The following is a 113,854-nucleotide window of genomic DNA, read 5'->3' as shown; positions in this document are numbered from 1 at the left end:
AAAAGAAGAAAAGATTCTTTATTAACAAAGAATAGTTTGAGGAAAAAAGGATTCATGAACGGGGCAGCATTCAGTATCAGAAAGGTGCAGGGTGCTCAGCACCCCAAGGGATCCACAGGAGCCCAATGGGTTTGCCTTCCTCGGAGTGGCCTGATCAGCGGCTCCCTGGGATTGACAAGGCTTGGCTGCTTGCGCTTAGCTGAACTCTGATTACTAGGTTAAGTGATGTTTTGGTTTCTTTGCTTAGGCCAGAACTCTAGCCACCGTGACAGCGTCACGGACTGACGTATTCATAATTTCCTTTAATCTCCAGAAATAATACGTGCCAGCCAGCGCTGTGGCTCACTAGGCTAATCCTCCGCCTTGCGGCGCCGGCACACGGGGTTCTAGTCCCGCTCAGGGCACCAGATTCTGTCCCAGTTGCCCCTCTTCCAGGCCAGCTCTCTGCTGTGGCCAGGGAGTGCAGTGGAGGATGGCCCAAGTGCTTGGGCCCTGCACCCCATGGGAGACCAGGATAAGTACCTGGCTCCTGCCTTCGGATCAGCGCGGTGCACCGGCCGCAGCAGCCATTGGAAGGTGAACCAACGGCAAAGGAAGACCTTTCTCTCTCTCTCACTGTCCACTCTGCCTGTCAAAATAAATAAATAAAAATAAAAAAAGAAAGAAAATAATACGTGCTGAAGAACTTCATGTTGTAAAGACGGGCCCACGGCTGGCACGGACCCTCAGGGTTTTGCTTCAGACGCTGCATCCCTGCGTGGAATCCCCCCACCCACCGGCCGTGGCTGTTGTGCCCGGAAGTTTAAGAGGTGCGCTGACCCTGGCAACAACGCCGAGGACAGCACCCAGATATCGACACTCAGCGTCCTCAGGCCGCCTCCGGCCTCAAGCGCTAGCTACCCCAGGCCCACCCTCTGTCGCTGCAAAGAACAGAAACTCCGGGTCAGTGACGAGCAGCGGCCGGGAGTTCCAGGCCTTTCTGGAAGCTGAGGCTCCAGCCCCGCGCCCGTGACCTCTGGACCTCCCTCCCCCGCTGCAGAGGAGCGCTCGCGCAGGCGCCGTCGCCCCGCACCGCCCCGGCGCGCGCCCCTCCTCCCGCGCCGGCCCCGCCCCTCCGCGCGCGAGCCTGTGCCGCGAGCGCTCCAGTCGGTCCCAGCCGCCGGCCGCTACACCTCGCTGCGCTGTAATCTCCGGCACTGGCCAAGCCATGTCCTCTTCCGCGCGGAAGTTGGCGCCCCTGCGCAGGGTGTTCGTGGTAGGGGTCGGCATGACCAAGGTAAACGGTGCCGCGGAGCCCGGAGGTGGGCTCCCTGCCCCTCTGGCCCGCGCGAGGCCGGGGGCACCGCGGCGACGGGGACCGGCCGGGCCGCGCCCTCGGTCGGTGCGTCCTTCTTGCCCCGGATCGCCCGGCTCTGCTTTCTGGCGTGGGCGGCAGCGGAGTGGCTACTCGAGTGGGCCGTCACGTGGGGTGTCTCTGGGGTCTGAGTGACGGCGGCCGGTGCTTTCCCCTCCTCCTTCCCTGGTGAAGGAGCCCCCGAGGTAACGCCCGGCTCTCGCCTGCTTTGGTGCTGACTGGAGTCCCGCCTGGAGAACAGGCTCTGGCTTCCTAGGAGTACCCGCTGCGGCAGCCCCTCTCGGGCAGCTCCAGGTGGGGAAGTGGAGTGGGAGCAGCCCGGTGACGCGCATCCCCTGGGCAGGTGGCAAGTTTCCTGGCTCCTCAGGTGTGGGCCAGGGGATCGTCTGATCTTCTCCAGGAAGTGTCTGTGACCCCCCCCCCCACTTTTCCCGTAGAGCCCTGTCCTTTGGCTTTTTTTTTTTTTAATATAAATTTTTTATAGTTTTTTTTTTTTTTTTTGACAGAGTTATGGACAGTGACATATATATAAATCTTAATTTGAAAGGCAAAGTGACAGGGAGAGAGGGAAAGACAGAGATCTTCCATCTCCCGGTTCATTCCCCAAATGGCTGCAATAGGCCAGAGCAAGGGCTGGCAGAAGCTAGGAGCTAGGAACCCCAACTTGGTCTCCTGTGCGGGTGATGGGGTGGGGGTGCCCAACCACCTGAGCCATCATATGCTGCTTCCTAGGATGGTTTAGCAGGAAGCTGGATCAGAAGCAGAGTAGCAGGACTTAAACCAGCCCTCCAGTATGGTATGTGGGTGTCCCAAACAGCACCCCAACTCACTGTGAAACAATGCCTGCCCCTAGAGAGAGAGAGAGACAAAGAGAGACTTCCATCCCCAGCTTCATTGCCAAAATGGTGCAATAGCTGGGGCTGGGCTAAGCTGAAGCCAGGAGCCAGGAACTCCATCCAGGTCTCCCATGTGAGTGGCAGGCGTCCAAGTACTTGGGCCATCTTCTGCTGCCTTTCCAGGTACATCAGCTGGAAGCTGGGTGGGAAGCAGAAGAGCGGAGACTTGCGACGTTGGCATCCCATTTGACTGCTGGTTCTTGGGATGGAAGATCTTTGTCTCTCTTCCTTTCTCTCCATGAATCTGCCTTTAAAATAAATCTTTTAAAAAAGATTTTATTAATATAAAGATAACAGATTTCATGTGTTTCATGGGTTCAAGTCTAAGGAAATAACTGTACTTCCCTCCCTCCCCCAATCATCCTCCTTCCTTTCATTTTTTCTTCAATTTTTGCAAAAAAATTAATTTCAATCTCTATAACCATGGAAATAAATCTTAAAAAAACACAAAAGTTGACTAATGGATTATAAAGCAGAAGTTGAGAGATTATCGTTCCACGGAAGAGAGGGCTTTTTAAAAAAATGTTAAAGATTTTTGTTATTTATTTGAAAGGCAGAGTTACAGAGAGGCAGAGGCAGAGAGAGAGAGAGAGAGATTATTCACTCTGCTGGTTCACTCCCCAGATGGCCACAACTGCCGGAGCTGGGCTGATCTGAAGCTAGGAGCCTGGAGCTTCTGGGTCTCCCATTTGTGTGCAGGGACCCAAGGACTTGGGCCATCTTCTACTGCTATCCTAGGCCATAGCAGAGAGCTGGATTGGAAGTGGAGCAGCCGGGACTCGAACCGGCGCCCATATGGGATGCCGGCAATGCAGGTGGCGGCTTTACCTGCTAAGCCACAGCACCAGCTCCAGAAGAGGAGGCTTCTAACAAGGGTGGACCTAAGCTTTCTAATTATTATATGAATGCAATCACATCTTTTGTTGGTTGTTGAATGCCTGATTACATGGGGTGTATAGAAAAGCAGGTTTCTTTTAAATAAAGATTTTATTTATTTATTTGAGATGTAGAGTCACAAACAGTGAGAGAGAGAGAGATGTCCTCCCTCCGTTAGCTCACTCCCCAGATGGCCACAACAGCCGGAGCTGTGCCGATCCGAAGCCAGGAGCCAGGTGTTTCCTCCTGGTCTCCCACATGGGTTCAGGGGCCCAAGCACCCAGGCCATCCTCCACTGTTCTCCCAGGCTATAGCAGAGAGCTGGACTGGAAGAGGGGCAGCCAGGACTAGAACTGGTGCCCATATGGGATGCCAGCGCCGCAGGCAGAGGATTAACCCACTGCACCATGGAGCAAGCCCCTCTTTTTAAAGATTTAAAATTATTTAAAGCTGGCATTGTGGCATAGTAGGTAAAGACGCTGCCTGTGATGCCAGGATCTCATATGGGTGCCAGTTTTTCCCAGCTGCTCCACTTCTGATCCAGCTTCCTGCTAATGGCATGGGGAAAAGCAGCAGAAGATGGCCCAAGTGCTTGGGCCCCTGCTGCTCACGTGGGCAGGTCTCTCTGATCACCTTGACTACCTGTGATGACTATAAGACTTCCTGAGAAACCCTTATTTATTTATTTTAAAAAATTACCTGAAAGAACTACAGTAAAAGAGGGAGAGAGAAGGAGATCTTCATCCACTGGTTCACTCCCCAAATGGCTACAACAACCAGGGCTGGGCCAGACTCAAGCCGTGAGCCTGGAACTCCATCCAGGTTTCCTATGTGGGTAGCAGGAGCCCAGTACCTGGGCCTTCTTCTGCCTTCCCAGGCTCATTGGCAGGAAGCTGGATTATAATCGTGGAGAGGCTCTGATACGGAATGTTGGTGTCTTAGTTCTTGGCTTAACCCACTGCTCTACAACTTCAACCTTGGTTTAAAGTTTTTGTTCTTTCTTTGAAAGGCAGAGTGAGAAAGAGAGAAGCAACTTTCAACTGCTGGTTTACCTCAAATGCCTGCAGTAGTCAGGACTGTGCCAGGCCAAAGGCAGGACCCAAGAGCTCCATCCTGGTCCCCCACATCGGTGGCAGGAACCCATACACTTGAGCCATCTTCACTCTCTCATAGGCACTTAGCTGAAAGTGCTCCTATATGAGACCAAGTGCTCCTATATGGGATGCTGCTGTCGCAAGCCGTGGCTTTATCCCGTGTCACAGAAGTAACTGGGCAGTTCAAGGGGAGAAGGAGGGAGTTCGGAGGGGAGCAGGCAGGCTCAGTAGAGTCACCCTTTCAAATAAATACATCTTTTAAAAATTACTTTTTACAGCAGCTTTAGGTTTGTAAAACTGAGCACAGGGTACAGAGATTTCCCATGTATTTCCTGTCGTCTTCCCAACTCACACTTTACTATCAACGGACAGTAGGGTAGTCCATTTGTTACAATCTATTGACCCATGTTGACATGGAATTATCACGGAAGTCCTTAGTTTACAAGAGGGTTTACTCTTGATGCTGTACATACGCATTGTTCCAATGTGTGGCAGCATATGCCCACCACGATCCTGTCACGCAGAGTGCCTCTTATACTCCAGCTGGTCTTCCCTCCTTCTCCTCCATGTCTGGCAACCACTGATCTTTTCACTGTCTCCGTAGTCTTATCTTTTCCAGAATGTCATAGGGTTGTGTTGTACGGCGTACTAGTCTCCTAGCTGGATTTATTTCAAGTTCTTACCTCTGCATGCCAGAAGAATTCAAATCAAGACATAAAGTGCAAGACTAGAACTAGGGTTTATTTAGAGATTAGAGAGAGAGTGCACCCTCAAAAGTGAATTTGGGGCCTGGCGTTGTGGCACAGCGCGTTAAGCTGCAGTCTGCATCCTTGGCATTCCATAATTGGAGTGCCGGTTTGAGTCCTGGATGTTACACTTCCAGTCCAGCTCCTGCTGGGAAAGCAGTGGAAGGTGGCCCCAGTGGTTGGACCTCTGCCATTCATGTGGGACCTGGAGGGACTTACAGGCTTCTGGCTTCTGCCTGGACTAGCTCTGGTCATTGCAAACATTTAGGCAGTAAACCAGTCGATGGAAGTCCTCTTTCTGTCTCTCCCTCTCTTTTCTTGAAGATTTATTTATTTTGTTGAGAGGTAGAGTTACAGACACAGAGAGGGAGAGACAGAGAGAAAGGTCTACCATTTGCTGAATCACTCCCCAAATGGCTGCAATGGCTGGAGCTGGGCTGATCTGAAGCCAGGAGCCAGGAGTTTCGTTCAGGTCTCCCCACAGGTGCAGGGCCCCAAGCACTTGGGCAATCTTCCATTGCTTTCCCAGGCTATGGCAGAGAGCTGTTTTGGAAGAGGAGTGGCCAGGATATGAACTGGTGCCTGTATGGGATGCCAGTGCCACAGGCAGAGGCTTAGCCCACAGCATTGAACCCCAACCCCCATCTTTTCTCATTTTGCCTTTCATATAAATAAAATAAATCTTTGCAAAAAGAAGTGAATGCAGGCAGATCTATGAAGAAAATCACCTGCACCCAGTTCGGTAGCCCCCTTAATTGGTTAGGGGTTGGTACCCTAATTTTTTTTTAAAGATTTATTTTATTTATTTGAAAGACAGAGTTGCAGAGAGAGGTAGAGACAGAGAGGTCTTCCATCTGCTGGTTCACTCCCCAGATGGCCGGAATGGCCGATGCTGAGCTGATCTGAAGCCAGGAGCCAGGAGCTTTTTCTGGTCTCCAATGCGGATGCAGGGGCCCAAGGACTTGGGCCACCTTCTACTGCTATCCCAGGCCATGGTGGAGAGCTGTATCAGAAGAGGAGCAGCCGGGTCTCGAACCGGCGCCTATATGGGATGCCGGCTTTTCAGGGCTTTAACCCACTACAATGCTGGCCCCATAGGTACCCTAATTGAAAACACAAATGGAAGAAAATTTGGGTGGGGGTTAGTGCACGTGATCATCTCTGGGAAAGTTTTATGATTTCTTCATGTGGAGTCCAGCATACACATGGTCATCATGACATGTTCATGGTGGGGGAGGGTTTGGGTGCATCATGGGAAAGGAGTGTGTTGAATTGGCATGAAAGGGGGTGGAGTTTTTTTTTTTTTTAAAAGCAGTGCTGGGCTGAAAAGTCCTCCATGTCTTTTTTCTCTCCCTCCCTCCCTCTCTCCCTCTCTCTCTTTCTCTCTCTCTCTTTTGTCCTTTCCTTTTTTTTTAAAGATATGTTTGTTTATTTAAAAGGCAGAGAGAGGGAGAGAGAGATTTTTCATCACCCAGATGGCTGCAGTAGCTGGAGACAGAAACCAGGAACTCCATCAGTCTCCTACATGGGTGACAGTGGGCTAAAGCATGTGGGCCATCTGTTGTTTTCCCAGGTGCATTAGCAGGGAACTGGATTAGAAGTGGAGCAGCTGGAACTCATTAAATTAGTAGTTAAATAAGTTAACTACTAGTTTAAAATAATTATTTTTGTGCAAAACAATTTTGAAATCCATGCAGTTTGCACAATATGCATATTTCATGAACTTTTTGAAAACCTCTTATAGTAATACCTCCTTGTTGTTTTATTATAGTCTTTTTAAAAAATCCCACCTTCTTCAGGATAAAGCCCAGACTCAAGGCAGGCCATGTAAAGTCCTTTGTGAGTTCAGCGTGGTCCCAAAGGCAGAGACATGTTATTTATTATTTGAGGAACACAACAGGTGCCCGGTGTGTTCTAGTGTGAGTGAGTGGATTGGTGGATGGCTTTCTGTGACGCAATGTTATGAAAAAATTATACTTGTTATTATCTTGTATGTTCTAGTTCGTGAAGCCTGGAACTGAGGATGCAAGAGACTACCCTGACATGGCAAAAGAAGCAGGTAATATAGCACACTTAGCTCTCGAACGGCCATAGTTTATCGTGTGGACTGGCCTAACTCCACGGCTAGAGTGACCTTGCAAGCCCAGAAGGAAGCTTGATCACAGGAGGAGAACCTGTTGGGGGAAGTGCTGGGTGGCTCCCTAGAAAAGAGAAAGGGGAGGGAGCGAGGGCATCCTTAGCCGTTACCTAGCCGGAGCAGACAGTGGCTTATGGTTTTATGTGCTACCCAGCTGTTTACAGTGATGGTAAAGGGAGCTGTAGGAAAGGTAGCTTTGTTATGAGAGAGAACTTGATTCTGGTGTGTGTTCTCCTCCAGAGTCAGAGCAAGTTTAGTGTCTTCTTTGAAAAGGGGTAATCCCATTTGGAGTGTATTAAATATGTATGTGATGGTTTTCCTGTGGCTCTACTGAGCCGACTTGGAATTCTTTCCCATCACTAGTCCACCCCATGACTGCAGGAGGTGATGCAGTTTGTTATTGTTTATCCTAGTGAGTGCTAGTGCTGTAAGCAAAGGACTTGGGTGAGCACTGGTGAGCTGCAGTTCAGGGAGAGAAGGATCCACAGGGGCGTGGGTCCTGGTTCTCAAAAGCATCTGGCGTTCTTCAGAGACACATACTTGACATGGTGCCATGACCTGTGGGTCTGAGTTCCACCAGAGGGAGCTCCTTCCATGGTTCTTTCTGGCTAGTACCTTTCCATGTTTGTGTCTGTCTCTTTAATTTTTTTTTTATTTTTTTTATTTTTTTTTATTTTTTGACAGGCAGAGTGGACAGTGAGAGAGAGAGACAGAGAGAAAGGTCTTCCTTTGCCGTTGGTTCACCCTCCAATGGCCGCCGCGGCCGGTGCGCTGCGGCCGGCGCACCGCGCTGATCCGATGGCAGGAGCCAGGAGCCAGGTGCTTTTCCTGGTCTCCCATGGGGTGCAGGGCCCAAGCACCTGGGCCATCCTCCACTGCACTCCCTGGCCACAGCAGAGGGCTGGCCTGGAAGAGGGGCAACCGGGACAGAATCCGGCGCCCCAACCGGGACTAGAACCCGGTGTGCCGGCGCCGCAAGGCGGAGGATTAGCCTAGTGAGCCGCGGCGCCGGCCTGTCTCTTTAATTTTTTAAAAAATATTTTATTTATTTGAAAGCCCAAGAGAGGGAGAGGCTGATCTTCCTGTCCGCACATTCACTTCCTCATGTGGCCACAATGGCCAGGATTGAGCTGAACTGAAGCCAGGAGCTAGGAGCCAGGAGCTTCATCCAGGTCTCAGATGAGTAGCAGAGGCCTAAGCACTTGGGCCATCCTCCACTGCCTTTCCCAGGCCTTCAGCAGGGAGTAGGATGGGAAGTGGAGCAGCTGGGACATGAACTGGCCCCTCTATTTAATTAAAAATATTTATTTGAAATGTACACAGAGAGAGAGTGTTTCCATCTCCTGTTCACTTGGCAAATGCCCAAAACAGCTGGGGCTGTGCCAGACTGAAGCCAGGAGCCAGGAGCTCCGTGTGGGTGGCAGGGACCCTGTGCAATAGCAGGAAGCTGGAAGTGAACCTAGGCCTTCTGTTACGGGATGCAGGCGTCCGAAGCAGCAGCTTAACCTCCTGCACAGCACCATCCTAGACAGGATCATTTCTTGTTCTTGGCTTTGTAAGAAGAGCACATTACTGCGTGTATCCCCCCCACCGCCATGACATTCTGTCTGATTGTGTCAAGTGTCAAAGAGAAGATATGGAGGAGTGGTGCAGTAGTTGAGAGGAGAAACAGTTGCTTCTAAGAGTAGAGATCTGAGCTGCTTTGATGAAGGATTTGTCATTCAAATTGAACATACTATAGTGAGGTAGATTTACTCCTAGACAACTAACTCTCAATTTTTAACTACCTGGAGCAGATACTGAAAGTACTTTTTAATGAAGCCCTTTTCTTTTTATAGGCCAGAAGGCTTTAGCTGATGCACAGATTCCTTACTCAGCGGTGGAGCAGGCTTGTATTGGCTATGTTTATGGTATGTAGTAAACTGTGTATTGTAAAAGTTGTCCATCTAAATCTAGCAGCCATTATATAAACCATGCAGAGATATTCATGAATTTATTTTGACTGTCACAAAAGTTTATTTAATAAAAAGCTTAATATGAAAGTGTCTGAGGCCGGCACCGCGGCTCACTAGGCTAATCCTCCGCCTAGCGGCGCCGGCACACCAGGTTCTAGTCCCGGTCGGGGTGCCGGATTCTGTCCCGGTTGCCCCTCTTCCAGGCCAGCTCTCTGCTGTGGCCAGGGAGTGCAGTGGAGGATGGCCCAAGTGCTTGGGCCATGTACCCCATGGGAGACCAGGATAAGTACCTGGCTCCTGCCATCGGATCAGCGCGGTGCGCCGGCCGCAGCGCGCCAGCTGCGGTGGCCATTGGAGGGTGAACCAATGGCAAAGGAAGACCTTTCTCTCTGTCTCTCTCTCTCACTGTCCACTCTGCCTGTCAAAAAAGAAAAAAAAAGTTATAAAGAACTTTCTTGCTTGTATTTTTTTAATGATGGCATTGTATTCTACTAAATAAATGTATCATAATTTATTTAATCCATTCTCTTTTAATGGATATGTAGTCTTTATAGCATCTAAAATATTTTATTGCCAGTAATAATTAAATGTATTCATGATTTGATATACATTGTGTAATGATTACCACAATCAAATAAATTAGTGCATCTGTCAGTACCCATGTTGTACGTTAGACTCCCAGAACTTGCTTACCTTTTTTTTTTTTTTTTTAATCTATTTATTTATTTCAAAGGCAGCATTACAGAGAGGCAGAGACAGAGGCGGGGGCGGGGGGAGGGGCTTCCATCTGCTGGTTCACTCTCCGAATGGCTGCAACAGCCAGAGCTGGGTTGATCTGAATCTGGAATCTGGAGCTTCTTCTGGGTCTCCCATGTGGGTGCAGGGGCCCAAGCACTTAGGCCATTTTCCTCTGCTTTCCCAGGCACATTAACTGGGAGCTGGATTGGAAATGGAGCAGCTAGGACCTGAACTGGTGCCCATAAAGGATGCTGGCGCTGTAGGTAGCAGCCTTATCCACTGTGCCACAGCACCAGCCCCCTGTTTTTGGATATTTTAAGTTATTTCTAATTTCTGCTTATTGTAAAAATACTACTTTATGGTAGTATCCTGGTATTATTGTGATGAATCTTTGTGCATGTCCATAATTTATTTCCTTGAGGTCTCAAGATAGAAAGTGAATTATAGAATGGAAAGCTACTGGGTCACAGCAGAGTGTGTGTATTGAAAGAAAATCTGGTGCCGCCTTGTTTGTGCTGGGGTGTCGCTCCCCCTCTTCGTGGAGGAACGACACAGGACCCTGCACTGTTCTTTCGTCTGCTCGGCCCTCCCCGGGTTTGCTGCTGGTTCTTCCCGGGTTGGCTACTATCCCTTCCACCTCCGTGGAAGGGCAGTTCCCCCTGGCCACATTCCCCACTTCCGCAGGGGAGCGGCACACCGCCGGCCGGTTCTCTCGGGGGCTGCACAGGTGTTCCTTCAGCTAGATGTTCCTCATAGATGTTCCCGGTGCATGCCGTCTCTCTCCTCCTTTATAGTCCTCCTCCGCCAATCCTAACTCGGCTGCCCACACGCCGAGTACGCTGCTCTCCAATCAGGAGCAAGTCCTACAGTTTATTAGTTGAACTGGAGGCAGCTGTGCGGAAGCTGTTTACTTCTCTCCCAGCGCCATATTGTGGGAGAGCAGATGCACAGAATAAGTCTTAATTCCAGTAACTCAGTCTAGTCCGGTTGCTCCCCACACTGGGGACTCTGCCTTCAGATGTCCCCATCATCATGCTTTGGCATGTCTGCCTTGGAGGTTGCATTGCTTGGGACAAGATGTCACATGTGTACTCTACATGGATCACATTTTTCTGGGGTGTCTTAGCAAACAGAATTAAAATTTTTTTATTTTTTAATTATTATTTTTTTTGACAGGCAGAGTGGACAGTGAGAGAGAGAGACAGAGAGAAAGGTCTTCCTTTTTCCATTCGTTCACCCCCCAATGGCTGCTGTGGCTGGTGCGGCGCTCTGTGGCCACTGATCTGAAGCCAGGAGCCAGGTGCTTTTCCTGGTCTCCCATGCGGGTGCAAGGCCCAAGGACTTGGGCCATCCTCCACTGCACTCCTGGACCACAGCAGAGAGGTGGACTGGAAGAGGAGCAACAGGGACAGAATCGGGCGCCCCGACCTGGACTAGAACCTGGGGTGCCAATGCCACAGGTGGAGGATTAGCCTATTGAGCCGTGGTGCCGGCCAAAAAAAATTTTTTTTTAAAAACTATTTATTTGAGAGACAGAAAGACACACACACTCACACACACACACACACAAATTTTCCATCCTCTGGTTCACTCCCTAGATGGCTGCAATAGATGGGGCTGTGCTTGGACCGTCTTCTGATGCTTTTCCCAGGCCATTAGCATGGAGCTGGATCAGAAGTGGAGCATCTGGGACACAATCCAGCACCCATATGGGATGTTGGTGTCTCAGGGAATGGCTTTACCTGCTACTCTACAGTGCCTGCCCATCATTGTTAATGAAATATTGCTTCCTCTATCATGTAGCCCTTTCCAGATTGAATTGTTTGCTAACATCTGATCATTTCTATAATTTCTTGCCTCTGTATTATGTAGAAAAGTGCGCATATTTAGTTTGAGAATTCTATGTGCTTGTAGAATCATGATGCCTAGTGCTAAAACTCAGTAAGATGTCAATAGTGGGTTTACTGTTCTGCCTACACTGGATGCCAGGCAAAAGCATAATATTGGAAAAAATATAATGTAGTATTCTGCATCATAGCTCCATAATTCCCCTGTTGCGGATATTACAGTTTTTATTTGTTTTCCGATGCAGGTGATTCTACTTGTGGACAGAGAGCTGTCTATCACAGTTTAGGATTGACTGGAATTCCTATAATTAATGTCAACAATAACTGTTCAACTGGTTCTACTGCGTTGTTTATGGGCCGGCAGCTGATTCAGGGTGGTGAGTGGTTATTTGTCTAGTGTACTTGAGTAGATGTGGGAGTATTGCTCCTTACAAATTTTTTCTTTAGACGTCCATTAGAGGGATTGCTTTATAATGTATTTCTTGGAGAAAAAAAAAGATTGAGATATAACTTGCATTATAAAATTTAAAATTATACCATTCAGTGTTTTTCTAATATATTCACAGTTGTGCGGCTGTTACCACTGTATAATTTTAAACATTTTATCACCCCAGAGAGAAACTCTGGAACTAGCTGTTCCCCATGTACTTTCTGTCTCTGTGGATTCACCTGTTCTGAACATTTATGCAAATGGAATAATATAATTTATTACTGGTGCTTTATACAGGTTGAGTATCCCTAATCAAAAATCCAGAGTAATCGAAAATCTGAAATACTCCAAAATCTGAAACTTTTTGAATGAATTTTTGCATTGGGCATGCTTAACTGGCAAAATCTGTGCAGAAATTTCCTGCAATCTACATAGTGTCTTGTGGCTGCTTTTACTTAGCATAATGTTTTCACAGTTTATGTTGCAGCACACATCAGTACTTCATTCTTTTTTTGTGGCCAAATAATATTCTGTTGTATTCATATACCACATTTTATCTGTTGCTCAATTGATGACATTGTTATTTCTGCTATCTAGTTATCATGAATAAAACACTATAAATATATACTCCCCAAATGCCTGCTATAGCTGGGGCTGGGCCAGCCAAAGCCAGGGGGCCTAGAATTCAGTCAGGGTGTACCACATGGGTGGCAGGGACCCAGGTACTTAAGTATCACCTGCTGCCCACGAGGGTATCCATTAGCAGAAAACTGTGATTGCAGGCCGAGCTGAGACTCGGACCCAGCACTCTAATATGGGATATGGGTGTCCCACATGGCACCTTTTTTTTTTTTTAAAGATTTATTTTTTTTTAAGATTTATTTGAATGTTAGAGTACACAGAGAGAGAAGGAGAGGCAGAGAGAGAGAAGGAGAGAGGGAGGGAGGGAGGGGCCTTCCACTCCCCAATTGGCCACAACAGCTAGAGCTGGGCCAATCTGAAGCCAGGAGCCAGGAGCTTCTTCTGGGTCTCCCACACGGAGACTGCTTTCCTAGGCCATAGCAGAAAGCTGGCAATCACAGGTTTTATTAGAACATTGAGCTCTAAGGGAGGAATTAAACACCATCTTGATTTTTTATTTTATACAGATGGATATAAGAATTTTCTCTTAATTTTTTATTTTGTAGGATTATAATATGTGTGTTGACATACTTGAGGTATATAATAGTATTTTGTTGAGTGAAAATCTGAATTTTCAAAATAATTGCATTTTTCTTTAAGGTATGGCAGAGTGTGTCTTGGCCCTTGGGTTTGAGAAGATGGAGAGGGGATCCCTTGGAGCGAAAGTGAGTCTAATTTGCTGTTACTTTTGTTGTTATGATGCTTTGGAAAGACTTGACCCATCTGTCCGTGGTGAATGGGGCCTGCTAATAAGCAACAGAAAGCATGGTTTAGCAGAGGTATTGGATGAGCTGATGTAATCCAGAAGTGAAAGAGGACACTGTGTATGTACACATAGATGTTGCTATTTTAGCTCCATAAAGAATCTTTTTTTTGACAGGCAGAATGGACAGTGAGAGAGAGAGACAGAGAGAAAGGTCTTCCTTTTGCCATTGGTTCACCCTCCAATGGCCGCCGCCGCCGGTGCGCTGCGGCCGGCGCACCGGCTGATCCGAAGGCAGGAGCCAGGTGCTTCTCCTGGTCTCCCATGGGGTGCAGGACCCAAGAAGCACTTGGGCCATCCTCCACTGCACTCCCGGGCCACAGCAGAGAGCTGGCCTGGAAGAGGGGCAACTGGGACAGAATCCGGCACCCTGACCGAGACTAGAACCCGGTGTGCCGGCGCAACTAGGCAGAGGATTAGCTTATTGAGCCACGGCGCCGGCCTATAAAGAATCTTAGAGACAATTTAATTCAAATTTTTGGGCCGGCGCCGCGGCTCACTAGGCTAATCCTCCGCCTAGCGGCGCCGGCACACCGGGTTCTAGTCCCGGTTGGGGCGCCGGATTCTGTCCCGGTTGCCCCTCTTCCAGGCCAGCTCTCTGCTGTGGCCCGGGAGTGCAGTGGAGGATGGCCCAAGTGCTTGGGCCCTGCACCCCATGGGAGACCAGGAAAAAGCACCTGGCTCCTGGCTCCTGCCATCGGATCAGCGCGGTGCGCCGGCCGCAGCGCGCCGGCCGCGGCGGCCATTGGAGGGTGAACCAACGGCAAAGGAAGACCTTTCTCTCTGTCTCTCTCTCTCACTGTCCACTCTGCCTGTCAAAAAAAAAAAAATAAAAATAAAAAAAAAAAATTTTTTTTATTGTACTGATTGTTGAAACCAGCGTTCAAAGAAGTCAGATGAGTGAATTTGAGGTTCATTTATCTATTTAATTTGAAGAGAGTTAAAGTGTGAGACTTCTGATTCTGGATAATGGAATGTCCAAGTTCTTAGAGCCAATTCTCCCACTGATAACAACAAAAATATTTGGATAGAATATGAAAATAAGAAATTCTGAAGCCCTCAAGGAACTAGAGAGGGAGGGAGGAAGAGGGAGACAGTGGGGAGAGAGAGAGAGAAGTGTAATTGCTAGCTGGAGGATTAACATAAGCACTGAAGCTTGTTTTGCCCTGGAAGCCCTTGCTGATCAGGGAGCTGTGAGTTGCAATGTCGGTGGTTCCCTGGAGTGAAGGGAAAATGGTCAAAGCTCAGGCCCTCCAAGGGTCAGCAGTTTAGTGCCCACTGTCCCCATTAATCTGGGACTGCATGGGGCTAAACCCCCTGCGTAGGAATGAACCACAAGTAAAATTACCCAGTGCCATGAAATTACAGGGAGAATTGCTGTGGCACTGAACAGAACGGGAGAAGGCAGAAGGAAAAAAAATCCCAGAAACATTTCTACTGAGATTCAGTAAGTCACAGGCAGGTCCTCAGGTAGAAGTAGGAGTGCTGCCAACGTTCTCATTAGCTGGGTGGTCCAGGAAGCCTCTGCCTCTAGTGAAGTCTAAATCAGTTCCAGAGTGGCCTTGACCCAGGGCAGTTTTCCTGTGGAGGAAAGTACCTTCCTTCTGGTCCTGGAGGACCCTTCAAGTATAATTTCAGGACGTGGGGCCAGCGTTGTGGCTTAGCGGGTAAAGCCGCCACCTGTGAATCTGGCATCCCATATGGATGCTTGTTCTTGTTTCCCTCCCTCCCTATAGCTCTGATTTTCAAACAAATAAATACATCTTTAAAAAAAAGTTTTCAGGGGCCGGTGCTGTGGCTCACTTGGTTAATCCTCCGCCTGCGGCGCCGACATCCCATATAGGCACCAGGTTCTAGTCCCAGTTGCTCCTCTTCTGGTCCAGCTCTCTGCTGTGGCCCGGGAGGGCAGTGGAGGATGGCCTGGGTGCTTGGGCCCCTGCACCTGTGTGGATGACCAGGAAGAAGCACCTGGCTCCTGGCTTTGGATTGACGCAGCACCGGCCGTGGCGGCCATTTAGGGAGTGAACCAACGGAGGGAGGACCTTTCTTTCTGTCTCTCTCTCATTGTCTATAACTCTACCTGTAAAAAAAAAAAAAAAAAAAAAAAAAAAAAAAAAAAAAAAGTTCAGGTGCAAGCAAAGATAACCAAGCTTTAAAGAAACAAGGCACCATAAGTGAGAAGAAAGAGGAGACAGTAAAAGTGATCTCTGTAGACCACATCACCTGGATTATTGAACACAGATTAAGTCATGCTGACTGTGATTGAAGAAATAACAGCCTGGAAATCTCTTTATGGTACTGGAAAATGCATAAAGGGATATTACAGGCATGAAAAAAAATAAAAACCCAAGTAGAATTTATAGAAAAGAAAAATGTATAAAATTCAAAGGGTAGGTTTAGAAATATTTTTTTCAAATCAATTTATTTGAGAGGCAGAGAGACGGAGACATACACATAGGGAAAAATCTAAATTTCTCTTATTTTTCTTTCCCTTTTTCTTTTTTTCACTATTCATTTCTTAACTTAATTTGTAACTGAATTTTTTGGGTAAGATTTTGTATTCCTTCTACCCACATGAGAGACCTGAATGAAGCTTCTGGCTTTGACCTGGGCTGTTGTAGCCATCTGGGAGTGAACCAGCGGATGGAAGATTTTCTCTATCTCTGTCTCTGTCTCTATCTCTCTAACTCTGCCTTTCAAATAAAAAATAATAATAAAATTTAAAAACACAGTTGTGAACAGTCTGTGAGTATAACAAAGACGACAAGTTGCTGTTTCTGTTTTTTTTTTTTTTTTTTTTTTTCCTGTTTCTGTTTTGACATGTAGGTGGGTCTCTATAGTAGAGGCTCTGACTTTCCAGTCTTACATTGTTGTTCTCTGTATTTGTTCTATGTATTTCCCTTCAGATTACATAGCATAACCTTTTCCTTTTTATGTATATGCTGCAAACAATGGTAATAACTTCTTTTTTTTAAAAAAATTATTTATCTGAATGGCAGAGTTAGAGAGAGAGAGGCAGAGAGAGATATCTTCCATCTGTTGGTTTCACTTTTCAAATGGCTTCAGTGGCCAGGCTGGGCCAATCTGAAGCCAGGAGCCAGGAGCTTATTCTGGGTCTCCTACATGGGTGCAGGGGCCCAAGCACTTGGACCATCTACCATTGCTTTCCCAGGTGCATTAGCAGGGAGTTGAATCAGAAGTGGAGCAGCTGGGACTCGAACTGGCATCCATATGGGATGCCAATACTGCAGATGGAGGCTTTACCTGGTATGCCACAGCTCAAGCGCCAATAATTTCTTCTTACATAAGGGAGGATTATTTCACTGAACTAAAAATGATACTTGACATTGGGTATACTATTCACAGCACATACACATGGCAGGTAGTAACTAGCACAGTAGCTACTGTGCTCTTTACCATGTGCTTAGGAGGCACAGTGGGTTAAGCTGCTTCTTGGGATGCCTGCATCCCATATTGGAGTGCCAGTTTGATTCCTGGCTATTCTACTTCCAATCCAGCTTTCTGCTATTGAATCCTTGGAGGCAACATATGATGACTTTAGTGTTTGGACTCTTGCCACCCACATAGGGGACTTGGATGGAGTTCTGATCTCCTGGCTTTAGCTTGGTCATTTGGGGAGTGGACCAGTGGATGGGAGATCAGTTAGCCCCCCTGACCCCCTGCCTTTCGAGTAGATGAAAAAATCATTTTTAAAAAGATGGTTAATACAACTGAGGAAATGAGTTTTTAATTTTACTTCATTTTAAAAAAAAGACATATTTATTTGAAAGGCATAGTTACAGAGAACAGAGGCAGAGAGAGAGAGAGAGAGAGAGCGAGATCAGTCTTCCATCCACTGGTTCACTCCCCAAATGGCCACAACAGTCGCAGCAGGGCCAATCCAAAGCCAGGAGACAGGGGCATCTTCCAGATCTCCCATGTGGGTGCAGGGACTCAAGGACTTGTACCATCCTCCACTGCTTTCCCAGGCACATCAGCAGAGAGCTGGATCAGAAGTAGAGCAGCTGGGACTTGAACCAGCATCCATATGGGATGCCTGCACTGCAGGCAGTGGCTTTATCTGCTATGCCACAGCGTTAGCCCCAATTTTACTTAATTTTAATTAATGTTAAGCTACCAGTTTTTGGAAAACTTTTAAGTACATTTGGAATAGCTTGGGCATGTGAATATACTTTTACAACTGAAGATTTCGTGAAAACTAAGCATAGATCAAATATTTCTGATGAAAATACAGCATTCAAGTTAGGGTGTGTCATAACCTTAAAATACTAGATTTTGAGGGCTTGATGTGAAAAAAGAATGTAAAATGTCTCCTTTTAAAAATGTAAAATGTGGCCGGCGCCGCGGCTCACTAGGCTAATCCTCCGCCTAGCGGCGCCGGCACACCGGGTTCTAGTCCCGGTTGGGGCACCGGATTCTGTCCCGGTTGCCCCTCTTCCAGGCCAGCCCTCTGCTGTGGCCTGGGAGTGCAGTGGAGGATGGCCCAGGTGCTTGGGCCCTGCACCCCATGGGAGACCAGGAAAAGCACCTGGCTCCTGGCTCCTGCCATCGGATCAGCGCGGTGCGCCGGCCGCAGCGCGCCGGCCGCGGCGGCCATTGGAGGGTGAACCAACGGCAAAGGAAGACCTTTCTCTCTGTCTCTCTCTCTCACTGTCCACTCTGCCTGTCAAAAAAAAAAAAAAAAAAAAAAAAAAAGTCTTAAAAATAAAAAAATAAAAAAATAAAAATGTAAAATGTCTCTTTTTAAAAATATCACATGTTGAAATAATATTTTGGATATAATGGGTTAATAAAATATATTCAAGTTAATGCCATCTGTTCTTTTTTCTTTAGTTTGTCTGCTTCAAGATCTGTTATTCACCTGTGTGGCTTGCCAGTTATATTTTTCTTTAGGGTCCTTTGGTAGCCCAGAAAGGGACTTAAGAGGCTGTTGGTCCTGTGAAGTGATGGTTCTGGATGTTGGCACTTCCTGCCAGTTGATGTATTTTGGTTAATTTTATGCTTTCTTCAGAATGGAATGTTGCTGCTCAGAATGGTCCCTGACCACTAAGTTTTTTGGTCCATCTTAACCTGTGGTTCAGTTGGTGGTCAAATCAGCAAGCAAGAGGGTTTTAAGTCAGCTTTTGGATTTCAGGAATGAAAGTCTGTGGTTGGCTGTCATCGTAAGCCTGGTCCTATCACAAATGAGCACAGGAGAAAATGAGAAGTTAGGTTTATACCGGAAGAGATTGTATAGAACAGTACATTTTTTGCCTGAGAAATCGCATTCTCTCTTTAGAGAACAAGGGTGTTCTGTTTTTAACTTCCTAGTGTGCTGTGGATGAATGCCATGTCCTCACAAATTCATGTGTTAAAAACTTACTTCCGAGTGGGATGGTGTTTTGAGACTGGGACTTTGAGGGGAAATCAGGACATGGGGATGGGTCCCTCGTTTTGGGGCTAGTTCCCGTGGAAGAAGAGCACTCAAGTCTTTGCTCTGTTCTCTGTCATGTGAGGCCACAATGAATGACTGCATGCACACTTGGAAGCAGGCCTTACCCAGAAATCAGGTGTGCCAGCATCTTGCTCTTGGATTTCCCAGTCGCCAGAATTGTGAGAAATACTCATAATTATTTGTTGTTTAAGCTACCCAGCCCAGTTTGTTCTGTCATAGCAGCCCAACCTGCCTATGGCAAATGGCAAAACATTCTGTAGAGAATGACAGATGCTGGGCTTTTATCTGTATACGTATACATAAGTATTTGAAAAGGTTTGCAGATTTTTAAATAAGGTTGACTGATTTATTTGAAAGGCAGAGTTACAGAGAGAGAGGAGAGACAGAGAAAGATCTCCCATCTGTTGGTTCACTTCTCAAATGGCCACAACATCTGGGGCTGGGCCAGGCCAGAGCCAGGAGCCAGGAGCTAGGAGCTAGGAGCTAGGAGCTTCATCTAGGTCTCCTACATCGGTGCAGGGGCCCAAAGACTTGGGCTGTCCTCTGCTACTCTCTCAAGTGCATTAGCAAGGAGCTGGATCGGAAGTGGAGCAGCCGAGTCTTGAACCAGTGCTTATGTGGGATGCTGGTGTTGCAGGTGGTGGTTTAACCCATACCTCCACAATGCCAACCTCTTATTCTTTTTTAAAATATTTATTTATTTGAAAGAGTTACAGAGAAAGAAGGAGACAGAGAGAGAGAGAACACACTCTTTTCTTCCATCTGCTGATTCACTCCCCAAATGGTTGAAACAGCTGGGGCCAGGCCCAGCTGAAGCCAGCAGCTTCTTCTGGGTCTCCCATGTGGGTGCAGGGGCCCAGGGACTTGGGCCATCTTTTGCTGCCTTCCCAGGCACATTAGCAAGGAGCTGGATTGGAGATGGAGCAGCTGGGACTCAAACCAGCTCCCCTGTGAGATGCTGGTGCTGCAGGCAGTGGCTGTGCCATAGCACCAGCCCCATTAGCTACTTATTAAGTTTAGTATTTTTCTCCTCTTTCCTAGTTTCCAGATCGAACCAATCCCATGGATAAACATCTTGATGTCCTGATAAACAAATATGGATTGTCTGCCCACCCAGTTGCTCCTCAGATGTTTGGGTCTGCTGGAAAAGAGCACATGGAAAAATATGGTACGTTCAAAAGAACTCCAAACTTGTGACTGGTTATCTACATGCATGAGAAGCAACAGATATTTACTAAGAAACAGGATATATGAGACATAAAATGGCTTTTAAGTTAAATAGAAGAAATAGTTTGTAGAACTTCACTTGAGGGGAAATATTTATATATAGGACACCATAGAGGAAGTACCTAAAATACTTCATAGCGGGAAATGGAAATAGGAATGTTAACAGTTTTGTCACCATTAATTGTGGCCTATAAATGGAGGCTCATTGTTTCTCAATGTGGTAATGAGATTGAAAGCTTGAATCCGTCAAGAGTCCATATTTTTTTTTTTTAAGATTTATTTATTAATTTGAAAGAGTTACACAGAGAGAGGAGAGGCAGAAAGAGCGAGAGAGAGGGAGAGGTCTTCCATCCACTGGTTCACTCCCCAGATGGCCGCAATGGCTGAAGCTGTGCCGATCCAAAGCCAGGAGCCAGGAGCTTCTTCCAGGTCTCCCATGCGGTTGCCGGGGCCCAAGGACTTGGGCCATCTTCTACTGCTTTCCCAGGCCATAGCAGAGAGTTGGATGGGAATTGGAGCAGCTGGGACTTGAACCGCTGCTCAAATGGGATGCTGGCACTTCAGGCCAAGGTGTTAACCCACTGTGCCACAGCGCCAGCCCTGAGTCCATCTTTCTTTTAATGATATATTTATTTGAAAGGCAGAGTTACAGAGAGAGAAGGAGAGACAGAGAAAGGTCTTCCATGTGCTTCACTCCCCAAATGAGCTTTACGACCAGGTGAGCCAGGCCAAAGCCAGAAGCTAGGAGTGTCTTCTGGGTCTCCCACTTGGGCCATCTTCCACGGCTTTCCCAGGCACATTAGCAGGGAGCTAGATTGGAAGTAGGGCAGCCAGGACTTGAATTGGTGCCCATATGGGATGCCAGTGCTGCCGGCTGTGGCTTTAACCCACTGTGCCACAGTGCCAGCCCTCCATCATCATCTTTCATTCCATGGTGTCTCATGTCTGATTTTTGTTTTGTCCATCTCAGTTCTTTGACTGATGGCCAGCAATGGACCTATCCTATTAGCTAGTTATATAAAGCCTGGGATAGTGCAAGTAGGATTTTTTTTTTCCTGTTTTGTGATTCTGAACTAGTGCCTCATTTACCATGAAATAAGAAAGATACATCAGAAAGTTCAGCATTCCTATTCTTTGTAGGGAAGTACCCCAGGTTTGACAGCCAGGATGTAATCAGGAAGGAAAGAATTCTTTACGGAGCAATGGTGGGGTCATATGGAAGAGCACTGCCTGTTTTTAATCTTGGGAATTTCCTTTTTTTGTCTCTGCATATGAGAATAATTCATAGCAGAGACATGGATAAAGTGCAAGAAGGGGAGCAGGATTTATTTAAAGAGAGAGAGTGCATTTCAGAGGTGAATGCAGGCAGCCCCATGTGCCGTGAGGAGAACCTCCCACCCCAGTTCAGCAGCCCCCTGTATTGAATAGGAGTTGGTGCCTAATTGAACATATAAATGGGTTGGGATCTGGGCAAGGTTCACTGTGCATTATGATCCCTGGTAGATTCCAAGTGGACTTCTAGTTTGTTTTATTAGAAACTTCTTGCATTGCATTGTGATGTGTGCATGTTGTTTGTAGATGTGAGAGGATTGTTGTTCTAGAGTGGCTTCTTCTGTGTAGTAAACTATTTCTGTAGTTTAAAAAATTGTATATATAAGTATTTATTTGAGATGTAGAGTTACAGACAGAGGGAGAGACAGAGAAAAAAGTCTTCCATCTGCTGGTTCACTCCCCAAACAGCCGCAACAGGCAGAGCTGAGCCGATCCAAAGCCAGGAGCCAGGATCTTCTTCCGGGTCTCTCATGTGGGTGCAGGGGCTCTTGGGCTTGGGCCATCTTCCACTATAGTGTTGTTTTTTTTTTTTAAGATTTATTTTATTTATTTGTAAGGTAGAGTGACAGAGAGGGGAAAGACAGATTTTCCATCTGCTAGTTCATTCTGCAAATGGTTGCAACAGCAGGGCCTAGGAGCCAAGAGCCAAGAACTCCATCCACATCTCTCATGTGTCTCCTAATGACTTGGGCCACCTGCTGCAGCCTTCCCAGGCATGTAAGCAAGGAGCTGGATCAGAAGTGAGGCAGCTGAGACTCTAACTGGTGCTCTGATATGGGATGCTGGTGTTACAAGTGGTGGCTTAATCTGCTGCATAATACCAGCCCCTGTAGTGTTGTGTGTGTGTGTGTGTGTGTGTGTGTGTGTGTTAAAGGTTTATTTATTTATTTGAAAGGCACAATTAGAGAGAGGAAGGGAGAGACAGAGAGATTCCATCTGCTAGTTCACTCCCCAAATTACTTCAACTGACTTGGCTAGGCCAGACCAATGCCATGAATTGGGAACTCCATTCATGTCTCCCATGTTGGTGCAGAGGCCAAGGACTTGGGTCATCTTCCACTGCTTTCCCAGGCTCATTAGCGGGGAGCTTGATCAGAAGTGGAGCAGTTGGGACATGAGCTGGTGCCTTTATGGGATTAAAAGGCAGAGATAGAAAGTTTGATACATATACACAGTCACACACATACAGATATCTCTCATCTTCTGGCTTACTCTTTATAAATAAATCTTATTTATTTATTTATTTGAAAGATTTACAGAGAAGCAGAGGCAGAGAGAGGGAGGTCTTCCATCTGCTGGTTTACTTCCCAAATGGCCACAATGGCTGGAGCTGTGCTGATCTGATGCCAGGAGCTAGGAGCTTCTTCCAGGTCTCCCATATGGGTGCAGGGGCCCAAACACTTGGACCATCTCTGCTGCTTATTAGCACATTAGCAGGCACATTAGCAAGGAACCAGATTGGAAATGGAGCAGCTGGGACTTGAATGGGTACCTATATGGAATGCTGGCACTGGAGCTGGTGGCTTTACCTGCTATGCTACAGTGCTGGCCCCCTGGGTCACTCTTTTTTTTTTTTTTTTTTTTTTTGACAGGCAGAGCGGACAGTGAGAGAGAGAGACAGAGAGAAAGGTCTTCCTTTGCCGTTGGTTCACTCTCCAATGGCCGCCGCGGCCGGCGGGCTGCGGCCGGCGCACCACACTGATCCGATGGCAGGAGCCAGGAGCCAGGTGCTTTTCCTGGTCTCCCATTGGGTGCAGGGCCCAAGCACTTGGGCCATCCCCCACTGCACTCCCTGGCCACAGCAGAGAGCTGGCCTGGAAGAGGGGCAACTGGGACAGAATCCGGCGCCCCGACTGGGACTAGAACCTGGTGTGCCGGCGCCGCTAGGCGGAGGATTAGCCTAGTGAGCCGCGGCGCCGGCCCCCCTGGTTCACTCTTAAATGCCCTCAGTAGCCAGGACTGGGCTAAAGCCAGGTCCTAGGACCTCCATCCATAGTTCCCGTGTGAGTGGCATGAGCCATCATCTGCTCTCACCCAGGATGTGTATTAATGGAAAGCTGGATCAGAAATGGAAGAACTGGGACCGGGATGAGGCAGGTGCAGGTGTCCCCAAGTGGTGTCTCCAGTGCACACCAAACTCCAGCCCCAGTGTATGCCTTTAAAAGATTGCCACCTGGAATCTCCTGTACTCTTCAGACCCTGCCCTGCGGTCATGTTTGATCTGCAGGAATGTTTTCTCAGCATTGTCATACCTGAGGAGGGAGCCTTTTTCTTCCTGGTGGTAATTTTGGAGCAGTTATAGGCCTGGTAGTAGCACCCCTCTTCTCTCTGCAGTTTTTCTTCATGCTGTCCTTGTTTCTGTAAAGATTCACAGCAAGAGCATGAGCAATTAATAGTTGGCTTGGACCCGGTATTTTATTTTTTGAAAACTTACAGATACTGTTAAGTTTTGATTTTCTGTTTTCTAGTTGTGCTGAGAGTGTGGTTTTATGCTGTTTTATTTTTTCTTGTTATTTTGTTTTATTTTGGAGGATATGGAGAGACATAGATTTAGGTTGCTTCCATTGTTCTCAGCTACCTGGAAATCCTGTTGCCGATATGATTAAAGCTTCTATATTTTCTCTCCTCTATATTTTACATTACTCAGAATACTTAGTTTTCTCGTGCAAAATTCACAATATAAATCTATTTTATTTTGCTTTATTTCTTACACACACACACACACACACACACACACACACACAGATAGGCAGACAGAAAGAGCTCCCATCTGTGGTTCACACCCCGCATGCCTGCAATGGCAGGGAGTAGGCCTTAGCTAAACACCAGGAACTGGGAAATCAGTCGAGGTCTTATATGTGGTGGCAGGAACCCAGCTGCTGGAGCCAGCACCTGTTAACCTCCCGCACCCAGTGCCTGGAGTCAGGGGAAGAGCTAGCTCTGGGTATCAAACCCAGGTACTCTGAGATGAGACACATATATGCAGCCTATGCTTACTTTAGTTGAACTGTTACTCTTCATCTAACAGATTTTTGAAAAAAGATTTAAATATTTGAAAAACAGAGTGACAGAGGCAGATGGAGAGACACAGAGAGAAAGTGATCTTCCATTTGCTGCTTTACTCCCCAGATGGCTGCCAACAGCCAGATCTGGGCTGGGCCAAAGCCAGGAGCCAGGAAACTCCATTCTGGTCTCCCACAAGTGGCAGGAACCCAAGTACTTGGGTCATCTTCTCTTGCCTTCGTAGATACATTATCAAGGAGCTGGATCTGGAGTGGAGCAGCTGGAATGCTAACCAGTGCTCTGGTATGGGATGCTAGCATTGTAAGCTGTGGCTTAACCTGCTGTACCACAATGCTGGCCATCCAACACATTTCTAAATGCGTTACAGAATTTTTCATATGAAATTGTTGTTTGTGAATTGCCATAGAAACAAATATGTAAGAAAGTTTGTAGTAGCTTAAGTAATTTGAAAAATCAGATTTTATGGCTTCATAATTGATTCAGGGAGATTAAAATCCTTTTATACTAAGCATATCTTTTGAACAGCCAAAAAATTTTAATTGACAGTTTAGAATCAGTAGTCAGCCAGGGCTTCATCAGTGCTCATGATTAAGAAACATGTGACAGGGGCCAACGCTGCAGCTCAATAGGCTAATCCTCTGCCTGCGGCGCTGGCACACCGGGTTCTAGTCCCGGTCGGGGTGCCGGATTCTGTCCCTGTTGCTCCTCTTCCAGTCCAGCTTTCTGCTGTGGCCCAGGAGTGCAGTGGAGGATGGCCCAAGTGCTTGGGCCCTGACCCGCATGGGAGACCAGGAGAAGCACCTGGCTCCTGGCTTCGGATCAGTGTGGTGCGCTGCCCGCAGCGGCCATTGGGGGGTAAACGAATGGAAAAAGGAAGACCTTTTTCTCTGTCTCTCTCTCTCTCACTGTCCGCTCTGCCTGTCAAAAAAAAAAAAAAAAAAAAAAAAAAAAAAAAGAGAGAGAGAGAGAAAAAGAGAAAAAAGAAACATGTGACAGGGCCGGTGCTGTGGCTTAACCAGTTAAAGCCACCACCTGCAGTGCCAGCATCCCGTATGGGTACCAGTTCAAGTCCTGGCTGCTCCACTTCTGATCCAGCTCCCTGCTATGGCATGGGAAAGCAGTAGAAGAGAACCCAAGTCCTTGGGCACCTGCACTCCACCCGTGTTGGAGACCCGGAGGAGGCTCCTGGCACCTGGCTTTGGATCAGCACAGCTCCAGCCGTTGCAGCCATCTGGGGAGTGAATTAGTGGATGGAAGACCTCTCTTTCTGTCTCTGTAACTCTGCCTTTCAAATAAATAAATAAATCTTTTTTTAAAAAAAGTAACAAATGACTGGCAGAATATTTTAGATTAATTGGATCCTGCTTAATACTAATCTTCTAGTAAAGACAATAAAGCATTTGTACTATAACTGAGGCTGCCAATCCCGGTGTTGGGGTGATTCTGACTGTTAGAGTGTTGCTTTTTGTGTTGAACTCCAATGTCTTCTCATAAAGTTTACAGCCATGATCCTCTTTCTGCCTTCTGACACAGAACCAGCCTCTTTGACCTTATGGCCTTCAGATGTTGAAGCCAGCCTGACCCTGTGCTTAGTCTCTTTTTTTCTGTAGTTTTCTTTGGACTTAAGACTCATCGCTTGATTATTGCTATATCATGAGCACTTGTAAAACTTTTCTTGTACTCACACTAAGTTGTTAAATCTTATTCAGCTTGTATTCCACAGACTCTTAAAGTCGTTTTCATAGTTGTGCTCCTTATTCCAGGTTGGCTTGGAGGTTCAAAAACAGAACGAGGCATTTCATTTATATTCTGATCCAACTCCTTGATAAACTGTGTTGAAATCTGTTTAGATCCTACATTATACTAATCCCTCTAGCTTCAGGTTTTGTGTGAGTGCTTTTAATTTTGTAATCCAGTTTTGGTAGCAGTATTAACCAGGGTGCGGCTGAAGCTAGGGGTTAGTGCTAGAGACTTTTCTCTAGGGCGATGCATTAATCAATACCTGTTGTTTCCCAATAAGTGGGACAGTCTGCTCACAGGGTGTTCTTCAACATGAGTCAGATAAGTGGGCAGCTAACTTTAATCTCCTTTTGAGCAGTCACAACGCACAAGCAAGTGAAGACTGTAAATGTGTTACAATAAAGAACTCTCAACTTATTTGACAGGAGAACCCTTATATTTTTAGTAATACAAACATAAAAATGAAAAAACAAAACTGATGCTACAGTATTTTCTTAGTGTGTCAAAAAATTTCCTGAAAAATCGAGTTAATTGTCTTGCTTATATCCAGGTAGGGAGTATCCTTTGATCTGACTGTCCATGCAGTCACTAAACGTAGCAGTTTGCTTTGTTCTTACTGAACTCATATTGACCTTCTCCTAACACTGTGATCACCGGGGTGAAATCTACCTTGTCTTTGATTGGAAGCGGGGTAAGATTTGCTCTTACATGTAGAATGTTTCTGCTGTGAAGATCATTCTTCTTGACAGTGAAGATACAAATGAAACAGAAACGGGAGCTTTGTATGTGACTGTATGTGACTGTGTGGTCTGTCTTCCATTAATGTGACGTGACAAGCGCCCATGAGGGTGTGTTTTCCTCTCTTGGCCTTTCTACTTCCAGATGAGGATTCGAAGCCCATTCTATTCTGTTCTCTTAGAAGTAGTAAAAGAAATTTTTTCAATGTACTATTTAGTGTATTTGTTTCTGCTTTCTTGACACTATTATATTTTTCCATTTTCTGTTAGGGGATTGGAAAAGCATACATATTTGTTGTCAGGATACAATTTTTCTGCCGAACGTATCATAAGGAGGGGGAATCACTGAGGTATTGATCAGTCCTGGGCGATGAGTTACAAACTCCATGCTGTCCAGAGGTGCTGAGGAGGGGAGTGGTCGGCAGACTCATAGAAAAATGGCTGCCAGCACTCTCTTGCCTTAAATCTTACACTGTGGGCTGGGCATTTTGGCCTCGCAATTAAGATGCCACTTGGGATGCCTGCGTACCAAATTGGAATGGTGGATTCAATAGGCTTTTTTCCTAGTCCAGCTTCCTGCTAACACATACCTTGAGAAGCAGCAGTTGATGGCTCAAGTACTTGGGTCCCTGCCACCCACACAGAAGTCCTGGCCCAGCCCTAGCTGTTGTGAGCATTTGAGGAGTGAACCAGTGTATGGGAGCTCTCTCTCTCTATTTGTGTCTTGCAAACAAATTAGAACAACAGCAACAACGTTGTGGTTCCAGACTATATTTTCTGGTTTTTGGAATTAGACCCTAATTATACTAAGTAGACTAGACCAATTTGAACTATTTTTTTTTAAAAAAAGATTTATTGGGACTAGCATTGTGTCATTGCAGGTAAAGCCACTGCTTGCAATGCCAGCATCCCATATGGGTGCTGGTTCAAGTTCCAGCTGCTCCACTTCCTATCCAGCTCCCTGGTAGTGGCCTGGGGAAGCAGTGGATGATGGCCCAAGTCTCTGGGCCCCTACAGCCCATGTGAGAGACTCCGAAGAAGCTCCTGGCTCCTTGCTTTGGCCTGTCTCAACACTGGCCACTGGGGCAATCTCTGGGGAGTGAACCAGTGAACGAAAGATCTTTCTCTCTCTCTCTCACTCTCTTCCCCCCTCTCCCACCCTCCCTCTCTCTTATTCTTTAAAAATAGAATTATAAAGGCAGAGTGACAGAGAAAAAGAGAGATTTTCCATCTGCTGGTTTACCTCCCAAATGCTCACAACAGCTGGAGCTGAGTCAGGCCAAAGCCAGGAACTTCACCCAGGTCTCCCACATGGGCGGCAAGAACCCAAGTACTTGGGCCATCATTGCTGCCCCTCAGGTGCATTAGCAGGAAGCAGAATGGTTAAGTGGAGGCAGGACTCTAACCCAGGCACTCTGAGCATCCCAAGCAGTGGCTTAACCCACTGTACCACAGTGGTCCAGTGGGACTATTTTTTTTTTTTTATCTCCTGTGCCCATTAGTTGATTCAATTCATTAAATATACTGGGATTTAACTACAAAATCAATGTGGAAGTCTTCAATGCTGATATCTATGCTTGGGAAAATATGGAAGTATTTAGCAGAATACTGAGTGCCATTGCAACATTTGTTAATAAGAAACAGAACATTAACCCACTAAGATATGTTTTCTTTCTCGACAGGAACGAAAATTGAACACTTTGCAAAAATTGGGTGGAAAAACCATAAGCATTCAGTTAATAACCCGTAAGTATTTCAGAGATATAAGATAATAAAAAGTCTGGTTATCTCACTATGTAATATGCATATTTATACTTGAAAATAAAGTACAAGGCCTTGAAGATAGTTATTTTTTCTTAAAAAACTCTTCTTATAAAAATCAAAAGTAAACTTTTGACTACTTTCAGTTCTAGATTTTGGCTTGTTTATATTTAGAATATCACTTAGGCTTAATGACTTTAAAAAGAGTATAAATGAATGGTATTAAAAGATATGATTGATCATGCTTTTTACCTGTAATGATAGAAATTTATTGTGATAATTTTTTTAAAAATATTTTATTTATTTGAAAGAGTTAGAAGAAGAGACAGAGACAGAGATCTTCCATCCACTGGTTCACTCCCCAGATGGCTGAAACATCCAGGGCCAGACTGAAGCCAGGAACCTCTTCCAGATCTTCCATATGGGTAGCAGGGGCCCAACCACTAGAGTTATTTTTCACTGCCTTTTCTAGACCATTAACAGAGAGCTGAATCAGAAGTGGAGCAGCTGGAACATTAACCTGTGCCCACATGAGATGCTGGCATTTCAGGTGCCAGGTTTATCTGCTATACCACAATGCCAGCCCTCTAATGTGATAATTTTAGTTGGAAGTACAGCCACCATTTTAAATCATTCTTCAGAACTTCTCTAATTTTGTTGTGATCAATTAAAACTTTTTTAAAATGCATATTAGTGGCCGGCGCCATGGCTCAATAGGCTAATCCTCCGCCTTGTGGCGCCGGCACACCGGGTTCTAGTCCCGGTCGGGGCGCTGGATTCTGTCCCAGTTGCCCCTCTTCCAGGACAGCTCTCTGCTATGGCCCAGGAGTGCAGTGGAGGATGGCCCAAGTGCTTGGGCCCTGCACCCCATGGGAGACCAGGAGAAGCACCTGGCTCCTGGCTTCGGATCAGCGTGATGCACCGGCCGCGGTGGCCATTGGAGGGTGAACCAACGGCAAAAGGAAGACCTTTCTCTTTGTCTCTCTCTCACTGTCCACTCTACCTGTCAAAAAAATGCATATTAGTAACTGGGATGCATTTTAATTACTTTAGTGTCATTAGCTGTAACTCTTAGCAACATGGTTATTGGGGCTGGCACTGTGGTGTAGCAAGTAAGGCCGCCGCCTGCAGTACCAGCATCCCATATAGGTGCCGGTTCAAGTCCCAGCTGCTCCACTTCCAATCTAGCTCTCTGCTATGGCCTGGGAAAGCAGTGAAAGATGGCCCAGGTCCTTGGGCACTTTCACTTGTGTGGGAGACCCAGAAGAGGTTCCTGGATCCTGGCTTTGGATTGGCACAGCTCCGGCCATTGCAGCCATCTGGGGAGTGAACCAGTGGATGGAAGACCTCTTTCTCTCTGCCTCTGCCTCTGCCTCTGCCTCTCTGTAACTCTGCCATTCAAATAAATAAATAATTTTTTAAAAAAAAGAACAACATTGGCCGGCGCCGCGGCTCACTAGGCTAATCCTCCGCCTAGCGGCGCCGGCACACCAGGTTCTAGTCCCGGTTGGGGCGCCGGATTCTGTCCCAGTTGCCCCTCTTCCAGGCCAGCTCTCTGCTGTGGCCAGGGAGTGCAGTGGAGGATGGCCCAAGTGCTTGGGCCCTGCACCCCATGGGAGACCAGGAAAAGCACCTGGCTCCTGGCTCCTGCCATCGGATCAGCGCGGTGCGCCGGCGGCTGCGGCGGCCATTGGAGGGTGAACCAACGGCAAAGGAAGACCTTTCTCTCTGTCTCTCTCTCTCACTGTCCACTCTGCCTGTCAAAAAAAAAAAAAAAAAAAAAAAAAAAAAAAAAAAAGAACAACATGGTTATTTATATTCTAAAAAAATAAGCTGTGGGTAGGCATTTGGTGTAATGGTTAAGATGCCATTTGCAACACTTTTATCCTATGTTGGAGTACCTGGGATCAAGTCTTGGCTCTGCTCTGGATTCCAGCTTCTGCTGATACATACATCCTGGGAAGCAGCAGGTGAATAGTGCCCACCACCACATGCTAGTTCCTGACTTCCAACTTTGGACTGGCCTGGCCTTAGCTATTGTGGGCATTTGGAGAGTGTACCAGTGGGTGGAAGCTCTGTCTGTGTTTCTCAAAGGAAAAACTAAAATTGGTTTCTACTTTCTCACCTGGTGTAGCAGCTGCCTTCTTTTCTTTCTTTTTTTAATATTTTTATTTATTTATTTAACAGGTAGAGTTATAGACAGTGAGAGGGAAAGACTGAGAGAGAGGTCTTCCATCCACTGGTTTACTCCCCAAATGGCTGCCATGGCCGGAGCTGCGCCGATCTGAAGCCAGGAGCCAGGAGCTTCTTCTGGGTCTCCCACACGAGTGCAGGGGCCCAAGCACTTGGGCCATCTTCTACTGCTTTCCCAGGCTATAGCAGAGAGCTGGATCAGAAGAGAGTAGCTGGGAGTAGAACTGGTGCCCATATGGGATGCTGGCGTTGTAAGCGGAGGATTAACCTACTGCACCACAGCACCAGCCCCAGCTGCCTTCTTTTCTTTGGGCCTCAGTTTTTTTTTTTTTTAAATAAAAAATCTGAAGTAAAATGACATTAAATGCATTATAGATGAATAATATTTGAATCCCTAGTGCTTAGTGTAATACCTAGCTCTCAGCTGTACTTAATGGTTGCTGAATAAAATTCATCCATTGGGAATTGAGTTGATGCCACATAACTGGAACCCGGCAATGACATAATAGTGGCTAGTTTTATTAAATTCCCAGTACATGTCTCTCTGTTAGGCATTTTTATGTGCATTTGCACTTAATCCTCTAGGGACCCTTTAAAATAGATTTTTTTTTTAAGGATATGTTTTCTTTCTTTTAAGATTTATTTGAAAGGCAGAGTTACAAAGAGAGAGAGACAGATCTTCATTTGCTGGTTCACTCTCCAAATGGATGCAATGGCCAGGGCTGGGCCAGACCAAAGCCAGGAGTCAGGTCTCCTATGTGTGTGCAGGGGCTCCTGCATTTGGACTATCTTCTTTTGCTTTCTCAAGTGCATTAGCAGGGAGCTGGATCAATAGTAGAGCAGCTGGGTCTGGAACTGGTGCCCGTATAAGATATCAGCATTGCAGGTGGTGGCTTTACCTGCTGTACCACAATGCCAGACTTATGTTTTCTTGTAAAAAATGTTTTATTTTATTTGAAAGACATGGAGACAGAAAGTGATGGGCAGAGAGAGAAAGCTCTTCCATCCACTGATTCACTTCCCAAATGCCTGCAACATCTAGGGCTGGGCCAGGTGAAGCCAGGAGCCAGGAACTCTATCTGGGTCTCCCACAGTGGGTGACAGGGAAGCTGGAATTGGAAACAGAGCTGGGACTGCAACCCAGGCACTCCAGTGTGAGATGCAGGTGTCCTAAGTGGCTTCTTAACCTCATAGAGAAAACCCCTTCTGGTATCTGGATTTGAAATAGGTCTTGTGTGCTCCCATAGCATGCTGTGTAATATTTCTATCATAGCATTTATAATTTATGGTATTATGCATGTTAGAGTTGTATATTTCTTTGCCAAGGAATTATACAAAGTTCCTTAAAGGTAGAAACTGTGTCTATATCCCTGGAACCTAGCCAGAATGTGGCCCCAATAAGGTGCTTTTTGAAAGTTGTCAGTGATCACAGTTAACTTCAGAAGGGAAGACATGGATACTGATATGTAGATCCAAGTTACATAAGTTTTGTCCTCTAAAAATAAGAATTGCTTATTGATTTCCTCACGAGTTGAAGTTTGCTTGTATAAACTCTCATGATGTCTCTCCCTGCTGCTTTTTTGCCAGAGCTGTTTTGAAGCCATTTGATTATATTGTCGGAGAAGCCAAATAAATTTCTTCTTTTCAGTGATAAGGGGAATGTGTGTTTTTTAAAAATTATTTATTTATTGTTTGAGAGAGAGAGAGAGCTCCCATCCACTGGTTCACTCCTTAAATACCTATAAGGGCTAGGGCTGGCCCAGTATCAAAGCCAAGAACTAGAAACATAATCCAGGTCTCCCACGTGGCTGATAGTAACTCCATTACTTGAGCTGTCACCACAGCCTCCCGGGGTCTGCATTGGGTGGATGCTGGAATTGGGAACTGGTGCCAGGAATTGAACCCAGGTACTTTGATGTGGGGTGAGAGTGTCCTAGCTGCTAGGCCAAATGTCTACCCTGAGTTAGGACTTTTTAACTTAATTTAAATGGCTTATCTTTTTTTTAAAGATTGAAGCTCTTTGGGTTGTGTAAAGAATATTTACATATACTTTTCTCTCTAACTGCACCAGGATATCTTCAACAAAAGTTACAATTGCTGCCTCACATTCTGCAACTTTCTGTTTTAGGTATTCCCAGTTCCAAAAGGAATACAGTTTAGATGAAGTGATGTCATCTAGACCAATTTTTGATTTTTTGACTGTCTTACAGTGCTGGTAAGAAAAACATACTTTTCCATTTGATAGAAGTCACTGCTCCCCCGGGCCTCCCCTCTGTCGTTAAACACTAGACTCTGTTTCTGGGGTGTAGCTTTACAGAGCTCCTGCTGGTGTGGTCCCCACTCTGGGTCACTTCAGTGGAGTGTCCTTACTTCCTGCTGCCTGGATGCAGGTTGTTGTCTTGCTGGGAAAGTGGTATGTTTCACTTCCTTATTTGACTTCTACTTACTTTTGGTTGTTGTGACTTAGGAGAACAGTGGAGTCCAAAGGTTTTTTTCCTCGAGCATTTTATTTTCTCTGCTGTATATGTCTGACACAGGGAATTGTACTTTGTAACAGTACTAAGAGTAAAAGTAAAATGAGGAAAAAATAATAGCTCTAATGATGTTAATAGTTCATCTTACAAATAGCTTGACAATATCTGTCTTAAAAAGATTCAGTTCTGGGGGCTCCTGCTCCAGTGAAGACCTGGATGTGCCCTTGAGATGCTGGCCTGGCTGCTGGTGGACAAGTCTGGCCAGCACTGATTTGTTGTACTCCAAGGGTCCAGCTGAACTCCCAGAAGAATTCTTGTGTTGCCACCTTCCTTCACAATTTATCTAAGAGAAAGCTCTATTTTGAGGAGATCTCAAGAATTTTAAACTAAACCATGGAGTTTCTGGTATCCCCTGTCCTGTCCTTTCCCTGTTTCAAGACTGACTGATTTGGGAGATAACAAAGTTAGAGCTACATTAGGCCTAGGTTAGAATCATGTGTACCAATGTGGGGATAACCTCTTGGACTCACTTCTTAGAAAGTTACCAGAAGGTGCCTTATGCGATTTGTGGAGGCAAATCCAGGACTCTTTACACTAAGAACTATTTAGGTAAGATCCTTAGAGAAAAGCAGTGACTGACAACATTTCAATTATTGCTGGAGTTCAGAATGCAAATACAAATGGGAAGTATATGCAATTAACCCCCCCCCAACTTTTATTTGAAAAACATGTATCAAGAGAGACAGACAGTGAGAGATCTTCCATCCATTGGTTCACTCCCCGAGTGTCCACAATAGGCAGGGCTAGGCCAGTTTGAAGCCAGGATCCCAGAACTCAGTCTTGGTCTCCCACAAGGATAGAAGGGACCCAAGTATTTGAGCCATCATCTGCTGCCTCCCAGGCTGCACATTCATAGGAAGCTGAATTGGAAGCAGTGGAGCCAGGACTCAAGCCAGGCATTCTGATAAAGTTTGTGGGCATCCAGAGTGGTATCTTAGTATGCCAAATGCCTGCCCTGCATCTATAATTTTCAGTTGTAGATAGCAGAAAGCAAGCGGTTATTGGTAGCAAGCATGCTGGGCCTTTCTTCTCATATACAGAGAACCTCTAATCTGAAGTCCTAAGATTCAAGTAACACCATGTGGGAATCATTATTTTTCCTTCTTGGTAGTCCCACTTCAGATGGTGCTGCAGCAGCAATTTTGGCCAGTGAAGAATTTGTGAAGAAGTATGGCTTGCAGTCCAAAGCTGTGGAAATTTTGGCACAAGAGATGGTAACTGATTTTCCAAGCTCATTTGAAGAAAAGAGCATTATTAAAATGGTACGTCTGAGTTTTTTCATTATTACTTTAAAAACTTATTTGAAAGCAAAGAGATAGGGAGGCAGACATGCATGCGTGCACACACACACACACACACACACAGAAGGAGAGAGAATACAAAGGAGTTCCCATCCACTGGTTCACTTCCCAAAAGTCTACAGTGGCAGTCACTGGGCTGGGACCTAGGCTGGGAGCCAGGAACACACTCCAGGTCTCCCACGTGGGTGGCAGGAACCCAATTACTTGAGCCATCATTGCTGCCTTGCAGGGTCTGCATTAGCAGAAAACTGGAATTGGAATCGGAAGTAGAGCTGGGACTTGAACCCAGGCACTCCATTGTGGGTCATGGGTATCTTAATCATTAGGCTAAATATTTCTTACAAGGATTTTGTTTAATTAATAAAACTGAAGGATTACTATTTAAATTCAAGGTGATATTATGTTGTGATCAGCTGCAGAAGTCATTTACTTGCAAATAATTGATTTAGAAATTTAAAAACTATAACTCATTCTTAAGAATCTGTTAAGGGAAAACTACTGATGAGAACAGGTACATCTTATGATGGAGCCAGGAATATGATAACCTTTAACTAACCAGACTTAATATTTAAATTTTTTGAAGATTTATTTATTTGAAAGCGTTAGAGGGAGAGGCAGAGAGAGAGATGTATAGAAAGATATTTCGCATTTGCTTCCCAGATAGCTGCAGTGGCCAGGCCAAAACCAGGAGCCAGGAACTTTATTTGGGTCTCCCATATGGGTGGCAGGGGTCCAAGCCATTAATGGGGAGCTGTATTAGAAGTGGAACAGCTGGGACATGAACTAGCACCCACATGGGATAGCAGCATTACAGGCGATGGCTTTACCCACTATGCCTAAGCGCTGTCCGTTTTTGAGTTGACTTTGTGCAAAACTCCAACGTTCAGAGTTAACGGAAAAATAAGGATATTTTCAGAGCACTTTCCTTCCCTTAGCCTTCAAAAATCCTGATTAAAGACTGAATGCAAAATGGTAAAAGTATGGGTGGTGCATTGTGGTGTGAGTGTTAAGTACCACTTGGGACATTTGCATCTCCTGTTGGTGTGCCAGTTTGAGTTCTGGCTACTCCATTTCCAACTCGGCTTCCTGCTCATGTATTTTGGGAGGCAGCAGGTGATGGCCCAAGTGCTTGGGTCCCTGCCATCCAAGTGGTAGACTTGGATGGGGTTCCTGGCTCCTGGCTCTGGCCTGGCTGTTGGCTGGCATTTGGGGAGTGAACCAGCTGAAAAAAAAAAAAAAGCTCTCTCTTTCTCTCTCTGTTGCTCTGCCTTTCAAGCCAATGAAAATAATAAGCTTATTTTTTTAAAAAAAAAGAAGTAAAAAAATGAGAATTCAGATGTAGAATTAGTTGAATATTTGATGAAGTGTGAATGTGCACACACACACAGCACAATTGTGTGGTAAATTATAGTTTATAAAATGATTTCACAAGAATGCTACACATTTGAAAACATCTTTTTAATTCGCCCAAGATTACAAAGTTAGGTAGTAGCACAGGTATGGTTTAGGCAGGTTTTCTGGTTAGAGTAGATTTTTCTTTGCATCACAGTTTTATTCTTTGAAGAAAAATTGAGTTTACTGTTCTTTTATTAACTAAGACCAAAGAGGTATAAAGAGCATGGAGTTTAGAAAAATAGTTTGAATCCTGTATGATTTTTTTTTAACTTTTATTTAATGAATATAAATTTCCAAAGTACGATTTATGCATTACAATGGCTTCCCCCACATACCGTCCCTCCCACCCACTACCCTCCCCTTTCCCACTCCCTCTCCCCTTCCATTCACATCAAGATTCATTTTCGATTATCTTAATATACAGAAGATCAGCTTAGTATACATTAAGTAAGGATTTCAACAGTTTGCTCTCACACAGAAACATAAAGTGAAAAATAATAGATGATTTTTTTTAAATGATGATGAAATCAGATCAGACCTATTGTCATGTTTAATCCCAGTGAGAGTCAAGTTGGGAGTTGATAATTTCTTTCTTTTTTTTTTTTTTTTTTTTTACAGAGGATCAGTTTAGTATACATTAAGTAAAGATTTCAACAGTTTGCACCCCCATAGAAACACAAAGTGAAATATATTGTTTGAGTACTCGTTATAGCATTAAATCTCAATACACAGCACATTAAGGACAGAGATCCTACATGAGGAGTAAGTGCACAGTGACTCCTGTTGTTGACTTTACCAATTGACACTCCTGTCTATGGCATCAGTAGTCTCCCTATGCTCCAGTCATGAGTTTCCAAGTGAATCCTGTATGATATTTTAAAAAAAGATTATATATTTTTATATAGCAATTCTTCCTTATTTTCCAGTGTGTCTGAGTCATAATGACCTGTTGATAAATCTCTTCAGCCTATTTACCACAACCTACACATTGTGGCTTGAGAGAGTTTTTGAATGATCAGAGGATTTCTAAGTCTATTTTAAATATCTTACTTAAAAATTCTGTCTATTATAGTACAAACTTTATGTATACATTCTTCTTCCTGAATATTATTTTATTTGGACTTCTTTGTAATACAGGATCAAGTGGGATTTCAGTATGCTTGTCAGTTCTCAGAATTAAGGTTATGCATATTTTAATCTCTCTAATTCTGGTTTAAAAGACCCAGTTCTGGTGCCATAAATTCATTTATATATGGTTTTGGTTTTAGGTTGGGTTTGATATGAGTAAAGAAGCTGCCAGAAGATGCTATGAGAAATCTGGCTTGAGACCAAGTGATATTGATGTAATAGAACTTCATGATTGCTTTTCTGCCAACGAACTCCTCACTTATGAAGCACTAGGACTCTGTCCGGAAGGTAATACCTTTGAAGAGGGTAGATTAGCTGTGTAAATTTCCCTGAGAGAGCTCCACTTTAACTATTAAAGAAAAGGAATTCCCTGCCTACCTTTCTCTCCCCATTGGCGCTGCCACATTGTGAAAGGTGAACCTGAGCTATTTCAAGTTATGTTTAAATAAATGCTTAAAGAAAGGCAAATGGAAAAACTAGTGACGACCTGATATTTAAAAAAATTTTATTTGCTTATTTAAAATTTATTTTAGGGGCTTGCTTGCATTGTGGCATAGCAGGTAAAGCTGCTGCCTGCAATGCTGGCATCCCATGTGGGTGCCAGGTCAAATCCCGGCAGCTTCACAAGTCTGATCCAGCTCTCTGCTAATGTGCCTGGGCCTGGGAAAGCAGCAGAAGATAGCCTAAGTGCTTGGGGCCCTGCACCCATTTGGGAGACCTAGATGAAGGTCCTGGCTCCTGGCTTCTGCCTGGTCCAGGCCTGGACATTGTAGCCATCTGAGGGGTAAACCAATGGATGCAAGATTGATCTCTGTCCCTCTCTCTCTCTCTCTGACTTTCAAATAAATATATAAATCTTCAAAAAAAATTATCTTTTTTTTTTTTTTTAACTTTGAAAGTCAGAGAGAGAGAAACAGACAGAAAGAGAGAGATTTCATTCCTCAAATTCCTGCAACAGCTAGGACTAGGTCTGGGCTAGGCTGAAGCCAGGAGCCAGGAAATCATTCCAAGTCTCCGACGTGGGTGCCAGGGACTCAACCACTTAAGTCATCACCTGCTGCCTCCCAGGGTGCACATTTTGCACATTCTCCAGAATATAGTCCAATGTTCCTGTATGGGATGTGGGTATCCCAAACAGCATCATAACCACTAGGCCAAATACCTGCCCCAGGTTTTTCCCGCTCATTTTTAGGGTGTACTGTTTTCCATTACTACCAGCAGTGTGTGAGTTTCAGATGTTTTACATCCTTGCCAACACTTGATATGGTCAGTTTTAAAAACTTTAGCCATACTAAAAATCTTATTTTAGTTTGCACATCTCTGGTAACTAATGATATGGACGGTCTTTTCATTTGCTTGTTGGTAGTTCATTTATCTTGTTTGTTTATTGGGTATTTGTCTTTATTGTATTGTGAAAGCCAATTATTTATAAGTAAGATTAATTTTTATGGTGAGTAATACCTTTATCAATGGAATATCATGTTCTGTAGTCTTTTATTTTTTTAATAAATCTTTTATTTTTTAAAGATTTATTTGAGGGGACCAGTGCAGTGATTTCAATTTCTGAACCCCTTGATTAGAGGGATGGGGTTTCTCTTAGGGGCTTTTTGCCTGTGGTACCCTGTTGCCGTGCTGTTCCAGAACTGTGCTCTATCTTGGGGTACAGCTGCAAAGAGAGAACATAAAAAATTGCTATTGAGAACTCACTTTTGTGAAGTGGCTCCTCCAAATTTTGACTCCCTCTCTGATCCCTGTGTTTCTGTTCACTTTTCAGTCCTCAGGTAGTTTTATTTGTTTATTTAATTTAAAAAAGATTTTATTTATTTATTTGAGAGGCAAAGTTATGGACAGAGAGAGGGAGAGGTAGAAAGGTATTCCATCTGCTGGTTCACTTCTCAAATGGAGGTGGGCCAATCTGAAGTCAAGAGCCAGGAGCTTCTTCTGGGCCTCCCATATGGGTGCAGGGGCCCAAGCACTTCGGCCATCTTCTACTGCCTTCCTAGGCCTTAGCAGAGAGCTGAATAGGAAGAGGAACAGCTGGGACATGAATTAGCACCCACAGGGGATGCTGGCACTGCAGGTGGAGGCTTAGCCTACTATGCCACATCATTGGCCCATTTATTTAATTTTATCTAGTGTTTTCAGTTGTACTCAGTGGGAAAGATGGACTGTTGTGAATATGTCCTGCCTTAGCAGAACTAGAACTCGGTCTCGAGGTTAAATATGATGATGCCTTTGAGATTTATATCTCCAGCTTGAATACTTTCCTAATCTCTAGACTTACATGTCCAGCTGCCTACTTTTCAAGATTTTTTTTTTAATGTCTCGTAAACATCTTAAACCTAAGTTCAAAATTAAACTCCATATATTATTATCCACCCAAAATTATGGGCCTGCCTCCTGGCAGATTCTAAGAAAATCACTAGAAGGAGTTTTCACCCAAAGAAATTTATTTGCAGCAAGTATGGGGACCACAGGGAATAGTTTACAACACAACTCACTGTTGTGGGTCATCTGGGGAGTGAGCTAGTGGATAGAAGATCTCTCTATTTATTTCCCCCTCTCTCCATAACTCTGGCTTTCAAATAAACTAAAATACTTTTCTTTTGAGGAAAAGGGAAAGTTCTTGTCCTCACATATGGGGCAGGAACAAGTCTGCTCTGGTGCAGGTCAGAAACACGCACCAACAGAGGCTGCATGTTGTGGTTATAACGCTTCAGCTCCTCCTGGGGCAGAGATCTTAGTACTAAAATGAAAAAGGGTGGGGCCCGCGCTGTGGCTGCAGCGCCAGTATCCCATATGGGCTCCAGGCTCAGGTTCAAGTCCTGGCTGCTCTACTTCTGGTCCAGCTCCATGCTAATGGCCTGAGATAGCAGTGGAAGATGGCCCAAATACTTGGGCTGGTGCACCCGTGTGGGAGACCTGGAAGAAGCTCCTGGCTCCTGGCTTCAGATTGGCTCAGCTCTGGCCATTGTGGCCATTTGGGGAGTGAACCAGTGAATGGAAAACCTCGCTCTCTCAGTCTCTACCTCTCTCTGTAACTGTCTTTCAAATAAAAAAAAAAATTAAAAAAAAAAAGAAATCTTAAAAAAGAAATCTCAAGCCGCACACGTCCTTTTCAGTTCTTTTTTGGAAAGATTTAGTTACTTATTGGAGAGGCAGAGTTAGAGAGAGAGAGGGAGATACAGAAAGATCTTCTATTCACTGGTTCACTCCCCAGATGGTTGCAATGGTCAAGGCAGAGCCAGACTAAAACCAGGAGCTTGGAGCTTCATCTGGGTCTCTGACATAGGTTGCGGGGTCTCAGACACCTGGGCCATCTTCCACTGCCTTTCCCAGGCCATTAGCAGGGAGTTGGATCACAAGTGGAGCAGGGGGCCGGCGCCGTGGCTCACTTGGTTAATCCTCTGCCTGCGGCGCTGGCATCCCTTATGGGTGCTGGGTTCTAGTCCGGTTGCTCCTCTTCCAGTTCAGCTCTCTGCTGTGGCCCGGGAAGGCAGTGGAAGATGGCCCAGGTGCTTGGGCGCCTGCACCTGTGTCAGAGACCAGGAAGAAGCACCTGGCTCCTGGCTTCGGATTGGCGGCCATTTTGGGGGGTGAACTAACGGAGGGAAGACCTTTCTGTCTGTCTCTCTCACTGTCTAACTCCATCTGTCAAATAAATTAAAAAAAAAAAAAAAAAAAAAAAAAAAAAAGTGGAGCAGCTGGGATATAAATGGGCGCCTGTGTGGGATGCTGGAGTCGCAGGTGGCGGCTTTACCTGTTGTGCCACAATGCTGGCCCCCCCATTTCAGTTCTTCTGGCTCTCTGAATCTCTTACATTTGGGGCAGTTTTGGAAGCCAGAGAGCTCTTAGGAACTAATAGGAAATGTGTTTCATATAGGAACTGTTCTGAAAAGATTAGCCTTTATTACTCAATATTTACTACTTAGATTTTAGAAGTGCTTATAGTAAGTTATTGGTAGCTTGACCTATTAAGAAATAATTACTCTGAGGCAGGCTTTTGGTCTAGCAGTTAAGATACATGTTGGAGTATCTGGGTTTAATGCCTGGCTGTGGCTCCTGACTCCAATTTCTTGCTATGCAGACTCTAGGAGGCAGTGGTGATGGTTCAGGTGATTGGGTTCCTGCCACCTATGTGGGAGATATGGATTGCATTTCCAGCTCCCAGTAGTGGCCCAGGCCCAGCCCAGCCCTAGCTCTTGAAGGCATTTTGGAAGTGAACTAGCAAATGGGAGCTCTCTCTGTCTTTCTGCTTCTCAAATAAATAAGTAAATAGTAATGAAAAAGAAATGTTTACTCCAAGACATACCTGGCTATGTGGAAAGTAAAAAAAAATTTGCTCCAATGTTATTTTTAACATTTTTGAACATTTTGTTTTGTAGGACAAGGTGGAGCACTGGTTGACAGAGGAGATAATACTTACGGAGGAAAGTGGGTCATAAACCCTAGTGGTGGATTGATTTCAAAGGGACACCCCCTGGGAGCTACAGGTAATATCTTCACAGATTTCTAATTTTTGTAATCATTTTTGCCATAGTGTGAACTAGTCATTAATTAAATGAAAGATTGTTTTCTTGATATAGAACAATCCCTAAAACCAGTTGGCTGAGTTGCTGTATAACCTCCAGAGCTAGGTCGGCTCACCCATCTCAGAGAAAACCAGTCACATCAGATTGGTGGAAGAAAGGAGGTGCTGCTGGGCAGCTCTCCCTTAATTCCTGGGCTCCCCAAGGGGTTAGGGAGGAGGTTCCTACAGATTGAAGTTGGGGCTTGCGAGGTGCATGTTCAGCCCACGCCCTAGTTCCTTGGTCTGCAGTGCTCATGGCTGCCTTTGATTGGTCAGCCATACCATGTTCTTTATGATGGAAAAGTGGCCTTCATTCAGTCTGGGGGATACATCCAGATGGTAATTACTTTTGGCCTTGGGCCTCGAATTCTCCTGAACAGAAACCCCTTGAGATAATACCCACCATCAAGATGTTAATTATTGTAGAAGCAAATAGTCTCATGAGTCTCATGATAGCTGCACCACATTTAATTTTTAAAGCAGATTTATTTATTTATTTGAAAGGCAGAAAGAAAGAAAGAGCCAACTTCCATCTGTTGGTTTACTCCCCAAATGGCTGCAACAGCTGGGGCTGGACCAGGCTGAAGTCAGGAGCTAGGAATCCAACCAGGTCTCCCATATGGGTAGGGTACAGGGGCCCCCGTGCTTGGCCATCTGCTGCTGCTTTCTTAGGCACTTTAGCTGGCAGCTGGTTCTGAAGTGGAGCAGCTGGGACTTGAACTGGTGCTCCGTGTGGGATGCTGGCATCACAAACAGTGGCTTAACCCTGCTGCACCGCAACACTGACCCCAGTAAGTTAATTTTAGTAAGAGGTTGCTTTGCAAAAATCAAAAAATAGGGAAAGGACACCTTAAGCTAGGTGAGGGAGGTGGGGTGGCTGGGATGTGGTGGTATCCAGTTTCTGCATTAAAGTGCTGTTTGGGGTTTGGTTTCATTCTTTATAAACTTGGTAGCTAGCTTTAAGTGATTGTTTGGCTGCAGTGTTTTGATTTTCTTTTAATTACAGTGCCCTTAATAATCTAGATTAATTGATGAGAATTTGAGTTAATTAAATTCAACAATATATATTTTAAAAAAGTTTGATTATCCTCAGATAGTTATATGACTCAACTAACAGAATGTTTCCAAATTGAGATCTTGCTAGGCCTGCAGAATCATTTCAAATGAGTACATTATTTATGTGTGGTTGTATGTGTGGTGTTACATGGAAATTATTTTCTCTTGAGACAATGGGACTAGAAGTTATGAAATAAGAATTTTATGATGGCTTTGCTATTGGCTGACTATGTGAATTTTTATCAAATAACCAACTAATCATTTTGACTCTTACAATTAAGCTAATTTTAAAATGATAAACTTATCTAATGCCGTTTTCTAAAATAACTTTTAGCACAGAAGTAGCATGGTTTGTTTCTGGAGATAGGTGGGTTTGTGCTTTTTCCATATTGTTTTATTATATTATTATTATTTTATTATATTATTAATTTAGTAATTTTATAAATTTTCACAAATTCCAGAATAGGGAAGTTAGAATTAATAGCGTTAAGTATATTCATTATAGTACTTAACCTTGGCTTATTTATCAAATTGAGTAAGCTAATACTGTAGTAAATAGTGGGGGAGAGAGAGAGAAAAGAGAGAACGGGTGCCTGGAGGTAGGTGGACAGAGGTAGTTGATTGTGGGCATCTTGGCCACTGGCTGGGCTTTTTCCGGCTGCTTGTCTCTATGTGTGTAAGAATTCAAGGAGAAGGCATGAAGGTATACAGGGAAGCTGGATTTATTGAAAGGGATAGTACACACTTGGAGGTGAGTGAGAGCAAATCTCTTCCCTGGGAAGGAAGGGCTGCTGCCCCAACCAAAGCTGGGATTGTCCTTTTGTGGTGTAGGGGCTGGTACCCCAACTGAGTGTTCCAATGGGTAGAGTTTTGGTGGGGCTTTAGTATTGCTGACTTCTGTGCCCCCTTTTTGGGAATCTTGAAAGTGTTATGGCATCTCATACATGTGGGAAATGAGGCTCAGGTGCATGCTGGGGAATGGGTGTGCTGAGCCTGGGGTCATGTTGGATCATCATGATGGAGGTGGGGTTTGGGTGGTGCAGGACTGGATGCAGATACTGCTGACAGTCTCAGCTTCTGTTCACTGTCTCTTTCTTTTTATTTCTTCTTTGGTTCTTTTCTTCTTTTTATGCCATTAAAAGTTAATTGGACATTTGTTAGTATTTTATTTTCTTACTTCTGTTGAATTACTTCTTTTTAAAAAAATTTAGTGATTGCTGTAGGATTTACAGCGTACCCATAACTTATCATGTTCTACCTTCAGTAGGGTTGCATTTCTTCACATGTACTACAAACGTATCTCCATTTACCCGTCGTTTCCTCTGTGTTGCTGTTGTTATCTATTTACTTCTGAATGTGTTTTAAACCCCACAGTGTACCATTATTATTATTATTGTTATTATTTAAAGATTTATTTATTTATTTGAAAGGCAGAGTTAAAGAGAGTGAGAATGAGAGGCAGAGAGAGAAAGAGATGTTTTCCATCCGCTGGTTCACTCCCCAGTTGGTCACAATGGCCGGAGCTGCACTGATCTGGAGCCAGGAGCTTCCTCTGGATCTGCCACACTGGTGCAGGGGCCTAAGTACTTGGGCCATCTTCTGCTGCTTTCCCAGGCCATGGCAGAGAGCTGTATCGGAAGTGGAGCAGCCAGGACTTGAACTGGCACCCATATAGGATGCTGGCACTACAGGTGGCGACTTTACCTGCTACACCACAGTGCCGGCCCCGTACCATTATTACTACTGCTTCAATCTAGTGTCTTTCAAACAAATCTAAAAATGAGAAGAATGAGAGGGATGAAGTGATAAAATAACAATATTGCAAAATCTTCTCCTTCATACAAACATCAACACTGGCCAAAACTGTCAAGTTCAGCTTTCTCATAACTTCATAAATTAACCAAACACATCACTCTGGGCAGTATATATTTAGAACAACAGTGACAGAGACTGAGTCACTGTGTGATAGCAAGCTGTGGGGCACGTCCATGTGCTTTAATGCCACCCCCCTTATCCCCAGCTCCATGGCAGCCTATAATGCTGGTGAAAATGAGCAGCCTGGCTGGCACTGATGGAGTTAAAATGAGGAGGGAGGTTTGTGCAGAGTCCCATCCTGGAGAACTGCCATTATTTGACCTGTCTGGCAGTTGGCTGTTGAACCCCACTTTATTTAAGCTGACTGTAAATACATGCAGAAGCGTTGTCAAGACAGTGACAACTGTTTTAACAGTGTAGCTACTTGAGGTGCCAACTGGGGTCAACAACAAATTAAACAAAAACCTTAAAAGAAAAAGCTGGGGAATGAGATGTCTATCTGAACATATCTGAAGTCTTGGGAATCTAGAAGGCCAAGGGCATTAAGGCTATGCACATGGCCAGGGCTGTGTGCATATTCAGGAAAGACCTTGGAAGGTCCTAAGCCCTCATCTCTGACTGGCATTGGGACTTTGCACAAGCAGATGTAAAAACTAAGGCAGAATTTCCCACTGCCTGGTTGAATACTCCAGTGCATGTGCACGCGTGCCCACACACACACACACACACACACAGAGCAGAGACAATGGCATGTCATAGTTTCAGGCATTTAAGGGAATCTCTATCTAGTCGGTCGCTAACCACCAAGCTAAGTGAGAAGAAAACTCAGTGGCTGTATGTGACAAAAGAACACTGACTTTACATAATTAGTTCAGGAAGTTCACCAAATAAACAATAAACAGCAAAAATATCAAACTCTGGGAAAAGGAGAGAATTTGATTTTTATAGTAGCCATGAATACCATGGGGTATTCAGAAAAAAAAAAAAAAGCCTCCCTTGAGACATGCACAGAAATGAGAAAGCACAGGCAGCACACAGGGAAAGAAGCAGTCAATAGGACTATCGCCAAGAAAGCCAAAATATGGAACCTATTAGACAAAGACTTTTTTTTTTTTTTTGGCAGGCAGAGTGGATAGTGAGAGAGAGAGAGACAGAGAGAAAGGTCTTCCTTTGCCGTTGGTTCACCCTCATCAGCACCGCGCTGATCCGATGGCAGGAGCCAGGTACTTCTCCTGGTCTCCCATGGGGTGCAGGGCCCAAGCACTTGGGCCATCCTCCACTGCATTCCCTGGCCACAGCAGAGAGCTGGCCTGGAAGAGGGGCAACCGGGACAGAATCCGGTGCCCTGACCGGGACTAGAACCCGGTGTGCCGGCGCCGCAAGGCGGAGGATTAGCCTAGTGAGCCGCTGCGCCAGCCTAGACAAAGACTTTTTTAAAAATTAGATTTATTTATTTATTTGAAGAACTAAAGAGAATAGGGAGAAACAAAGAGAGAGAGAGAGAGATGTTCTGTCTCCTAGTTCACTCCCCAGACGCCTGCAAAGGCCAGCACTGAGCCAGGCCGAAGCCAGGAGCTTTAACCAGTCTCCCATGTGGGTGGCAGAGGTCCAGACATTTGGGCCATCTTCTGCTGCTTTTTCCAGGCCATTAGTAGGGAGCTGGATTGGAACTGGAGCAACTGGGACATGAACCCTCACCCATATGGGATGCTGCCATCACCGGTGGCAACTTAACTTGCTATGTCACAATATAACTCCGTAGACAAAGACTAAATCAGTTATTTTAAGTGTGTTCAAAGAACTAAAGGAAACATAAAGAACTAAAGGAATGTATACAAACACTGTTTCACCAAAATAGAGAATAATAACAAATCTAAGTCAAAGAAAAGAACTAAATAGGAATTCTGGTATTGAAAAGAAATCCAACACAAAGATCAAGGAAGGATAAGCCCCTAGGTTTTAGTGGGCATCAGAATTCAAAGGTGTACTGCAGATGAAGAGAAAGAGCTATTTAACAGTAATCAGGGACAGGTGTGGTGGTGCAGCAGGTTAAACTGCCATTTGGGACACCCACACCCCATTTTGGAATGCCAGTATGAGTCCTGGCTGCTCTGCTTCTGATTCAGCTTCCTGCTAATGCACACCATGGGAGGCAACGGTGATGGCTCAGGCACTTGGGTTCTTGCCACTTACATGGGAGACCTGGGTGGAGTTCCTGGCTTTGGCCTGGCCTAGCCCTGGCTGTTGTGGACATTTGGAGAATGAACCAGCAAGTGGAAGCTTGCTCTCCCTCTTTTCTTCCCTCCTCCTCCTCTCTCTTGTTCTTTCAAATAAATAAAAATAATTTAACATTTTTTAAAGAAGCAAAGAATAATTAGAGAAATGGTCGATTAAGCCAGGGGAGGAGAGTTTCACACCTAGGAGGTCCTGTCAGAAGATGTCCTTTGGATTTGGCTGTTAGAGAGTCACTGGCCATCTGCAGAAATTTTGAGGAAATGTTTTGCACAGAAGCACTTGGATTCAGAAAGACTTGGAAGTGAGAAAGTGGCAACTACAGCATAGATGTATGTTTAGGAACAGGGGCTGTGAATGCACAGGGACACAGGGAGGAGTCCAGGAATTGTAGGTGTGTGCTCTGTACAAATGAATTCTCCGGTTTGATCCTAGCCTCTTCAGCTCTTCTCAGTGTCATAGCTCAGCTAACTCATCTTAGTTTTCTTATCTACAAAATGAGAATAAAGTGTAAACCTGCCGTGTAAGGTTGATCTGTGGATAAATGAGGAAATGTGTGTATGTAAAATATACAGCAAAGTCCCCCAGAGAGAGCAGCACAGTAATTCCTATCATTCTCTTCCCACCATTTCTGCAAATGAAGCGACAATGGATGTGTTTCATTGTTTTTTTTTGTGAGAGTTATTTTTTATTTTTTATTTTGGGCCAGGAATAAAGGTCTTGTTTGTATCACAGTATGAGAAATAATTTATAACCATTTTTTGGGAAAAGAACATTCCTTAATTTGTAAAGAAGAAAATTTTCCTTCTAGTATGACAGCCCCGAGGCATCCTAGTTCTGTGTAATTATCATGCCCAGTACCATGCAAAAATTATTTTTAAACAATTTTCTGCTTTGCTCAATAGACTAAATTGTTTCCTTTATCCCTCAAAAGAATTAGGTCATACTTCAGTGTTGATTTTGTTGCTAATGGGACATGGAGAAGACAGAATGGTAATAAATATTTCTGTGGTATAATCACTGAACTATATAGAGTGTGTGAGAGGCTGTGGTTTAAATTCTCCAGACAGCTGGCCATTCATGTAGGAAACCTCTGTTTGGCATTGGGTAATTATAACATTATTTAGTTGTTTTTATTGACATAAAACTTGTCTCCTTTGAAATAGTGTGTTTGTATTACAATATACTTGTCTGACATTCTGTAATACTTTTGTTCTGACAACCACTGAAATACTCAAAAATTATGCTCCGTAGTAGTAAGATGATTTTTCATATCCATATTCTTTCTTAAAATTGAGTTGTGGTTTTCATACAATAAAATGTGGAGTTCTCACAGAAACAGATGTTTACAGCAGCATTACTTATAGTAGTTTAAATGTGGAAACAGCCCATATGTCTGTCAGCCGAGGAGTGGTCTGTCTGTGCTATGGAGAATCTTTGGCCATGAGGGAAATGCAGACCTGAAGGCTGCTGCATAGATGAGCCTGAAAACATTTTGCAGAGTGAAGGAAAGCGACCACAGAGGACCACACAGGATTGCAGGACTCAGTGTTTTTTGAAACAGTCAGGATAGGCAAATTCAGAGACAGGAAAGAGGTTAGGACTGGGGGCAAAGGCTTATAGTGATGAGTGTGGAGCTTCTTTTTAAGGGGATACAAGTGTTCTAGAATTGATTCTGATGATAGTTGAACATATCTGTGAATATAACCGTCAAATTAGAGTATTTAAATAGATAATTGTGTTTTACAATTCTAGGTATCCATGTAACTATCAGCCAAAACAACATAGAGAACATTTCCATCACTCCAAAAATTTCCATCCTACTTCCAGTCAATCCATGGCTTTCCCTAAATTTTCTCCCCCACATTCCACCACTAGCAGGCTAAGACTTTTGATGCTTGCCACTGTAGATTAGTTTTACTAATCCCAGGGGTTCATATAAATGGGACCACCCAGTGAGTATGTATTCTCTGTTGTGTCTGGCTTCTTTCACTCAGCAGATGTAAGATTCATCCATGGTTGGCACCGCGGCTCACTAGGCTAATCCTCCGCCTTGCGGTGCCGGCACACCGGGTTCTAGTCCCGGTCGGGGCGCTGGATTCTGTCCCGGTTGCCCCTCTTCCAGGCCAGCTCTCTGCTATGGCCAGGGAGTGCAGTGGAGGCTGGCCCAAGTGCTTGGGCCCTGCACCCCATGGGAGACCAGGAGAAGCATCTGGCTCCTGCCTTCGGATCAGCCGCAGCGGCCATTGGAGGGTGAACCAACGGAAAAAGGAAGACCTTTCTCTCTGTCTCTCTCTCTCTCACTGTCCACTCTGCCTGTCAAAACAAACAAACAAACAAACAAAAAACAAAAAACAAAAAGATTCATCCATGGTTTTTTTGTATCAGTGATTCATTCTTTTTTATTACTAAAGGTGAACCAATGTTGAAATATGCCAGTTTGTTCATCCATTTTTCTGTTGATAGATATTTGAGTTGTTACCTGTTTAGGGGCTGTTATGAATAAGGCTGTTAGAAATGTTTTTGTACAAGCATTATCTGTAAACACAGATTTTTGTTTCTGTTGGGTTAATAACTGAAAGTGGAATTGCTGGGTTGTAGGACATATGTATTTTTAGCTTTGTATGAAACTTCCGAGTAGTTCTCCAAAAGGTTGTCCTATGCTTTTTTTTTTTTTTTTTTTTTTTTTTTTGTCAGGCGGAGTGGACAGTGAGAGAGAGAGAGAGAGAGACAGAGAGAAAGGTCTTCCTTTTGCTGTTGGTTTACCCTCCTATGGCCGCCGCGGCCGGTGGGCGCTTGGAAGAGGGGCAACCAGGACAGAATCCGGCACCCTGACCAGGACTAGAACCCGGTGTGCCGGTGCCGCAAAGCGGAGGATTAGCCTAGTGAGCCACAGCGCCGGCCTGTCCTGTGCTTTTTAATATGATAGCTGGGTGGCAAATTTTAGCATTAAACAGGGTTTCTGTTCCTCCTTACCCTTAATTTTATTTCTCAGTCAACAATTGTTAATATTTATTTTGTATTTTTCAAAATTATTTTACTTCTACAAATACATATTTGTGTAACTATGTGTGTTAATAAGTATGTATGTGTGTATGTATATATATATTGCATGGTAGACTGCTTTTTTCACTTCTATTTTAAAAAATCTGTATTATCAGTTACATACATTCTTTATTCTTCTCAATTCCTACATAGTGTTCTCCTTGTGAGAAATTTACTTAGTTACTTACAGATGGTTAAATAGATTATCAACTTTGTTATTACAAACAATGCTGCCATAAGCATCCTTATGTCTTTTCATATTTTTTCAGTCATAGCCATGGGATAAATTCTAAATTGGACTCACTATATCCAAGGGTGGTATGTATTTGAAAATGGGTAGAGATTGTGAAGTTTTCTTCAAAAAGCATTATATCAGTGTATGTTCCTAACAACAGGGTAAGAGAGTACTTTTTTCCCCCAATTTTGTCAACATTGGATTTTTTTGTTGTTATCAAATGTTAACAGTTTTGCCAGTATTGGCACATCATTCCTTTCTCTCCCTTGGATACTGAAAGGCTAACCCAAAACATCCCAGCAAGATAGAATTATTCTGTTTTTAAGTCTTCAAAGGGAGACATACATCTGCAGTATTGTTTGATAACCCTTTCCAGTATTAGAGTCCGCACTGTTGGTGAATTTTTCCTTCTGTCATTGGTGGTCTTTTTTTTTTTTTTTTTTTTTAAGATTTATTTATTTATTTGAAAGGTAGAGTAACAAAGGGACAAAGGCAGAGGCAGAGAGAGAACTAGTGGATGGAAGACCTCTCCTAATGGCCACTGCAGCTGGAGCTGTGCCCATCCGAAACCAGGAGCCAGGAGCTTCTTCTGGGTCTCCCACGTGGGTGCAGGGGCCCAAGCACTTGGGCCATCTTCTACTGCTTTCCCAGGCCACAGCAGAGAGCTGGGTCAGAGTGGAGCAGCTGAATCTCCTTCTGGTGCCCATATGGGATGCCGGCACTGCAGGCGGCGGCTTTATCTGCTACACCGCAGCGTTGGCCCTTGTCATTGGTCTTTGAGGAATCATTTAGTGATGGGATAGCATTTTCAGGGAAAATCTTACAAATCTTGATGACTTGAGTGGTAATCTGAATAGAGATGAGGAATTATTGAAGAATAAATGTTTACTTGCTGCACATTGAGGATTTGGATGTATTTCAAGTGAATCTGACACGTGGACATTAGCCCAAGTTCCGCCCAAGAAAGAGTTCAGACTCCTGGAAAATATATCAAAATGACAGCTTTGAGTAGTTTAAGTATTTTTTCCCTGGTTACTTGGATAACAAACTGCAATAAGATTCTAAGAAAATCAGAAAACAGCCAAGTAAGTGCTTTCAAAACATGCTAAGACTGAGTGTGATGTTTCTCTCCTGCGATGGTATTGCTGTAATTCTAAGATAGGGCTGCATTGGTTGGAACTCAGTGTTAGAGAATCGGCTTTAAAACTAAAGCTCCGTACTGTTGGTTTCTGATTTTAATTTGTTCAGATCTTGGTGCGAAAGAATTTATAGTTGATATAGCAATACCTGTAATAGAAGAAAAACATGGGTTTAAGCATTTGAATTGATGATTGTTTCGCCCCCTCCTCCCCCTCCCTTCCTCTCCCCTCCCCTCCCTCCCTCCCTCTCTTCCTCCTCCCTCCCTCCCCCTTCCTTCTTCCTCTCCTCTCCTCTCCCCTCCCCTCCTCTCCTCTCCTCTCCTCTCCCTCCTCCCCTCCACTCCCCTCCCCTCCCTCCCTTCCTCCCCTCCCCTTTCATCCCCTCCCTCCCCTCCTCTCCCCTCCCCTCCTCTCCCCTCCTCTCCTCTCTCCCTCCCCTCCCCTCCTCTCCTCTCCCCTCCTCTCCTCTCCCTCCTCCTCTCCCCTCCCCTCCTCTCCCCTCCCCTCCTCTCCCCTCCTCTCCCCTCCTCTCCTCCTCCCCTCCCCTCCCCTCTCCTCTCCTTCCCTCCCCTCCCCTCCCCTATCCTATCCTATCCTCCCCTCCCCTATCCTATCCTCCCCTCCCCTCCCCCTCCCCCTCCTCTCCTCTCCTCTCCCCTCCCCTCCCCTCCCCTCTCCTCCCCTCCCCTCCCCTCCCCTCTCCCCTCCCCTTCCCTCTCCCCTCTCCTCTCCTCTCCCCTCCCCTCCCCCCTCCCCTCCCCTCCCCTCCCCCCTCCCCTCCCCTCCCCTCCCCTCTCCCCTCCCCTTCCCTCTCCCCTCCCCTCCCCTCCCCTCCCCTCTCCTCTCCTCTCCCCTCTCCTCCCCTCCTCTCCCCTCCTCTCCCCTCCCCTCCCCCTCCCCTCCCCTCCCCCTCCCCTCCCCTCCCCTCCTCTCCCCTCCTCTCCCCTCCCCTCCCCCTCCCCTCCCCTCCCCCTCCCCTCCCCTCCCCTCCTCTCCCCCTCCCCTCCCCTCCCCTCCCCTCCTCTCCCCCTCCCCTCCCCTCCCCTCCTCTCCCCTCTCCCCTCCCCTCCCTCCCCTCCCCTCCTCTCCCCTCCCCTCCTCTCCCCTCCCCTCCCCTCCCCCTCCCCTCCCCCTCCCCTCCCCTCCCCTCTCCTCTCCCCTCCCCTCCCCTCCTCTCCCCTCCTCTCCCCTCCTCTCCTCCTCCCCTCCCCTATCCTATCCTATGCTCCCCTCCCCTATCCTATCCTCCCCTCCCCTCCCCTCCCCCTCCCCTCCCCCTCCCCCCTCCCCTCCCCTCCCCTCTCCCCTCCCCCCTCACCTCCCCCCTCCCCTCCCCTCACCCCTCCCCTCCCCTCCCCTCCCTCCTCCCCTCTCCTCCCCCTCCCCTCTCCCCTCCCCTCCCCCCTCCCCTCCCCCCTCCTCTCCCCTCACCCCTCCCCTCCCCTCACCCCTCCCCTCCCCTCCCCTCACCCCTCCCCTCTCCTCCCCTCCCCTCTCCCCTCCCCTCCCCTCCCCTCCTCTCCTCTCCTCTCCTCTCCTTTGCTTTGCTTTGCTTTCTTGCTGCCTGAGCCTGTCTAAGCTCAGGGGCTAGGGGCTAAGCTGCAGTTTTTCTCATTTGTGTTCCACATTGTACAGTGCCACACAGGCCAGGGGCCCTGTAACTCACACAGACTCTGTGAAGTCACCTGTGGTGGCGGTGAGGTGCTTCCTGTGTCCCATCTCATGGTTGGCCTTTGGTGTGGGCCGGGGTAGGGGGTGCATCTGCATCAGGCCAGGCTGGGCTTCATCTACTGGACTTTTTCGTGCACGTGGCGGGGAGAAGGCCCCAGCAGCAAGCCCAAAGGCACATCTTTTGTCTATTTTCAATTTAAAAACATGAATTCTTTTTAGATCTTTTAATTAGAAAACCATGGGAAGTTGGAGCCTTAGTTACTTTGCAATGGTCATATGACAAAAGACAAAAGACAAATCATTGTTCAGATTTTTATTTATATGTCTAAGGTGCCTTTACATGTATTGTCCAGTACATACTGAGCTAGTTTGAAATGAATGAGTAAAACTTGGCTTTAGCTTATTCTGGGTGGTCTTTGGTATTTTAAAAAATGTGCATTAATGTCCTAGTGCCATTCCAGTGTGGCTTCGGCCTGGCTTTAGGTCCTGATTGTCTAGGTTCAGTCCATGGAGTTCAGCTATTGCTTATTCTGTCCCACCTTAGTGTGGGATGCCAGTAAGTCACTGGCTCTCAGTATGGGGTCTTCTTAGGGACTGATGTAGAATCTTACAGAGTTTTTTTTTTTTTTTTTTTTTTTTTTTTTTTTTTTGACAGAGTGAACAGTGAGAGAGAGAGAGAGAGAGAGAAAAGTCTTCCTTTTCCATTGGTTCACCCTCCAATGGCTGCTGCAGCCAGCTCGGTGCAAAGCCAGGAGCCAGGTGCTTCTGGTCTCCCATGCGGGTGCAGGGCCCAAGGACTTAGGCCATCCTCCACTGCACTCCCGGGCCATAGCAGAGAGCTGGCCTGGAAGGGGGCAACCGGGACAGAATCCGGCGCCCCGACCGGGACTAGAACCCGGTGTGCCGGCGCCGCAAGGCGGAGGATTAGCCTAGTGAGCCCCAGCGCCGGCCTTTTACAGAGTTTTCAAAAAGGCATATTCCTGCCCTTCCCCCAGAAAATCTCTTAGGTCTGTGTTGGTCCTTTCAATTTATATATTTTGAAATTCCCCCAAGAGCTTTTCATGCACAGACAGGTTTAGGGACTGGTTTGAGATCTGGAAATCACCCATTGCCCTCAGGAAATGTGCAAGAAGCAGATCTTGCGGTAACATGCAGAACTGCAATCCCGGCAGACTAGAAGTGCTGTAGCAGACACAGACCAGAGCTGTGAGGAGAAGGAATGGGGTCTGGCAGGGGTGGGGGCTTACTAAATACCCACCACATGCCAGGTTCTTGGCTAGCACTTACTTGTAGCTGGGTTACGGGGGAGGCAGAAAGGGGAAGCACGTTTAGATGAAACTGGACTATTTGCTTTTTTCCAAAGAGATTTAGTTCCTTCTGACCCCTGAAACTCTGCCCTTGTTATTTTCTCAGTATCAACAGCAGATGCATATACAACACTAATTGCTGGGTACTACTCTAAATACTTTTCCTGTATACATGCATTTAATTCTCATTATCTAGTTTTTGTGTTTTATAAAAGAAAATAGAGGCATGGAGAATTTTAGTTTGCCCTCCTGCCACCAAACTAGAGAGTGGCAAAGTCAGCCCCGGGCTGTGTGTGTTTCTGGAGTCCAAGTTCCTCACCAGGACTTTGTCCCTGCCCTTTCCTCAGTGGGAGTGCCCGTTTTCAAGGGCCTTTCCAGTCGTGCCTACCTTGTAAAGCATTTCCTGGTTCCTCGGTCCATTCCATAGACTGATCTTCCACATGTCTGAACTCTCATTATACTTGCTCAGTATTTCTCTTTTAATGTTTATGCTTGTAGTACATATTATAACTATTTGTAAGCTTAAAATAGAATCCCCCTCCTGGACTGAGAGCCTGTGCAGGCAGGGTTTATATGTCACTTGTCTCTGTACCCTTAACAGCACCCAGTCCAAGACTTTGCGCATGTAAAGCAATGGCTGAGATGCATTATTGCTACTTTAACATCTGAAAAGTGGTATGGGGCAGGGAGAATATTACACTTGCAGGAAGAATTAGTATCATTGGGAATAATTCACAGTACTGTAGACTTTGGGCTGATATAAGAATAAACTTTTTTTTTAATTTCATTTTATTTAAAAGGCAGACAGGGACAGAGATAGAGATCTGTCTGCTGTTCACTTCCCAAATGCCCACAACAGCCAGGCCTGGGTTAGGCTGAAGCTAGCAACCCCAGACCTCCATCTAGGTCTCCCATGTGGGTGGCACGTTGGACCACTGCAGTCTCCCAGGGTGCACACGGCAGCTGTGAAGCTGGATTAGCAGTGGAGTAGACAGGACTCTGAGATGGTATACAGGCATCTCAAGTGGTGACTTAATGGCTGTGCCAAATGCTTACCCCTCAGCTTTCTAACATTATTTTCCAAAAGTTGAATAGATTGACTATTGTGGCATTGTGACGCAGGAGTGCTATTCATGTCCCAGTATTCTGATTCTATCCAGTGCCCAGGCAGGCAGTGGACAATGGCCCCAGTGACTGGGCCCCTTGGCACCCACGTGGGAGACCTGGGTGGAGTTCTGGGCTCCTGGCTTCAGCCTGGCCTAGCCCTGGCTGTTGTGGATATTTGGAGAGTGAACCAGTGAGTGGAAGATCTCTTTTTCTCTCTGTCTCTTCTTCTCTGTTACTCTGCCTTTCAAATAAATAAAATTAATCTTTAAAAAAAAAGAAAAGGAATCTTTACTTAATGTATGCTAAACTGAAATTCTGTATATAAAGAGAATCGAAAATGAATCCTCATGTATGGAAGGGGAGAGGGAGTGGGAAAGGGGAGGGATGTGGGTGGGAGAGACGATATGGGGGGGAAGCCATTGTAATCCATAAGCCGTACTTTGGAAATTTATATTCATTAAATAAAAGTTAAAAAAAAAAAAGAAAAGGAAAAGAAAATAGCTGACAAGAATTAAAGAAAGTGGAATAGGTTGCCTCGTGAGATCTGAATGACTAACACAAAGCCTTGTACCAGAGAGGATTGATCTACCTGTTGGGGCCTTAGATTGGATGAGTTCTTAGATTCTTCCAATTGTAAGATGCTCTGATCCCCTAGAGGGATGGAATTCATTCTCTTTCTGAATTTACATAGTTCTTGATGTTTTTTTTTAACAGTTTAGGTATTATTCTGTTCTGTGATTTTTGTTTACATGTTTTAGTACTTTTAAAGGTATTACAAACTGTTGCTATGGATTTGTTCTGAGAGGAGGAGCGCAGTGGGGGCAAGAGGCGTGGAGTCACCACACAGACCCCGGGAGTCTGGTGAAAGCAGGCCAGAGGCAAGTAGCTGGCAGACTCATTTGTTTCAGTTGGTACAGCAACTTATATAGCCGAGGCAGCCAATCTGGTCAAGGGGTAGTTTATGCTCTAACCAATCACAGCCTGTTGCCAGGCAGGCTCCTTTGCCAGGTGGTTTCCCAGGGGGTTTCCGAAGCCATTCCTGAGTAACTGACACTCGCTTGCCAGTGGCCATCTTGGCATGGCCTTCTCATTCCACCACAACAAACTTCAGTTTTAAGAATTTGAGTGAAAATTAAGTGAGAGTAAATAGAATGTTAGCCAGGAGACCTAGCATGTACAAAACGTAGCTTGGCTCTTTTTCTACTTTATAAGAGGTTGCCTAAAGAAATAAATCCTGGGACAGTGACTGTAAGACCTAAATCCAATTTAAGATCTCATAAAGCCAGCAAGTCAGTAAGACCTAAATAGCTTTTTGCCAAAACATTTATTTCACTTTTCATCACATTTTTGTAACTATGATGTGAGGAGAGGTAGACTTTATCATTAAGTTCTAATGCACACCCTCCAGTTCCAGGAGAAATGGAGCCCAAGAGAATGCATTTGCACCTGATAGCTGTTGTTAGCTAGAGCTGCCAAGGAGCAGGACAGCTCTTTTTTTTTTTTTTAAATTTTTTATTTTTTTTTAATTTGACAGAGTTAGAGAGAGAGACAGAGAAAAAGGTCCTCCTTCCGTTGGTTTACCCCCAGATAGCTGCTACGGCCAGCGCTGTGCTGATCCGAAGCCAGGAGCCAGGTGCCTCCTCTTCATCTCCCATGCGGGTGCAGGGGCCCAAGCACTTAGGCCATCCTCCACTGCCCTCACGGGCCTCAGCAGAGAGCTGGACTGGAAGAGGAGCAACCGGGACTAGAACCTGGCGCCCATTTGTGATGCTGGCGCCGCAGGCGGAGGATTAACAAAGTAAGCCACGGCGCTGGCCCCATGGACAGCTCTTATCATTCCTGCCAAGTTGGGGGAGAGAGAGGAGATCATAACTATATACTCCATATTCTACTCTATTATTTTACAGCTTTATTGAGACAAAAATCAAAATATAATCAAGTGCACATATTTAAAATGTACAATTTAATAATTTAAACGTACACTTTAACTGTGAAATTGTCATCATAGCCAACATAGTGAGTCAGTGAACCTATGTGTATTCAGTAGTGAACCTCTTGGTAACCCTTCCCTCCCAGCCTCCCCAAGCCTCATCCTGAAGCAGCCGCTGATCTGTTTTCTCTTAGTGTAGATGAGTTTATACCTTCTATGGTATTAAGTACATGGAATCTTTAGCATGTTCTTTTAGTTTTTTTGGTCTGAGGTTCATCAGTGTTATTGTGTGTATTAGTACTTCATTTCTTTTTATTGCCACATAGTATTCCACAGTATAGACATATTGCCAATTATTGTTGATGGACATTTGGGCTTTTCCCCAAATGTTTTGGGCTACTAGAAGTAAAGCTATTGTCACATTCATATGTCTTTTGATGAACATACATTATGTTTTCTCTTGAGTAAATACCTAGGAGTGGAATAACTGAATTATCTGCTACTCGTGTGTTTAACTTTTAAGAAATTGCCAGCCAGTTCCCAAGTGTTTGTGCAGTTTTACATTTCTGCCATCAATATATGAGAGTTCCAGCTCCTCCATATCAAGGTCAAACTTGGTGTTGCCAATCCTTTTGCTTTCGCCCATTCTAATTGTAGTTGTATCTCCTTGTGGCCTAATTGTACATTTGCCTAATGTTTTCTTGTGCATTTGCCTGTTGACGTGGGCATCTTTTTATGTGCTTATTTGCCACCTTATGTCTCCTTTGCTTAAGTATGTATTCGAAGTTTTGCATACTATTTTAAGAAAAGATTTATTTATTTGAAAGGCAGAGTTATTAGGAGAGAAGGAGAGACAGAAAGATCTTCCATCTTCAGGTTCACTCCCCAAATGGCCACAGTGACAGGCTGGGCCAGGTCAAAGCTGGGAGCTGAGAGCTTCATCCAGATCTACCATGTGGATGCAGGGGCCCAAGTACTTGGGCCATCTTCTGCTGCTTCCTCAGGAGCATTAGCGGGAAGCTGGATCAGAAGTGGAGCAACCAGGACTTGAACCACTGTCCAAATCTGATGCTGATATTGCAGGCCCAACCCACTATGCCACAATGCTGGCCCCATGCCTACATTTTTTTTTTCTTTTAAAGATTTATTTATTTATTTCTGAAAGTCAGAATTAGAAAGAGGGAGATCTTGCATCTGATGGTTCACTCCCCAGATGGCTGCAGTGGCCAGTGCTGGGTCAGGCTGAAGCCAGGAGCCAGTAGCTTCATCTGGGTCTTCCACATAGGTGCAGGGGCCCAAACACTTGGGTCATCTTTTGATGCCTTTCCTAGGCCATTAGCAGGGATCTAGATCAGAAGTGGAGCAGTTGGAACACGAACTGGTGACCACATGGGTTGTTGGTGTAACAAGTGGCAGCTCTACTCACTGTGCTACAATGCCAGCTCCTTGTTGCCTACTTTTTAAACTGGGCTTTTCTTTCTGTTGAATTTGAGAGTTTCTTTATCAGATAAATCTTTGCAAACATTTCTCTCCAACTATAACTTTGAATTCTCTTAATTTTTTTTTAAGTTTATTTTCATTTACTTGAGGCAGACAGGCAGAATGAATGAGAGAGAGCTTCCATCCACTGGTTCATCCCCAAATGCCTGTAACAGCTGGTACTGGGCTGGGTAGAAGCCAGGAGCCGGGAACTCCATCTAAGTCTCCCACATGAGTGGCAAAGTCCCAAATACTTGAGCTGTCACTTATTCCTTCCCATTGTGTACATTAACAGGAGGCACGATTGGAAGCAGCAGCAAGCCTCAGTCCCAGACTGATAAGGGGTGCAGGTGTCCCAAGCGGCAACTTAACCTGCTGCACCACAGCACCATTCCAGTAGTGTCTTTTAAAGAATACAATTTTAAACCTATAAAAACCCTTTTATCAGTTTGTTCTTTTGCAGATTTTACTTCTGGAAAAAGTGTCTTTTCCTCAGCCCTCATAAGGGTCATGACTGACACTCATAACAAAAATAGATCAACAAGAGAAAATAATAGCAAATTTATTAAATGAAGTTTCATGTGACAGGGGTGCCTTCAGAAATGAAAACCTAAAATTCTAGGGAAAACTGTATTTTATGGCAGATAATTGTGGAAAACATGGTCAGACAATAAGGGTGCAATCTAACTGTAATAAACCAAGGCCTGCTTGTTCAGGTTCCTGTCACATGGAGGGGAGACAGATCAGAGAGTGACCTTCGTATGTTTTATGACTTGCTTTGGGGAGAAGGAGAGGAAAGAGATAGGAAGTCCTCAGAAGCAAGAGGGCTCTCTGACCCTCTCTTACCCTCCTGTCTCCTTCAGCTTAGACACAGTCTGCATGCTCATGCCCCACACTTGGGAGTATTGGGTTCTGCGCCCCAGCACATGTCGTATCTAAGAAATCTTTGCTTAATCAGGGTCCCAAAGATGTTTTTGTTTGTTTTCTTCAGGGTGTTTTATGCTTTTATGTTTTACATGTAGGTCCTTGATCCATTTTGAGTTAATTTTTGTATAGGGCAGTGTGGATTCAAGTTCATTCTTTGCATATGAACATCTTGTTTCACCTCCATTTGTTGGGAAGATTAATACTTCTCTACTGCATTGCCTTTGTGCCTTTGTCAAAAGTCAGTTGTCCATAAATGTGTGGGCACTACTCTGGGGTATCTTTTCTGTTCAGTTAATCTGTATTTATGCTAGTTCCAATCTGCTTTGATTACTGTAGCTTTATAACAGTTATTGAAACCAAGTCGTCCTCTGACTTTATTCTTCTTTTTCAGAATTGTTTGGTTATTCTAGGCCCTTAGCATTTCCATAGAGATTTTAGAATCAGTTTGTTGACTTCTACAAACAAATCTCCTGGGATCTTGATTGGGATTATATTGAAGGTATGGATTAATTTAGGGATAATTAATATCCTAACAGCAGTAGACCCATGAACAAAATACATATATCTTCACTCATTTAGGTCTTTTTAAAGTCCTCTTAGCAATATATGATAATTATGTTGTATAACTCTTTACACCTTTTGTTAGATTTATCACTAATTATTTCATATTTTAAAAAAGATTTATTTTATTTTATTTGAAAGTCAAAATTACAGAGAGAGGGAGGGACAGAGAAAGATCTTCCATCCACTAGTTCACTCACAAGATGGTCACAACATCCTGGGTTGGGCCAGGCCAAAGCCAGGAGCTGTGAGCGACTTCTATTTTCCCACATTGGGGGCAGGGGCTGAAACACTTGGGAAATCTTTCACAGCTTTTCCCAGGCCATTAGCAGGGAGCTGGATTGGAAGTGGAGCAGCTGGTACATGAATCAGTGCCCATTTGGACCTGCTATGTCACAGTGCTGGCCTCATAATTCATATTTTTAATACTGTTATATAGTATTTTTTTCAATTCCAATTTTAATTTTTTTACTAGTTTATGGAAATACAATTGATTTTTGTATATTGGCCTTGTATCCTGCAGTCTTACAAAACTCACTTTTTTTTTTTTTTTTAAGATTTATTTTAGGGGCTGGTGTTGTGACACAGCAGGTAAAGTTGCTGCCTGCAATGCTGGCATCCCATATGGGTGCCGATTTGTGTCTGGGCCGCTTAGTTTCTGATCCAGCTCTCTGCTAATGGCCTGGGAAAAGCAGCAGAAGATGGCCCAAGTGCTTAGGCCCCTGCCACTGACATGGGAGACCTGGATGAAGTTCCTGGCTCTTGGTTTCAGTCTGGCTCAGCCCTGGATGTTGTGGCCACTTAGGGAGTAAACTAGAGGATAGAAGATCTCTCTCTGTCTCTGTCTCTGTCTCTCTTTGTATTTTTCCTTCTCTCTATGTAACTCTGCCTTTCAAATAAATATCTCTCTTTTTTAAAGATCTATTTTATTTATTTGAAACACAGAGTTACAGAGATGAGAGACAGAGATCTTCCATCTGCTGGTTCACTCCCTAAATGGCTGCAAAACCTGGGACTGGGCCAGGCTGAAGCCGGAGCCCGGAACTCTCATCCAGGGTCTCCCATGTGGGTGTCAGGGGCCCCAGAAACTTGAACCATCTTCCACTGTTTTCCCAGGCACTTTGGCAGGGAGCTGGATTAGAAGTGAAGCTTCTGGGACTGGAACTGGCATTCATATGGGGTGCTGGTGTCGCACGCAGCAGCTTAACTGCTGCAGCACAACGCAGGCCCCCTCAACTCACTTAGTAATTCTACTACTTTCATCAAAACTCTACCATACTTTTCTATATAGACAAATAATTGTGAATAAATACAGTTTGTTTTTTCCCCTTAATCATTAAGGAATAACCCTGTTTGTCCCTGGTTAAGTGTTTGCTCTGAAATTTTCCTTGCCTAATTTAATATATTTAGCCACTCCAGCTTTCAGATTTAACTAGTGTTAACATATTTCTGTTTCCATCCTTTTACTTTTAACCTATATGTGACTTTATATTTAAAGTGCATTGGCACAGCTCATTGGTTCATGTTCTTTCTTCCTTTCTTCCTTCCCTCCCCTCACCCTCCCCTGACGATCTTTGCTTTTAACTGGGAGTGTTTAGACCATTTCCACTCAGTGTGGTGAATAAATCATACGGCTGGGTTTGCTTCTGTCTTGCTCTTTATGTTCTGTTTGTCCAAGCTGCTCTTTATTCCTTTTTCCTTTTTGTTCCAGCCTTCTTTGGGATTGAGGTATGTGTTTTTTTTTTTTTTTTAATCAACTCCATTTTATTTCCTTTCTCGATTAATTTGGATAGAACTTTGTCCTGTTGTTTTGGTGGTAGCTTTATTGTTTATATATCTTACCCTACTCTATTACACTGCCTCACTCATAGTAAAAGAACCTACAGTGTCTGCTTCCATTTCTGCTGAACAGGCCTTTTGATGCTGTTGTCCTGAATTTTACATTTAAGCCCCATGCTAAATTATTGTTTTTTTTAAACAGTCATCTTTATTTATTTATTTATTTATTTATTTTGCCAGGCCAAGTTAGACAGTGAGAGAGAGGGGGAGAGAGAGAGAGAGAGAGTTGTAGACAGTGAGAGAGAGACAGAGAGAAAGGTCCTCCTTTCCATTGGTTCACTCCCCCAATGGCTGCCACGGCCGGCACTGCACCGATCCAGAGCCAGGAGCCAGGTGCTTCACTTGGGCCATCCTCTGCTGCCCTCCTGGGCCACAGCAGAGAGAGCTGGTCTGGAAGAGGAGCAACCGGGACTAGTACTGGTGCCCCAACTGGGACTAGAACCTGGAGTGCCAGCGCCACAGGCAGAGGACCAGTCAAGTGAGCCACGGTGCCGGCCTCATCTTTTTTTTTTTTTTTTTTTTTAAATATTTATTTGAAATTCAGAGTTACACAGAGGAGAGGCAGAGGAGGGGGGGGCCTCCATCCGCCAGTTCACTCCCCATTTGGCCGCAATGGTCGGAGCTGCACCGATCCAAAGCCGGGAGCTTCCTCCAGGTCTCCCACATGGGTGCAGGGGCCTAAGGACTTGGGCCATCTTCCGCTGCTTTCCCAGGCCATAGCAGAGAGCTGGATCAGAAATGGAGCAGCTGAGACTCAAGCAGATGCCCATATGGGATGCCAGCGCTGCAGGCGGCGGCTTTACCTGCTATGCCACAGCGTCAGCTGTTTGTTAGAACATTTTTGTAGTAATGTGATGGTAAATGGAGTATTCAGGTTAATAATTTCTCTCTCTTCAGAAGAGAATTACTGACTGGTTGATCCTCTGCATACTCTGACAGGATGCTCAGCCCTATGCCCATGCAATTTCTTTATATCATGTTTGTTTTGGGTAGTTTATTTTTTTTTCCAAGCAGAGGAAAAAAAGAATTTTCTTACTTTTAAAGAAAGATTTATTTATTTATTTGAAAGGCAGAGTTACGGGGCAGGGTGAGGGAGTAGACAGAGAGATCTTCTATCTGCTGATTTGCTCCCCAAAAAGCTGCAACACCCACAGCCTGGCTGATTCAAAGCCAGGAGCCAGGAGCTTCTTCGGGGTTTCCCATGTGGGTGCAGGGGCCCACGCATTTGGGCCATCTTCCACTGCTTTCCTAAATGCATTAGTAGAGAGCTGGATTAGAAGTGGCAGCCAAGAACTGACCTGGCACCAACAAGGGATGTTGGCACTGCAGGCTGAGGCTTAGCTTTCTACACCACAGCACCGGCCCCGTTTCTTGACTTTCTAAGCTGTGCTTGGTGTTCCTCCCCTGTGCTCTTATGGCACCCGTGCTTGTGGCTGTGGCAGCTTTATCAGACTGCATTGTAAATGCCAGCCCCTGTGTGCTCAGCCTGTCTGCTTCATGAGGGAAAGGGTCATGTTTATCTTGCTATTGATGTATCTTTGAGCCTCGTGCCATGCCTGGCACATAAAAGGCATTCAGTACATATTTGTTGGATGGATGGGTAAATACATATCCAGTTGGTAACCCTTCAATTTTTACTAAGATTTATAAGCACTTTCCTATATTAAAATTTTTATAAACAATTTAAATGGGAACATAGTATTTTGTCATATGGCAGGTGATAAGAAATACTTTTTGGTCTTCCTCTGGTTCCTGGAACAGTTTGTTAAGTCCTTTATAATTTCCTGAATAAGGATGATAGATGTATTTGTTCTTTTTTTTTTTTTTAAAGATTCATTTATTTGAGACTGAGAGTTACACAGAGAGAGGAGAGGCAGGGAGAGAAAGAGAGAGAGAGGGAGAGAGAGAGAGAGGTCTTCCATCCGCTGGTTCACTTCCCAGTTGGCCACAATGGCTGAAGCTGCGCCAATCCGAAGCTTCCTCTGGGTCTCCCACACGGGTGCAGGTGTTCAAGGACTTGGGCCATCTTCTACTGCTTTTCCAGGCCATAGCAGAGAGCTGGATCGGAAGTGGAGCAGCTGGGTCTAGAACCAGTGCCCATATAGGATGCCAGCACTTCAGGCCAAGGTGTTAACCCGCTGCACCACAGCACCGGCCCCTGTGTATTTGTTCTTCTAGAAAGTTTCTAGAACACTCTGAATTTCTTAAGTGATGGTTAGTATCTGTTGTTACTCCTAAGAAGCCCATTCATCATACCTGAATTTCTACAAAAGAGGTGAGGTGACTGAGGATGGGACCCCTAAGAAAACTTCAGGATGGGGCTGGTCACCAGACAGACCAGATTATTTTTTAAAAATTTACTTATTTGAAAGGCAGAATTAGAGAAGGAGGGAGGAGAGAGAGAGAGAGATTGAGAGTGAGTGAGTCTTCTTACTGGTTCACTTCCCAAATGGCTGCAAGGGCCAGAGCTGGGCCATTCTGAGGTCAGGACCAGAAGCTTCATCTGGGTCTCCCACGAGAGTCCAGGAACTCACACACTTGGGCCAGCTTCTGTTGCTTTCCCAGGTGCATTAGAAGGGACCTTGATGGGAAATGGAGCAGCCAGGACTTGAACTGGCATCCGTTTGTGATGCCAGCACTGCAGTCCATGGCTTAATCTGCTACACCACAGTGCCAGCCCTGAAAGAGCACATTATTAGAGGATTAGAGGGTAGGAACTTTCAGCCCCACCCACTGGTCTCCAGAAAGGGGGCACTGGTGATCAAGCTCTATAAAATATTTAAGCCAAGAGATTTGATGAGCTTTCTGGTGGGTAAAAGTACCTGCACCCTAGGAGGCTGGGCACAGATGCCCCTGTGTTCAGGGCATTTCCAGACCTCGCCCTCTGTCACTCTTCATCTGCGTCTTCTGTAACATCCCTGAGTTCTATGAGCCATCCTAGCAAATTAATCAAATCCAAGAGGAGGTCCAGGGTACCCAGGTTTGTAGCTAGCTGGCATTAGTCAGAAGCACAGCGTCCTGGCCTTGTGACTGGCATCTAAGTGGAGGCAATCTTGTGGGACGGAGCCCTCATCCAGGCACAATTTTATAACCATTCCCCAGTTATTTCAGTTCTGGATTTTCTAGTTTTTCCACTGTTAAAGCAGCATAATGAACAGGTAAATTTGGCTATAAAACTTGTCTATGTTTGATTTTCAAGGTATTTTAATAACTCTTAATAACTTTGTACTTAGCTTTCCAAGAGCATTGTGCTGGTGTAAATTTTCACCAGTACTGTGTGGAAGTGGATACCTTGCCTTAGTTTCCCCAGTGTTGATTTCTTTCCATTTTTAAACATTTTTACCAATTTGGTTAAAATGATTTTTTTTGTTTAATTACTACTTCATTTAATTATAAACTGTGTATTTATTCTTTTGTGTAGATAACTAGCAGTACTTTCCCACCATGTTTATGTGAAACCAGTTTGAATACTTTGGTCAAGCAGATTTCTAGTAAAATTGTTTTCCCTGAAATTTGGATGTAATGCAGTCAATTTCATTTTTTTGAAAGATTTATTTATTTTTTGAAAGAGTTACACACAGAGAGAAAGAGAGGCAGAGAGAAAGGGGGAGGGGAGAGGTCTTTCATTCACTGGTTCAATCCCCAATTGGCTGCAACGCCCAGAGCTGAGCTGATCTGAAGGCAGGAGCCAGGAGCTTCCTCCTGGTCTTCCCACGAGGTGCAGTGGCCCAAGGACTTGGGCTATCTTCTACTGCTTTCCCAGGCTGTAGCAGAGAGCTGGATCAGGAAGTGGAGCAGCCAGGAATTGAACTGGCGCCCATATGGGATCCGGCACTGCAGGCAGTGGCTTTACCTGCTACACCACAGCAGCGGGCCCCCAGTCAATTTCATTTTGACCTTCCTCATAAATTTTCAGAATGCTCAGAATTTTAAAAATCGTTAGAAGAAGTAGAGTTACCTAAATAGTAGGTTTACTATAAAACAGTGCTTACAATGCATATATTTTTAAGTGAAGTAAAGGCACTGTTGATTTTGACCCTGTTTGGAAATGGAAAGTAGCAGTTAAAATTTCTTGAGAAGGTGGTTGGGGTTTACATAGGAGGCTGTCCCAGGTGCTTGGAAGTCAAAAGTTACCTAGGAGTGTGGGTGGAAGAACAGAAACCAGGTAAACCTGTGGCGCTCCGCCTGCAGGAAGGTGAAACTAGTCGATCCTGATAAGATGTTTTTAACTCGCCATCCTGAAAGCTGTGCTGATAGATCCACACGTCTCAGTCCAGAGGCCTGAGTTTTCATCCCATCTCTGGAATTAGCCTGCTTTGTGGCCATTTACAGATTATTTAACCTTTCTGTTTCTCAATATTTGCATCATTAACTTTTTTCCAACTCAAAACACCTTTGACTTTATTATCCTAGGGCTGGAATATTGTTGTGAATCCAGAGCTTTTCTCATGAATAGATCTAAAAAACAATTCATTCTTGTTAAGAACAACTTGGGGAAAAGAATGGGAAAAATTCCTGCTACCAGCTAAGTATTTTTTAGGGAAAGTGAATTCCCAAATTCTTTCTTTTTCTACACTAAAATGATTAAATTAGTGGAACTGTTTTTATGCCATTTTTCCTGGGCCAGAGAACTGTGCATTCATAGATTTTCTGTGTGCCACCGAATTAAGTTAAAAGAGTTAAAAGCTGATTAAGTTGAAAGAGTGCAGGGATTTTCCTACGCCTGGCTGCTGCCGAAATACAGAAATTACTTAGGAGGGAAAAGTAGCTGCAGAATCCTTCGGTGCAGTAAGAGAAATTATCTAGGCACATGTGGTCCCGGCTTAGTCAAGTGCTTTAATTAAAAGTCATGATTAAACGCTAGCCCTTTTTTCTGGCTAGAGAAGGCTGGTGGAGGCTGCTTTTCCAACCAGCGGCTTCTGGCTGCTCTGTGTTCGATTTGCTAGGTCTGGCTCAATGTGCCGAACTCTGCTGGCAGCTGAGAGGGGAAGCCGGAAAGAGGCAAGTTCCTGGTGCAAAGGTTGCTCTGCAGCATAACTTGGGCCTCGGAGGAGCTGCGGTTGTCACACTCTACAAGATGGGTTTTCCTGAGGCTGCCAGGTAAGTGGCGTTCTGAGTGTGGTCCGTCAGCGAAGCCTTCTGACTTCCTGGTTGGTGACGCTTTCCTTGTAAAGCGATCCTAATTGCATTGTCTTAGGATTCAGAGAAGTATCTCATTACACTGCTGTAATAACATGGCTCTGAGACTGGCGACTTCATCAGCCTTAGGGAAGTTCTGTTCAGAAAGGGGACAGCGTGGTCCCAAGGGAGCCGCCTGCCCGGGCGAGTCCCCCAGCTTTCCTGTCCCACGGTTAGGTGCCCGAGGCGGGCGGTTAGGGAAAGTCTTCAGCTAAGGTTGCCCATGGGACCTGTGCATGGCCCTCATCACTGCTGGTGTCTCTTGCTGATCTCTTCCTCTTGGTGCAGTCTGCAGGCACTGTCTCTCCCAGCCCTCTGGCATCACTCAGAGAAGTGTCCCTCCTTCCCAGAGGGAGACAGCTGCCGGTTCACTGCAAGGCTCTGGGGATTAGCATACCTTTTTGCATCTTTGCCTTTTTCTCTTTCCATGCCTTTCCCTCTGCACACACGTTCAGGTGGTCCCTGTTCTAAAAGCTCTGTTCTGTTTGTCCCCTCGCCTTAATTGTTGTCTCTTGTGATGAGCCCTTTCTCTTGGCTGCCTTTGCTTTTCCATGCTGGAATACGCCCAGGCTGGTTTCTTACTGCTGAGGTAAGGCAGGGCCACCACTGGTCTGAATGAAATTGAATGTACTTGTCTTTATTTTCCCTCCTTATTCTCTTTAATCTCACTGCATCTTTTACTACTAATTGACTCCCTTTTGTCTCCTGAAATTCTTGGCAATTGTTTAACCATTTATTCACACTCTTTGTTCCACAAAGGGTATGGGACATACTTCATTTACAGAATCTGTCATATTCCTACCTTTTACAAGCTCTTAAATATCTTTGTCTTCTCACTCTTCTTTCTCTGTCCAGAATATCATTTCTGCAGTAAAAATTCTTTTATGGTCTATCTTAAGTACTATCTGTCTTTAAATACCCACAACACTTTGTACCTCTTGGATTCTGTCCAGTTCTGATTTGATTGCCGTGTAATGTACCTTGTTCTGATTCCTTCTATTATATGAAATCTGTGAGACCTAAAGCCATGATGTACCCTTCCTGCCTCTAGGATATTTTTTATAATGGGTACATATTTATTGAATTGAACTAAATAGAAAGTAATAAATCATGTTTCTCTCTAAATCTGATTTATTAATCTGTACCAATTTATGGAACACAACCAGTTCATATCTGAAGCTGAAAACCCTTAGGAAAATCCAAACCATAAGAAGCCACCATTGTCAGCATATTAATGTAGCTAATTTGCTCAGAGCAGGACGTTATGAATTTTGGACAACATAGAAAGGCAGAAGCATGGAAAAAATCCAATTGACTTATTAATGGCTGATAAGAAATTGGCTTGATATATTGCAGATATTTTTGATAGGTTTAGTAATAGTACATGGCTCACAAAGGCCAACAAGGGAGAGTTCAAGATTTTAACTCTGTGCAAATGTAGTTTAAAAATGTGATTCTGTTTTGGTTTATTTATTTGAAAGGCAGAAAGAGAAAGAGTTTCCATTTGCTGGTTCACTCTCCAAATGCCCTCAGCAGCCAGGGATGGGTCAGGCTGAAGCCAGGAGCCCGGGACTCCGTCCAAGTCTCCCACATGGGTGGCAGAGATTTAAGTATTTGGGACATTTTCTGCTGCCTTCCCAGATGCATTAGCAGGAGGTTGGAACAGAAGCAGACTAGGTGGGACTTGAACTGGTGCTCTGATATGGGATGCAGGCTTTACAAGCAGTGGCTTAGTTCATTGTGCCACATGCCCTCCCTTCTGTTTTTTATTTTAATTTTAATTTTTAATTTATTTATTTGAAAGGCAGAGCCAGAGGTCCTCCAACCTCAGATTCACTCCCCAAATGGCTTCAATGGCTGGAACTGAGCTGATCAGAAGCCATGAGCCAGAAGCTTCCACCAGGTCTCCCACGTAGGTGCAGAGGCCCAAGGACTTCTGCTTTCTCAGGCCACTGCAGAAAGCTGGTTTGGAAGCCGAGCAGCCAGGACTGGAACTGGCGCCCTTATGGGATTCCGGCACTGCAGGAGGTGGCTTTACCTGCTACACCACAGCACCAGCCCTGGTTTGGTTTTAAACAGAGTAATTTTAGGCTTCCCATTGCACATAATCCAATTTGCTTAGTTACTCATTTAACTGATTTTGATGGAGTGACTGTATGTTTAGACTTCCCAAGCAGGCGCTTCAAGTATGTGGGCAAGGAAGACATTTTTTTTCAATATACAGTAGGGGCTCAGAGGAAGAAACTACCATAGACAGGGCTGATGCTGTGGCCTATCGGGTTAAGCTGCTGCCTTCAGTGCCAGCATCCCATACGAGTGCCAGTTTGAGTCCTGGCTGCTCCACTTCCAATCCAGCTCCCTGCTAATGCGCCTGGGAAAGCAGTAAAGGATGGCCCAAGTGCTTGGGCTCCTGCACCTACGTGGTAGACCTGGAAGAAGCTCCTATCTCCTGGCTTTGGATTGCCTCACGTCTGCCTGCTGCGGCCATTTGGGGAGTGAACCACTGTCGCTCCGCCTCTTCGCTGAGGAACGACACAGGACCCTGCGCTGTTCTTTTGTCTGCTCGGCCCTTCCCGGGTTTGCTGCTGGTTCTTCCTGGGTTGGCTGCCGATCCTTCCACCTCCGTGGAAGGGCGGCTCCCCCTGCCACTTTCCCCACTTCCGCGGGGGAGTGGCACACCGCTGGCCGGCTCTCTCGGGGGCTGCTCAGATGTTATCCAGATGTTCCCTTTAGATGTTCCTGGTGCATGTTGTCTCTCTCCTCCTTTATAGTCCTCTTCCACCAATCCCAACTCTGCTACCCACACGCCGAGTACGCTGCTCTCCTCCAATCAGGAGCAGGATCAGCTCCTGCAGGTTATTGGTCGAACTGGAGGCAGCTGTGTAGAAGTTGTTTACTCCCTTCTCAGCACCATATTGTGGGAGAGCAGATGCATAGAATAAGTCTTAATTCCAGTAACTTAGTCTAGTCCGAGTTGCTCCCCACAAACCACTGGATGGAAGACCTCTGTTTCTCTACCTCTCTCTGTACCTCTGTCTTTCAAATAAATAGATCTTAAAAAAAAAAAAAAACCTACCATAGAGAAAGTAAACTTGGACTGGTATGACTGGTATTGCTTGGCAGACAGATACAGGCCTGTACATAGGTAGAGAGATTTGAAAATGCAAAGAGGTTTGGCAAGTGCTGTGTGGGTAGAGAGTAGATTATTTTGTGTGTGGTTGTGTAGAGGGCCAGAGTTGGTACTGTGTAGGTAACAGGAACGGTAGGTTGTAACATGCTTCAAATGCTGTGCTTAGGCGTTTGGAACTTATCCTGTAGGGTATAGGTTTTAGCAAAAGATCGTGTGAGTGCATCGTACTCTGCTGTCACTTTAGTTGGATGATGTGGCGACCAGCGGCTAGGAATGTATAGAAGACCATTGTAGTAGTGCAGACGTGCAATGTTCAGTGCTCCGACAGGACTGTGAAAATGAACACAAGAAGAAGTATTTAAGACCCGTGACCAACTGCATTTGACTTGTAGTTAATACGTAGACCAGTTTTGGGCATGAGTATTGACTTTGAAATGATAATATCCTGGGGCTGGCACTGTGGCATAGTGGGTAAAGCTGCATATAGTGCCAGCATCCCAAATGGGCGTTGGTTCGAGTCCTGGCTGCTCTACTTCCAATCCAGCTCCCTGCCAATGGGTCTGGGAAGGCAGCAGAAGATGGCCCAAGTCCTTGGGCCCCTGTGCCCACATGGGAGACCTGGAGCGGACTGTTGGTTCCTAGCTTCAGATCTGCCCAGCTGCAGCTGTTGTGGCCATGTAGGGAATGGGCCAGTGGATGGAGGATCTTGCATATGTGCTCTCTTTCTCTCTGTAACTCTGCCTTTGGAATTAATTAATTAATTAATTAGAGAGAGAGAGAAACGATAACATCCTATTCAGTTTTTGTAAGTAGAGAGCTTTTACAGACTGAAAAGAAGCCTGCATTCTGTACTCTATTAAATCTATTTTTTAAAAAGATTTATTTTATTTATTTGAAAGATGGAGTTACAGAGAGAGGTAGAACCAAAGAGAAAGAGAGAGAGAGGTCTTCAATTCTGTTGGTTCACTCCCCAAATGACCACAGTGGCCAGAGCTGAGCTGATCTGAAGCCAGGAGCTTCTTCTGGGTCTCCCACGCGGATGCAGGGGCCCAAGGACTTGGGCCATCTTCTACTGCTTTCCCAGGCCATAGCAGAGAGCTGGATCAGAAATGGAGCTTGAACCGGTGCCCATATGGCATGCCAGTGCTGCAGCCTGGGGCTTTAACCTGCTGTGCCACAGTGCCGGCCCCTGAAACTTATTTTTAAAACTCAACTTTGGGTCTGGCGCCGCGGCTCCCTAGGCTAATCCTCCGCCTAGCGGCGCCGGCACACCGGGTTCTAGTCCCGGTTGGGGCACTGGATTCTGTCCCGGTTGCCCCTCTTCCAGGCCAGCTCTCTGCTGTGGCCAGGGAGTGCAGTGGAGGATGGCCCAGGTGCTTGGGCCCTGCACCCAATGGGAGACCAGGAAAAGCACCTGGCTCCTGGCTCCTGCCATCGGATCAGCGCAGTGCGCGGGCCGCGGCGGCCATTGGAGGGTGAACCAACGGTAAAGGAAGACCTTTCTCTCTGTCTCTGTCTCTCCCTGTCCACTCTGCCTGTCAAAAAACAAAAACAAAAACAAAAACAAAAACAAAACAAAACTCAACTTTGTTTTGGTTTTTCTCTTTTTTAATTATTATGGTATAGTTTACATTCAGTAAAATTCATCCATCTTAGTATATTTTTATAAGTTTTGACGTTTACAGTCAGCTGCCGCCATGATCAAGATGTACAGTTCTCTCACCCTCTGAGTTCCTTGTGCATCTCTGAGGTCAGCACTTCCATTTAGCCCTTGGTACCACTGATAGATTTTCTGACCCAATAGTTTCCCCTTTTATATTTCATGTGGTTGGAATTAAAAAAGCCTTTGAGTCTGGCTTCTTTCACTTGGCATAGTGTATTTAAGATTTATCCATGTTATTGTGTATGTCAATAATTTGTTTCTTTTCATTGCTCAATAGTGTTCCAATGTTTGGATACACAATATTTTATCCATTCCTTGGTTGAGGCATATTTCCAGTTTTTATTAGAAATAGAAAACTAAGTTAGTTTGAAGATTTGTCTCAACACATTCTATTTGAAAATCCTATGTAATATAAAAAGTTAAAAGTAAAGATTGTTTCTGTGTAATAATTACAACTGTAAATACCCAAAAGCAAGGATTAGAAGAAGCAACATGGAGAAGGAATTTAGGAAGCCTGTTGGAATAGAAGCATTGTAAATGATTAATGTTTTTTCATTTTCTGTTTACTTCAGTTAGAACTCTTTATTTTTATGTTATTTGAAACATACAGGAAAAAATTTTGACACTAGTATAAGGAACTTCATATACCTTGTCCCTAGACTTACCAGTTGTTGGTCTTTTCATTTGCTTTAGCACTTTCCACTACATCTATTTATGTGTGTATTTTTCCTAACTATTTGAGAGAAAGTTGGAGACATTTGCTCATTTATTCCTAGATATTTCAGTGTGGATTTCTAAAAATGACATTCTCTTACTGAACTTTAATAATTATCAAAATCAGGAAATTTAACACTGATACAATGTTTTATAATACCTAATCAAGGGAGATATTCAAAATGTCCCAATAATATCTTAATAACATATACTATAAACTTCCAGTTTTTCCCCTGGAAAGGGGAAATCCCAGAATGCATTTAGCTGTCTTGTCTCTTTTTAGTTTCTTTAACTTGACACAGTATCTCAGCCTTTTATAAAAATATATTTATTTATTTGTTTGAATTGCAGTGACAGAGAGGGAGAGACAGAGATCTTCCATCTGTTGGTTCACTCCCCAGGTGCCTGCAGTAGCTGGGGCTGGGCCAGGGTAAATCCAGGAGCCTGGAGCTCTGAGTCTCCCACGTGGACAACAGGGCCTCAAGTACTTGGGCCATCACTTGTTGCCTTCCCAGATGCATTAGCAGGAAGGTGAATCAGAAGCAGAGTAGCAAGGAATCAGACTGGCACTCCAGAATTGGATGCTGGTATCAGAAAAGGTGGATTAACCTGCTGTGCCATGATGCTGGCCTCCAAAGAATATTATTGAAAAAAAAAAAAAAGATTTATTTGAAAAGCACAAGGGTAAAGAAGGAGGGAGAGACAAAGAAAGAGATCATCCATCCTCTGGTTCACTCCCCAAATGGCCACGACAGCCAAGTCTGGACCAGTTTAAAGCCAGGATCCAGGAACTCCATCCTAGTTTCCCAGGTGGGTGGCAGGGGCCCAAATAGTCAGGCCATCTTCCACTACCTTCCCAGGCTCGTTAGCAGGAAGCTGGACTGAAAGTGGAACAGCTGGTACTTGAACTGACACTCTGATGTGGGATGCCATTGTGGCAAGCAGCTGCCTAACCTGCTGCACCACAACTTTGACCTATAAGGCTGTACATTTTTTTTTCAAGAGTATTACTTGCAGTGATAAACATTCTTCTTGGTCCATCATATCTGGAAGTGCATGATGTTTGTCCCATATTAGTGCTGTTAGCTTTGATCACTTGATAAGGATGCTATTAACAATGGTTTCCTCTGAAAAGTTGCTGGTTATTTATTTGAGAGGTAGAGTCACAGAGAGAGAGAGAGAGAGGTGCTCCATCTGCTTGTTCACTTCACAAATGGCTGCAATGGCTGGAGTTGGGCTGACCCAAAGTCAGGAGCCAGGAACTTCCTCCGGGTCTCCCACACCAGTACAGGGGCCCCAAGCGCTTCAGCCATCTTCTACCACCTTCCCAGGCCATCAGCAGGCAGTTGAATTAGTGCCCATATAGGATGCTGGTGCCGCAGGTAGATGCTTAACCTACAACGCCACAGTACTTGCCCCTGATTTTCTTTTGTAGTTAGCAAATAATTTGTGGCAGGATGCTTTGAGATTATGTAAGTGTCCTGCTTCTCATTCAGCATTCACCCATTTCCCATCCAGTTTAGTATCTGTTAATGATTTTTCTAAAAAGATTTACTTACTTATTTGAAAGGCAGAGTTACAGAGAGGCAGAGGCAGAGAGAGAGAGAGAGAGAGGTAGGTCTTCCATCCACTGGTTCACTCCCCAAATGGCTGCAACGGCTGGAGCTGTGCTGATATGAAGCCAGGAGCCAGGAGCTGCTTCTGGGTCTCCTACACAGGTACAGGGGCCCAAGGACTTGGGCCATCTTCTTCTGCTTTCCCAGGCCATAGTAGAAAGCTGGATGGGAAGTGGAGCAGCTGGGACTCGAGCTGGTACCCATATGGGATGCCAGCATGGCAGGCAACAGCTTTACCTGCTACACCACAGTGCTGGCCCCAGATGATTTTTTTTTCTTTCAAAAACTTATTTTGTTTATTTGAAAGACAGAGTTACCGAGAGAGGTAGAGAGGTAGAGAGAGAGAGAGAGAGGTCTTCCATCTGCTGATTCACTTCCCAAATGGCCGCAATGGTTGGAGCTGAGCTGATCTGAAGCCAGGAGCTTTGTCTGGATCTCCCAAATGGGTGCAGAGGCCCAAGGGTTTGTGCCGTCCTCCACTGCCTTCCCAGGCACATTAGCAGGGAGCTGGATTGCAAGTGGAGCAGCTGGGACTTGAACCAATGCCCATATGGGATGCCTGAGCTGCAGGCCAGGGCTTTAACCAGCTGCATCACAGCGCTGGCCCCCCTAGATGATTTTTTTTTTAATCTTTTATTTAATGAATATAAATTTCCAAAGTACGACTCATGTGTTACAATGGCTTCCCCCCCCATACCGTCCCTCCCACCCACAACCCTCCCCTTTCCCACTCCCTCTCCCCTTTCATTCACATCAAGATTCATTTTCGATTATCTTAATATACAGAAGATCAGCTTAGTATACCTTAAGTAAGTATTTCAACAGTTTGCTCCCACACAGAAACATAAAGTGAAAAATAATAGATGATTTTTTTTAAATGATGATGAAATCAGATCAGACCTATTGTCATGTTTAATCCCAGTGAGAGTCAAGTTGGGAATTGATAATTTTTTTTTTTTTTTTTTTTTTTTTTTACAGAAGATCAGTTTAGTGTACATTAAGTAAAGATTTCAATCGTTTGCACCCCCATAGAAACACAAAGTGAAATATACTGTTTGAGTACTCGTTATAGCATTAAGCCTCAGTGTACAGCACGTTAAGGACAGAGATCCTACATGAGGAGTAAGTGCACAGTGACTCCTGTTGTTGACTTTACAAATTGACACTCCTGTTTATGGCATCAGTAATCTCCCCATGCACCAGTTATGAGTTTCCAAGGCTATGGAAGCCCCTTGAGTTCTCCGACTCTTATCTTGTTTAGACACGGTCATAGTCAAAGTGGAGGTTCTCTCCTCCCTTCAGAGAAAGGCACCTCCCTCTTTGAAGACCTGTTCTTTCCACTGGGATCTCACTCACAGAGATCTTTTTGCCAGAGTGTCTTGGCTTTCCATGCCTGAAATACTCTCATGGGCTTTTCAGCCAGATCCGAGTAAAGGAGTTTAAATTGATAAACAAAAAAGCGGTCTGCACCCTAATGTTTATTGCAGCACAATTCACAATAGCCAAGACCTGGAACCAACCTAAATGCCCATCAATGGTAGACTGGATAAAGAAATTATGGGATATGTATTCTTTAGAGTACTATACCGCAGTAAGAAACAACGAAATCCAGTCATTTGCAACAAAATGGAGGAATCTGGAACACATCATGCTGAGTGAAGTAAGCCAGTCCCAAAGGGACAAGTACCATATGTTCTCCCTGATCGGTGACAACTGACTGAACACCAAAAAGGAAACCTCCTGAAGTGAAATGGACACTATGAGAAATGGTGACTTGATCAGCATAGCCCTGACTGCTAATGGACAACTTAATACATTATCCCTCATAGTATTTTTTTTTGTCTGTTCTACTTAATATGACTGGTTTAATTCTGTAATTATCACACAGTTATTCTTAAGTGTTGAAAATTAACTGAAATGTGATCCCTGTTAAACATAAGAGTGGGAATAAGAGAGGGAAGAGATGTATAATTTGGGGCATGCTCAGGCTGACTTGCCCCAATTGGTAGAGTTGGAAACATACCAGGGGATTCCAATTCAATCCCATCAAGGTGGCATGTGCCAATGCCATCTCACTATTCCAAGTGATCAATTTCAGTTCACAATTGATCATAATGAAAGGACTAAGAGTCAAAGGGAGCACATAAACAAGTCTAGTATCTGCTAACACCAACCGATAGAATAAATAAAGGGGAGAGTGATCCAACATGGGAAGTGAGACACTCAGCAGACTCATAGAATGGCGGATGTCATAAATAGCACCCCTAGATGATTTTTTAACTTCATCATTCTTTTTGTATTTATTCACTGGCTCTCTGCTATAAGGACGAGCTCTCCCTTCTCTATTTTAAAACTTAGTCATATATGACTGTATGGATTCATGAGTTATTGTTGTATTCAGTGGGTTATAATCCATGAGTAGCAATTATTTGGATACTCAAAATGCCTCAATGGAAAGCCCTTCAAGCTGACTCACAGGTCTCTGATTCTTTCTAGTGCCTCTTACTTTCTGACATAAGAAGATCTTCCAGGCTTATCCTTTTCCATGCCACAGCCCCAGCAGCAGTCATTTCTTCGAGGAGTCCTGGTTCCTCTTGGAAACCATATGTCTGCCTGCTGTGTGCTCATTGCTCTTACTTCTACGCCTTCTCAGCAAGCGCAATGGACACATACCAGCACTGTATTAGTTTCTTTAAAAATAGACATTTAAAGGACACATAACAATGACCCTTAATGATTTATATTTGTCCCATACTCATCTAGCCACCAGTATGTTAGCAGTATAAAACAGTTAAGTACCACCTTACATGACATCTTGTAAAATTTTTTATGTACTGGGATTAGCAGAGACAGTGTTGATTAGTGGGAAGAGCACCCTCTCAACTTTCCTATCTCACTGCCTGCTTTGGGCGTTAGCCTAACCTTTTTCTCATTTGGAAAATATTGAGGGATTGACACTGTTGCATTGAGGGTTAAGTCACTGCCTGCAGCAGTGGCCTCCTGCTCTATTTCCCACCCAGCTCCCTGCTAACGTGCCTGAGAAAGCAGTGGAAGATGGCCCAAGTGTCTGGGCCCCTGCCATCGATGAGGGGGACCCAGAGGAGGCTCCTGGCTCCTGGATTCGGCCTGGCCCAGCCTTGGTCATTGCGGCCATTTGGGGAGCGAGCCAGCAGATGGAAGATCTCTTCTCTCTCTCTGTCTCTCTGACTTTAAAATAATATAAATAAATCTTAAAAAAAAAAAAAAATCCTAAAACTATTTTAAACAGCTAAGAGTAAAGGACCTGAAAACTAACGAGTGAACGGATGCTGCCGCTGCTCCTGACAGTCTTTGGTTTCTCAGTGTGTTTTCCTGTTTCTCTAGGTCAGGTTAGTGATGAAACGGTCAGAATTCATTTCATTTATTAAAATACAGCTGCCCCCTAGAATTTGGGGAAGAAAGGAATGTGAGTTTTTAGTACAGAATGGGAACATGTTGGCCCATTGACTTGCACAGCCTGGCCAAGGTGGATCTGCTCGGGCCTTGCGCCACCTCTTTCAGCTCCTACCTCTGAGGGCTGTTCCCTCTGTGATGGGACCACGTGCCTGCTCTGAGGTCAAAAGGGAGTTGCTGATTGCAAACGAACTTTACTCCCTAGTACTTTCGTGCATTTCACAACCTTCTCTAATCAGGACACACTGATAACTGGGTACATGTTACATTTGGGGATGAAGATTTGATTAAAATGTGGGATTTTGTATTCTTCCAGAACATGAACAACAGCTGCTTTTTTTTTTTTTTTAAAGATTTATTTTATTTATTTGAAAGACAAAACTGTCTCACCCCTCAAATGGTTGCAATAGCCTGAGCTTAGCCATTCTGAAGCCAGGAGCCAGAGCCAGGAGCTTCCTCCAGGTCTCCCATGTGGGCCATCCTCCGCTGGTTTTCCAGGCACACCAGCAGGGAGCTGGATCGGAAATGGAGCAGCCAGGGCTGGAATCTGTGCCTATATGGGATGCCTGTGCTGCAGGCCAGGGTTTTAACCCGCTGTGCCACAGCACTGGCCCCCAGCAGCCAATTTTTAATGGCTTTTTTAAAAAATATTTATTTATTTATTTATTTGTAAGTCAGAGTTACACATAGAGAGGAGAGGCAGAGAGACAGACAGACAGACATACATACAGACAGACAGACATACATGTCTTCCATCTGCTGGTTCACTCCCCAACTGGCCACAACAGCCGGAGCTGTGCTGATCCAATGCCAGGAGCCAGGAGCTTCTTCCGTGTCTACCACAGGAGTGCAGGGTCCCAAGCACTTGGGCCATCTTCCACTGCTTTCCCAGGCCACAGTAGAGAGCTGGATTGGAAATGGGGCAGCCAGGACTCCAATCGGCATCCATATGGGATGCTGGCACTGCTGGCGGTAGCTTTACCTGCTATGCCACAGCGCCCCCCCCAGCAGCCACAGGCATAATTCACATGTCACACAATTCACCATCCAATTTAAGTATACTGTATCTCTGTGGATTTTTCCCTTAATGGTTATTTCATATAAGTGAAATCACACAATATTGTCATCTTTCATGTTTGACTTTTTTTGTTTAGCTTAGTGTTTTAAGGGTTCCTTCATGCTATAGCATTTATCAGTGCTTCATTTCTTTTTATGTCTGAACGATATTCCATTGCATCGGGGTTCCAGTTTCTCCACATTGTTACCAGTTTTCATTGTGCATTTTATTTTAACCACCCTAGTGGGTGTGAAGTATTATCTCACTGTGATTTTGATTTGTGTTTTCCTAATGGCTAATGATGTTGGGTGTATTTTCATGTACTTATTGGCTATTTGTACATCTTCTTTGGAGAAATGCCTGTTCACATCCTGTGGCCATCTTAAAGTTGTGTTGTCTTTGTATTGCTGAGTTGTACCAGTTCTTTAACAAGTGTTCTTTGAGAGCCTAGTATGTGCCAGGCCCAGGGTAGGTGCTTTGCATGATGTCTGTTTAATCCTCATAAAAGCTCTGCACAGTAGGAGTCGGAGTAGTAAGAATAGGAGCAGCAAGAGATGATCAGAGGAGAAAGTTACATCGCAGGAGTCAGACTCTGATCATGGTCTGAGTTCAAGGCTCCTCTGTTATAGGCTACTCTGTGCTTCCAGTCTTTGACGTTGTTGAAGCCCAGCCTGTTCTAGGCTTTAGAATGGAATTTTTCAGGGGACACAGGGACAGTTCATAAACTAAGTCAAATATTCTGCTGCTTAATTATCAAGGTTCCTTCCAATGCTTTACGTACTAGATTCATTCTGGGGAACATATGTAAATCAGATTTTTACAAAAACATCCAAAGGGGCCAGTGCTGTGGCATAGTTGCTAGGGCCACCACCTGTGATGCCGGCATCCCATGTGGGGGAAAGTTTGAGTCCTGGCTGTTCTACTTCCAGTCCAGCCCCCTGCTAATGGCATGGGAAAAGCAGTGGAAGGTTGTCCAAGTTCTTGGGCCTCTGCACCCATAAGGGAGACCTGGATGAAATTCCTAGCTCCTGGCTTTGGCCTGGCCTAGCCTTGGCTGTTGCTGCCATTTGAGGAGTGAACTAGTGGGTGAAAGATCTCTCTCTCTCTGTCTCTCCCTCTCTATATAACTCTTTCAAAATAAATAAATAAACCTTAAAATATCCAAATTTTAGTTTCTACTAGAAGAACTTTGTGTTTAAAGAAATCATAAGAACATCCTTTTGTGAATATCAGTTATCTCTTTCTGAGATTAAATTATAATCAGCTGTCCTAGAGCAGAGTATCCATCAAATAAGTTACTAGGAATCAGAGATTTTCAGAAAATGTTGATAAAACTTTACACGTTAACTTTTTGTCCTAATCATAAAATTGGTTAATCAATAGCTTGATGAGATTTTCAAGTTAAATCAGATACAAAGATCTGTGACCTTTGGGAACATATCTGGACACTGCCCTGAAAGTATCAAGATACTTTGTACTGGTGTAATTATTTTATCGTATATTATCATACATGTTATTAAGAAGTGGCAAGTATGGAGATGATGACCAAGTGCTGGAAAATGGACCAATAATTAAATGAAATTGGCTCATGGGAAAGAACTGGGGGTGACCCCTTGATTTTTGGTCGCCGTTGGTCAGACCTTTGAGCAGATGTGTGCCATTATGCTGTAGATAATTCTACTCTTCTGTCCTGAAGGCAAAAGGAAGAAATTAGGATTTGAGAAGGGGAGTTGAGTGCAGTTTCGGTTCTGATCAGTCACTATTTACTGTGTGCTGAGAACTGGCAATACAAAAGGCCCGGTTGTTTTCTTCTTCTTTTAAAGTTGTGTATCTGCTCTTGAGAAGCTGACGTTTGGGCATTTGGAGTCTCACAGAAGGGGAGTTTCCTGGGCTGAGTCTTAATGGAGGACAGGGAATTTGCTAGGACTGGGCCTTCTAGACCGAGAGCTTTGGTGGTAGAGGTGTGGCCAGCGTGGCTGGAGCTTGGATTCCGCTCTGTGTTGATGGTGTTAACGTGATTCCTTTGGTTTAGTCGGCTCACTTTTCTACTTCAGACTTTTCATACCCACCCTTTCATCTTCACTGTCTGTCACTTTGCCTCATACTTTATTAAGAAAACAGCAGCCATTAAACCCAAACTCTGTTACCTAGTCCGAGATCCATAGAACTATCTAGAACTGCACCCAGCTGACTCTCTTCCTTCCCTTGAATCTCATCTTTTGTTGCCTTCTCAAGATCTCTGTCCTTTCTCCTGGTTCATCACCATCAACAGGCAGACACGCTATGACAGATTAATCTTAAGTCAGATCCTCCTTGAAATTCTGACATGTGCTATAACACAAGGATGTTACACTAAGTGACAGCAAGCAGTCACACAAAGGCAAATATGTGATTCCACCTGTGTGATACTTAGAATAGTCACATGCATTGAACAGAAGAATGGTAGTTTGCTGGGAGTTGGGGAAGGGGACAAGGGGGTGTTTTAGAGTTTATTGGGTACAGAGTTTCAGTTTTATGAGATGCAGAAATTACAGAGATAGATGGTGGTCATGGTTGTGTAATATAATTAACATTTAATGCTACTCATCTGCTCATTTAAAAATGGTTAGGGTGGTATTTTTGTGGTATGAATTTTAATATAATAAAAAATGGAAAAAGATGTTTAAAAAGTTACAAAACTTTCATATGCCCACACCCAGAAGGGAAGCTACAGTTTTTTCAGATAGGAGTCAGAATAAAGATGTCCTTTGTATCTCACCCCCAGAAAGCCAAGCCTATCTTTTTTTTTTTTTTTTTTTGACAGGGTTAGAGAGAGAGACAGAGAGAAAGGTCTTCCTTCCATTGGTTCACCCCCCAAATGGTTGCTATGGCTGGCGCGCTGCACTGATCCGAAGCCAGGAGCCAGGTGCTTCCTCCTGGTCTCCCATGTGGGTGCAGGGCCCAAGCACTTGGGCCATCCTCCACTGCCTCCCCGGGCCACAGCAGAGTTGGACTGGAAGAGAAGCAACCAGGACAGAATCCGGCGCCCCAACCGGGACTAGAACCTGGGGTACTGGCGCTGCAGGCAGAGGATTAGCCAAGTGAGCTGCGGTGCAGGCCGCCAAGCCTGTCTTGATACCACACTCCCTTCCAGAGACCACCCCATTTCACTGTTCCCCTGAAAGTAACCCCTCAGAAGAGCCACGTGGCCTCCCTTTGCTCTCCTACTCCATCTTCAGCTCACTGTGATCTGACTTGCACCCGTCATCACATGGAGCTGCTCCATCTGGGTCCTCTGTCCTCTCGTGTCGCTCCGTCCAGTGGGTGCTGGGCCTCTTGGAAACCCTTGCTGCTTCACTCCTTCCCCGACACCTTCTGGCTGCACAGCTCCTGTGGCACCGGGCCATCCCAGTTTCTCCTGCATCACTAGCTGCTGCTTCCTTGTGTTCCAGACCACCAAAGAACGTGGCTCCAGAGGCGTTGTCCTGGTCTGTCTTTTCTGTGATTCCCTCATGGTCCAGTCCCTTGGGCTTGCATACAGCCAGCGTGTGCCAGTGTGTGCCAGCATGTGTCCACCTGCCACCTTGTCTCACAAACAGCTCGTGTGTAATGTACCAGAAACAAGCTGGTTCCCCTCCACTTCCCCCACAGCCGCCCCCGGCCCCCACTTACTCAGGCGACACACGCCTGACTCATCCTTACTTTTATTCTCCCTTATATGAGGGCACCTCAAGAAGTTTGTGGGAAAATGGAATTAAAAGATGTTTATTTTGGTGGAAAGACTTTGCGAAATTCTTGTGCAGTATTTTCATAGTACACATTTCCCACAAGCCTTCTGCAGACCTCTCGTGTCTTCCCTCAGCAGCAGGGCCTGTGTGCTCTGTTTTGAGTCACTTCCTGCTCCCCACCCCCATGGCTGGACTGCCGCCCAAATCCAGACCCCCTCCCATCAGGTCCAGTCTTGTACACTTGTTCATTCTGTACACTTGTAAGAATAAGCACAGACCAAACTTTTTCACTTCTCTGTTACTGTTCCTGTGAAGTCCCCAGCTCCCTGCATTATGGCATTCCCACCTGGTTCTCTAATTTATCTCCTGTCACTGTCCCCCCACTGACTGCATTCTGACGCTGCTCTTCCTTTGCTTTAACACTCCAGGCTCTTTCATCCCTCAGGATCTTTGCAGTGGCTTAGCTTTAGTGCACTTGCTCAGAGGGAACAGTCCCTCGCTGGCCGGGTAAAGTAGGTTCCTCTCTTTATTTGCTTCCTTCAGTTTGCTTGCTGTGATGTGCAGTTCTTCTGTGTCTTTTCTTCGGTTTACCCTCTAGTGGAAGAGTGGGTCTGACTTCTTTACCTTGGTGTCGTGGAGCATGCATTCATTATTCATCATGGCCTGGAGCAGTCATTCAATATTTATGAAATGAGGAAAAGAAGGAAAGGAAAAGGAGAAATGGATGGGGATGGTGTGTGGGGGGGAGGGCAGGAGGAAGGAAAAGAATAGACAGAGAAAAAAAAATGCTTATTGAGCAGCAGCTGCCTTCCCATGTCCCAGGGGTCCCAGGTCCAGTCTGCCATCATCAGTGTGCTTGTGGTTGGACAGAGGGATAGCCTGACCACCTAAGGGGAGCACCTCCTCCTCAGAGCCCTGGGGTTTTTATCCAAACCTAACCTCCAGACTCGGGAGTGCCTAGGGGGACTAAATGCTGCAGTCAGGGACGCCCTCCACCTTCTTCCTTACTTCCCCACTGTGTGCTGAATGGAGGCACCGGCTCAGAAACCCAGCACTAGTGGCTTCTGGGATTCCAGCCCAGGCCTTTGCGGCGATAAAGGCTGTATTTCTTCCGCATCAGGATATTTTCTGTAGTTGTTTCCTAAGCAGACAACTAATGGCAGGTGGTTGTTGAATTCTTATCTTGTATTACAAGAAAAAAAAAATCTGTGAGTCCGACCTCTGCTTTCTCCCTGCTCCTGTATAGCCCCCTCTGTTCCCCCTCATCCTGTGCCTGGACTACCGCTGTGGCTCCTTGCTGATCTCCCTGCCTCTGCTTGCCCACTACAGGCCATTTTCCACCTGGCAGCCTGATTTATTTTTTTAAAAAAAGATTTATTTATCTGAAAGACCGTGTGACCAAAAGTGGGAGAAACAGAAAGAGAGATCTTCGTCTGCTGGTTTACTTTCCAAATGCCTACAACAGCCTGGGTTGAGCCAGCTTGGAGCCAGGAGCCAGGAACTCCGCCTGGGTCTCCCGAACATATAAGTTGGATGATGCCCTCTCCAGCTCACACCCTACCATTCTTCCCATTATATATAAAATAAAATTGACCTATAAAACTCTCCCTTCTTTGACATTAAATCCTTCTACTCTGTTCCAGCTGTATTGGCCTTCTTATTAAATGGGGGGGTCTTCAAAAAGTTTATGGAAAATGCATATTATGAAAAAAACTTTACATGAATTTAAAATTTTTTTGCATCAAAATAAACATTTTTCAACTTGATTTTGCCATGAGCTTAAGAATTATTTTTTGGGGGCTGGCACTGTGGCATAGTAGGTTAATCCTCTGCCTGTGGCACCACATCTCATATGGGCGCCGGTTCTAGTCCCGGCTGCTCCTGTTCAGATCCAGCTCTCTGCTATGGCCTGGGAAAGCAGCAGCAGATGGCCCAAGTGCTTGGGCCCCTGCACTCACATGAGAGACCCAGAGGAGGCTCCTGGCTCCTGGCTTCAGATCGGCCTAGTTCTGGCCATTGCGGCCATTTGGAGAGTGAACCAGTGGATGGAAGACCTCTCTCTCTCTGTCTCTCCCTCTCACTGTCTATAACTATCTGTCAAATAAATAAATAAAATTTAAAAAAACAATTATTTTTTCATTTATTTGCAAGACGGAGACAGAGATCTTCTATCCATTGCTCCCTTCCCAAATGCCCACAATAGCTGCTCCCAGATCAGGCCAAAGCCAGGAACCAGAAACTCAGTCTGGGTCTTCTGTGTGAATAGTAGGGACCCACACACTTGGGCCATTACCTGCCGTTTCCCAGGGTGTGCACCAGCCAGAAGCTAGACTCACAAGTGAAGGTGGGACTGGAACCCGGAGACTCTGATGTGGTATGTAGGCATCCCAAGCCAGGGTCCCAGTGCAACAAATGCTTGCCCCTCCATGAACTTTTGGAAGTATTTGCATATTTCCCATAACTACCAATCTAGCTTTTTTTTTTTTTTTTGTATAAGGATTTATTTGTTTGAAAGGCTGAGTGACAGGGAGAGGGAGAGAGCCATCTTCCTGTTGTCTTCCTAGGTGCTGGTTCGTGTACCAACTGTTCTGCTTCAGATTAAGCTTCCTGCTAAGTGCTTGGGAAAGCAATGGAAGATGGCTCAAGTGCTTGAGCCTCTGTACCCGTGTGGGAGACCAGGATGGATCTCCTGGCTCCTGGCTTTGGCCTTGCCCAGCCCTGGCCCATTGCAGCCACTTAGGGAATGAAACCGTGTATGAAAGATCTCTTTGTCTCTGTCCCTCTCTGTCATTCTGCCTTTCAAATAAATAAAATAAATAAAAATAATATACCCAACACATATAAATATACTCTCTTCATCTCCTTAACCTGCCTTATTTTTTCATAGTAGTCATAGTCTTTATTTTTTGCTTGTTAATCGTCTCTTTCCACTAGCATGTAATTTCCTGAGGGTAGCTTCTTCGGTTTATTGTACTTTCATAAATAATGCCTAGCATCTAATGAGTACTCAATATTTTTGGAGGAAAAAATGCTTCAAATAAGAATTATCTTCTTCAGATAAGAATTATTCTTCAGATATTCTTCAGATAAGAATTAAAACATTGTTATTCTTAGGATTTTTGAAAATTACTAGTGTATAAATGTTGAAAAACCTATACCCAAGCAACTCCACAAATTAAAATTGATTCTTTTCTCCAGTTCTTTCAGAACCCATCAAATTGAGGCTGCTCCAACCAGCTCTGCAGGTGATGGATTTAAGGCAAATCTTGTCTTTAAGGAGATTGAAAAGAAGCTTGAAGAGGTAAGATTTATGTGAAATATTACTGGGAGGGCCCTGAGGGTAGAGGAATTAGACACAGGTTTGAGGTGCTGATAGAAGGAAGTGGTACAAGTTCTTGGCTCCTGGCTTTGGCTCGGCCCAGCTCTTGTTCTTATGGCCATTTGGGGAATGAACCAGCAGATGGAAGATCGCTGTCTCTGTCTCTTCCCCCCTCTCTCTGACTTTCAAATAAATAAATCTTAAAAAATTATTTAATGTATTTAAAAGAGTGTCAGAGAAGGAGAGGCAGAGAAAGAAAACGAGAGAGATTTTCCATCTGCTGGTTCACTCCCCAAATGGCCTATTGGGCTGGGGCTAGGACTGAGCCAGGCTAAAGTTAGGAGCCTAGAATCCCATCTAGGTCACTCACGTGGGTGGCAGGGTCCCAAGCACGTGGGCCATCTTCTGCTTTCTCAGGCACATTAGCAGGGAGCTGGATTGGAAGCGAAGCAGCTGGGACTTAAATGAGTGCTCTAATACGGTGTGCTGGTGTCATAGGCCGAGGCTTAACCTACTGTACCATAATGCCAGCCCCACTCTTCCCAAGTTCTGTCACTTAAGTTCACTAAAATGTTAACAGTGGTTAACACATCTCCCTCTGTGTATGTAAACTTACAGTTAGGTTTTTAAAGTATACTATATATACAGATCTGTTTTTGTGTACAGTAGATTGTTCGTGATAGATAATAATCACTAAAGCAATCTAAGAGTAACTCTCCAAAAAGACAGTTATTCTCTTTTGGTAAAATTGGATTTTATTTTATTTCAAGTTTAGAAGCAAGGTGAGATATCATTATTGACATTAGATTTGAGACCATGTAAGGCAAGGGTTTAGCCTTAAGCACGATTGTCATCATATATGTCTGTTGTGGTGACCAAAGTCACCACAAATAATAAAAAGGATTCAGAGCATTTGTGAAACGCAGGTAAACTGTGTGCATATTTCATAATTCCCTTTCTGAAAATCAAAGGACTTGTTAACATCCAAGAGGAAAACAGCTGATGTGGCTGCTGTGTCTTGTGAAAGAGCCATCTCTTCCAGGAGTTTCTTAGTGTTCAGCTGCCTTGCTGAGGTAGAACAGGGCCCGCCAGAGAGCTCCCCCTGCGGCTGCAGCTGCAGCCTGGCATGGCCCTAGAGCTGTCTGCTCTCCACATCACCTGCAAGCCCTTTTCTCTCAACAAGTGTTCCATGGCCATACACATAAATCCTTACTATCATTTTTAATACATGGTGCACTTGGGCCGGTGCTGTGGCGTAGCAAATTAAGAAAGCCAGCACCTGCAGTGCCAGCATCTCGTGTGGGCACTGGTTTGAGTTTCAGTTGCTCCACTTGCAATCTAGCTCCCTGCTGATGTGCTTGCTATGAAGGCACTGGAAGATGGTCCAAGTCCTTTGGCCCCTGCACCCACGTGGGAGACCCTGATGAAGCTTCTGGCTTTGGCTTGGCCCTGCCTGGCCTTTCAGCCATTTGGGGAGTGAACCAATATATAGAAGACCTCTCTCTGTCTGTGCCTCTGCCTCTCTGTAACTCTGATTTTCAAATAAATAAGCCTTAAAAAAAAATACATGGTACATTCATGTATAGGTATCACAATATATTTAACTGGCCTCCTCTGTGTTGAATATCAGGTTGTATTTAAGTTTTGCAAGTAAAACATTGTGTTAAATTTCCTTTTGTACTCATCTTTAAGTACTTAGTATAAACAGTAACGGGACGGGGGGTAGATTGCTGGGTGGGTTAGATCTGTACATTTTGCATTTTAGTACATATTGCCAAACTACCCATCAGAAAGAGGATGAAGATTTACAGACCTACTGACAATTAATGAAAGTAACCATTTTTTTCTTCACATCTTCTCTGATACTCTGTTGGCTGGTTTTTAAAGTCTTTGCAAAATCTAGTAGAAAAAAAAAAACTCACTGCTTTTTAAGTTTTTTCCCTACAATTATCCACTGTAATGTGAAGTTGGAACTCTATAAAGGCTTAGTTTAAAAATTTTCTTTTTCATGCTGCCAATATTTACCTGCAGAGAAACCCATACAATAGTTATTTCTGTCAAGTTACTCCATTTTTAAAGCCCTGTTCCACAAAAAACATCATTTAAAAATGAGCCTGTGAGGCGTGAAATATGGCTGTGTGTGTTAGTCACCGACTGCTTCACTGTTGGGGTCAGCAAGCAGTGCTGCTCTCATTTTGCGCGTATTATTGTAGCTTTGCAAGCAGATACCACTTTAATTCTTTCCTCTTCCATAATCTCACCCACATGGACCTTGTCCTGTTTTTCTTTTCTCCTTCCCACGATTGTCATTTTCCTAAGTGAGTACTAGAAAGTGAAAGTCTTGGAATCTTTTGTCAATTCATACATTTTCTGCATTAGCAAAGGCAGCCTGGCGAGAGATTTTATTTCTACTTTCGTCTTTGTTAGCACTACTCCATTGCCCTTCTTTGAATTCTGTCTTAATTTTCTTGTCCCTATTAAGTTTACTATAGGGCCTACTCCTTGACCTTTTGCCTACTCAGAAAGAAGTACTTTTCTTCAGGCTAGGAAGCACTTAGAACCTTCTTAAATGATCTCCAGTTTCACGGCCGTTTTCTTTTCCCTTTTAACTCTCTCCCCTCCTTATGTCCCTTACCTACTCTGAGTCCTGATTCAGGTAAAAAGTATATTTTTGACCAAAGGATATGATTTTTTTTTTTTTTGAGTTTTGCTTTTTCATTTGAATGGCAGAGTGACAGGGGGAGAGAGAGAGAGAGAATGAACGAACGAACGAACGAACGAACTTCTATCCTCTGGTTCACTCCCAGATGACCAGGCTGAAACCAGGAGCCAGAAGCCAGGAGCCAGAAACTTCATCTGGGTCTCCCACATGGGTCGCAAAAGCCCACGCACGGGGGCCATCTTCGCTGCCTTCCCAGGCACATTAGCAGGAAGCTGGATCAGAAGCAGAGCAGCCAGGTCTTGAACTGGCACCCCGAAATGGGATCCTGGCATTGCAAGCTGCAGCCTCACCTGCTGGGCCACAATCCCAGCCCCAGGATGTGATTTTGTAAGAGTAAACTGATTCTCCAAAAATAACAGCAAGTGCAAATTAATGCATCTTTCTTAAGGAGCTGAGAGGATAAGTAGTAAGATTGCGGGAATTTCTCTTCAAGCATGTAGATAGAATTTCTAAGTGTTTTCCTGTGCGAACTTGTTGCTGCCTACTCTTAGCTGAATTCCTGGGGCACTGTGTGAGCAGATGACGTGGATGTATTTGGAAGCAGTCATTCATGGCCTCTGGCCCCAGAGCAATCCTGGCTCCTGGATGGCTTAACACAAAAATATGTTTAACTTCTCTCTCAGATCAGCTCTGCAGGACCTTGAGAAAGAAGAGATTTCAAAGAATGTGGAAAAGACTTTGAAACTGTTTTGATTCACTTCATGTTGGTAGATACTGCTCTACTGGCATGAAGTTTGGGAATCTTACAGTTACAGATAGTATGATCAAATGGAAAGAGTGTTGAATTTGGGATTGAACCAACGTGGAATTGAGTTCTGCTTTTATTACTTACTAACTGTATGTCTTAGCCCTCAGGGAACATAGAATTTAGTAAGAAGAGAGATGTGAAAAAATTTCTCAGAAGAATGTTCCTGCCTTAAAGAGAAACGTGGGTGCCTGTACAGAGGGCCATTGAAGTATCTGGTAGAGATAGGGAAGCCTTTGTGGAAGAGTTAGCTTGTTAGCCAAGACTTGAATGTTGAGGTCACAGGTGGGAGTGGAGAATAGGAGGAGGTGAGTAGGGCATGGGAATGTCAATCAACTTGGCACCGTGTTTGTGGAGTAAAGATGACCTGTATTGTTAGGACCTAAGGCCTGAGTAGGACGAGAAGGGGGTTGGAGATAAGAACAGGTAAATATCATTCATAGCGTGAAGATTCTCGAATGATATATATAAAGACGGCCTTTGTCCTGTTTACCATAGGGAGCCATTTAAGAAATTCAAGTCTAAAGGTGCTAGTTGGGTCACATTGATGTGCATGAGCCACTTCGGTGTGGATGGACACATTAGTTTGGATGAGCCACGTTGGTGTGCATGGGTCATATTGTTGTGGGTAAGCCATGCTGGTATGAGTGGGTCAAGTTGGTGTGGGTGGGTTATGTCAGGCTCCTTGGCTGCAGTGTTGAGAATAGTCTGCAGTGTTCCTAACTTTCATGACCCTCAGTTACTTTTTCTGTTAATGGGTTTATAACAATGCCTGCCCAACTACTTGGGTTTATGAAGACTAAAGAAATTATGTATATTAAGCCCGCACTGCGGCTCACTAGGCTAATCCTCCGCCTTGCGGCACCGGCACACCGGGTTCTAGTCCCAGTCGGGGCGCCGGATTCTGTCCTGGTTGCCCCTCTTCCAGGCCAGCTCTCTGCTGTGGCCAGGGAGTGCAGTGGAGGATGGCCCAGGTGCTTGGGCCCTGCACCCCATGGGAGACCAGGAAAAGCACCTGGCCTGGCTCCTGCCATCGGATCAGCGCGGTGCGCCGGCCACAGTGCGCTGGCCGCGGCGGCCATTGGAGGGTGAACCAACGGCAAAGGAAGACCTTTCTCTCTGTCTCTCTCTCTCACTGTCCACTCTGCCTGTCAAAAAAAAAAAATTATTGTTAATCATTTTTTTCCTAGAGAAAACTTAAAATAATTTGCGGTTTTATAAATATTCATGGAGCAATGGTGAAGCAGAGTTCAAATGAAGGGGAGAAGAGGGAAAGGAAAAAAACCTGTGGACAGAGATGGGGGCTGGGGTTCTGTTGTCTGTGATTAGGCCAGCTTCATTCCCCAGGGTCCAAAAGTAAGTGATGGGTGGTATATTCTGGAATAATTCTTCATGTTACAATGGTTGACAAGAAAGAAAAAAGACTTTGATCTCAGAACTAGTTATCTTTAAGTTCTGATAGTGGGAAACCAAAAATAGGTGTAAGGGGATTTACTTGTGAAAAAGGAGGAAGGCAGTTGGTTCCTATAGTTAATAAGGCTAGAGTAAATCCTTCCCAGATTAGTAGACACATTAAGGATATTTTATCAAAAAATGCTGCCACACCAACCCCATGTTCCCTTCTTTTGCACTAGTTGTATCTAAAAAGTCTTTTTCAACAGATTAGCCAGATGTGAGAGTTGTTGCCTGGTTGCCTTTCAGACTTTCAGGTAAAGGATCCTAAGGGAGCATGGGCACTGCTGCTTGTCCAGCCACTCACGTCATGTGTTTCTTTAAACATTACTTGGCTTGCCAGAAAACCAGAGAGATGGACTTAATATAACTCCCAGTGTTATTTTTCTTTCCAGGAAGGAGAACAGTTTGTGAAGAAGATTGGTGGTATATTTGCCTTCAAGGTGAAGGATGGCCCTGGAGGTAAAGAAGCCACCTGGGTGGTAGATGTGAAGAATGGCAAAGGATCAGTGCTTCCCAACTCAGGTGAGTGTAGGCAACTTCACTATGGAGCACTGACAGGTTCTCAAAGGCCTTGTCCAGAGTAAGGTTCCATCAGTCTGCCCTGGTTTCCCTAGAGGGCCAGCTTTAGAGACACAGGACTTGTTAAATAGCCCACGAGTCCCTGGGAGCAGGAATGGGTCAAAGCTGCCTCCTTCCAACATAGGGAAGCCATCGCAGAGCTGATCCGAGGCCTTGGAATTAGACAAACGCAGGAAGGCATTCTGGCCCTGACATTCTGATCTTGGACCAGTTATTTCACTTCTCTGAGCTGGTTTTCTGTGGGCATAACAAATGGTATTTATTCCGTGAGGTTGGTGTGGGGATGAAGTAGAGCACATGGTCCAGTGTGTGGTTTTGTGACCCCAGAAGACCTGTTTCTACTCACTGTTGCCCCTTGCTCTCTTTCAGATCTTTCTTGAACCCACTCATCAGCTTTTGACCTCATTGCCATGCCCAAATCTTGTCCAGATCACCAATGACTGCCACCTTGCAAAATGTGATCAATTCCTAGCCTTCCTGATGTAACACTTGGAGGTTTTCTTCTTACCTACCAACTGCTCCTTCCTGGCCTCTCTTGCCAGTCCCTCCTCATCTCCAAAGTTCTAAATGTTGGAGTGTTCCCAGGGTCAGACATCTCTATGTGCATTCACTGCCTGAGGATCTCATCTGGTCTCATGCTTTAAAAATAGTCTGTGGGGCTGGCGCTGTGGTGTAGCTGGTTAAGCCACTGTCTGCAGTGCCAGCATCCCATATGGGTGCCGGTTTGAGTCCTGGCTGCACCACTTGCAATACAGCTGCCTGCTAGTATGCCTGGAAACTAGAGAATGGCCCAAGTGCTTGGACCTCTGCACCGATGTGGGAAACTGGATTGAAACTCTTGGCTTTTGCCTGGCCTAGCTTTGGCCATTGTAGCCATTTGGAAAGTGAACCAGCGGATGGAAGATCTCTCTCTCTGTAACTCTGCCTTTCAGATAAATAAAATCTTTTTTTTTTTTTTTTTTTTTTTTTTAAAAGTAGTCTCTGCACTACTGAGTCCCAGATTTCTGGACACAGCCACTGAACGCCAAGTATATTGGAATTTAATTGATGAGTTTGCTTTGACACTGAAGATGTGTTGCAAAGCTAATGTGGGAGACTGAACTCTTTTTTTTTTTTTTTTTTTTAAGATTTATATATTTATTTCAAAGAGGAGAAAGAGAGAATAAGAGAGATATCTTCCATGCACTGATTCATTCCCCAGATGGCCACATGGCCAGGGCTGAGCCAGGTGGAGGCCAGGAGCTTCATCGAGATCTCCCACATGGGTGGCAGGGCCCAAATGCTTGGGCCATCTTCTGCTGCTTTCCCAGACTATCAGCAGGAATGTGAAGCAGCCAGGAAACAAATCGGAGTCCTTATGGGATGTTGGTGTTGCAGGCAGCAGCTTACCTGTTACCCCACAGTGCCAGCCCCCAGGACTGAACTGTTGGTCCCCTCCTCGGCCCCCCGTAAGCACATACTCCTCCCGTTCTCTCCCGCTTCTCAGTGAATCGCTCCCATGTTCTTCAGGCCAGAAACTTTGAAGTCATCCTTGGCCCCCTTTTTTCACACACCGCCATCTAATGCATTGGCAAATCCTGGCCTCCTCCACTCCCACCACCTGGTCGAAGCATCAGCATTTTCTACCTGATCTCCCTCCTGTGTCTTTGCCCTCACCAGGTTCTTCACACACAGGCCCGAGCCATGATTTCAAAACTTAGATTGTGACCTCCCTCAGCTCAGGACCATCTGGTGGCTTTCAGTCCACTCTGAGTAAAAGCAGATCTCGCAGTGATAGTGCATGGCCTGGGCCAGCTTCTGGTCTGGTGATGCCTCCCCTCACTGAACGTCAGCAACACTAGCCTCTGTGCTGCTGCTTGAATATGCGATGGTCTTGGTGTGGGGGCTTTCTACTGTGTGCCTCTGCTTGGAATCATCTTCCCCCAGAAGTCTTCCTGGTTTGCTTCCACATTTCCTTTGAATCTTTGCCCAAGTGTCACCTTGTCACCTTCTCATTGAAGCTTTCCAAAACCACCCTGTAGAAATCACACCTCTACAACCATTCCCTATTGTTTTCTGCCTTATTTTTCTCCATAGCATTTCTCTCCCTCTGATGTGCTATGTGGTATTTAAGTCATTTGTTTGCTTGTTGATCATCTCCCCACTCTGTGAAGGCAGAGCTTTTTGCCTGGTAGGTACACGGCTGCATTCCCAGTGCCTATAGTACGGACATGTGATAGGCTTTTAAAAATGAACAGCAGATAGTGCCGGCGCTGTGGCGTAGCGGGTAAAGCCACCGCCTGCAGTGCCGGCATCCCATATGGATGCTGGTTCGAGACCAGGCTGCTCCACTTCCAATCCAGCTTTCTGCTATGGCCTGGGAAAGCAGTAGATGGCCCAAGTGCTTGGACCCCTGCACCCATGTGGTAGACTGGGAAGAAGCTCCTCGTTCCTGGCTTCAGATCGGCACAGCCCCGGCCATTGTGTACAATTGGGGAGTGCCCTCTCTGTGTAACTCTTTCAAATAAATAAAAAAATAAATCTTTAAAAAAAATGAACAGCAGAATGAAAGAATGGCAGCTGGTAAGCATTCAGTAAGTGGAAGCTGCTTTGCACTGTCCCTGATTCTTGTTGGAGAGAGCCTGGTGTGATTTAGAAACAAGATGATTCAGGACCAGCTTTCTGCAGGGCTTAAAGGCCATGACTCGTTCTTTTGGTTATTTGATCAGTCCAGTAAACCTTTGTAAGTAGAACAGTGAAAGTCAGAGCTGTACATTAGAGGATGAAGCTGAAGCTGGTGCACTAGGCCTCATGCATTGGGAAGGGAGCAGTCAGGGCAGAGAGGAGCTCAGAGGATAGCTGTTGCTGCTGTCTTAAGTGAGCAGATGGGGGCTAGCAGTGGGAAGAGCGGGTGCTGTTCAAAGGCAGGTGCCGGGGGATTTGAGGTGCCGTTGATGGGACCTGGAAGCCGTGGAGGAGGAGGGGTCTGTCACAGATGGCAGAGCTGCCTTGTTGCTGTGTTACGGAGGGCGCTCTGGAGGCACTGGGAGGGCGAGTCTCAGCGTGGACTCTGTCTGACTGTGAAACATGCAGTTTGGTAGAACTCCTGGAAGACAGTGTAGAGCTTGGAGGCAGGAGACAAAGTCAGGGGCCCTGCCCTGTTCACTGCTGAGTGAGGACTTACTGAGAGGCTAGTGATGGACAAGCTGAGCACTGATAAGGGCAGCCATCTGCTGTGGGCAGCATGGTTTGTAGTGGAAAGTTCCTACCCTCAAAATGAGTGGGCAGAAAAATGACTATGTTTGCATTCTGTGAGTTGCCTCTAATTTAAGGTGGCATGGAAGGAAAAGCTAAAGGCTTTATCTGGATTCTAGCTTTTGGAAATAGAAAGAATTTTGGGAAGTAAATACAGTAGGACCAGCTTTTTTAATGTCTAAGCTTAATAGTTGCTTAGTATTAAATTCTGACTTGGCTTAACAGACAACTGTTAAGGTGATTGTTTAAAAAACTTCTTTTCCACCTGTTTCGTTGTATAAATCTATTGGATGGTTTCAGGAAAGCCTTGCTCCCTGTAGAGGCTCACTTCCCCATACACTGGTGTCCCTTCCCAGACCTGAAGGGATCCTACCCTGGGACAGGGTAATTTCTGTTGAAACCGACACTGACTGGCAGCCAGAGCAGTGTCGGAATGTGCACTTACCCAGTAAAAGCCACCACTGGAAATTGCCAGCTCCTTTTACATCAACCAACAAATGACCATTTGTTAGAGATTTAGCTATGTTAAAGTATTGATATCCTGTCCTAGTTTGAACTCGCATCTTAAGGAGAATTACTTTTGGCATATACATAGTATTACGAGGCTTACTTACTGGTAACAAAGTAAACTTAAACATTTTCATTTGCATGTATTCTAAGAGTTTAGTAGTGATTATAGAGATGATTATATATGATTATATTACTTTTAGGTTTTATGCATTTTACATAATTTTTTAAAAGATTTGTTGGGGCTGGCACTATGACATAGCGGGTGAAGCCACTGCCTGTGGTGCTGGCATCCCATATGGGCACTGGTTTGGGACTTGGCTGCTCCACTTCCAATCCAGCTCTCTGCTGTGGCCAGGGAGAGCAGTACAAGATGGCCCAAATGCTTGGGCCCTTACACCCGTGTGGGAGACCTGGGGGAAGCTCCTGGCTTCAGATTGGCACAGCTCCAGCCATTGTGGCCATTTGGGGAGTGAACTAGTGGATGGAAGATTTTCTCTCTCTCTCTCTCTGCTGCTGCCTCTGCCTCTCTGTTACTCTTCCTTTCAAATAAATAAATAAATCTTGAAAAAAAAAAAAAAGATTTGTTTGTTTATTTGAAAGGCAGAGTGACAGAGAGGGCGAGACACATCTTCCATCCACTAGTTCACTTCCAAAATGTCTTCAACAGCCAGGGCTAAGCCAAATCAAAGCCAGGAGCTGGAAACACCATCCAGATATCCTCCATGGGTGGCAGGAACCCAAGTTCTTGGGCCGTCATTTGCTGCTTCCCAGGTAGATTAGCGGGGAACTGGATAGGAAGCACAGAATAGCTGGGGTTTGATCCTGTAGGAGATGTGTGTATCGTGAGAGATGGCTTCACCTCCTGTGCCACAACACCTGCCACTGTGAGCACTTTCATACATGTCTTTTTGTGTACATGAGTCCTCATTTCCACTGGACATATACCCAGGGGTGGAAATGCTAGGTCTTAAAATATAGTGTTAGTAAGATCAAGTGTCTGGTAATAATAATATAGAATTATAAAGGAGAGAATGTTCCAACGTGAGAAGCAGACTCATAGAATGACAATCACTTTAAATAGCACTCTGACCTCAGAATCTGCCCTTAAGGCATTCTGCTCTTGCCGAAAAGCCCATGAGAGCATTTCAGACATGGAAAGCCAAGACACTGTGGCAAAAAAAAATTTCCTACATGAAGGATCTCTGTGAGTGAGACCTCAGTGGAGAGAAGTGGTCATCAAAGAAAGATGCACTTTTCTCTGAAGGAAGGAGAGAACTTCCACTTTACTTACTGCCTTATCTAAATACTGATGGAGATTGTGGATTCAAAAGGCTTCCATAGCCTTGGCAGCTCATGTCAAGAGCCTCTGGTAATCACTGAAGTCATACATAAGAGTGTTATTTGTTACATTAACAACAGGAGTCACTGTGTACTAACTCCTCATATAGGACCTCTGCCTTTAATGAGTTGTATTATAAGAATTAACTGCAAAATTTCTTCCAAGCTTTTGTTTTGTGTGTGTGTGTGTGTGCACAAATTGTTGAAATCTTCACTTATTATAGAGTTGGTCTTCTGTGTATAAAGTTAATTGAAAATGAATCTTAATGGAGAATGGGACAGGGAATAGGAGAAGGAGGAGGGGTTGGGGTGGGAGTGGGGGTGGGAGGGCAGATATGGGGGAAAAATCACTATATTCCTAAAGTTGTACTTAGGAAATTTGTACTCATTAAATAAAAAGTTTCTTTGGGGAATAGAAAGTATAAGCCAAATAGGTTTTAATGTAGGTGTACTGTTTTGTATTTCCTTCCATATTATATTATGGAGAGTTTCAATTGCTCTGTTTTTGTTTGTGTATTTTTTGAGAGGTAGAGAGAGATAGATCAAGTGCTGCCATCTACTGTCCCCCTCCCCACAACCCCCAGTGCCTGCAGTGGCTGAAGCTTACCTGGGCCAAAGCCAGGAGCCAGGAACTTCCAGGTCTCTCATGTTGAACCATCATTGCTGCATCCCCAGGTCTCTGTTATCAGGAGACTTGAGTCTGGAGTGTGTTCTGATATGGGATACAGTCCTAACTAGGATCGTCACTGGTAGGCTGAATGCCTACCTTGCTCCTATACACTATGTTGTTGTTTTTTTTTTTTTCCTGAGATTTTATTTATTTGAAAGCAGAGTTACAGAGTAAAAGAAAGACACACACACACACACACACACAGAGGGATCTTCCATCCACTGGTTCACTCCCCAAATGGCCTCAATGACTAGGGGCTGGGCTAGGCTGAAGTCAGCAGCCAGGAGCTTCTTCCAGGTCTCCCACATGGGTGCAGGGGCCCAAGCACTTGGGCCATCCTCCGCTGCATTCCCAGGCCATTAGCAGGGATCTGGATTGGAAGTGGAACAGCCAGGACTTGAACCTGTATTCATATGGGATGCCAGCACTGTAGGCCAGGGCTTTAACCTGCTGCGCCAAAGCACCAGCCTCTGTACTATGTTTTTGACAGTCTTTTGTACTGTCAATTTTTTTCTTTTATAAAGTCAGATTCCTTGAGGTATAATTTATTTGCTGTACAATCTACTCTTTTTAGGTGAATAATTATGTGAATTTAAACAACTGCAAACAATGATGTAACCACTATCAAAAATCAACATAGCAGAGTATTTTCCAGCTTCCAAAGAGTGTTCTCATGTCTCCGTGTAGTTGACCCCTCTCCCACCGTCAGACACTAGTAACTACCAACTCCGTCTCTGTCGCTGTAGTCCCTGCCACCACCTTTCCCCCAGAGTGTTGCACAGATGGAATCGTCCAGTGCGCAGGTTTTGAGCCTACTTCTTTCAAGAGGTCATCAGCAATTTGTTCTTTCTGCTGCTGAGTTAGGGGAAGTTCGTGCCTTTGCCAGTTGATGCACATTTGATTTTTTTTCCGCTTTTGGCAGTCACGGCTAAAGCCATGATCAACATTCACATACAGGTTTTTGTGTGAACATATGTTTTCATTTTTCTTGGGTAAATACCTAAGGGTGGAATTACTAGTTCATAGAGTGTGTGTACTTGTAGGTTTAGCTTTCTGCAGAGCTTTCAGACTTTCCCATAGAGCCTGGACCATTTTACTCTAATATTTTTGCTGTATCAGGTTGACCTTTTAGTTACTCCGTGTTCTTGCTACTCTGATTATTGGCTTTTTAAAAATTCCAGCCATCCATACTAGTAGTTATGTGGCGTCTCGTCATGGCTGTAATGTGCATTTTCCAGTCACTAGTGACGTTAAGTGCCGTTGCATGTGTGCTGTTGACCATTTGGAGGACCTCTTTTGTACAGTGTTCATTTTCATGTTGGATCACTTCAATCTTTTCTGTGTGGTAGGAGTCCTTTCTGTATTCTGGATACAAGTTCTTTGTCAGGTACATGGGATTGCAAATACCTTCTCCCCCTTACCTGACCCTGTTTTGAAAATAGTTTCATTGCAAATCAACTTATCACAGATTTAGTGGCTTAAAACAGTGCTCACATTTATTGCTTCCCAGTTCCTAGCCAAGCTGGGTCCTCTGCACAGGGTCACACAAAGCTGGGCTCTCAACCAGGGACTGGGCCAGGTAGGGCTGTGTCCAAGCTCACATTTCAGGTTGCGGTGCGGAGAACGATGGCCTTGGTGTCTTGCCGGCTGTGAGCCAGAGTTGCCGGCAGCTCCTAAGGAACCATGGCAGTGTCTGTAGAAGTTCGCGGCGTAGCAGCTAGTTTGTTCAAAGGCAGTGGGAGAGTGGGCCTGAGTCTTAGACAAGGCAGTGAAGTCACAGGGATGACATCTCATCACCTTTGCCAGTCACACCAGAGGGAGGGGATTGTGGGAAGGTGTGAACACCAGGACGCAAGGGTGTGGGGGTCCATGTGCAGCCTGCGAGTCACAAAGAGGTGTCCCAGTGTACAGATGTTTTCCCTGTACCTGGTAATTAAATCCTGTTTTTAAGCAAAAATGGCATCATACTGACAGTTTATTTTGTAACTGGCTTATATAATGATGTTATAAACACCATAATTTGAACATTTTTTCAGGTCAGTAAGTCTAGGTACACATCATCTTTTTTTTTTTTTTTTTTTAAGATTTATTTATTTATTTGAAAGAGTTACACACAAAGAGGAGAGGCAGAGAGAGAGATCTGCTGGTTCACTTTCCAGGTGGCCACAACGGCAGGAGCTGTGCTGATTCAAAGCCAGGAGCTTCTTCTGGGTCTCCCACACAGGTGCAGGGGCCCAAGGACTTGGGCCATCTTCTACTGGTTTCCAGGCCATAGCAGAGAGCTGGATTGGAAGTGGAGCAGCTGGGACTTGAACCGGCGCCCATATGGCATGCCACCACTTTAGGCAGCTGCCTTACCCACTACGCCACAGCGCCAGCCCCATCATCTTTATAATGGCTGTGATGTATCCCATTACATGAATATACCATAACATATTTAATCAGTTCCCTCTTGTTAAATATTGAGGCTGCTGATGGTTTTTGCAGTTTGCCTGGTGTGCATCTCCCAACACTGCTTCAGGACTGGGTGAGTCTGTTGCTGTCAGTGGCTCTTGATTAAAACGTGTGTGAAACTGACTGCTCTCCTTTTCTCTCGCCTTCTCCACGCTCTCTGTTTTAGATAAGAAGGCTGACTGCACGATCACCATGGCTGACTCGGACTTACTGGCCTTAATGACTGGTAAAATGAACCCTCAGTCGGTAAGTGAGGGAGCTCACCGTCTCCTGCCTCCTACCCAGATGTGCAGAGTGCTCAGCCCCACGCAACTCTGTTCCCCAGATGTTCACAAATGACAGATGTCTGAGGAGCAAGCTTCGTGCTAGATGCTGTCCTGTATGCCAGGAGAGTCCAGATGGAAAAGAAATGGCTCCTATGCTCAGGGTGTCTAGTTTGGTAGAAGGTGGATCTATAAAAGATATGCAGGTTTCCAAAATGCTCATGAAAAAATGGAATTAAAAGCTAATGTGAATAGTCCATGATCTTTTTGAAGCCCTGTTACAAGGATCCAAAGTGCCACACCTGGCTTGTGGTTAGGGGAGGGTAGGGGGAAGCAGCCACATGTCCCTGGGCTGTCAAGAAAAGCCTCACAGAAGAGGCAACGCATGCGTGGGGCCCCAGGCTGACCGAGGGTTAGCCAGCACCTGTGCGTAGATGAGGAGCGGTCTGAACAAAGGCGCTGTGACCTCACACAGTGTGTGTCTTTGCCCACGCTCTTCTCCCCTGAGCTGTCCTTCCCGGACCAGCTGCCAAGAGGATAGTGCTGTGGACTTCCTTTCACGTGGCCGAGGGGCAGCACCAGCCCTCTCCTGAGCTGAGCGCTTGCCTGGTACAGTGGTCATGGTGTGCCTGCCTCTTCCTGTTAGATCAGGCCCCAGAGGAAGACCGCGGATTATTAGTTTTGTGTACGCAGAACTCAGCACAGTGTTAGACGCTTTTAGGTTTTCAGTGAACACTTGTTGGATTAAATTTTATTTGCCCAGAATTTATTGATACCTTGTGTGGATTTTCCTGGTCCCTAAATTGTCAAGGTTATTCTTAAACTCTGTAGCTGAACAGACTTGATATACAGAGCTTTCCATTACCAAAAAAGAAACTAAGGTATTTCTTTCCATTGTAACTTCACTGTTTTGTTGCCTCAGCCTGGCTCACAAGTCTGGGTCTTGTGCTTGTTATTCCCTCATGATTTGTGAGACTGGACAGAACACTTGACCCTGATAGCCACTTGTGGTCCTTTTAAAGATACTTTGTCTAAGCAAGTCTGCCTGCGTCAGCCAGTGCCGTCCTGGTCCTGAGTGAGGTCTGCATCTGTGATGCTTCAGCTGGGCCCACGCTGTTGGCATTGACGTTTCCCCCACTGGGCCTGCTCCAGAAATCTGCACGGAACAGAGGCCCCCAGTGCAGGCATTGCCATCGCCCCCCTGCTGCTCTGCTCCCTGTCCCGCTGCACACACAGTGCATGGCTCCAGCAGGGTGTTCAGACTTCACATGTCCACACATCTCTGCTGCCCTCCTTGCTTTACTCTGTGTTCTGCCCGTTCTCCTCCAGTACCTGTTAGCACCCAAAGGAATTAAAGATAAAAGTGGCAGATTTTCTGTTAACATGCTAATGCTCTTCCCTGTCACTCAGTAGAGGATTTGACTGGACATCATTAAATGCAATGGAAATTCTAATTTCAGTCTTGGGCAGTAGAGCAGTGTGCTCTCCACCAGGAAGCCCACTGAAGAGCACTGACGGGCCAGATTAAAGTGGCCCCTACGTTTGAATCCTCGAGGGCAGCATTTCATGTAGTCTCTATTGTTAGTAGATAGCAGATAAATTTCTCTTTTAACTTAGAAAAGAGAAAGAAGTTTGACTGCTGGTCCATATTTTTGAGTGACATATGTTAAATATATTGTGTTCTGAAACATCTGACATTTACGTCATCAGACAGAAGGCTTTGTGCCATACAGAAAGGAAATACTTAGTTTGTCCAGACGGAGGAGGGGCAGGGAGAGGATTTCTTCATGCTCACCAGGAGGTGCAGGAACAGCAGCTCTGTGCCTTCCCTGGACGGTGTAACGAGCTCCTGACTCCCTCGTGCACTTGTTAAAGAGCCGGTCCTCCCAAACCTGGCCCATCTGGCCTTCCTGACTGTCAGAATTTAGTTGAAAGACTGAGGTCATGGCACAAAGACATGCTGTGTTCCCAAGTTTGCTATTTCTCTTAAAATTTTCCCCAGATTTTGTTACATGATAAATTTAGCAAACATCATGTGATCTAATCCCATGCAGTTGTTAAATGGAATAAATTGTGGTTCTGCACTTTGGATTGGTTTGATTTTTTTTTTTTAACTGAGCCAAAAAGTAATACTACAGCCTGTATCGTGTAGACCGGGGGTGGGGGGGGGGACCAACAAGGTGGTAGTTCATTCACATTGTGTTGAGTCCCAAGGGTTCCCAAGTGAGTTTTGTGTGCTTTTTCTCCTAGAAGCCTACTGAAAACACAGTTCATTTTTCCACTTCACTTGTAATGTTCTTAGACAAAACCGAGGTAGCATGCCCCCACCTGCCCAATGCGTGGGGAGTGCAGCAGCTCTGAGGAGGGCAGGTGAAGACAGGGCCGTTCTCTGAGAGGAGTGTGGGCAGGGTCTCCTTTCGGCCGCTCCGGGGAAGCGTGGCTGCTGCACGGCCTCCTTGGGAGGAACCTGGTTCCGAATCTCCCCAGAAAGCCGGGCTGCAGACCTGGGTGAATCAGTCGTCTCAGGGCTGAGTAGTCCAGAAACACCAGCAATCTCCAAAGCCCCGAGTAACAAATTCTCTTTCTTTTTCTGCAGGCCTTCTTTCAAGGCAAATTGAAAATCACCGGCAACATGGGTCTGGCTATGAAGTTACAAAACCTTCAGCTTCAGCCAGGCAAGGCCAAGCTCTGAAGAGCTCCCTTTGGCTGCTTCTGAAAATCAAGATGAGATTTGTAGATGTGTATCGATGTATTTTCATCACCAGAACTTACACTGAAACTACACATGGGCAAATAGTGCGAAATCGATTTGTTTCTAAATGGGTGTGACCAATCTTGTCTCTCAGCACGGGGTCGCTAGAGCCCAGTGGGTACTGCTGTGCTGAAATGCAAACAACTGTGCGTTACAAAGTTAGCTGGGTGATTATGATTCGAGGTAAAACTGTTGCAGAATAAAATTAGGAGCAGCAAGAATCCAAAAACTATGTAAACAGAACTCTTATTTTGCTTGAAAATTATATTTAAGGATTATCCTGCTGAAGATTCCATGTAAAAGGTTTTTATAGAAAGAACTAGAGAAGACACAATATGAGTAACTGGACAGTAGCTGGTGTCTTGCACTTAATGACCTCAATGAACTTCTCATTGATAGTTCTTAAAATCCTGTACTGGGATTAAAAAATATTTAAATTTTGCATCATGCTAGCAGAAACTGTATTTTGTTTCTGAATCAAAATGAAGAAACATAATCAGAGTTTGTGGGAAAAATCTAGCTGAGCACAGACCTGTTTTTAAATAAAAATATTTTAAAATGGGGTTCCTTCCTGAAAAATCAGTGTATTAGCATCATAAATGCTATTGTTAAAAGGAAGAGAACAAATAATGTTTGCTTTGACATGCACAGTCTTCAAATTATATCTCATTAATTTAACAATTTATAAAGCTCTCAGTCCTTTGTTAAAATTCTCCTTTTTCACTTAGTTTAGTTTAAATAATTATCCATGTTTATCTCTTTTCCTAGCTTTTCTAATGCTAATGTTATTTCTTATACTTAATGAGACACAGGGTAAAATAATGCTTTTGGAAGAACGTTTGATAGAAAATTAAAATCGCTCTTCCTCTTCCGCTTTGCTTGTGTTGTATGTGTTTCCTTTTTGCACAGGGTTTCTTAGACGAGGGAGAGGAATGGGAGACACTGGGGATTTGCAGGCTCAGTGCTCTCTGGACGTCACCCTCTGATTGCCTTGACGCAGTCACTGGTGTGTGACTGGGGAGGCGGTGCGGCATGTTGGGAAGGGGACGTGGCTTCTCAGGTGCGTGTGTGCCGTGATGTCTGCAGTGTTATGTCCTGGCTTTGGGGTCTCTTTCACTTGTTCGTTCACATAACAGGTATTTTTTGAGCACCTGCAGTATCCTGGGAAGTCTACCGAAGGTCCCGGGCAAGGCACCGGTGGGCTCTTCCCCCAGCGTGTTCACAGTCTGATGGGAGAGAGAGACAGTCAGTCAGAGGGATGATCGGTGAGGACAGGCCATGTAGTGCCCTGCAGGAAACGGCCAGGCTGCCGGAATGGGGGGTCCCAGGAAGGGCATTGGACACAGCAGTGAAAGGTAGGGAAGGAGCAAGCCAGGCAAACGCATTGCCCAGAAGGGTGGGGGAGATTTGGCTTGTTCCAGAGACTGTCCTGGCCAGTGAGGGTGGAATGTGGCGAGCTGTGGGGTGGGTCTGCAGGAGCTGGTTACCCTGGGGTTCACTCACGTGGTAAGGCATTTGTGTTTCCTGCTTGGTGCAGTGGGCGCAGGGAAGGGCAGGTGCCACGTGAGTATTTCTCACTCGAGCTGTGTATTCCTGTCCCCGTCACATCCTCCGTCTAGAGCCCAGGTGCCCTGATAGCCACCCTGGGCTGTCGTGTCCATCCTGCCACAGGAAAGGGTAACGTGCACCATCCCTTCAGCTTCCGCCCGGAAGTGACGTGGATCACTTCTCCCATTTCGTTGTCCCCAGAGGGTCACATGCCCCCACCAAATTTCAGAAACCTACCGTATACTGGCAGAACAAGTGGAACTGGAATATTTGTGCATGGGACCCATGGCCACCACAGCCAGCCTCTCAGCAGGAGAATAAAGCGATTTCAGCGACCCCTATAGCTGCTGTGTGGAGAAAGTGCTGGGGGCGGAGGGCCAGGTGCCACATGGGTCCTGGACTAGGGTGTGTGTCAGGAGTGGGGGTCGCCCTCGGCCAGGTGACGGAAGTTGGCGCCTGGGTGTAGGGGCAAGGATGGCTCCAGTGACTGCCAGGTGCAGGGCGGGTCATGACGAGTGACGACGGGATGAGTGGCTTTCAGTGGGAATGGCTGGAATGAGCTCCACTTTGGAATTTTAACTTGGAAATGCCTGACAGGCTTCCAAATGGAGACACTAAGGAGGCAGTTGGAGCTACAAGGCTGGGGCTCAGAGGTGAGGCCAGCTTGGACGTCCTGTGAATGGTATTCAAAGCTACAGGCATGGCTGATAGTGCCTGGGGTGGGAAAGGAGAGTTGGGGTAAGTCATGAGGAACGTCAGCTTTTGAGAGTTCAGGTAGACAAGGACGAAGGACTCGGGACTCTGGGAAGAGAGGACAGCCCCAAGGTGGGAATGGTCAGCGGTGTCACTTGACTTTGTTGAGTGACGTCTGAGAAGTCCACTGGATCACATTTAGCAGCTCGGATGTCACTGGTGACCACTACAGAGTCAACTGCAGTGGATGGCAGATAAAAGCAGGATTGGAGTTGGCATCATAAGGTTGTACGAACGATAGAGAAGTTCCATTTGATAGTGAAAGGCTCTGTTTCCAAGTGATAATACAGAGCAAGCCCGTCAGCTAGTGTTGCAGTGCCAAGCCGGGTCACCTCGCACTGTGCCCGCCCTCACCCTTCTCTCCCCACCCACCGCCTTATCCTCTTGGCAAATTCCTCTTTATCTTCAAGACCAGCTCAGGTGCCTTTGTGTGAAGGAAACGGTCCCTCCTTGCCACAAAATAGAGCTAACCGTTCCTTGTAGGACTTTGATTCTATCTCCTGCAGAACACTGCGCTCTGTGAGGGCAGGGGCTTGCGCCTCATGCATGTGTCTCATGACAGCCCCAGCCCATAGTCTCGGCTTAGTGTTGAATGAATGCATGCGAGAAGCAGAGGAACAGTTTTCCATTTCTGAGGATGCACGCGCTGCCTTCTCCAGTGCAAAGATCCTCTGTTGCTGTGCGGATGAAAGAAAGCATTAACAACAGCCCCCTTAGCCTGACTCTGGGCTTTGAAAATGTTTGCGGCTTTTCATAATGGAGTTTCAGTTTCAGAGTGAAGCAGCCAAAGTAGTAAGAAACATCCATTTATTAGTAGTTTTGTTTCTAAAAACAAAGTGGCAGGGCCGGCGCTGTGGCTTAGCGGGTTAAAGCAGTGCTGGCAACCTTTATGGGTACGGTTCGAGTCTGGCTGCTCCCCTTCTCATTCAGCTCCCTGCTATGGCCTGGGAAAGCAGTGGAAGATTGTAGGAGTCCCGGAAGAAGCTCCTGGCTCCTGGCTTCAGATCGGCGCAGCTCTGGCTGTTGTGGCCATCTGGGGAATGATCCAGTGGATGGAAGACTCTCTCTCTCTCTGTCTCTCTCCTCTCTCCAACTCTGCTTTTCAAATAAATAAGTCTTTTTTTTTTTTTTAAAGTGGCCTTGTAGGTCCTTGTTTTGCTGTACTTGTCCACATGGATTCACACTCAGACTTTGTGATCCTTGTTGAATATGAGAAGGAATGATATGGAAAGGGTGAAGAAAAAGTCGTGTGTTGGGGCCCGCGCTGTGACACAGAGGGTAAAGATGGACCAAGTCCTTGGACTTCTGTGCACATGTGGGAGACCCAGAAGAGGCTCCCGGCTCCTGGCTCCTGGCTTCAGATCAGCTCAACTCTGGCCTAGTGGGCATCTGGGGAGTGAACCAATGAATGGAAGGCCTCTCTCTCTCTTTCTCTCTCCTCTCTCCTCTCACTCACTCACTCACTCATTCTCTCTGCTTCTGTCTCTGTCTCTCTGTTACTCTGCCTTTTTCAAATAAACAAATGAATAAATCTTAAAAAAAAGTTATGTGTGGGGAAGTCCCCGAGGTCCAATCAGAAGTCTCAGATCAAGATGACTCGGGCCCTGTCTGTGCCTCCTGGAATCCAAGGCATTGGTCTAGTCCATTTTGTGCTGTTGCTATAACAAAGGGCTCAAGGCTGGGCACTTTACAAGGAAAGAGGTTTATTTTGGCCCATGGTTTTGGAAGCTCTAGAGCATGGCACTGGCATTGGCATCTGGGGAGGCTCTCACGGAAGCCAGCATCCTGTGTTGGGAGCCATAGCATCACGGGAGGGGAGCACGCGTGAGATAAGGGAGACTGGAGGTCTCGTGTGGTATGAGAGGAGGCAGGGGACGCAGAAGAGCTTTATTGCCTGTCTGCACCTTCGCTCTGCTAGCAACCCTCTCCCACGGGAACTAACCCACCCTTGGGAACTGCAGTTGCCTTTTTTTTTTTAAGTAAACGTATTTATTTGAAAGGTGAAGTGAGAGAGGGAGCTCTTCCATCCATTGTTCATTCCCCAAAGTGCCTGCAACGGTTAGGAAGCTGGGCCAGGCCGAAGCCAGGAGCTTCATTCAAGCCTCCCACATGGGTGGCAGGGACCTAAGTACTTGGGCCATCTTCTGCTGCCTTCCCAGGGTGCACATTAACAGGAAGCTGGGTCTGAAGCAGACTGGGACTTCCCAGGCACTCTGATAAGGGGGTGTGGGCAGCAGAACCCCCAGACCCCACTTCAAGGTCCCATGTACTATGACACTGGGGACCAGTCTTCCAACACATGAACCTCTCTGTGGGGGAGAAGCCATTGTATTTGAGCCTCACCAGCCTTTAGTTTCTTTCTCTGCAAAAATGGGACATTTAATTTTTTGACAGTCATGTTCATTAGATGATAAATACCTTGAATGTGGAAATTCTGTTACCCATTTCTGTGTCTCTAGTGTTAATGCATTGCTCACTGGAGTAAGCAGGAATGACTTTTTTTTTAAGATTTATTCATTTATTTGAAAGAGTTACACAGAGAGAGAAGGAGAGGCAGAGAGAGAGAGAGAGGTCTTCCATTCGCTGGTTCACTCCCCAGATGGCTGCAATGGCCAGAGCTGCGCTGATTCTAAGCCAGGAGCTTCTTCCAGGTCTCCCATGTGGGTGCAGGGGCCCAAGGACTTGGACCATCTTCCACTGCTTTCTTTTCCAGGCCATAGCAGAGAGCTGGATAGAAAGTGGAACAGCCGGGTCTCAAACCAGCACCTGTATGGGATGCTGGCGCCCGCAGGTGGGGGATTAACCTATTGTGCCACAGCTCCAGCCCCCGACTGTTTCTTAATCAAATGAAAATAGTGATCACTAAAGTTCTTTTTAATTTTTAAAATACCCTGTAAATGGTTCAATCACATAGAAACATAAGCTCTTTGTATTTTTTCCATATAATTCACCTTAGGAAAAAAGTAGGAAATTAAATCTTACAATTAATAGCCTTATCTTCTGCAACTTTAGTAGTTTCAGAAAATAATACATTCAGAGCAGCCTGGCCTGGTGGGAAACTTTTGGGGCCCATCAGATGTAGCATTTGGACCTCACTGTGGCATTATTATTTTTTTTTTTTAAAGATTTGTTTATTTACTTGAGAGGCAGAATTATAGAGAGAGGGAGAGACAGAAAGGTCTTCCACCTGCTGGTTCACTCCCCAAATGGCCACAAGGGCTGGAGCTGCGCCGATCCAAAGCCAGGATGCAGGAGCTTCCTCTGGGTCTCTCACACAGGTGCAGAGGCCCAAACGCTTGGGCCATCTTCTACTGCTTTCCCAAGCTATAAACAGGAGCTGGATCGGAAGAGGAGAAGCCAGGACATGAACTGGAGCCCGACTGGGATGCCGGCGCTGCAGGGGGAGATTTAACCTGCTATGCCCCTTGCTGTGGCATTTAAACCGCTTTGGGACCTTGGCTGGTAACAAGTAAGAACTCCACGCTGGTTTCTCCCTCTGTCTTTAAAAAAAAAAAGAATTCTCAGCTTACTGGTTGCTGTGAGGCTGTGAAATACCAGGCACATAGTAGGTCCTCAACAGATGGTGCCTGATGTCATGTGGGGTGTTTTTCCCACGGGAAAAAACTTGCTGTGGAACATCTGAGAGCCTCCGAGTTCCCGCACCGAGCCGGCCGCAGGACCGAGGGCAGTGTGGCTTCACTGCCTGTCTGCGCCCTTCCGTTCTCAGGAACGGCCAGCACTTACTCATCTCTGTCGCACGGGCAGGGAATCATTTACTGTGGCCTTAGAAGATCTGCACTTCCGCCGGAGTTTAGTTTTCACTGCCTGCGCCAAAGTCGTTGATTTTTGAACACAAGCAAGTTGCTTGATATTCTGGGCTTGGGGCGGGCCGCGGTGGTGGGGGGTGATCCGCCAGGCCATCCCCCTGGGTGAGCGGCTCTGTGGGGCTGAGTTGGTGTCAGGACCACGCTGGCAGGAACTCGGGTTTGGGGCTTGATACCCAAGAGCTCGCGAGGGCCCCGGAGGAGTCATGTGCTACCGGGAACCTCAGCCAAAGCTGGCCACGTTTTTGAGTTTTTCTGCATAGTTACAAAATCTTCTGGAAAGTTCCCATCGTAGATGTATCTGGAGACTGTTGCAAACAAGCAGTTCTTTAGTTCTGGGTAGGAACGAAGAGCACTGGGCCAGCTTCCTGGCCCCTAGGAAATGTGGCGTCTGATTCCTCTGGGCTGGACGTCTAATCTGGTCCGAAATTTTAGCCAGGCTTCTTGGACAAATATTTTGTTAAAACATATCCAAACCTTATTACAAAAAGTGCTATCCGTGTGGTCCATCCTATGAAATATAATCATTTAAATACTTTGTAGGTACGCACAGTGGTGTTTTTAGCAGCCTATCGCAAGCACTGGGCCTTTAGCTCCTGAATTGCAGACCACAAACTTCGATGGAAGAGGGAGGAAACTGACGACAGTGCGCTGCTCACAGAGAGGCCCGGGGTGCTGCTTCTCTCAGCAGGTGCCGGCAGCGAGGTTTCCTTTCTCTCCGCAGCTCACCTCTCAGAACGCGGCGTCTTCTGCAGCGCGCAGAAGCCGCTCTGCTCAAGATGAGACCCTGCACCAGACGAGTAGGCGGAGAAGAATTCTGGACGTGAAGGCGCGGTGCTGTCAGGAACGGCTGACTTAGGCAGGCACCGAGAGGCTGACCCAAGCCTCAAGCTTGGCAAAGCGATACCCGGGGGCAGGGGGTGATATCAGTTCACAAAGATTTGAGAGACGGAGAGACTGAAGACCAGGAGGAGTGACTGCTTAGTCACCAGGAGGGGGGAGTACAGACAGACGTTTCAGCCTGGGATCAGTTGAACCTGCTGACTAGAAACTGGCCGCGAGGGGTCTGAAAGCTGGCCCTGAGGAGGTGTTCCTGACCCCAGCCCGCAGGACGGAGGAGGGCCCCTCGGTGGCCGAGAGATCGTTTGAACGGGAAGAAGTGGTGCTTCCCTGATGGCTCTTGGAGCATTCTCCTCTTGCCTTTATCAGAAGCTTTTCCCTCTGTGCGCCAGAGGACTCGATAGCTCTCTGTTCACTTGCTTACACCCTAACCTGTTCATAAAAGCTTTCGAGTTTCCAGGGGATGAAAGCAGCCTGACCTGTTATTTTCACTTTACCTGAACGGCAGAGCGTCAGAGAGAGGAAGAGATCCATCTTCCATCTGCTGGTTCACGCCCCGAATGCCTGCAACCGCCAGGGCTGGGCCAGGCCAAAGCCAGAAACCGAGAACTCCATCCAAGTCTGCCCCACGGGTGGCGGGAATACGGCACTGCAGCCAGCACCTGCCGCCTCCCAGAATGCATAGCAGCCGGAAGCTGGATTGCAAACAGAACTGGCACTTGAAGTGGGTGCTGCGAGATGGGAAGATGGCAGCCCAAGGGGTGCCTTAACCGCCAAGCCAAATGCTAGCCCCTCTGGTTTGTGTTTTTGTCTTCTTTTTTCAGTCCACTTGTATTTAACTTGAGGTAGCAGAACCCTCATGGCAGAGAAAGAGAGCTGCAGTGTAGGAGCCGACTCTAACGGGAACAGAAGGCCTAAGTTTGAATTCTAACCCAAGCTCTTGCTAGCTGAGTCGCCTGAGCAAGTTACACGCCTTCTCTGAGCGTCTGATTCCTAAAAAGCAGGCAGTGCCCGGCATGCTTGCTGTGACGCTGACGTGAGCCTCTGGGGAAACGGGCGCCGGTTTTAGGTATTAATGGCCATCTTAGTGTTCTGTGCTGTGGGTCACACGAGCGCCATGGCCTCACGGCACACACACTTACTCTCTCACTGCCCTGCACCTTACAAGTCTGGTTGGGTTCACTGGACTCTGTCCAGGTCTCACAAGGCCAAAGTCAAGTGTCGCTGCCCTTTGTGGGGGCTCTTGGGGAGATGCTTCTTCCCTGCCCATCCAGGATGCTGGCCGGCGTCAGTTCTACGCTGCTGTAGGTCTGAAGGCCCCCAGTCTGGGCATGTGTCACTTCCAGGTGTCCCGCAGTCCCTGGATGGTGCCCCCTCATCATTTTTTAATTTAATTTTAGTTTGGGGGCTGGTGTTGCGGTGTAGCAGGTTAAGCCTCTGTCTGCGTTGCCAGCATCCCACATGGGAAGGCCAGTTCGAGACCTCGCTACTCTACTCCTGATCCAGCTCCCTGCTAACATGCCTGGGAACGCAGCAGAAGATGGCCCAAGTACTTCCATACGGAAAACCCCGATGAAGCTGCAGGCTCCTGTCTGTGGCCAGGCCCAGCCTTAGCCATTGTGGCCATTTGGGGAGTGAACCAGCAGATGGAAGATCTGTGTGTGTGTGTGTGTGTGTGTGTGTGTCTCCTCCTCTCTCTGTAACTCTGCCTTTCAAATAAATAAAAAATAATTGAAAAAAATTGTTTGCCTTAGCCAGTAGTTGACATAAAATATCTCAACTCAAAATTTCTTTAATTCTGTTTATTTAAGAAACAGAGACACCTCCCATCTGTTGGAGAACTCACTGCGCCACAGCACCCACTCAGCCACCCAATTTTGCCTTTTAAAGCCAACTTTGTTCTGTCTTCAATTTAAACCTAAAATCATGAATTCATGTATGGCTAGCAAAAGCCTGAGAGAAAAACCTTCGAATTATAAATAAACAGGTTTGTTTCCCCTCAGAGAAACCAGTGCTAGAATGTTTCGCTGTAACAGTATTTCAGCCTAGCCTGGGGTTGAGCACTTGGCCCCACCGCTCAGGAGAGGCGCCCTCCCCCGCCCCCCACCACGGAACACCTGCCGAGGAGTAAGCCCGAGGCTGGACTGGATGCCCGTAGTTGACACCACAGTCCTCAGACCCTCAAGTCTGACCCACGACATTTCCATCATCTAGAGAGACAAAACCAGGGCTCCAGAACCACATGGCCCCTGCATGACAGCGCGAGAGGAGAGGCTGAGTATCTGTGTCCCTCAAGACTAAGGGCTGGGGCTGGTGCTGTGCCAGTGGGTGGAGCCACTGCCTGGGTCACCAATGTGGGTGCCGATTTGGGTCCTGGCTGCTCCATTTCAAGTCCAGCTCCCTGCTAATGCACCTGGGAAGGCAACGGACGATGGCCCAAGTGCTTGTGCCCCTGCACCCACGTGGAAGACCTGGAGGAAGCACCTGGCTTTGGCCTGGTGCAGCCCCAGCTATTGCAGGCAGATAGAAGACTCACTCTCTGCCTCTGTCTGTCTTTCTATATAATTCTGCCTTTCAAATAAGTAAGATAAATCTTTAAAAAAAAAAAAAAAAGGAAGATGCCTGAGGGCCTACTCAGGGACCTTTAATAAAAAGAAAAAATTCAGATAACACCTGTTTGGTTTAGCTCTTTCTTTCACATCTAGGTAAGACTGTTTTCTCTCTACATAAATTTTCTATGTCTTAGCCTACTTCCAAAAACTATCAACACACTTAAATGAAAATGTGAAACATCAGGAATTGAAGAATGACAGGCCCCCATCATCTTCAAGGCTGCTTCAGTCCCCACGTGGACTCTGGCCTTTCTCTGACCGCCCCCCTCCACAGAAAGTTCTTTTTTTTTTTTTTTTAAGATTCATTTTATTCATTGGAAAGGCAGAGTTACATAGCTGGAGCGGGCTGGGGATGGGGGTGGGGGGAGGGAGGCAGAGAGAGGGAGAAAGAGAGGGAGCGAGCTTCCAGTTGCTGTTTCACTCCCCAAATGGCTACAATAGCCAGGGCTGAGCCAGATTGAAGCCAGGAGCCAGGAACTTCATGCAGGTCTCCCACGCAGGTACAAGGGCCCAAGCACTTGAACCAACCTCTGCTGCTTTTCCCAGGCACTTTAGCAGGGCGCTGGATCAGAAGTACAGCAGCCGGGACTCCAACCAGTGTCCATATGGGATGCCGGCATCAAAGGTGGAGGCTCAACCTGCTACGCCACAGTGCCTGCAGTTCTCTGTTTTTAAGAGCTCACTTGACTAGATTTGTCCCACTGGATAATCCAGAATGGACTCCCTATTTTAGGTCCATAACCTTAATTGCATCTGCAAAGTCTCTTTTGTCATGTAACAGGTGCACAGCTTCTAGGGATTAAGGTAGGGACAAATCTGGGGGGTTCTGTCTGTGCCAGTGATGTGATTTTAGGGCCGTGAACAGGAGCTTCTTGCCCTGGGGGACTGACTCACCCATGAGAGTTTGTATGGGATGCTATGGAATTAATGAGGACTTCCGGTGCACCTGATGTGGCGGGTGAGTTTCCCTGCCCTGATTGTTTCTTGATAAGTCTTACCTTTTATCAAGATCCTTCAGGTGGAACCCATACACCCTAAACAGCATCATGGATTTCATTCCTAAATGTCCAGACTAGCGGCTGGGACTCAGCTACTTAAAGAAGAAAGCCTTGGGCCCTACGCTCGAAGTCGGAGCAATTCTTTCCTGCTGATCAAGGGTGAGAAGAGCTCCTTGCTCCCCTTCGTCATCACCGAGCCCGCTCCTGCCTCAGAGAGCCTCCTATTCTGCAGTGCTGGCTCTGTCCAGCCGTACATGTGTTCTCCCCGTCCTCCTTTGAGTTCCTTACTTCTTGTTTTAAATTAGAAGGCACTTGTCCTGGCCGTAAAGAGGGCTCCTCTTAATTCTTGCCACTTGACATTTCTATCTTAATAATGTTTCCTGGACATTGGTCAGGTCTGGATGGTGGTTTTGTCATAACAGCTGCTGTCCCCGGTGCTGTGTAGAGGCTGCACTTGCATTTTTCTATTTAATTTAAACCTTCT

The 113,854-nt window shown here is 45.5% G+C and overlaps 1 protein-coding gene across 1 annotated transcript; it reads left to right on the top strand.

The window, feature by feature from the left end:
- Positions 1-1,155: 1,155 nt before the first annotated feature.
- SCP2 (sterol carrier protein 2) lies at positions 1,156-103,671 on the top strand. Its single transcript, NM_001082035.1, is given in 16 exon segments — positions 1,156-1,276; positions 6,968-7,025; positions 8,942-9,013; positions 11,889-12,020; positions 13,355-13,419; positions 20,014-20,140; positions 28,715-28,778; positions 33,115-33,201; positions 34,632-34,782; positions 37,485-37,632; positions 41,730-41,837; positions 67,204-67,357; positions 85,953-86,055; positions 91,388-91,517; positions 99,947-100,026; positions 102,640-103,671. Coding segments are annotated over 16 exon segments (1,644 nt in total). The 5' UTR covers positions 1,156-1,207; the 3' UTR covers positions 102,736-103,671.
- The last annotated feature ends 10,183 nt before the right edge of the window (positions 103,672-113,854 follow it).

The sequence above is a fragment of the Oryctolagus cuniculus genome, chromosome 7 (assembly GCF_051225735.1).
Source record: "Oryctolagus cuniculus isolate XC-2025 breed Fujian yellow rabbit chromosome 7, ASM5122573v1, whole genome shotgun sequence".
NCBI lineage: Eukaryota > Metazoa > Chordata > Mammalia > Lagomorpha > Leporidae > Oryctolagus > Oryctolagus cuniculus.
The sequence above is the reverse complement of the archived record's forward strand: the minus strand, read 5'-3'. Positions and strand labels throughout refer to the sequence as shown.